At 42.9% G+C, this 143,708-nt stretch overlaps 4 protein-coding genes across 5 annotated transcripts; all 4 read left to right on the top strand.

The window, feature by feature from the left end:
• The first annotated feature begins 8,704 nt into the window (after positions 1-8,704).
• On the top strand, positions 8,705-10,670 carry JUN (Jun proto-oncogene, AP-1 transcription factor subunit). The gene has a single exon (XM_063406988.1). The coding sequence runs from the start codon at positions 9,032-9,034 to the stop codon at positions 9,974-9,976; it is 945 nt and encodes a 314-aa protein (XP_063263058.1). The 5' UTR covers positions 8,705-9,031; the 3' UTR covers positions 9,977-10,670.
• Positions 10,671-30,540: 19,870 nt separating this feature from the next.
• Positions 30,541-49,712, top strand: MYSM1 (Myb like, SWIRM and MPN domains 1). Of its 2 annotated transcripts, none has more exons than XM_063406979.1 (20): positions 30,541-30,692; positions 32,663-32,738; positions 32,932-33,002; positions 33,257-33,334; positions 33,447-33,473; positions 33,981-34,059; positions 34,547-34,645; positions 35,267-36,018; positions 36,800-36,930; positions 38,311-38,414; positions 39,700-39,777; positions 40,678-40,766; positions 41,082-41,136; positions 41,215-41,265; positions 42,080-42,154; positions 43,376-43,564; positions 43,701-43,833; positions 45,580-45,685; positions 45,805-45,862; positions 46,640-49,712. In XM_063406979.1, exons 1-20 carry the CDS (start codon positions 30,634-30,636, stop codon positions 46,796-46,798), a joined length of 2,469 nt encoding a protein of 822 aa, XP_063263049.1. In that variant the 5' UTR covers positions 30,541-30,633; the 3' UTR covers positions 46,799-49,712. The 2 variants fall into 2 exon arrangements, with proteins under 2 accessions (XP_063263049.1, XP_063263050.1); XM_063406980.1 differs by having other exon boundaries at positions 45,808-45,862.
• A 1,544-nt stretch (positions 49,713-51,256) lies between these two features.
• On the top strand, positions 51,257-54,901 carry TACSTD2 (tumor associated calcium signal transducer 2). The gene is made up of 2 exons (XM_063406794.1): positions 51,257-53,775; positions 54,589-54,901. Exon 1 carries the CDS (start codon positions 52,831-52,833, stop codon positions 53,758-53,760), a length of 930 nt encoding a protein of 309 aa, XP_063262864.1. The 5' UTR covers positions 51,257-52,830; the 3' UTR covers positions 53,761-53,775; positions 54,589-54,901.
• A 6,689-nt stretch (positions 54,902-61,590) lies between these two features.
• Positions 61,591-80,573, top strand: OMA1 (OMA1 zinc metallopeptidase). The gene is made up of 9 exons (XM_063406989.1): positions 61,591-61,730; positions 62,499-63,030; positions 63,406-63,634; positions 64,099-64,272; positions 64,364-64,471; positions 65,685-65,813; positions 69,280-69,354; positions 71,001-71,150; positions 77,232-80,573. The coding sequence occupies exons 2-9, from the start codon at positions 62,519-62,521 to the stop codon at positions 77,448-77,450; spliced, it is 1,596 nt and encodes a 531-aa protein (XP_063263059.1). The 5' UTR covers positions 61,591-61,730; positions 62,499-62,518; the 3' UTR covers positions 77,451-80,573.
• The last annotated feature ends 63,135 nt before the right edge of the window (positions 80,574-143,708 follow it).

A 143,708-nucleotide genomic window follows, 5' to 3' on the forward strand; every position in this document is an offset into this window, starting at 1 on the left:
ACAGCGTGACACAGGTGTAAAGACAGCCACGGAAGCTCTGGGGCAGAATTGTGGGGTGGAAATGACCAAAGGGGCCGTAAGCTTCACCTCCCCACCCCTGTGGCTGTGGCACCCATCCTGTTCCCTGAGGGGGCTATAAAGCAGAATTCCCACAACTGGGACGTGGGAATCCTCTTTCACGTGGTCATCCTCTTGCCAAAGGTTTGGATTGAGAAACAGGGCTCGTTCTTTAGGAAACGATCAGTGGGAAGGTGAAGAGGTGGCTGTGCCTCAGCATCCCCCTTCTGAGAGGCTGCCGTGTGATGATTCCTTCTACGTGAACGACTCCAAATCACTGTCAGAGCCCCTCGAAGCAGAGACTCTGAATGTAAAGAAAACAAAACTACCCCCACAAAAAACAAGGTTTAGCAGCAAGGAAGATATTTGATCAAAAAAAGTCAAAGAGTGACCAGAGAGTTGAACTGGCATAAATCTAAGTGCCAGCACATGCTCCACCCAGTCCTTGGTCAGATTCAAAATGCATTACAAGGCTCATGAACCAATAAAAATGTCATTGATTGATACCCTAAAGGCAAATGGGGGCAGTAACAAATATTTTATACCAACAAGTTATCCTAGATCTTCTTCCAGATGAAAATCCATTGCTTCTCCATACCTATTCCTGAGTGTATTCTTTAAAAATGAAAATAGTTCATACCACTTGTCCAGCACTTATTCCCCTCAGATCCGCCTGCTTTACTAGGACTTCAGTCTCATTATGCCCATTTTACAAGGAGGGAAACCAAGCTACAAAGATGCTAAAGGTGATTAGGGGCCATTCAGTAGGGAGGGAAAAGCAGGGAAGAGTGCAATTCCCATTTGAGTTAACTCTCTTCTGTTTTTCTTCTTTGGGCATATAGAAAATAAGGTTACTTTTCATTAAACTCACAAGGTTATAGCAAAGAGGTGAACAACTTTTTTTGCCAAACTTAAATTTTCCTTAGTAGTCTTGAAGGGAAATATATTCCCCACCAGTACTGCTTAAGGGTTAGGTGAATACTCTGCTGACAAATAACATAAATGTGAAATATCCCCCTGTTGTTATTAATATTTATATAATAATCCAGGGCTGAAACTGGCTATCATGGGACTGACCTCAGATCTCTGACATGAATGCCTATTTGAAGCAGCTGGCAATGGGCTGGGAGCATCCACACCCAGAGGTGCTCTGCCTGGGCCTGCAGCTCTGCCAGCCACACACCTTTTCCTACAGAGGCTGCAGGAACAGGGAAACATCAGCACAAAACTTGTGCTTATGTGGAGCAGGGCTACGTTGTACCATTAACTCTTACAACACACGTGCCTCACCTCCCTCGCAGGACTCACCTGAGCACACAGCTCTCTCCTCCCTCAGCAGAAACCTCTGGAAATCTATACCACACAACCACTTCTGGAATGGCTTTCTAGTTCTTTCCTATTAAAAGAAAAAAAAGTAAAATTTAAACCATTCTGAATTTCAATTTGCAGCCATCACAGCCTTTAGGCTTTTGCTTTAGCATTGTCCTTTTATTCTGAGAATTCTCCTTGATCTTATGAACTTGTTTGTAACATACTCAAATGTTATGGCTTTTTGTATGTTTCATATGTTCTCAACAGACTGTAAACAGTTTTGGGAGCTGAGCAACCCATCCACCAAAGGCACTGCCAGCTGCTCATGGACTTGCTCTAGCACACATGGGAACAGTGCTCCTGAGCCCACTGTAAAAACACAAGATTTCAAGCTTAAAGTAGATATCTCAAGTTTATATATATCACAATTTAAATACTAATTATTATATATTAATTATAGATTATAGATATAATTAATAATAATTGTGATATATCACAATATCTCAAGTAGTGACCCTTATGATTCTGGGCTAAATTTCCCATCTGTTCTTCCTCTTGAAACAAGGGAACATAGAGATGCTGTAGTGTTGGCAGCTGCCTACAATTTTTACCAGAGAACAGCAGTTTTGAGAGGTTGAGCATCCTGGTTTTTGTCCTGTGGAAGTGCTGAGGGTCTGCTGTGGGTGAGACCGGGACACTCCCAGCCTGCCCAGACAGGGAGGAGCAGCTGTGTCACGGTGTGAGAGCTCAGCTGGGATCAGAGGTCAGGTTGTTGTTTATTGATCAGGTGGGACAGAGGAAATGAAGCAGTTCAGCAGCACCTTCTCCAAAAGACAAGCCTTGAACTTTGCTCGTGCTTCCAGGCCCTGTCCTTCCCAGGCCATGCCCTTTCCTCCCTTTGCCTTCCTTGGCTCTTTGGCAACCCTAACTGCTCCCACACCATGACTCCAACACAAATGACCGTCACCCACAGTGAATGTTTCCATTTGAATTACGTGAGCAGGCACTCTGTAAACTTCCCCACAGGCTCCACCACACTAATCCCTGGGAAGGAGCAACCTGCAGCACCTACTTTCACTGCTGAATGCTTTCTCTGTTCGCTGCTCCTCCTGTCAGAGCCATTACCCAAATTCAGACAGGTGTCCTTACATCTGTCACCCACCAGCCACTGCTGGCATTCAGGACAGGAACTGGCTGGCTTGTCCAAGCCTGTGGCACAGAGCAGGAGAGCTTGAGTGCTCCCTGGAAATCCCTGAGCTCTGGGCAGCTTTGGTCTCATGCAGACTCGCTTCCTCCCCTTCTCCTGTTGCAAGGGCTGCTCTTTAGCCCAGGTTGCCAGGAGCCTACTGTGCCAACAGCTGCTAAGACAGAGCAAGGTGTCAACTTTGACAGGATGCCAGATTGTTTATTAATTAAAAATTTAAGCACTCTGTATCTGTCCTTGGACCCTAATCAAAACTGAGCTGTTTTACCAAGGGCTCTGAATGGTTAAATCCAGTTATTCTGAGGCTCTCAGTCACAACTGGCAACCACAAATAAATCCATTTTGTTGACACTACTGTCTATTTATTGAAATACCCAAAGACCACAAAGCTAACTTCAGTTCTCCACAGCAAAACCCCACCTCAGTAACACGGGAACATATGCACCCTTCCAGCAGGATCTTTCCCCTTGATCACAATAAATATCTTTTCAGAGGCGTTCACCTGCCTCCCCAGCACTCAGCATCAATATGCTTCTATTTGTATGGTACATTTTTCCTGCTGCCAGCTCCCAGTGCCAAGCAGAGCCGTCTGCTTCCCATATGCCACCCGTCCTCCAGTGCCTCCTCTCCTGCTTACCTTCCCCCTCTGGGCTCCCACTGTGGATCAACTGCTACTCTGCCAGCCTGCTTGGTGTGTAGAGGATTTTTCCGACTGCAGGCTCCACAGGATGGGAACTCTGCCCAACTCTCAATTTCCCGGAGCACCAGCTAAGCTGTGGTATAGAAATGATGAGCACAGAGACATTATTGGTGTGACATTTAGATTTGTAATATCCCAAACATCCTTCTAGAGCAAGGTGTCCCTGCCCAGGGCAAGGGGGTTGGGACAAGACGATCTTTAAGTGCCCTTCCAACCTCAGCCATTGCAGGATTCTAAAAAGGACGGGAAGCAAGGCCCCAGGTTCCTTTCAGACTCATCTCTAGACAATGTGGTTAACTTCTACTTGCTCAGGGTTTTGATCAAAAACTAAAAAGTACATATAAGTGTTTGAATAAAAAATTATAAAGTTCATTACTTATTTGAAAATATATTTCTGAGCACTTGCAGTGAGCACTGAAATCCTCTGTAGCACAATAGTGAGAAATTTAGTATAACTACTGAGTGAAGAGGTTAGAGACAATCATATCACATCTTTCATTCAATGTTGCTGCACGTCAACATCCAGGGTTTGAATTGCTCAGCATTCTTAGGAAAATGGAAAATGTTTTTAGTGGTTCCTCCCTCACTTCTGCAGCCTTTCTGTGTGTTTACAGCACTGCTGTCCTGCCCCAGAGGTAACCCAACAGGTCTTGCAAAGCCTCCTAACTTTGCCCCACCTCCATCATTCACAATCTTGTCTCTCTAACCTACTCATTTTCCCCCATTCCACAAACTATTAGTTTCAAAGAAATTCAGAGATGAATTAAAATGATTGGTGGGATGACTAGGTGAGGGGGACAGGCTAAAGGGCTTGACAAGGAGAAAGATGAAAAGGACTGAGTGCGTATGGCTTGGCTATGCGATGACTAATGGAGGGTGGAGGAGATGGACACGATATTCATTTACAAGTGCCTGTGGTTCTGAAGAACATTTTTCATGTGCAAAATGAAGACTCGCTCAAGCCTGGCTGGGGTTTTTTAGCCTTTTGGTTCCAGGGTCCTCCACATCCAGTTGTGAGTCCCACTCTTCCCCCAGCCTATGCATTCCCACCTTTTCCCTGTGTCTCCAAATGTATTGATTTGTTTTTATTTCAGACTCAGTTCCTGGATCTCCACCTGGCCACGGGAGCCCTGCTGGGAGCAAAGAGCAGCAGGAGAGGCCACGGAAGCCGGGGGTGGATGAGGTGGCAGCTGTGCCACGCCTGTGCTGCGCTGCACACTTGGACCCACTTGAACCCAGGACGCAAACACGCCCTGAGGAACGGGCAGGGGACCGGGACCGGCAGAACCGGGAATGATTTCACTTCCACTGGGCCTGAGTTCCTGGTACCCTCTCACTCCCATCCTCTTTCACTGTGCTTTGAGGCAGTAAATAAGAGAAAGGTGCTTGTGCTTTCTGACTCTTCAAACTCTTGTCTCCCCCAGTTGGAGAAATCTGGTCTATAATAATTCTGTAAGCAAGTGGAAAACAGTGTACGAACATCCAGCAATTCCCAGTTTTGTTCACTTTAAGATGTGAAGATGGATATCACATTTAGAAAGCGTGAAGTCCCTTTTTTTAAAAAAAAATGACAAAAAATCTAGATAATACTTTTCTAACAATAACAATGTTATGGAAATTTCTCTGAGGAGGAGAAAAAGCAAAATAGTTCAACATGTCTAAAGAAAACGATATATTGAAATATTGAATATATGTGTAATAAAACTATATTGAATAAAACATGTAATGAATATACATGTAATAAAATAAAAACAATTTTTACTATATGGAAAAAAATTATTTTTTTCTTTGAGCATTGTTTCTGATATAAAAACATCAGAAACTGGCATTTATCCTTTTTTCTTTCCTTTTTTTTTTCCCAAATGATTTTGAAATAAGTCAAAAGCATTTGAGATGCAGGAGTGAAACAAAACAGCAAACCCATTTATTCTTGGACACCAAATATAATTTAGACGGATGTGGTGTAAGAAATTTTAATTTGTCCCTGAAAAGCCATTTAATTATTCAGATTATCTGATTGCCTCACTCAGGCTTCTATTGATTGATTAGAGAAGTTTATAAATCACAATGTGCATTACTGCTGCTCAACGCATGGGCCTCTCAGAAATACAGGGCAGGGATTGGCAAGTCCTAGCCACAAGTTTGTTTATTGAGCCATGTAAATGGTTCTGGTTTGTACCTGGGTCAGGAAGTGTTCCTTCGTCCTATTAAAGGAGTATTTTCTTAAGGATGTCAGGAAAGGGCGAATAAAAGCCCGGAATTAATAGGTGTTTAATAAATCAGGGCATAGCCACCAGAATTCCCAGCTCTTTGGCTAATGGCCACGAAGGATCACTATCCATGGGTCCCACTTCTGGATCTGCTCCACTCTGAAGGTCTCAGGTGCTGAACCTGGGACTGAAGTCTCAGCCAAGTCCTCCCTGAGGTCCCCAATTCCCCAGAGAATCCCCCGGGAGGAGCCAAGAGCTCTTGTCTTTGATTTCAGCGCTCTCCTGCTCCCCACAACCTTCACAGGCACCTTGGCTCTATTGCATTAATAACCTCCGGCCCAAACAACCTCCAGGGAGCAGCGATTCCCGTAAGGAGCGTCCCCCACAGCTCCAGGGCCTCAGCTCCTACACGTCTCCAGCAAACTGGAATGTCTGCTCCCAAACCCCGCCTCTGCAAGCGGAAGGAAGTTCAGGGCTGAAATGGGTGGAGGGGGAAAAAATTAAATTAAATTAATCCCTCCAGCCTGATCCAGCCCTCACTGAAGTTAATCAAAACCTTGCACTGATATCAGTGGGCTCCAAAGGCAGTTTTTCAGGTTATACAAATCTGTAATAAATAGAGTGGTTCAAGCTACACTGAGCATGTTCCTCATAGTCTAAACTTTGCTTTCTAGGACAAAAGAAACATGCAGAAGAAAAGCCCAAAAGATAAAACAACACAACCAATTAAATACATAAAGTTAATCAGAATAAATATTATTAGTAATATTTGTCTACACAGCAAATTAATTGCATGGTTTCCTATGTACCAGACCACAAACGACCCCCCCCATTTTTAGTTTTATTGGAAATATTTAAAATAATTTATTTCAAAATTAAAAAATCGACACAACAAACGGCTTCGAATTCAAGTCTTGCATTTCTCCAGATTTTCTTCCTTGCCCTTTCTAAACACAAAAACTCCGGGGTGACACAGAGATCATTCATGGGCTATCTCCGGGGGCTGTAACACATCAAGGACCATCAGGTCGGACGAGATACCCATCTCTGACAGGAGCCAGGAGAGGGTCCCTAGGGAGGAGCACGAAACCAGGGATGCCCCCAGGCACAAGTCATTTGCAGCTCTGGGATTTCCAAAGCCAGTGTAGATGTTCCGTGATTCACAGAGCTTAAGTGATTTCTTTTCTGTGAATTCATCCAATCACGTTAAAATCCCTCAGTCCACCCTTGCCAGCGCTGAACCAGTTCTGTGAAGACATTTCTCTGCTTTATTCCGAACCTGCCAGTTTCATTTGGTGCCCCTTGGCTCTGGGGCCAGAGGAGTCAGTGACTGCTCTCTATTTATCTTGTATGTAAAGATTAAAAAGGAATTAAACAACTGCTTTGAGTGCTCTCTGCATTAATGAATTTCGGACATTTTCTTATGCATGTGCAGTAACTCGGTGCTGTTTGGCCGAACAGTTTATGCGGCTGAAGTTTGAGTTACCTGCAGCCCAGAGAGACGCTGCCTCCGTGAAGGCTGTGCAGGCAGCAGCAGCACACAGCGAGCCCCCACAGCCAGCCCAAACTTTTTGTGCCACAAACTGTAACCTCTGCATGTATTATTCCCATTATTCCAGTTAACACCAGTGCCCACCGTGTGGCTAAAGGCAGGTGGGAACAGCAGGGGAAAACGCAGAGGAAAAAAACCCCAATGATTTCAAAGAGGGGAGCTGGACCTTCACTTTTCTTTCACAGCTGCTGATGTTTCTGTTTGCTTCAGTGCTCCTTCCTATACGGTAACTGGTAATTATGTCATTATATCCAGGAAAAAATAGCACTGGAGAATTTGAAAGCGTGTTCTCAGAACTGGACCTAAGTTTGTTAGCTTCACATATCGTGAGAAGGGATTGAGGCTGACAGACCAAGTTCTGCACTGACAAAAAGCTGAACAGCAGGTAACAGCTTCGTGCTGGAAGCATGAGGAGCACTTGTTGCACTGCTGGCAATCAAACACACCAGTACAGCCCTGCAGTCCCTGTGCCACCCCGTATTGTCACCGTCTGTCCTCAAATACCTGCTGCACTTTATTCCAGAGGTAGCTGCCTGTCCCACAGGCAGTCCCAAATCCCCACCACCCCGAGAGCAGGGTAAGGAAAACGAGTCCCTTTGATCAGCGCTCTGCCCTGGAACGCCGCTCGCAGAGCAGCTCCAGCGAACCAGACAGCTCCCATCTGTTGCTCCGAGGGGAACTTGCTAGCAGGGACTTTTCTCCTCCACCGCCATCCTTCGGCTCCAGCCCTTATTTTCCCTCCCGACTAACCTGCACTTCCACAGCAATACTGGGGCACTGTCTAAAATTAGGCCGCCGCTGTCCCCTCCCCTTAGAGGACGAGTTCAGAGAAACCCGTCCGCAACCCGGCTTTTTCCTGTCGGGTTTTGTTTCCCCTCCGTGTTCTCCCGGTTATTCCTGGGGCCGGGAATTGACGTCCCGGCTCTCTGGAAAGGCAGAGCCGTGGCGGGCAGGGGCGTACGCGAACACCCGCGGCCGAAACCCGCGGCTCCCGCTGGGCTGGGCGGGCGAGCGGGGACTCCACAGGAGCCGCGGGGGCTCAGCCCGGGGCGGGGAGCGCGGGGTGCCCCCGGTGCCGCCCCCGGCGCTGCCTGGAAGCCGCGGGGGCGGCGGGACGGGGAAACCACGTGGGGCTCCCCGGGAGCGCCACCTGAAGGGCCGAACCACCGCCGGCAGAGGGAGGAGCGGAGAAGCGGGGGGGGAAACACACCACAGCCCGAAACCCGGCACGGGCAACGGGCTGAAGCGAACGAACAAACAAACACACAGCCAGACAACTAACGCGAGGCACAGGCACACCGGGAGCGGGGCGGGCCGGGCCGGGCCGAGCGCGGCGCCCCCGCCGTTGGTTCGGGCGGCCCCGCCGGCCAAGGCGGCGCGCGCGGGCCGCGGTAACCAGATATTCAAAAACAAAGACGTCAGCCCACACTGCCCCGCGCGCGCCCCCCCGGCATTACGTCATCCCACAAGGCCCCGCGCGCTCAAGAAGCTTCTGAGGGGGGGGGTGGCCATGGCGACCCGGGCCGGGTCCGCGCGCCGAGCTCTGGCCCCGCCCCCCCGGGGACGGGGCGGCGACAGCCAATGGGGAGAGCCGGGGGTGACATCATGCGCTATTTTTAGCGGGCTCGCGGCCGCTGATAAGTGAAGGGCTGCACGGCGGGAGCGGGCGCAGAGCGCGGGGCGGGCGGGAGCGAACGAGCGCGACTGAGTGCGACCGCCGGGACGGTGGAGCGGGACTAGCGCGGAGCCGGGCAGGGAAAGTACTTGTGGCGGCCGAGCGGCGTCCCGGCACCACCGGCGCAAGGAGGAGGAGGGCGGCGAGGCGCCCCGCCAGGCCGGGCGGGCTCTCAGCGCGGCGGCAGCAGCAGCAGCAGCGATCCAGTAAGGCTCCGCGTTTCTCCTTCCTCGGCTCCGCGTTCCCCTTCCCCGGGAGGGTCGGGGTGCCCGCGGGGAGCTGAGCGGCGGCCGGGCAGCTTCCCCTCCCCGGACTGTGTTCTATGAGTGCAAAGATGGAGCCTACTTTCTACGAAGATGCGCTGAGCGCCGGCTTCGCGCCGCCGGAGAGCGGCGGATACGGATACAATAACGCCAAGGTGCTGAAGCAGAACATGACGCTGAACCTGTCCGACCCCTCCAGCAACTTGAAGCCGCACCTGAGGAACAAGAACGCCGACATCCTCACCTCGCCCGACGTGGGGCTCCTCAAACTGGCGTCGCCCGAGCTGGAGCGGCTCATCATCCAGTCCAGCAACGGGCTGATCACCACCACGCCGACCCCCACGCAGTTCCTGTGCCCCAAGAATGTCACGGACGAGCAGGAGGGGTTCGCCGAGGGCTTCGTGAGAGCTTTGGCGGAGCTGCACAACCAGAACACGCTGCCCAGCGTCACCTCGGCCGCGCAGCCTGTCAGCAGCGGGATGGCACCTGTGTCCTCCATGGCCGGCAGCACCAGCTTCAACACCAGTTTGCACAGCGAGCCCCCGGTGTACGCCAACCTCAGCAACTTCAATCCCAACGCGCTCAGCTCCGCGCCCAGCTACAACGCCAACAGCATGGGATACGCGCCCCAGCATCACATAAACCCCCAGATGCCCGTGCAGCATCCCCGGCTCCAGGCTCTGAAAGAGGAGCCGCAGACTGTACCTGAAATGCCGGGGGAAACTCCTCCCCTGTCCCCCATTGACATGGAGTCACAGGAGAGAATCAAAGCCGAGAGAAAGCGCATGAGGAACAGAATCGCGGCGTCCAAATGCCGGAAAAGGAAGTTGGAAAGGATTGCCCGGTTGGAAGAAAAAGTGAAAACTTTGAAAGCGCAGAACTCAGAGCTGGCATCCACTGCCAACATGCTCAGAGAACAGGTTGCACAGCTTAAGCAGAAGGTCATGAACCACGTCAACAGCGGGTGCCAGCTTATGCTCACACAGCAGTTGCAGACGTTTTGAAGAGACTCTTCAGCGAGAACTGTGTGTTGTGGTACAACTAAAACAGGAAAAATCCAAAGCGGCAGAGGCATAGAGCTGATGGCAAGAGCTGAGAGAGGCTGAGTGGTGCCTGTGCTCCGCAAAGCGCATGTGTGGAAAGACTGGCAGAGCCTTGGGCTGGAGCCGGGAGCGCAGCGGCCAGCGCGGCTCCGGGAAGGGCTGTCCCTGCTCGGATGAGATGTCAGATCTTCGTTTAACATTGACCAAGACCTGCATGGACCTAACATTCGATGATCATTCAGTATTAAAGGTTAAACTGCAATAGAAACTGTAGATTGCTTTATGTAGTATTCCTTAAGAAAAAAAAAAAAAAACAAAAACCAACAAAAAAGTGGGAGGGAGGTTTGTGGGAGGCTGATAAACAAACAAAAAAAAGAACTGTTCTGCCTGCCTTCAAGTAAATTGTGTATGTACATATCTTTTTTTATTTTATTTTATGAAAGTTGATTAATGTCAATAAACTACTTCATGACTTTGTAAGTTATTTTTATGTTGTTTATTTGGGCACTGCCCAGTATTGTTTGTAAATAAGAGGCTTTTTTTTAGCACTCTGAGTTTACCATTTGTAATAAAGTATAATTTTTTAATGTTTCTGTTTCTGGAAAAATCTAGAAGGTTCTATTATATTTAAGAAAAATAAAATAATTAAAATGTATTTTCCCCTCACACTTTTTTTTTGGCTAGTACCTGAGTTGGGAAAATGCCCTTTGAGCTGCACCCTGAAGGGTAGGGATTACTCTGAATTTACTCTGTAATTTCAGACATGTCCTGGAGAAGGTGTGAGGAGGGGAGGGAGAAGCCAGATGGTGCTCACTGAACTCGTACAACTTTTTGGGGTTGTCCTGAAGTTGTATTCCCCAGCTGCAGCCTGCCTGCCGCGTTCCTGGGGCCCAGGTTAGACATCTGACTTGAGGCAGGGTTGTGGAGGGGTGGAAAGGCAGGGAATGAAATTGTTCCATAACTGGAGCAACTGGCTACTTGATCTGACATGCTTTTTATTAAATTAATGCCCTCAAGAAGATAAGGCAGGTGGTTGTATTAAAAAAATTATGCTGTAGGCTTCAAAACTAAAAATATTCACCTTTATCCCTGTGTTTTCTCAGGTACGAGGTGATTCTTGTCTGTTAATATTTATGACAATGCTGCTGTCAACAGTAAAATAGGTTTATAACCCTTCCCCTGTCTCCAAATCCTTTCCCTTTTGGAGATTACTCCGGGTTCTAACCTTGGCAATAGAAAAGCTGAGAAAACTGAACCTAGTGGGAAATGAAAATAGCAACTTGTTGAAAAACAGCAACTCCTGTTGCTTGTTTCCAGCAACTTGCTGAAAATAGCAACTTCTCGGGCACTTCCCAGGTATTTTTTACAAAACAATCCTGATTTTTACTACAATGAGAATATACAGTTATATCTTAGAAACATGCTACTTTACTTGAGAGGGGTGGGAAACAGCTTTATTACCCGGATTTTAAACACTGCACCCAATTAATTTTGTTTAATAAACCTACTTGAAGGAGACCAGATGTTTTCCTGTTTGCTGTTTGAAGCCAAACGGCTAAGAGAAAATAGATAACAACAAGACAAAAGACTGCCAGAAAATATTAGAAAATCAATATTCTCAAGCAGGCAGGTTTTTTTCAAAAAGTCTTTTTTCTTAAATTGGGATAAGTCTAATTTTAATTAGAGTGACAGTGTTGGTTCACAAAATGGCTAGGTAGTTTTATATATATATCTATATACACACCTTTACTGTTATCAGAATTATACTCCAAAACTTGCAGCTACTGTGGGTCAGGTCCTTACAGGAATCAGAGAGGTATCTTCCTCTAACTTTTTCCCCCCATCATAAAATGTGTGATGCACATTTTTATCACACAAGGGGCTGTTTTAGTGTTTACAATATCCTCATTTGGCAGTGTCCCTCCACCTCCCCAGCACGTGCCAAGGTAGGCACCGTTTGGAGGGTGTTTGCTGCTGTCAGAGGAATAAATACAACTGTAACAACTCCAACCAAACAAAGGGTTACTAGGAGGATTCCCAAGTTTGCCAAGAGCACATTTTGCTGATGTCAGCAACCCGGAAGGTAAGTTGATTTTGACCATATGTAGGAATAGACAGCAGAGGGATAATACACAGCACTGCTGGGTGTGGTTTTACAGGGATTTAGCAAGTGCCAACTAGCAAAATAAGCAGGGCAAGGAGATTAATTACCTGCAAAGGTGCATGTTTAACTCTCAGCAGCAGCGCTGGGTTGTGGAAGAGATGTTACTAGCAAGCATTTTGCTTAATCACCTAATTACGTAAAAAATAACTACATTATATAAAATACTATGTTAATTAAACACAGCTGAGTGACAGTCTGCTCCACCCTGGCCTCGTGTGTGCACACAGACTCTCAGAGTTGTGTGTTCCCTCTCAGGGTGACATTCCGTGGCATGGGTGAGAGGGTTCCAGGGCCATGGCACTGCTGGCTCCGTGGGCACCATGGGATGGGTTTTGTTCCTGCCATGCCAAGATTTCACTGGTGCCCACTCAGAATCTGCCAGGCGAGGTGGGGTTAGTGCCAGTGAGCTTCACAAGGGGATGAGGAGCACTTTAGGATGAGCCTTTTCATTGGTCCCTCATCACACTGGAGGATTAGGCCTCAAAGAGGGCAAAGTGAGTTTATATTCCTTCCTCCTCCATCTGTTTTGTAAACAGTGTGGTGGGCCGGGAGCCTGTTGCTATCTGGTCCACCTCAGCCTAGATTAAAATCCAGCACTCTCAGTGTATTTCTCAGTAGATCACTGTGTGATCAATACACACAAGGGTCATGAAAGACCTGCGTGCACTTATATGTGGTGAAATGCAAAGTTTTAACACTTACTGAACTGCCAAGACTAAAATTGCCTAATGCACGATGGGCCTTACTGCTACAAGGAATAGCCAGCTCTCTCTGAGATTCTTTTTGTTGCCCCAGCTGTACTCACAAGGGAATATTTTGCAAATAACAGCATTGTGAACATGTATTTTGTTTGGCTGTGAGTGTTGTCAACGGATTCAGGAAGTGAAGTCAGAAAAAGGCAGGGTTTCAAGCAGGGCAGGCTACACAGAAATGCCTGGGCAAAGAGTCTCTAATCAGAACAACATGTTTGGGACACAGGAATATTAATTAGAATTTGCGTCTCTATTGAAACCAATAGAAGCCTCACACTTCTGTCCCATGAACAGAAAGGAGCTACAAAGAAGGGTTTGACCATCATTGCCCACTGAATAATTTTAATTCCAAAGTACTTTTCATTATAGGAAGAACAGTAACAACTTATTCTCCAGTGGGACAGAGTTAGAGTTAGCAGCCACTTTCAACCTCAGAACACAGTGGAAGGTTGTACAGACCCCTGTGTATCTGTAATAAATAATATAAATAATACAAAAATATATGAAATATTAAAAAATACCAACCTCAAAACAGAGGAGTTTAAATACCAGCCTAAGGCAGCACATACTCATTTAGCAATCAAGTCTAAGGGCCAGAGATTCCTCAGCTATCTTTATTTTATAGGGAGCTGTCAGGAAATCCAGACAATATCCCTCCAATCTGTGTGAATAATGGCTGACAGTTCTGTCCCATGCAGAAGTCTAAGAAATCCATTACAGTAATTATTTTCTGAAAAGCAGCTCAGGCTGGAACAAGCTCAGGCACCACTGGAGAGCACCACGGCGTGGGCTGTGCCATGTCCAGGAGATGCACAAGGCAGAACTGAAAAAAACTCACTTATCTTTAAAATCAAGCCTAGCACTTTCTCTGTTCTCCACCTCTCTTCCCTCCCCTTATTCCCAAGATTCCTGTATAACAACGTGGAGTTACCCACATCAAGAACTAAAACCAGTTCAGGCAAAGCTGGTTGTGTAGAAAATAAAAGTTGCAAACATCATGAGTGAACACAAAATATTGCTAACAGGCAGATGGACAGCAAGGAAATATTTGAAATTACCATATACACAAACCCATTATGGAACAGAAGATACCTTAGGAACATCTGGCACCAGCTGAGGGACAGGGGAAGGAAGGTGGTGTTGGCCTTACAAGTACAGAAAATGCAGCTTCAAAAGGCAGAGGGTTTGCTCTTTGGGAAGGTAATTCTTCCAGAGAAGCGCTTGTTCCTTGGAATTACCCGCTGCCAACACCCGAGGGCTGGTGGCCATCCTAATTCTACACAGACCCGTTATTGTTGACACCAACAGGATAATGTATCCTCTGAGCAGAGAATGTGCTCCTTACAAAGGAAACTTGTGGAAAGTCATCATATAATTTACCGTGAAAGCCTCTGACTACTGAAACACTTCTAGAGTGGTTCTGCACAGCAGGGCCCTCTTTTCCAATTCTGCACGTTATTCTTTGCAGTACTTTTTTGTTAAGAAACAATGGAACTACAAAAATCAAATTAGATTTTCATCATGGTCCCTTCTGTCCTTAAATATCCGAAACACTAGAAGCACAGTTACAATGGAGAAGAATAGCTTTTTAAAAAGTTAATTAAATATTCAAAACATTGCTAATTTTCTTAGTTATAGAGTAACAACAGACATCAGGAGAAAACCAAACAAAAATCTAATTCAGAAAAATGAGCCAGTAATCTGTTTTGAAATCTCATACACAAGGTTGATAGGTCACGACTGACCTGATTAATCCAAATCTCTATAAAATATCTAGAAACTATGAACAAGAGCAGAGGAAAACTTAGTATTTGTTTTCCTCAGTCTCACAATTATTTTCTGGTTTTGAGTTTTATATTCTCCAAGCAATCTCTAAGTTGAACCCTTAAACAAAAGGACGAGCAACTTGCTGAAAATTCCTCCGAACTGTGAATTTCATTCCTTATTCTCTTTTTAATTAAAACCAATTCCTGTGAGACCTGGCAGCATAATGACACTAAAGATGTGGGAAACAGGATAGAATTCCAGCAGATGGAGCTCAAAAGCAAATAGTCCTGGAACCAGCTGCACAGATGCCTGGAACAGGAGCCTCTGCTTAGGTGGTGTAGTAGCCAAAAAAGACTTCAGATGAAACCTGTTATCACATAAGTGTGCTAAAACCAGAATAATTCTAACAGCTTTCCTGAATTGTTAAAATAATCACTGAATGAGGAGGGAGATCCTGCATGATTTTAGTCACAGAATAACCTCAGTTACTTCAGAGGGCACTAAGAGTTCAAACTGAGTGTCCGTGGCTGTTTTTCTGAACTCTCCTCCCCAGTGGTGACATGGCCTTTACATGGCTGCTGTTACCACACCTTTCTGTCTCAGGTAAGTCATGAAAACACACATGACACAGGGACCATGCAATGACGTTGCTATCCAAACTCACAAAGCCTCCCTCTCACACAACACTGTACTGAAAAGAGAAAACTGAGCAAGTTTTGAATCTCCACTGAATGGATCACTGGGAAGTTTAAAAGCATGGCCAAAATTGGGACCTACCTATTTCAAGTGCTGTGATTCTCAAAGTTGCTGACTCTGTGTGATGGCAAATCAACCCACCTTGGCAACTATGAAAAGTTTATTTTTATTTGTGTCCAAAAGCAGTTTTAGAACTTTCAACAGCAGCAAAACTTGTGAGCTGCTGCACACACCTTGCAAGCTCTGAAGTTTGTTTTATTTTCACCTTGAGAAATCAGACACAAAAATCCATAACACTTCAGAGATACAGCTCAGGATTTATTCCATTTAACTTCTGAGATCTAACAAAGCTGGGATAGGAGGCACCACAGGTTCTCCTTATAGGTGACAGAAAAACACAGGCCCCTTCAGAGAGTGATCTGGATAAATTAAATTGCTGGTGGAAGTGCCTGTGCCTCAGCAATGAGGTTTTTTTAACTTAGGAGCCTCCAGTCAGATAGGATGAAACCAGGGAGCAATAATTACCTGATTAGAATCAGGAGACATTCACTACACAGAACATTTCTGCAAGCAACCACCACGTGTTAGTGATGAACACATCTCCATATGCAAAGCTCTATTCTCCTGCAGCCCATACATAATGCACACTTTTTTCCCCCCTATCCAAATATTATCTCCAAATATTAACAGTGCAAAACTCCTTGCAAGAAGAAGTAATTAAAAACAAGACTTACAATGAACCCTCCAGTGGTGTCTCAGGGCCCCAGTCAAGATATGATCTATATCATGTTAATAATCACCAAGTGTCTGACCCAAATACCTGAAGGGGAAAAAAAGAACCTGAAATTCTTCAGGCAAAATCCATCCCCAATTTTCTTGTTTGGCTCTGCTCTCAATCATACAGATTGTTTGTTTTCCCTGCTTCCTGACTGAACAAGATAAAGTATTTATAAGTACATCTATTTCAATCAGTTAAGCAAGTGCTTTAATATGCCAAATTACAAAAAAACTATGTAAAAATATACAGTAAGTGCAGCTAACTCCAGAACTGACAGTACAGGAGTATGCAGTTAGTCTCCAAAAAGGTTACTGACCAAAACAACCCCTGGAAAGTTAACATCAAATCTCCTTCTTTAAATGATGAACTGCAAGCAGAACTTCGTGTTCTTTGCTCAGGTTGCTCCTCTGTGAAGCAGAGAGTTCTAACCAGTATCTTTCTGTTCCAGCACAATTTGAGTTTTCAGGAGTGTGACCTATGGAAAAGCAGGCAGCTTTTCTCTAGGCAGATGTATCTGTGCTTTTAATACATCAGTGTGGTTAAAGACTTCTGGATTTTATTTCCCACTTCTGCACTGCAAAAACCACCTCAGCTCAGTGTATTTAGGGAAGTGCCCCTCACTACACTTCAAACTGACAGTTTAGGCTCCATGTGCTTTTGGAGAAGTAACAATAAAGTTGACCAATTTGACTGTTTCTCAAAATACTGACAAAGTAGCACAAATCCTGAGGATGGTGCATATCCCAGTTTGGGAGATCAGGTCACTGACATGATTAGGAAGGAAGGAAGGAAGGAAGAAGGGAAGGAAGGAAGTGAAGGAAGGGAAGGAAGGAAAGGAAGAAAAGGAAGGAAGGACAAAACACCTTGTACCAGGAACTGGGTTTTTTTCCTATCTTTGCCTCAGACTAAACTTTTATTTCGTAACAAAGTTACACGGCTCCAGGTCTTTCAAAGGGATGGTCTCAAACAGGCCCAGGTGTGCACATCTGTCTTTTTGTGCAGCCCCAGGCCTCGCTGCACGACCTCAGGTCGCTTTAGCTGGTGTTTGGTGAAGGTAGCAGGGAAGCAGTTCAGGTTCCTGTGCTGTTTGTGGGCTGCAGGAGCCACTACTGCTGCCAGGCACACACCGGCAGAGGCCCCTCCTGCCCCTAGGAGCTCAGCTTTGATGTGTATAAGCGTTTTTCTACCTTGGTGCCAACCCGAGCAGCCACCTCCTCCCTTCTTTTCTTTTCCCCTCCCTCCTTTGTGCTGGTGGTACTTTTGGGAATATTTTACTCTGCATTGTTCCCCTTATTCTGTTACCCCTCTACAAGCACCTGAAATGACTGGGAGCAACAGGGGAGGTGGAACAGAAATGCAGGTACAGGCAGTGAGGATATGAAAGAAATGTTCACAGCAATATCCAGATTGCCACAGATTGAGCCAGAACTCTGAGATTAATTCTTCTCAATGGAACTTACAGTACAAAAATGCCCAGACAGATTTTGCACCAGTTTTACTAACTTAATTTGAATTCACACTTTTGGTTAAACAAGCACACCTTCCCATATGGACAAACCTATAAAACATCGTTTGACTTTCCCAGGGAACGTTTTTCATGCAGCCATTAACTTGAATGAGAACTGTGAGACATTACTGTACCTGCTTATGAAACTGTTTTTGTTAGATGACTAACTTTATGCATATATGTTTAAAATTATTTAAGAGGGCAATGAGGTTATTATTCCAAGTCTTATAAATGGAATTTCTTGCACATGTTCCTGATATTGGCTTCCAGGCCTGTTTTGAATTTACTTACAAAGTACACTACCACACCCACAATTAATTTCAAGCTATTTCCTTGGCCCCCTCCGTTTGCTGCATTATCATCCTCACGTGCAGAAAGTGCTCCTGTGTTTTTCGCTGCACAGGAAATGCCAGCCTGGCAGCAGGAGAAAGGCTCGGATTTTAACTAAAAGTTAATGGTTGTTGCTGTGGCTTGAATGTGGCAACAATGAAAAGCTCCGCATTTTGGATCTACAACTCGTATTTGCTACTGGCAAAGCCAGTTAAGGTTCAAAAAAACTCCAAATGTAACAATGACAACGTGGGGACAAAAGCAACAAAGTAATGAGCTCAGGGAAGGAAAGATCTTCTGAGGTTACTTTTTTTTTCTGTTACAAACAGCCCAATTCCCAAACCTGTTGCAAATGAGGAACACCAGCAGCTCAGTGCCGCCTGATTTTCTGTAGCCTTTCTCATGGTGTTCCCGCCTGGAATTTTTGACACTTGTACAGCGCAATCTAAGAAAGAACAGCTCCCATTATCTCCTTTTTCACACAGCGCCCACCCCAGCACAGGACACAGCCCCATCAGTCCAGGAAAGCACTGCCGACCCTCTCATCCCTTCCTGCCTCTCCAGGAGAGTCTCTCTCTGCCGGCAGTAGTGATCTAAGGCAATTACGAGAAAATAAAACTCCTTGTCTTTACAAGTGTACAGAAACAGGAACGAGCAAGACATCGCCACCAACTTAGAGTCATGAACCCAGATTCCTCCGTGTTTCTGGGGTCCAGCTGACACCGCACCAGCCAGGAGCACAATCAGCCATGAATTTGGGTTCTAATTCCAGCTACAGCTGTACCTGAGGAGCTCCTTTACAGCTGCACATGCAGGTTTCCATAGCTGCTGGTTGGGATCTGCAGTGTAGAAATACCGAGTTTAATTCTCCTGTTGCCAGGCAGGCCAGGTCTTGGCTTAAAAAACAAAGCTGAAAAGCCTCAAACCAAACAACGATGTCTTGGTCTAAATCCTCCCTCTTTTTGGAGCTTCCAAATGATACTGACTTCACAGAGATCTACTCTGATTTAAATGACTCCATGAGTCTGTGAGTTCAAAAAGTTTTGTAAGGACAGGTTCAAAACAAACAGACTCTCCATGTAGTAAAAATTACCACTTTTGCCTTACAATTACAAATGATCATTAAATGATGATGCTCCAAAAATCTATAGAAAGGCTCTTCAAATTAATGAGAAGAGTCAGAATAAAAGCAGAACTCTCAATTACTGGGGATTTTTAATGGTTTTCTATTTCTTTTGTGCACGTCCATCATTATTTCAGTCCAAAGCCTGTCCCATATGAACAACAATGTATTAAAATGTATTTTTATGTATTTATCAAACTAGATCAAACTATGTTTAAACATAGCTGGTTCTAGATCTAAAACTGGAGTATTGATATTTACCATATTACAAAAGCCTGAAGATTCTTCAAGTCCACGTGCCTAATACATGCTTGCCATGCCTGACATTACAAGCCTCATCCTAATCTGGAATTTAGCTATTATGTGATACTTTATGTTCTAAGATTCCTTCCTTAAGTCTGAAGCTTTAATTTAAGCCAGATGTTCCACAATAACTCCATGTGTGTGGGATCTTCCCACTAGATGAAAATGATAAGCAGGATTTTTAAAATTTTATTTTTAAAGCTATATTATGTCCATTGAGAGATGGCTCCTTTTAAATAAGACAAAGAAATTGTCACAGTTGGTTCAGCCATGAAATGTGAAAATGATCCTGTGCCACAGCTGGGTTTGTTACTGGTATTGCACTGGGCACTTTATGGGTTAATGTACAAAGTTATGTTGGCTTTTTTAGCTCTCATTTTTACTGACCTGTGCACTTGGTTTCATGGTGATAATTAATACATGATTATTAATATAAAATATAATATTCTAAAGAGTTGTTATTATTATTCAAATTACAGCATACACTGAAGACTATTTGTGCTCACAAGGGAGAGTGTCAAAATGCACATGTGTACTACAGAATGCCACTGGTGTACTATTAAAATACAGACAGTTTTAGCATTGAAATATATTGTTTTTCAATACCATTTTGATCACAAGACAATGCCAAATGGCCTCTAGGGGGAAAAAAAAGCACTGTAATACCAGAGGCAATGGGAGGCAAAGGGTTAAAATCAGCACAGGATTTGAGAGTAAGAGAAGGTTTTCCTGCAAACTCCTTCTATGGTGATCCCGGAGAAGGTCCAACTCAAGTGCTGGATGTTCATACAGGATTTCCTATGACTAATGCTGTCAGCATTCAAGACTTCTGATTTAAAATGTGGGCGTTACACACAGATAGGAAATTCACCATTTACAATTCCGTATTCGAAAATGAATGGAGATCGCTCTGATTTTCAGATTCATTTGCTGTACGTGGAATGATAGCATAAAATAAGGAAGTCACTAAGTGGAAATGCTGGGATTGCCTGCCAAGCTTTTACACAACTCTCATATTTGGATGGGATTCACAGGAAGCTTGTACAGGAAGAACTTCTCCTTCCTTATTTTCCAAAAGCTTGGCTGGATGGAAATTATGCCAGTGAGTAAAAGAGGGGAAGGGGGAACAAATCACCATCCCAGGGCTTTGGTGTCAATTCAAGCAAAACTGGGAGTCACATCCAGATCACGTTGATGCATCCTGGTGTAAAATAAACTAACAAAATCCAGCCTAGGAGCACAAAAGATGTTTTGATTTGAAAGATTCAAAAACTAAGAAATACAGAAACCAAACCACTGGAAAATGCAAACTTGAGATGTAATCTCTTCTAATTAAGTTCAATTTGCCAGTATTTCTAGCAAACCTGCCACGGCCATGTACACTCTCCAGTAGGTTTGATTTGAATTATATTGCAAGCTCTGGCTGCTTCAGATAATGTTTAAATAGAGTTATTTTATTGAATTAAACATGAAGTCACTAAAAGCACTTGAGCTGTCATTACAATATCCCTTCTATTCACTTCTTAATGTCACGTTTATCCCATTTTCATGATGCAATATTAACTTTTAATTGAAATTGAGATTTCCCTGTGTCTTGTGACACAAGGGAAAAAGAAGGTTGATCCCAGCTATTAAAAATCACTATTCTTTCCTTAATCTGGGTCTTCTAAGATCCCTAGTGGGCGTATTACTGTTCTATTATTGAGCCAAGGATTTTGCTTCACTGGGAACCATATGATATATAAATACATTTCCAGGTAAATTACAGTGGGTTTTGATGCTTGTTCAGCTTCTGCTCTGTCACCTGACAGAGTCTCACAAGTCTCAGGGAACTCAAGCTAAACCTCAGAGTCTTGTAAACCCAGGATTACTATTTAGGCAAGGAGAGGGGAAAACAACAACAACAAACTTAAAAACAAAACAAATAATCAAACAAACAAAAAGCCACAAACCAGAAAAACTTTTAAAACTTTCTCAAATAGTGAATGCTTTAACTGCACTGTAAAGGAAACTGAATTTACAAATGAGTGTGTTGAGGTTAGAGGGACAGTGTGGAAGAGACCCAAAAAGGTGTAGAGTAGCAATATTGGAAGGATGAAAAGGAAAGTACTGCAGGGCAATGGAAAACATCAGAAGCTTTAGGAAGGATGCCTGAAGAGATGCAGCTCTTGTAAAGACTGCTGGTGGAGGTGTGCACTTCTCTCCAGCTGGACATCAGAACCAAACATTCAGGTTATGGAAGCTATTATTTATTAAATAAAAAGGATGCTGAAATAATGAGTCAAACCTGTGCTTTGTCCACAGAGCAGCTGTGGCACAGGTACCAACCCAGTGTGCTGTGACAAAAGGCATTCCTAGGGAATAGAAAATCCATGCTGCTGTGTTTGCATTACTCCTGTGACCAAAACTAGGGTTTTTTCCCCCAAAGCCTCTTCATGCAGCAAATAATTCTCTGCTCCCAGTGCAGACTAGAGGGGTAAGGAACAAAAGACTTAGTTCCAGGCATAGAGAAGCCTGAAATGAAAGCTCCAGTTCAGATGGGACTGCACATGATGTGCACAGAGATGGAAACTGAGGGGGCAGCCAGGTCATGCCTCTCCCCTGCTGCATGAATCACTCTCTGAATGGAAATTTGAGTAGGAAGACAGAATGGCTTGGGAACAAAGGGAGCTGCTGGAATATCACAGGTGCAGCCTAACACAGAGGGGAGTTTTGGGACATGCCAAGGAAAGCAAACACCATGAATCTGGAGGAGTTGTGAGGACTTTGTGAGTTAGGGAGCTCTCCAAATCAACAAGAGTGTTTCTCATGGAGTCAAACAGACAGGAGGAGAGCTGAGGTCCTGAGCCAGTGCCCCAATTAACCAGGCCCTCAGAGCTAGAACTTTACTGAGAATTCAGAAAAAGACAGGAGTTGGTAATGTCCTGCTGCTGTTTCTGGGAGTCAGACACACTCCCCTGAGGCCTCTCTGGAGCTGGGTGTGTAACCATACCCCGTGCTGAACTGGAGCTGAGGCACAGCAATCCAGACCCTGACACACAAGAACTTCCAGGGGAACCAAAATAGTCACCTAAAGGCAGAGGATTCAACAGAGGACAAGGGAAGCTGCCAGAATTGGGAAGGGGAGAGAACATGAAAGAATCAACTCGATATCCCTCTGAATGAGAAATACTGAGACTGAGCAAAGGATACCAAATTACAGAACTGAGAACAGACCAAAACACTAATAAAAAAGAAACAATTGGATGCCTGTGATTGTTAAATTTCATTTTGATGTATAACAAACTAAACTGAATGCAACTAAAATTCCAAGATTATTTTAACCAGTCAGTCAGGTTGGAGTACAACTAAATGAAATTAAAAGCAAATGGAATTAAAAAATGAACAAGCAATTGCTTCCATATCTTTTTTTTTTTTTTCAGAATAAGAATGGAAAATAATTTAAAAAAAAAATGTGATTAGAAGCTAGCCCTTTGAGTAATCTCAATTGTCTAAAGACTAGGAAAATCCTACAGACAAAGAGATTTAGATAGAACAGTGAAGATGTACTGGTGATAGATTTTTATGATCACTAAGAACAAAATGCTGCTCAGTACTGGTGTAAATTCAGAATGGTTTTCACTCAGTACTCTAACTCTACAAAGCAAATTTGGCCAGAGGGCTTCTGTGGCAGATGCAGAGACAGCAGCACACTCTTGGAGCAATGCTGGGGCTGTGAGGAAGATCCTCACAGTCTTTACCAGTTACAGAACTTCTATCAAGTATTTTCTTCTGTAAGATTTCACTGACAAAGCGCATGCTCCTGACTCAAAACCACAAGGGCTTGTTTGGTTTACAATGCAAAAAAAGATCTGCCCATTTTGGAGAGAAACCTCTCTCTCTCCATTTGGGTTTGCTGATCCTTGAAGCTGCCTCAGCATTCAGTAACTTCATATTTTTATATCATTTACATTTTATCCTAATGAGAGGAGGGCTTGTGTTTTGCCTTAGCTGTTCTCTGTTAGCCTTGGTCTGAAAGGACACATTTAAAGCTCTAAAACTATATATAAGATAAAACAATGACACTGATACAGCTTTCAACCAATTAGTGTCCAGGCTGAGTCAACAGATTGACATACAATTAGTTCTTAAATTTAAATTAAGCTTGCGACAGTAAATATTTCTGCAGAATAAATATGTATAGAAACAACTATTAATACTCATCAGATATAGACACAAAAATTGTAAAATTTTTTAAACTTTGCATTTCGAAAGTCGCAGTAGCTAAATATATAATTCGTCATATCAGAACAATTTTTCTGTTTTTTCAAACCAACTTTTATTTTATTTATTATGTTCTGTAACAAAAACGTTTCTTTACCTCTATGAAGCTAAACTAGCAACTTCTTTTTCCTTCAACCTCCACCATGTAGCTTTTTAGAAAACAACCTGGCAAGTAATGCCATGAAGAACTTTGGAAAAACACTTTAAATCTAATTATTCAAAACCCGAACAGCACAAAAACTAGTTCCTAGGTAGTTTAGCTACTCTTCTTAAATTCAGTTGTAAATGAATGATAAACTGGAATATAATCCTAATCCCCACTGCGGTGAGTTATGCATTTGTTAAGCCTCATTGCAGAGCTGGATGCTGGCATTTACAGCATCAGCAGCACTTTGAGAAGTGCATTGTCCACTCCCCGCCTTGGGGACTCCGTGGAAGCACTCGTTAATCTGCAGCAAAAGAACAGTTTGCAGCTCATGGGAGCAGTGCTCAGTGTGACCTTCAGTTGTTTACGCCTGAGGAAACGGCCCTACAGCGCTGAGATAAGGCTGTGCCTTGCTTTGGAGATAGAACGGAATACCTGGGCTATTGTACCAGCTGTGCAGTATTTATTGGCATTTTGAAAGCATCCACGAGCACTGGAGAAATGGGATGGGATGGGATGGGATGGGATGGGATGGGATGGGATGGGATGGGATGGGATCCTGAGTTAGGCACAGAACACTGCCCAAATCAGCTTTCTCCGCCCTCAGGGCCCTGCTCAGGGCCCTGCTCCCTGTCGTGCCTGTGCCACTGGGGATGGCCCTTTCCCAGGGAACACCTCCCATCTAAACACCAGCCAGGAAGGCTCCGAGCCTGCCCTCCACAGAAACATGACCAACACAAACTCATCACTCATCACTCAGCACCAAAGCTCCCCTTTGGATTTCCCTCACTTACTGCAGTTCACCTTTAGGCAAAACCAAGCTCTGCACTTTGCCTCTTGCAGACGTGCTGACTGCTCAGCTCTGCCAAGGCTCTAACAAGTGAAGCTCACTGTGATCACCACCATGACCTCTTCCAGTCCAGCTCTGCCATCTCCACCAGCTCAGCCCCACTCAGATTTCTGGCTATCCCAAACAGAGCTCCATTCACGAGCCGTGTTAATTAAGGAAGATGTCTTGATTACCCCGAGATATTTCTGCACCCTCGCGATGTTTAGATAACGATGCTGGCTGTGTTCTCTCTCTCACAGGCTGCCTGTTCCCCCCAGCCAGCCCGGCAAGAGCCTCGGTGGAGGAATGGTGACCTCTGCAGGTGCCTCAGGCCCGCAGCTCCTCCCCTCGCAGGCTCCTTCCACCACGCTCAGGGTGGACTTTGGGTCGCTTTCATCTTCCAGAAATTAAAACAGAGAAAATTAAACGTATATTTGATGATGACACGGCAACATAAAATCAGCTAGAGAACACGGGCATGCGTTAATTTAAGAAATAAATGTTCATTGCTGAGAAGTCAGAAAACAATACTTCAAAAGACAGAAACTTCAAAGCGCTCTATAACTTCAAAGCACTGCACCAACAGTAATAAACACTTAGGACGTGTCTGTGAGGTAGAAAAAAAAATTTCCTTTTTTAATGCTTGTGTAAACAGGGAACAGGGATTAAGAGATTTGCCCAAGGACACAAGTTAGGAGCAAAACTGAGATTGCATGTCAGAAATATCTGACTCAGGTGTCCCAGCCACAGCCGGATTTAAACAGTTCCCTGCACAGACACTCATTCAGCAGAGGCCACAATTGATATCTTTCCTATCAAGGGCATCACCCGCCCTTAAAATCTACAAATACAGTAAAGACCACAATTTTCTTTTTAAAATAACTTAACAAAGAGCCTTTTAAAATAACCTAATAATCCAGTCCTTGGATACATGGAAGCCAGCAGAAATAAAAGTGGTCTGTAAAGTGCCTAATGCCCCTCTGACAAAAAATAAATATAAAAGATAACAAAGAAGCTCAAAGATAACAAAAGCCCAAAGAAGCCCCTTCCTTCTCTCCAACTTTGTTTACTTAGATCTCTAGTAATATTAAATACTGCCAATTTTATTTTTAATGTGGAGTTTGCTGCTGATCCAACACATTTGAGGTCTCATGCACTTAATTAAAAGAGACGAGGTGTTGAGCCTTAATATTTTTCCCTTCTCTAAAACATTTACATGTCAAAGAAGGTGAATTAGTAAATGAATAAGATATAAAAAAGCACACTTCAAACAGCCAATTCTGAATCTCTTTGTGAAGTCGTTGTTGGAACAAAGGCTTAATTCTAAAAGTGGTTAAAATGATAATTAATAAATAAGGGCTTTTAAAGCATAATTTCTTAAAACAAATATATACAACAAGCTTCCAAAATGTTCTTGCCAAATATGATTCTTGTTCTAAGACAGAATTTCTTCATAGGTCACATATTTATAATGAGAAACTTTTTTTAAAAGTATGTATAATTATATTTTGAGGACTGTGATTTGCATCCCATAACACGTCATTTACTTTCCAAATTGAAGTGAAGTGGCTCTGAAAGAGAGGCTGCCTGCAAATATTGTTCACTTGTTCCTCCTCAAGGCCAGGGAGGAGAACTGCACCCTTCCATCTCTACTAGGGGAATCCCTGTATTCACAGCACTGGGAAATTACTGCCACACTAATGGCATCTTAAATAATATCACCTTTTTTTTTTTAATTATTTTTTTCAGGAGTTCAAAAAATTCCTGTGCTGTCTGTAGTAATTCTGCTCAGCACCCACATGACATTTTCCACTGGCAGAGCTCACAACTCTCCTGTGAAGGTATCAAGGATTATCATCTCTGGTTTGCATGGGAAGAATAATAATGACAAAATGAAGATCCCATTACCCAAACTGGGTAAGGACTGATTTACTCCCGGCATGGAGAGATCTTCAGGACCTCATTAAGTTAAATCTGAAGACTAAATAATTTACAGCTTAGGGACTGAGTCAGTGGCAGATTTGGGAGCACCATTCAGTCCACATTAAAACATGATTTTCCATGCTCTGAGTTAACGATCATTAACTAAATGACAAAGGTTTTGCTATTCTCAGTGTAGTGCCCTTCTTTGCATTTCAGAGGAATTACTGGGCTCTGAAATTGGCTGTCAAATATGCTGACTTGGTAACTGGCTGGCTTTCAAAATATATATTAAAAGTCTTGCCTTTCCCAGCTATTTCTTCAATAAAACTTTTTTTTTTTTAATTAGAATAAATTTTGTGACCTTAGTTATAAAGTTGAAGTCAACAGTGAAAAATTAAAAATCTTATCAGTCTCCTTGTACATACTATTAAAGAAAATACAAGCAAAGGGAGCAGGACCCAGCAGAGAGGGCACTGAACTAAGAAATTGATAGCAAAATTTCCCATTTGCTTAAATAAGGTCAAGCTTTCAGCTTTTCAGCTCATTTTACCTCCAGCTTTTCCCAAACTCTGTAATCTCAATTTCTCTCTCAATTGGTTTCAAAATGTGTGGATAATTACTATTTTATTTCCTTCTCTTCCATAGGGACTTTAAACACCAATAAGTTAAATTAATTACAGCTAGATCCCAAGGTCCTACATCCATATGGAAGACTACACAGATCCAAGGCTCTAATTATACTTCAAATATTGCACACTGAATCACACGCCTTGATCCACCTCACATAAGAGAATTAACTTCCAGACAGACTCTGGGTTAGAGCAGGAATGACAAGCTAAATGGCCTTAAATATACCCCTGACTGGAGCTGTAGCTCATCTTAGAAAGGCTGCATCACTTTTTATAACCAGCTGCTTAGACAGTTTATTTTTATCTAGGTCTTTATGCTTTCATTCCATTGCATTGCAGCGTTTTCACCTGCATAGCTGGCAGTGTGCACTCCTTCATTTCAGATCAGACAAGGTGTGTGATCCTGGCAACAGTAACTATGCTGTGAATTTTCTTTTGTCATGTTTAATTGACTGGTCATTTAGGAACCAGCCTGGCCAGAGGAACAGAGAAACTCAGCTAACAGCTATCATCTATTCAAATATCAGATTCACAAAAGCATTTTTAAATCCATAATTATGCATTAAAAATCTGGAAGAAGCCTTCCAAATGAGGAAGACTCACAGACTTTTGTTTTGTTATTAAGCTGTACTTGTTGCTAAGGAAGAACAGAGAAGATCAAAGGACTTCTAACAAGTAGAAACTCAAAAGTGAGGGAGTTTTGATTTCTTTAAAGATTTATCACTGATCTACAAGGGCTGCTGGTTCATAGTTCTATGAGAAGAGTGAAATTATGTGAGCCTGCTTTGCTATTTCCTATTTACTGTTAAACAATACCTCAATTCCCTTTTTGATTAGAAACACGATCATGCATTTAAGCAGCCTGATTACAAATCCATACACAACTGAAGTGTTAAAACCTAAAAAAGAAGAACTTGTACAAGGCATAAATGACCCAGATCAGCTCCTGCACTGTCTGACAGGAAATGGTATTTTTACCCCAGAAAAAAATGTGGTCCTGAGTTTCTAGAGGACACGAGCAGCAAAGAACTCTCGGGTTTTAGACATACTCATTTCTCAAGGTGAACGAGCCTGCAGGCTCTTTTCTTATCCATGTTTAAAGCAAGTGGAGCCAAAACTTTACAGCAAGATAAGAAAATACCTTAGTGAAGTAAATGAAAGCATTGGAGAAGCCAGAAGACAATTGATTGGGTATTTACTTGAAAAAAATAAAGTTTGGTTTGAAAACAGCAGCGAACAGCACCAGGGGAAAAAAGACAGACCTGGGGAAAAAAAGCACAAAGGGGCTTTTAAGAAGAAAGCAAAAGTAACTCCACTTTCAAGGGCAACAAAGCCTAGGGAAGATCCTGCTGCTGTCGACATCTTTGCTGCAGTTGCTGAAGGCTCCCTTCCTGAATTAAACACTGAAGAACAATGATCTCAGTGTGCTAAACCCTTCCAGTGAAACACCTCTGCATGTGCAGCTGCTCGTGGCCATCTCTCCATCGTGGGATATTTGCTCAGCAAAGGAGCAAGGACGGGTGTGAAGGACAGGAAAGGGAGAATAGCCCTGCACAGGTATCACGATTCCTGCTTGGATCGTGACATTGTTTAGCAAAACCACAAGTTAAAAAATCTGTTATGAATAGGAAGATGTCTGTATTTCCTCAAGGTATTCCTGAGACTACAACAATTATTAACAATTATTTTTCTACCTTTTGTCATACCATTGTATACATTTTGCATTTTAAAATAGAGAGAACAAAAACCATCGCATTTGCCGTTTATTAATTTCACTTTCATTCCAGCACAAAGATAAAATATGTAGAATAAAAAGGTTGCAAAAGAGTTTTTCGGTTCAAAATATTTTTGTATTGAGATGACAACACAAATATAAACAGAGACACTTTCTGAGTCAACAGAAAGTTCTGTGGGGTTATTTCCCTAATGATAATCAACTCTTCCCTTCAGATTACAAGCCAAGCTACCACAAACACCCAAACACCTTTTGAGAAATGAAACACGGATTTAAGAATGCATGAGACTAAAATTGATTTTTCTTTATCCATAAAACAACACTTTAACTTGACCCTCGCAATGCCGTGGTGAAGGAACAGACATGACCAGAACAGAACTTGAAAGACACGGGCACACAGGCTCAGAGGATCACAGAACCATTTCGGATGGGAAAACCTCCAAGATCTTCGAGTCCAACCTGAGAGCAATCACCACCTTGTTAACCAGAGCACTGAGTGCCACACTCAGTCTTTTCTTAACACCTCCAGGGGAGGACTACACCACCAGCCTGGGCAGGGTGTTCCAATGTTTAATCACCTCTTCTGTGAAGAAATTTTTCCTAATGTCCAATCTAAACCTCCCCCCCCGATGCAACCTGAGGCCGTTTCCTCTTGCTCTGTCCCTTGTTCCCTGGGAGCTGAGCCCGACTCCTGGCAGGGAGTTGTGGAGAGAGAACAGGTCCGTCCTGAGTCTCCTTTTCTCCAGGCTGAGCCCCCCCAGACACTGCTCACACTTGTGCTCCAGGCCCTTCCCCAGCTCCGGACACCTCCAGCCCCTCCATGTCCCTCTCGCAGTGCGAGGCCCCGACCCTCGCACCTCTCTGAGGGTGCCCCTCACCAGGGTGTGCTCCGGCATCCCATCGCGGCCTCCCGCAGTCCCCTCAGCCCTGCCTGTCACCCCTTTCCCCTTCGCTCTCAGCCCTGCCGTGTCCCCTCAGCCCGGCCGTGTCCCCTCAGCTCCCGTTCATGTCCCCTCAAGCCCGGTCATGTCCCCTCAGCTCCGGGCCACGACCCCTCACGGCCCGGTCCTGTCCCTCACGTCCCGGTCCTGTCCCTCACGTCCCGGTCCTGTCCCTCAGCTCCCGGCCGTGTCCCCTCAGCTCCGGGCCGTGTCCCCTCAAGCCCGGCCGTGTCCCCTCAGCTCCCGGCCGTGTTCCCTCAGCTCCGGGCCGTGTCCCCTCAGCTCCCGGCCGTGTCCCCTCAGCTCCGGGCCGTGTCCCCTCAGCTCCCGGCCGTGTCCCCTCAGCTCCGGGCCGTGTCCCCTCAGCTCCGGGCCGTGTCCCCTCAGCCCAGACATGTCCCCTCAAGCCCGGCCGTGTCCCCTCAAGCCCGGCCCTGTCCCCTCACTGCCCGGTCATGTCCCCTCAGCTCCGGGCCGTGTCCCCTCAAGCCCGGCCCTGTCCCCTCACTGCCCGGCCGTGTCCCCTCAGCTCCCGGCCGTGTCCCCTAAAGCCCGCCCGTGATCTCTCAGCTCCCGGCCCTGTCCCCTCAGCTCTCCGCCCGCCCCAGCCGCCCCGCGCTCCGCCTACCCCAGCGCCATCTCCGCCTCCGCCGCGGCCGCTCCTGGGGCGCTGCTCCCGCCCATCTCGGCGCGGCCGTGCCGCCCCTTCCCGCGATATCGCCGGGCCGCTGTCATGGCGGCGGCGGAGGAGCCCGAGGTGGACATCGAGGGGGACGCTGCGGCCGCGCCGGGGTGAGTGAGGGGCGCCGGGGTGAGTGAGGGGCGCCGGGCTGAGTGAGGGGCGCCGGGCTGAGTGAGGGGCGCCGGGGTGAGTGAGGGGCGCCGGGGTGAGTGAGGGGCGCCGGGGTCTCGCTGCGCCTCGGCCGGCGCGCCCCGTCCGCCCGCGGCGGGCGGGAGCCGTGAGGGGAGAGCCGCTCCTGAGGGGCGGCCCGGGCCAGGCGCTTCCCGGGAGAGACCTTGGAGTGTCACGGAGTGTCCGTGGGGACAGCGCCCGTGTGGGGAATCGTCGGGAAAGGCGCTGAGAACGGGGCTGTGATAGCGCTGGTGCGAGGAGAAGGCGGAACCGCCGTCATGGGATCCCCCAGAGCCCGGAACAGCGCTGCGAGGCTGCTGGGAGAATCCTTAAAATACCCACGGAGAAGGTGCTGGGTTGTGTAACTGTGTTAGCGAGCTCGCACAGGCAGGGAGGCTCAGAGAGCTGAACGCCGGGGCGGAGGTGCACAAAACGGGTTCACAGAATCATAGGGTGTTAAGGATTAGAAGGGACTTTAAAGATCTTCTAATCCCAACCCCCTTGCCATGAACAGGGGTATCTCCCACTAGAGCAGGGTGCTCAAGGCTTTATTCAGTCTGGCTTTAATGCTGCCAGGGCTGGGGCATCCACAATCTCCCTGGGCAATCTGTGCCAGGGCATCACCATCCTCAAGTACAGAATTTCTTCCTAATATCTAACCTAATTTTCCCCTCTTTCGATTTGTACCCATTAGTCCTTGTCCTATTGCCACAGCTCCTGCAAAGAGTCCCTCTCCAGCTTCCCTGTAGCCCTTTCAGATTGTGGAAATTTGCTATCAGGTCTCTTCTCCAGGCTGAGCAGCCCCAGCTCTCCCCGCCTGTCTCTGTAGGGGAGATGCTCCAATGCTCTTATCAGCATTGTGGCTTCCCCTGGACTTGCTCCAACACTTCCATGTCCTTCTTGTGTTGGGCACCCCAGAGCTGGATGCTCCTCACTCCAGGTGAGGGCTCAGCAGAGCAGAGCAGAGGGGCAGGATCGCCTCCCTGCTGGCCGTGCTCCTTTTGATGCAGCCCAGCACTCCTCTGTCTCTCTGGGCTTCAGCAAATCCACACGTGAGGGATGCTGCAGTGAGTAGGCAGTGACTGTAATGCCTCAAATCGAGGTGCTGGGAGAGAATGAGAGGTTTGTACCAGAGGCACACTGCCCTCAAAGAGCCAGACAAGCTGCTGGCAAAGGGGGCTCGTGATCCCACCCTCTCCTGGCAATGCTCAAAAAGAAGCAGGAGTTGTACTGATCTCTGGACATGGAGACTCATCCTGATCCTTTATCCTATAAAGAGATGTTTGAAGTGCTGCACAAAGCAATTCAGAGCAGGAGGTGAGTTTAATTTAGCAGCACTGCAGGGAATATAGGACTAATTAGTCTTTAGACAAGACTGAATGTTCTGAAAGTAAAGGTTTTTTGAGAACAAGTAATTACACAAATTGCTAAGGAGATCTTATGCTGCATGAAAATACAAGGAAGTTGATCAGTGATGTTAGTCAGTGACAGATCTCTAATTCGTAATTATTTACTGAAAAGGTTAAATATAAACTGGATGAAGTCTGTGTGAGCATGAGATTAAATGTTGGGAAGAAACTCTTCCCTGTCTGGGTGGTGAGCCCTGGCCAGGCTGGACAGGGCTTGGAGCAACGTGGTCTAGTGGGAGATGGCCCTGTCTGTGCCAGGGAGTTGGAATGAGATAATCTTCCAACCAAACCAATCCAGGATTTTATTCTATGGTTCTAACATCCCTGTATGACAGGATTCTATTCAACCTTGTGCAAGTGGGAGCTCTCCTCAGCAAGAAAAGCAGTTTGCCTTTACAAGAAAATGCTTTTACCTTATTGGGGGTAAGATGTAGAAACGTAAGTGGAGATAATACAACTCAATGACATTCAGTATTAAAAATAAAATGGTTCCCTTTCAGAGATCATGAAAACACAGCATCAAGCCTGCTCCAGGATCATTATCTTGATTCATCTTGGAGAACTGGAAACAGTCTTGTAAGTATTTTTTTAATCAATGCTGTTTGTAGCAAGGTTATCAGTGTTTCTGTGTTCTCTCTTCCCTCCAGGTGCACACTCTTTTAGGTTTTTAAACAGTGCTTCTTCCTTACTTTTGGAAACTATTTATTGTCAGTGCTCAAGTACAGTGTGGCACAATTCAGATATTAAAATGTGTTTTTGTTATTTGCAGCCCTGGACGTTGGACAGCAGCATTAGTGAAGAAAACAGGGCTGTCATTCAGAAGATGTTGCTGGAAGAAGAGTATCCTTTTGCTGATTTGGTTTTACATTTTCCTGTAGAATGCTAAAAAACTTCCTATTTCCAAAAGAACTGGACAAATCTTTCCCTTAATTTAAGGTGACTGAAGCCCTGTCAACTTCTAGGCAGATTGCAGAAACCCTGCTGTAGAAACTGCAGTATTTGTTTCTGAAGCAGTGTAAGTTATCTGATTATTAAAGTTCTCACGTGTACAAATATCTCTGATGCTTTGAAACCTTACTTAATGATTATTTCAGATATTATTTATCTAATAAAACACTTTCTGAAAAAATATGGCTCAACCAAAAAGAAGTGGAGAAAAGATCTATGAAAAGGTAAGATCTGTCTGCTGAGCAGAAATGAAAAGTCCTTCTGAAATAAGGTTATTTGTTGGATATGCACCAGCAGCACAATTACTAACTTTTATTTTCACTCTTGCGTTTGCAGCCCACATAAGAAAACTGGAAAAGTCATGTATGTACATTTTAACAATTCAATTGCATTTTTGAAGTATGGTGTCTGATTTTGTTAAGTTACCAGATACTATTTTAATAAAATTAAAGTTTCTTTTGTTTGGCTGTATAAAATTATTTAAGAGACCTTTCAACAGGAAGAAATATTGTTGTATGTAACAAGAGGCTAGAGTAAACCAGGTTTTGGGGAGTATTTTGGCAGCACAGTGGTACTTATAAAAAATTGTCAGTTCTAGTTGCCTTTTTAGCTGAACTTCTGTGTTGCCTGCTTTGATGTATTTTTGTGGCATTGGTCACTGATGAATATTGAGTTCTTAAATCTCCCATCATGATGGAGAAGCTGATGTGATTCTTATATTTTATTTATGAATCACACTCATGTTTAGAGCAATACTTTGAGTTTTACCAAAGATGAGAAGTAGTCCTCCTGCCAGAAGGTGCCTTGAGTGATGGGATTGGAGAATTCTGGATTTGGGAGAGCACTGATTTCTGCTTCCTGCATTCCCAGGGTGCGTTCGCCTACAAAATCACCTGGCTGCTCCTTGAAGTGGACATCAGAGGAAAAAGAGCTGTTTGAACAAGGACTGGTGAGTTTGTTTATAAATATATAATATTTTAAATAGAATTGATGAGTTTATCTTGAACAGTAAAGTGGTTGATGTGAATAAGCATGTTGTATAATCACAACGCTGCATTAACTGTGAGAAGTGTAGTGTGTTCTGAAGGCAAATCAGGTAATAAAGGAAAATCCTGTGTTAAGGTCTGCAGAGATTATATGGTTGTGCCAGTTGTAAAAGGGTTTGCTTTGCCAAGCACCAGGATTCCTTGGGATAGCAGGCAGCAGAGTGCCTGAAATGGGTGAAGAAGATGCTTTAGTTAAGAATAACAATAATTCTTACTACTGGATGCAGTTTCCTTCTTGGTAGAACATAAACAGTGAGGTTCTTCACCACAGGTCTGCTGTGCTATTTGTGCCTTTTAGTGAACACTGAGGTTTTGAACTCACCTGACACACGCAGTGCCACGTGTGGGGTGTCACAGTTTGGGTCACTTCCCTGTGCTTTGGTGTTTCAGGTGAAATTCGGGCGCAGGTGGACGAAGATTGCCAAACTGATCGGCACTCGCACGGTTCTGCAGGTGAAGAGCTACGCCCGGCAGTACTTCAGGAACAAGGTGAGGGAGCACCCCTGCAGCTGCCAAAAAGCTCTTTGTAGCTGGGGTTGAATCTGTGTTTCCAGGGCACTGCTGTCAAAGCATGCACTCTATTCATCCCCATATTCAGAGAAGTGGAATATCTTTACTTGCAGATTTAAATGCGAGGTCAGACCTGATTTCAAATTCCTAGAGTGACCACTGGTTTTATTGCTGGTATAACTAAACAATAAATGCAGTATAATTGTGAGCCCTTATACTGTTGGTTGTTAGTCTGAAAATACTGGTTTTGTTCTCCACAGCCTTTTCTGCTGTGTTCTGTAGTTTTAGCTTCAGCCTCGTTTGAGATTTCGTGGGCTTTAGGAAGAAATAACTACTTTCTAGGGACATAACTACTTTCTAGGGTTTTTTGACTTTTGAAATTTTGAATTTTGAAATACATGTAAATTTACACTTGGCCTAAAGTATATTTACAGTGCTGTGTAAAAGTCAGTTGCAATGGTTCAAACTAAATTAAAAGGATAAATTGAAGAAGGAACATTTCAGAATATCTGCTGTACAAATAAAACGGTCCTGATTATTTGGGAGGCAGATGGGTTTGGTCTGTTTTTGCCTCCTAAAAGTGTTTCCTATTTTCCTAAGGCAAAAAATGGTGATTCAGAAAAAGAAGAGCCAAGTCGGTGTGGGGGCAGCCTTCCCGTGGAAGATGGGGTAAGGGTGGAAGCTGGAAGCTTGAGAGGCCGTGCAGACCCCAACCTGAACGCTGTGAAAATAGAGAAGCTGTCAGATGATGAGGAGGTGGACATAACTGATGGCATGGATGAACCACTCACTCCTGCCTTCCAGCAAGAAGCAGGAAAATCTGAGTTATCTGTTATCCCAAAAAGTCCAGTTGAAGACACAAAAGCAGTGGAACAAGGTTTTTCATCTGCACACAGTTCTGCAACTGCTTTGCCTGAAGAGGATCCTCAGCACAGCAGGCCAGAGACAGGGGATGCTTTGGTATTTCCTGCTGTGGCAGCAACGTGTTCCCAGCACCTGAACGGGGATAAATCTGTGAATTTGGATTTCCAGCAGTACAACAGCTTCCTTGAGAAAGCTGAACAAGGTGGAGCAGCCACGTGTCGTGGGACTGCCCAAAAAACTGATCAGGAGCCCAGTGAGGAGCAAAGACAGCTGGCTGATAATGGATTGCTTTTTCCTTCTCCCTGCCAAGCGGATGAAGATCACCAAGAGGAAGCAGAGGAGCTGAAGCCACCTGATCAAGAAGTGGAGGTTGACAGAAGCGTCATTCTGGAAGAAGAGAAGCAGGCTATTCCTGAATTCTTTGAAGGGCGCCAGGCCAAAACACCAGAGCGTTATTTGAAAATCAGGAATTATATTTTGGATCAGTGGTGAGATGCATTAATTTCTTCCACTGAAATAAGTGATTAAGATGTCCTGCTCTGATGTAGTTAAAACACTACTTAGCACTAACAGCTTACTTCTGAATAGAGTGAAATTAATTGTATGGTAGCTTGCCAGTGAAGAGCATTCATTATTAATGCTTCTTTTGTATCTTCCTGATTTTTTCTCTAGTATTCTGGAAGCTGAGCAATGAAAATACTTTGAAGCATTAAGAAAATGAATGTCCTGTACCAGAACAGGCTGCATTTATTTTGGTTGTGCTATTTTCTTGCCATTTTTGCCATCCTATACATAAGAATGGTTCCTTAAAATAACCCAATGGCTAATTCTGTAGCCCTGCCTTTACAGAAGGGCAGTAAGAGGTAATCTGTGCTAGAGCAAATAACGTAGACCAAAAGAATGCCTCAGATTAAGAATCAGTTTGGAGTGGTGTTTGTCCACTTAAATATTTTATATTCCATCTCCAAATAAATCAGTGTAAGGAACTGTAGTGATCTGTAGGAGGCTCAGGATAATTCGGTTGCCAGTTTTGGTTTGTGCTTGCTTTGAAGTAGAAAGAATTTTTGAGTTTAACTCTGTTATCACTCAGCTGTCCTGTGCTCTAGCAGCTTCTAGTTGCAGAGAGAGACTAAAATTCCTTTCCACACCAGAGAAGTGTTGAACTGAGAAGATTCAGTACCAGTTTAAAGGAAGGAATAAATGCAGAGTGAGAAGCCACCCAATTCCTTTGTTCCCCCGTGGTTTGTTGAGCTCTTTGCTTTGTTGTAGGGAGAGATGTAAACCCAAGTACCTGAACAAGACCTCGGTGCGCCCGGGCCTGAAGAACTGCGGGGACGTGAACTGCATCGGGCGGATCCACACGTACCTGGAGCTGATAGGGGCAATCAACTTCGGCTGTGGTAAAGACATTTCTGTGCTACAGTCCACAAAGAGCCTCCCCTGGTGCAGTGCTGGAGGACTGCCCAGCACGAGGCTGTGCTGCTCACACAGAGGATGCACGTTCATCCTTGCCAGGAAGGAATTCCGAGCAGGTTCTCTCATAGCCTTGGAAATCTAGAGGAGCTCGTAACCTTCTAACAGGATTGGGAATTTGGGGTTTACACAAAACCTCCTGTTTTTAGTTTTAATTTCTCTTTCCTTATGTTTAGCCACACACCAGTTGGTGGGATAATTGTTTTTATTTCATGTTTTCCTATGTGTCCTGATACCAGCTGTGTCTGAAATGCTGCCCTCCTTATTAGGCAGTATTCAAGTAATTGTTTCTTTTCGCACACTAAATTATAACTATTTCCTAAATAAACACCAACGCCTTCATCCTCAGGGCTAGTTTTTAAACAAGTGTTAAAATCAGGTTAAAAGTGAACGCGCACCTGTAACTTGATTTAGAGACTCTGAATAAATTTCAGTCCAAAGGTGAATGACACTCACCTAAGAGAGGAGCAATGCCCTACAATTACATTTAATTACAAAAAAAGCATAACTTTACTGAAGTTATTAACAATTAATTAACAAAAAGGAGGTTTTGTTGTTTTAAAGGTGTAGTGGGAGAGGGCTCTGCCATCACTCAGAGTTATGCCTGTCACGGGATGTTTCCTGTGGGGGTTCAGTTGCTCTGTCCTGTGCCGTTTGCTGTTGTCATTCGCTCTCTCCTGTGCCCTTTGCTGTTGTCCCTTGCTTTCTCCTGTACTGTTTGCTGTTGTCCCTTGCTTTCTTGCTTTCTCCTGTGCCCTTTGCTGTTGTCCTTTGCCTTCACCTGTACCCTTTGCTGTTGTCCCTTGCTTTCTCTCCTGTGCCCTTTGCTGTTGTCCCTTGCCTTCTCATGTGCCGTTTCCTGTTGTCCCTTGCTTTCTCCTGGGCCCTTTGCTGTTGTCCCTTGCTTTCTCCTGTGCCGTTTCCTGTTGTCCCTTGCGTTCTCCTGTGCCGTTTGCTGTTGTCCCTTGCGTTCTCCTGTGCCGTTTGCTGTTGCCCCTTGCTTTCTCCTGTGCCGTTTGCTGTTGTCCCTTGCTTTCTCCTGTGCCGTTTCTTGTTGTCCCTTGCTTTCTCCTGTGCCGTTTCCTGTTGTCCCTTGCTTTCTCCTGTGCCGTTTCTTGTTGTCCCTTGCTTTCTCTCCTGTGCCCTTTGCTGTTGTCCCTTGCTTTCTCCTGTGCCGTTTCCTGTTGTCCCTTGCGTTCTCCTGTGCTGTTTGCTGTTGGCCCTTGCTCTCTCCTGTGCCCTTTGCTGTTGTCCCCCGCCCGTGCTGTCGCCGTGTGTGACCCGGCCGTGTCCGCTGTGTCCCGCAGAGCAGGCCGTGTACAACCGGCCGCAGCCCGCCGACAGGAGCCGCTGCAGGGACGGCAGGGACGCGGTGGAAGCCTATCAGCTGGCGCAGCGCCTGCAGTCCATGGTACGGCCCGGGGGCGGCACCGGCCGGGAATCCTCCCGGCACCTCGGGGAGCTTCTCCCCTCGCTCAGGGAGCAGCTGTGGTTCAGGTGTCAGGCGTGCTGCAGTGTCTCAGAGTAACTGGGGCAGCACGTGGTTTATTGTGAGGACATTGCTTGTAGCTGCAAAGCACAGCTAAAGCAGGCCAGGAGAGCAGGAAAAGAGAGGGAAAAGAGGGGGAAGAGAGAGAGAAAATAGAGGAGGGCAAAAGAGGAGGATGTTCTGAATACCGTACAATAAATGTCTTTCCAAGTTGAATAGTCTGTGTTGGACCAACCAATCTAATACAAGATACCAATCTCACAACATTTACATACAGCCAATAGAAATGTCCCATTACCTAAGGCAAGCAGAAGGGGATTGTTTAATCAAGGGAGATGCCCTCAACTTGGCACATCGTTTTTCACAAGCTGATGGCCCTGTACCCCACACCCTAAATCTCAAAGCTTGCTTTCATTTCTATCTCACTTGTTGATCTCACACTCCCAGAATCTAAACCACCACATTTGCAAGGTCTTTCTACTTCATCCTTCCCAACACTCATGAGTCCAGATGCTTCACTCCACCTGTCTTGCAGGCTTCCCCTGCAGCCTGAGCCCCCTGCTCCCCACCTCTCCATAATTTGTTAGTGAAGTGCATTGCAGTGTGTGATTAAGTTGCATTTTAACTGTTAAATACAGTAGGTAGATGTTATGGCTTACTGAGAGCCCTGTGCACACAATTAATGCAGCAGTAACTCATTTATAACTGCACAAATTGCCAAGGCTTGCCGGAGTTAATTTTTATATTCACACTTAATGTAGCATTTTTAAATACTTCACAGGAAAGTAAATCAGTTGATGAGAGGAAAACTAAATCAATCCTGCTTTAAAAATAATAAATTGAAATGTAAAGAAGTGTAGCATACCCTAAATGTAAACACAGTGAGTTTATAGCTTTGTGTGCTGTCTGAGCATTAATTCAGAGCTGGATATCTAATATCTGAGCTGGATATCTGCTGCTGATATTCCATGGAACACAAACAGGCTTTACAGCCTTAAACCCCAAAACCTTTTACTGACGATAATTCGTGACAGATTGTGAGCTACTTAATTCTGCAGAAATTCGGGATGTTCTTTATTTTCTGTGCACACGTTGGAGTGGCAGTGCCACTCGTGGGGCAGTGGCCTTTGGGACAGTGGCAGCCTGGATGAGGGGATGCAGCTTTTGCAGGGTGCCAGCTCTGACTGACGGAGCTTTCTCCCCTCAGCGCACGCGGAGACGGCGAGTGCGGGACCCCTGGGGAAACTGGTGCGATGCAAAGGATTTGGAAGGACAGACATTTGAGGTAACCCTCCTGCCTTTTAAACTCACCTGAAATCATCAGTTCTTGCTAATTATATATTTTATGCCCATAAAGCTCGTTGCCTTGTCTTGTATGAGATTTCATGACCCGTTGCTTTCAGTTAACTACTTCTAGGGTAATAGTAGGGGACGGGAGAATAACATTTCAATGTTATTTTTTGAGTCCTGTATGGTTTCCTTGTGCTCATTATGCAGGTGATAATGAGTTCCTAATATTAATTCTGCTGTTAGCAATATCCTCAGTAATACTGTGGTTTATTAAGCGCTTAGAAAATTCCTACAAGGTTAAATATTTTATGGGAGAATTGGAAAGAAAATACGTGTCTGTTCCTACAATTACAAATTACATGAAAAGTGAAGAACTGTAAACATGTAATTTTCCTGTTTAGAAAACCTTCTTAATTTTCAACCTTTCAGTAATCACCTGTAACAATTACTTCCATAATGGTATCATGCCATACCTATTTTTGAGTAACTCTGGGTTAATAATGCCAACACTTCCTGGAAAACACATATTTGGATGGACATAAAGGTTGAAAACATTCATCCCTAAGGAGGGGGCAGGATAAATTCTGGCTGTGGTTTGTAATGGCAGATTGTCACACCTGGATTTACACCTGGTTTATGATGTTGGGCTGTGATTTTACTGAATTTGGATGATTTGGAGAGTGAGAGAATTCTCACACCTTGTGGACTTGATCTCAGGTTGTCATTCCTTCCACACTGCCTTGGTTCTGCTGTTGCCTCTTGAGTCGTCTTATGAGGCACAAATTGTATTAAGAGGGTGTGGATATCAAGAATTTATCCTCAGCTGGTTTTGCAATCAGGGCTGAAAAAGCACTTCAGACATCGAAACATTCAATTTTTAAAAAAATCTTTTCAGCATCTCTCAGCTGAAGAATTAGCAAGAAGGAGAGAGGAAGAAAAACTGAAACCTGCAAAATCTTCTAAAGGTTCAAGACAAATCAAAAGGTATTTGATTTCATCGTGTTCAAACATAGATCTGCTAGAAATGGAACAAATGTCCAGGTGTCAGGCTGGAAGCCTGCAGAGCATTAATATCTATCCTGGCCTGAAATAGCAGGGATGCATTTCAGATGTTCCGTGGAGGAATTCAGGAGTGTGGGAAGTGACATTTCTGTATTTGCTGGAAGTCATCCTAATGTGGGATGAGAAAATCCAGTGAAGAAAACAAGGTTATTCCTCCTCTGCCAAGGAGACAGTGGGAAACTTGAAAAGTTCCCTGACTGTCCTACATCTTTAGAGAAATTTTCTTTCATTTTATAGTTCCTTTGATCCCTTTCAGCTGATACCATGCTGTTTGTTCACGGAAGAAAAGCAGGTATGTACCTCTGAGTGAATTACCAAGAGGGCTCCATTGCTTGGGTTACTTTTCTTATTATTGTGTTTATCATTTCAGGAACCCTTTCAGGTGAAAGTATCTTCTGAAGCACTGCTAATAATGGATTTGGTGAGCGTTAAGTTTTGTCTTTCAAAAAGCTGTGATGTGTGTGCTGTGGGTTTGGTTCTTTTTTTTAATAAACAACGTAACAAGACCAAGAAAATGGAACAGAGAAGCTGTGGCTGCCCCATCTCTGGAAATGTTCAAGGCCAGGTTGGGTTGAGCTCTGAACAGCCTGTTCTAATGCAAGGTGTCCCTGCCCCTGACAGGGGGGACAATGAGATAATCATTGAGGTTTTTCCAACCCAAACCATTCTGTGATTCTCTCCAGACAGACTAGAAGTGAGACTCTAGTATAAAATAAAGCCCCTAAAATGAATGGGTTCTGTATTGTGCTTAATGTACAACTACTGACCTTCTAGAAAAACAAGTGAGAGCTTTGCTACGTTACTGAGAGCTTTACTACTTACTGCTCTCTGTCATACTTGAAATCTAATTTGCTTAAAGCTATTTTCTGAAACAGACTGCCCTTCTGAAATCTATGGCTTCATTTTCTCCCAGTCTGGGAATTGATCTTGTGTTTGCAAAGCAATGTGTGGTTTTTTTAAAGAATAACCAAAATGTGTGCAGTTGTTCAGCACTGCCCAGGCTGCAGTTTTTGAAGCCAGCATTGCCTGGTGTGTGGAAGCGTTGCACCCTTGCACTGCATTGTGGTGTGTATATAAAAAGCAAATTTCATCTTTTCTGTTTGCTTTAAATGGAAGTACTGGGTATTTGAGAGCCTTGAGTTGTCTTGAGTTTTTGTTCTACATATCCTTGAGCAGTCACTGACTTGTGAGGAATCCCCAACTTGGATTTTTCTACTTGTTTGATCTCATTCCAGCACTCCCACGTGTCTCTGGCAGAAGTGATTGGGCTGCTCGGTGGAAGGTACTCTGAGGCTGATAAAGTTGTGGAAGTAAGTGTTTATCTTTCCACATTTTCTCCGTAATATTAAATCTAAAATGATCGAAGTTATAATTTAAATAGATGTAATCTATTTCTAAAAGGCAACTAATGAAACGTACTAGTGTTGAAGTTCATTACTGAACTATTACATTCAGTTCATTACATTTATTATTCATAAAATATGAGATGTAGGCTTACACTCAAGTGTCAACTGCATCATGAGGAAGATCTGGTAATGACTCCTAAAACTCTGCAAGTTTTCTGCAGCTGAGGGAGGTTCCTATTGGAAGCCTGGGCACTGAGAATTTCAGGTTTCTGTGCTGACAGGCACTGAGCCTCAAGAGAGCACTTCATTTGACCTGAGGCTGTGGAACAGGCTTCCAAAATTGAGTGACAGCACTGGGATTGTGGGTGTGTGGTTTGAATAGAAGTGTGTGATCTCACAGGCTGCAAAACTTAGAGTTTAAGGTTTTAGTATATAGTAACATATATCAGGCAAGATACAGGATTTAAGGCGTTGGCTAAGTTCTCCTTTCCCCTTCTTCTTCATGGGTTTGGGGATGTTTTCTAATTGGGTGAAGAGGTCCACATTGCAGACCACAGGTGGTTAGTTATTGGTAAAAAGTAAAAATTATATAGGTGTCATCTCGTTATTGGACAAACTATGCCTAAAAGATCTTGGAAAGAGTCAGACACAGCCGTTTTCTACCTCACAACTCATGAGACTGTACTTCAGATAAGAATTAATAAACAGCTGAGTCCAAACATGAAAACTGCAGCTCCTGAGTGTCGCTATGAGTTTTTCTAGTTTTCTGAGCTTTCATATTGAAGTAGAAGTTTTCACTTCTCACGCTCTCTTCACGCAAACAAGAGTTTGTTTTTTGTAAACACTGTCATTGTTTTGCATTCTTCTTGATGCAAGGAGAGTGTTGATTGACAGTCACAATGCAGCTGAGAGGTGGGGATTCCACCCTCCAATCCACGGTCACCTTTCTACAATGGAATAAAATAAACAAATCCCGGGCTTTTTGGCCCCTGCTCTGATCTCTGCTAAGTTCCAAGTGTCTGTGTGATCATTTCAGTGACACCTGAGCTTTAATCCTGGCTCTAACAGGAAGAAAAGAAGATAAAGAAGATAAAAACCTCACATTTAAGGGTGCCCTGCATGAGGGGCGCTCACACCCTTCGCTCTCAGCGTTCCTGCACGGCTGCAGCTGGAGCTCTCTTGCAGGTGTGTGCAGCAGAGCCGTGCAGCAGCCTGAGCACGGGGCTGCAGTGTGAGATGGACCCGGTGTCGCAGACGCAGGCCTCGGAGTCGCTGGCGGCCAGGGGCTTCCAGGTGATCGGCTGGTACCACTCACACCCCGCCTTCGACCCCAACCCGTCCATCCGCGACATCGACACGCAGGCCAAGTACCAGGTACAGCCCTGCACAGCCCTGCTGCTGCACCAATGCATCTCAGCACAATCTGACACAAAAGCTGCTCGCTGGGGTTTAGCATTGCTGCTCTGAACGAGACTGGATCTTTGTGTGTGGTGTTTTTGGTGTTTTGCAGAGCTATTTCTCCAGGGGCGGTGCCATGTTCATCGGGATGATCATAAGCCCTTACAACAGGAATAATCCTCTTCCCTATTCCCAGATCACCTGTCTGGTCATTAGTGAAGAAATCAGTTCTGATGGTTCCTATCGTAAGTACCCCTGTTTGATCCAGTGTCCTTATTCTCCTTTTCCTTTCGGGTGTGTCTGGTTTTGAACCTGAGACATCAGTATTTATGTATTTATATTGGTGATGTGTTATACAAATGGTGTCATTTATAATGGTAACGTGCTGGATAAATCCAGGAATTCCACCGAGAGAATAAACCTGTGGGTTGTCTGTGTTGTCAGGACAGGAATACACAAGTATAAACACATACAAGATTGATCTTTGGTGTAAGTAGTTCCATAATTCCTGAAAGAAGTGAAAGGGTTGGGACACAGGTCCCTTTATTTACATACAGAATCCATGTGAACAGCTTAGAAACTGTTTCCCATGTCTTACTTGGCCTTTGCTGCATTACAACATTCTGAACAGATTCTCTGCTTGAGGAAACAGAAGTAAATAGCAAAGAATTGGCTGCTATAGTAGCCAAAAATCCTTAATTTTTGAGTAACGTGGCATTCAGAAGATCAGAGGATCAAATAAATGTGCCAGCTGTCCAGGGGAACCCAAGGCACGAAAGCTGAAATGATGCTGGCATGAACACCCACCCAAGGGAGCAAATTCCTGATTAAAAATACCATTGGCATTTCATGAAAACAGGATCTTCTCCATTCCTGAACAGTTAAGGACAGACCACATAAAATTTGCTGTGCTGCAAGTGATGCTCAGATCTTCTGCTCTTTTCCTGACGTGGATTTGAGGAGAATTCCCCTGACAACAGTAGATGGTTCTGGTAGCTGCATGTTCTCTCTTCTCCTCTGTTTATGAAGTCCTCATTTCTGCATCCACACTCCAAGGTTTGCAGTTCTCTTGGCACAGCAGTAGCTGAGGCCTTGTGAGCCCCCAGTTCCCTGTGTTTTCTCCTGTGGGAGCAGACAAGGGAGCCTCACTGCACACTCCTGGGGCAGGGGAGCCACATCTGAGCCCCAGCTCCTTTCACCACACTGAGACTCCTCCACTTTTATCCTTTTTTCCCCACACATCCCACCCTTGTGGGGGGCAGTTAAAATACTGACAGCTCCATTGCCCTGAGAAGGAGACATTTTTATAGTCTTGTGCATTTTCTGTCAGATGGTTTCAGATTTCTGTTTAGCTCCTGGAATCAAGGTTTTCCAAAATGCCATCTCCTCTGGCTCTTTGGAAATGATTTACTGAAATGTACATTCTCTTTTTTTCTCTCTGATTTTTGGTAAACAAATTGTGTTCTGTAAATAACTTTCTGATGGTCCTTCTTAAATATTTTCCAGAATTCTCTTCCCCCACCTGCAGTAAACTAGAAGAATTTCTTCATTTCTGAGCAAAATTCCTTTGAAATTGAAAACAATAGTCAGCACTTCACCATCAGCCCATTCATACTGAAAAACCAAACCTTTTTTATTAATTTAATAACCATATAACTCTTAGTTGCACTTTTGTAGCCTAAGTTAGAAACACTCAATTCATTTTTCCATTTCTGGGTTTGTTGTAGATTTCTGTGTCCTTCCTTATGGAATGGGAATTGGCAAGGGCAGGGAGAAGAACAGATTTGTTCCTACTCCCACCAGAATTAAATTTGGAATCCAAAACACGTCATCCTTTAACCTCCTTGCTGTTGTCAAGTAACAGCACTAGAGGCTTCTGCAGTCAGTAATAAATGAGGAACAGTTATGAGGAGAGAAGGGGTTGCACTAAACAGAAAAAAAACAATGAAGTGTAGCAGAACCACTGAATAATGATCTTCAATTGATTGCAGGCCTGCCCTACAAATTTGAAATGGAACAGATGTTGGAGGAGCCTCAGTGGGAATTAATATTTGAAAAAACAAGGTGGATAATTGAGAAATACAGATTTTGCCACAGGTATGCATCTACTTGTGTTACAAACAGCCAGGTTGGAATTTTTGTACATTTATTGTGATGTTTCAGTCAAGACCTGTGGCTGCTTTCTCCAGCACTCCTGTTTGTTTTTCTTCCAACAGCAGCGTCCCCATGGATAAAATTTTTCATAGAGATTCTGACCTGACTTGTTTGCAGAAAGTAAGTTTTCTTCTCTTAACTTTTTTAAATGCAAGATATTTTTATATGCAAATCTGTGTCATGTCAGAAATCACCTGGAGTTACACTTTTACAATTCAGAGATATAAATTAATGATAATAAATGATTTCTGTGGCACAGCTTATTTTCTTACAACACAGTGAAAATGAAGATCCTCCTCTGAGAGAGGTGGGGCTGTGGTTATGTGCAGACACCAGGTTTGACCCTCACTTTGGAGAGCAATTAATGGCAATTAATCACTCAGGTCTCTCCTTAGCATTTTGTGTGCTTGCAGTGTCAAGACCTGCACATCTCTAGATCAGATTTGGCTTTGCTGCTCCTGTGTTCCATCAGTCCAATAATGCTGTGCCACGTTTATCAGGGATAAGCAGGAACTTTTTAATTTTCCTGTCAGTGTAGTCACTGCTCTGGAGCTCTGACTAACGGCAGCTGTACCATTATTGCACAAACCAGACAGAAACTCTGCCCAAAGCAAAACACATAAACACAAAACTTGCACACATCAAATTTTTTTGTTTTCTCTCAATACATTGTTGCTTATAGAGTGTAAATCTAAACTTGAATTGGTAGAACGCCCTGAAATGGAGTTGTTGGGTAATTGGGTTTAGATCACCCTGTTCCTTTTAAATTTGTAATGTACAAACACTTCTTGTAGTGTTCGTCCTAAATAAATAAATAAAAATCTCTTTGCAATACTCACCAGATAAAAGAGGGGGGAAATGACAATTTAAAGCAGATTTTCCTTTTCTTTTGCCTAGCTTTTGGAGTGCATGAGGAAGACTTTGGGCAAGGTAACAAACTGCCTCATTGCTGAAGAGTTCTTGACTCAGATAGAAAACTTATTCCTTTCCACATACAAGAGTGAGAAAAACGCTGAAGGCAGTGACAGTGAACGTCCACGGGAATTGCCAGTGTGATGACTTTGGAATTTGATTTCATTTTTTAATTTCTTCCCCTCCTCTCCATTATGTCAACTCTTTCAGAACTGTTACCCATTTTAATAGTGGCTGTAAGAATCCAGTGTCATTTTATTGTTGTGGTTTAAAAACACTTTGAAAACTCCTAATGTGTGTGACCTGTGTGCCCGAGGAATGCTTAATGCTAATGAGTTAATTGATGGACCAGCCTGGTGTTTTAATTGATGGACACCCTGTCAAGAGTGCTGAGCATCAGTCTTCAAGGAGACTTTGTCCTCTCTCAAGTCTTTTCAGTTTGGGAATTTTCTCTGATGTTTTTATCTACAAGCACACCTCTAACTCCGAATGAATTTGTTACTTTGCTTTAGAGAGTATAAGTTGGAATGAATTCACAAAAGGGAAACTTAACTGAAATGAGAGTTTTGTAGCTCAGACTTTCCTGGTGTCCAGTAAGAAGTTTCATCCAGTTGTAGCAAAATACATCACCCAATTATTTTTTTTTCTATTATTTTTTTATTACCTTTCCCCCTTGCTTCTGATGGTCAAGTAGCTTTTTGGCACATCCTTTGCCATCCTGCTTCTGTGTTGGGGAGAAAAAGCTGACGAGTTTCATGACTTCTCAGTAGTGGCTGTGCTTGTTTCCAGTGGAAATGATAACTCCTGTCTTACTGCAGGCTGCCTCTTTCTGACCTTCCATTGGACAGGGAGGTTTTATGTTGTTCTCCAGACAATTGTGGTTTGTCCACTTCTAATTGCCACTGTTTCCTGTGGAAACAAGAGCTCCTGACTGATGGCAAACTGAGTGCAATGAGCAGAAAAGGATTTGTGTTTTTGAAGGAAAAAACCCAACACTTTCTATATTCAGAATCTTCTCTGTAATGTACAGTTCAAGAGACAAGCACTTGTTTATATCAGTTCCTCAGTTAGGATTTCAAGCAGGTATATATTTAGATAAATCAGTCACAGATTGATCTTGATTGAGAAGTTTCCTGATTGCAACTTGGAAATGTTTCATGAGCTGTATCACTGTGAATCTTTTTAGAAAAAATGTGCTTTAAATGTTGCTTTCTAAATACTAAGGAAACTTGACTTGTCTACAGGTATTACTATTTACACATGTTTATCTTGGGCAGAGTTTCTCAGAGAGGTCTAAAATATATTTGAAATCTCAAGCAAGACTTTGAGTTTGTAACTAGAGGGAAGACAATGGACCTAATTTTTATTTTAAGCAAATAAGTGTGTGTGTATATATATATATAGTTCTATATAACATAAATTGAATTTTAAGATTTTATATGTTTCAACTTTTTGTTTGTATAAAGAGTTTGAAAAGCTTTAAAATCATAGAGTTGCATCCCAAGGAGGGAACTCCTTCAGAGGAAGTTAATGTTATATTTTTATCAGGCCTTGTGGGTCTCTTTCTGTTGCTAAAGGGAAGGAGCAGAACCTGATCAGTTGAAAATGAGCCCTTGAAACTCAGTGTTTTTCCCACATGTAGGAGCTGTGGACTCAGAAGTGCTGGTGGGTGTTGCTCTCTCTCTGCGTTCAGATGTGCTGGTGCACAGCTTGAGCTCCCACTGCTGTGTGTAATTTACCACTTGGTGTATCCACCTCTCTCTGGCCTGTTGACTGAGTCTGCATTTACTCTAAGCTCTCATCTTTGGGGCATCCTGACCACCACTCTTGCATGGATTCCTGGCTCAGCTGCACTCCAGGGGAAGAGCATTCCCCCTCCTCAGTCATGGCTTGCAGTTTTGCACAGTTACTCTGGAAAACCCCTCAGTGTCACTGTCCTGACAGTTCTGGGAGGAGAAGTTTGATGCTCTGTTGTCACAGCACCATGAAGTAGACACTGCTCCTTGTCCACACACGATTCCCAGCCCTTTGGGGATTACCCAGGTCACGATAACAATGTCCTGGCTGCTTCCCTCTTTAGTGATCACTGAGCTAAAGTAACACAGTTCTAGGATTGTATTTAACAGTGGTGTTAGTAAGGAAATTCTTGAGCAACCCAGACTTTTTCTGGGGACATGGGGCAGGACTGAGCCTTTGACATGCACATAAAGGCTCCAGATTTCCACGTGTTTGTTGCAGGGTGGTGTGGCAGAAAATACAATGCTTGTACCATCAGGATCCAGTCTAGCACACAGAATCCTATAGGAATTGGAAAGAGCACAGTTGTGATGCTGAGTAATGATTTTGTTGACAGGAGGGTAAGAACTTTAACTAACTTACTTTTCATCCTCCAGTTTCACTGAGTGGTTAATGATACGAGTTTGGAAGTTGCATGCTTCCCAGGAAATACAATTCTGTTTGACTAATATACCAGTTCTACCAAACACACTTTAGGCATGAAAATTTTATATAATAAAGCTTTTCTTTCCCCATCCAGGCTTTGTTTCAGTGGACCTGTGCAGACTAATCTGCTGTTCCTTTCCATAGGACCAGTGTTACACCTTACCAAGTTGTTGCCCAGGACATGATAAATTGTTGAGTAGTGAGTAGAATGATACAGCTGAAACTGGAATTCAACAGGTTGGAAAAGGAAAAAAGACATTAATAAAAAAAACACAAAATAAACCCAAAGAACCCCCTCAAGATGTCACTTCTGGCAAATATCCCTATGGGCATTTGTTGGCTGAATCATGCTTTCTCTCCCAGTTACCAGCAGTGCTGCCTCACAGGGCTTCAGCTCTTGTGTGCAAGGGGATGGAACATCCCTATTTTTATTTTTTTAACTAATCAACTTTCCAAAAACAATACAGTTGAAAAAAATAAAATCCATAACCAAGTAAAAAGTTGACACTGTTGCCATTGATAGTCAGTGCTTTTTTCCTTTGCTTGCTTCTCTGCTATTTCCGACTGACGATAGACAAGAATCTACTAATAAAGGCTGCACAAGGACTACCCGAAAGGTGCGTCTGTATTTGTGACAGGTCCTTGTCCCCGAGCGTGGCTCTGCGAGTTCTTTGTCGGTGGCAATGACCCAGTGACGGGTAAAGCGCGGTGCCAGCAGAGGGCGCCTTGGCACAGCTGCTGCAGGAGCGGCTCGGAGCAATCCGTGCTTGGAGTGTGTAAAACTTCTGCTGGGGAGCGCATCCAGGGCAGCAGTGCCGCGCTGGGGCGCTGTTTCCTTTTCTTCTACAGCCCCTGTGCTTTAGTCTCCCTCAGAAATGACCCGGTGGTACCCAGCGTTTGCCACACGCGTGTCACAGCCGTGAATCAGCAGCGTGCGGGGTTTGCCTGGGCACATCCTGAAGGTGGCCGCAGATCTCTTCCCATCAGCCGCATTCCCTGGCCGGGTCTGATCCAAGTGTCTCGGTGCCAGCTCTGCTACCAGAGTCCTTCCTGCTGTGCTGAGAGAATTCACTGTGCTGGGCAGGGCTGAGCCGTGAGCACACAGTGGGGGTGGGGGGCAGAGGGGCTGGGGAGGACAGTGCACCCCAAAAGGGGCGTTCCCAAAAGCCCCAAAAGGGGCTGAGCACCCAAAAACGGGGGTATGGCACAGCTGAGCACCCCAAAAGGGGCGTGTGGCACAGCTGGGCACCCCAAAGGAGGATATGGCACAGCTGAGCACCCCAAAGGGGGTTGTGGCACAGCTGAGCACCCCAAAAGGGACGTGTGGCACAGCTGAGCACCCCAAAGGGGGTGTGTGGCACAGCTGAGCACCCCAAAGGGGGTTGTGGCATAGCTGAGCACCCCAAAAAGGAGGGTGTGACACAGCTGAGCACCCCAAAAAGGGGGGTATGGCACAGCTGAGCACCCCAAAAAGGGGGGTATGGCACAGCTGAGCACCCCAAAAGGGGGTATGGCACAGCTGAGCACCCCAAAGGGGGCGTGTGGCACAGCTGAGCACCCCAAAGGGGTGTGTGGCACAGCTGAGCTCCCCAAAGGGGTGTGTGGCACAGCTGAGCACCCCAAAGGGGTGTGTGGCACAGCTGAGCTCCCCAAAGGGGTGTGTGGCACAGCTGAGCACCCCACGTGTCTGCGTGGGGAGGGAGAGGAGCTGTGCTGGTGCACTGCACCCCGAGGAAGTGAGGGATGAGAGACTCCATCCATCCCCGTGGGAAGTAGCTGGTGGTTTAACATCCCAGTGAACACTGTAATCACATGTGATGCTGGACAAAGTATTTAATGGCCTAGATAAAAGTATTTGGGCTGTTTAATTGCTGTTTTACATAGACCTACTGCCCTACTTTTACAAGGTTTAGAATTGTGCTGAGAAATTGTTTCCATGGAAGCAGAGATCACTAAAGAAATAATGCACTCCACATTTCCTACAGGATTATTCCTTTTACAGCCTGCTGTTGTAAATAATTAACTCTTCTAGTACTGTTCCAGCTTAGCATGGATTAAAAGAAATAACATTTTTTTGGTGTCATAGAAGCATTACATGTTTTTTAATATATAATTATATATAAGTATATAGGTAGTTGGAAAAACTTGTCTTTAAAGTAAGTCTGTTCCTTCCTTATTTACAGGGAGGAAAATCCACCAGTAAAAGAAAAAGTCAATGATGAAGTGCACTTTTATTTTGAACTATATTTCACATTTGGCATTTAAATAACGTGAAATAAAATACAGACAAGATATGAGGAGGTGGGTGATAGTTAAATGGATTTTGACTTTGAAGGAGGGATGTGAAAATTTAAAAAAAAAATGGACATTATTGTAGTGTGGGTAAATGAATGACTTAGAAATGGGTAAAGAGTTGCCAAACTATTACAGAATCATCAACATGACAAATTGACTTACCTGGCAGTTTTAATAATAGTTTTAGCTGTAGATCTCAATTATTTTCGAGAAAGGTAACTACAGTTATTATTCCCTGAAGGAATATCCAGACTGTGTCCTGCTTTGGCAGAGGCTGTTTCCATCCCGTTTCCATGTGGAGCTCTGATTTTACACTGAGTTCTGGGCAATCCCTGGCAGGCAGGGCCCTTCCCTGTGAGCACACACAGCCACAGCTGCAGGAGCTGGCAGGGACTGGAAGTGGGGCAGCGCTCAGGTAAGCAGCACACAGGGAGGAGCTGCCTGCAGGGCACGTGGCTGGGAGTGCAGAGCACACGCTGCTCCGTGGTCATTGCTGCTCCCAAAATAATGTTTATAAAGAGTCTGACAGGGTTTCAAATCAGATGAATGGGACTGACTCGATGCAAACTGGAAAATCTTTGTCTGCTGCTGCACGTGGAAATGGTAATGCAGGTTTGTAGATCACTGGGAGACTTGAGTGTTCTGTGAAAGGCATTATTAAAGTTCAGATTGAAAAATTTCTTCAGAAATAAGGAACAACTTTGTAAGAGTAACAAAAGCAAGGAAATCAGTATTCCTTGTGCTTCCTTGGGATGAGCATGTGCCAAAGGAAAGGTGGGAGAGAAGCTTTCCATGCTGGATAATGAGGCTGCTCCGTACAGGAGAGCAGCCATCAGCCTGGTCAGCTGTGGTTCCTCTTGAAACAGCAGCTGCTCCAGGCAGCAACCATCAAACTCTCAAAGGCTGTATTTAATAAAGCTGTGAAAGTAGAAAGTCCATAACTGATAAGAATCTAGATAGTGGAATGATAGACGTGCTGTGCAGTGAAAGATGCAGGAACAACCATGATGGAAGTGGAGGAGTAGGATTTCCTCCAGAAACGCCATTTCCTTCTTAAACAGCCGTTTGCACACAGTCCATACGAAGTCTAAAGAAGGAAAAGGGCCAGCTGCTTGTCTTTAATCCATAACGGAAGCCCATGGCAGTAGCTTGGCTGCTGTCTCTTCCCTGTTGTTTCCTCATCAAGCAGGAGCGAGGGAGGCAGCTGGAGGCAGCTGCCACTCCCTGAGGAGTAACAGGGAGCTGGGAAGCTGTTGACTGGGATTTAGGAAGGAGATGCCAGAAATTGTTTTGGAAGAACCTGTTAGGTGGCTCTGATTTGCATCAATAAAGGGAGCAGCACACCGGTGTGTAGGAATGAGCAGCCTCCATCAGTGGATTGAAGCTTTGGATGCTGCCTGCTGTCACTCAGGGCTTTATCTGTGCTTTTCTGCCGCGCTATGGAGCCTCTGTTTGGGGTTGTGCTGGGTTTGATTCTGGCAGTCGCTTCACCGGCCGATGACAGCTGTACCTGTGCCACCAACAAGTGGGCAGTGTGTGCCCAGGACGGCCCTGGGAACTGCACCTGCAGGCTGGCAGGTTCAGATCACCCCGTGGACTGCTCAACCCTGACTCCTAAATGCCTCCTGATGAGGGCAGAAATGACCCCCCTGAGGGAGAAGCGCCTCTGGAGACCTCCGCAAGGGGTGTTGGACAGCAATGGCATTTACAAGCCCGACTGCGAGGACAGCGGGGCTTTCAAAGCCAGGCAGTGCAACCAGTCCAGCACCTGCTGGTGCGTGAACAGCGCGGGCGTGCGGAGAACGGAGAGGGCAGGCAGCAGCCTGAGCTGCAGCCAGCTGGTGCGGACACGGTGGATCTACATCGAGCTGACACACGGGAGGAGCTCCAAAGCCCTCCGTGTTCCTGACGTGACAAAGGCCCTGACGTGGCTGTTTGAGAGCAGGTACAAGCTGCCCCCCAGGTACATCGCAGCCATCAAGTACGACCCGCCGCTGATCCAAATCCGCCTGCACCAGGACAAGAAGCCCAGGTGGGATGTAGACATAGCTGATGTGGCCTACTACTTTGAAAAGGATGTGAACAACGACTCCGTGTTTCGTTCCAGCAGTCAATTGAGTGTCTCGGTCAATGGGGACGCTCTGGCCATCGAAAAGCTCTGGATTTACTACGTGGATGAGAAGCCCCCCGAGTTCTGCATGAGGCAGCTGGCAGCTGGCATCAGTGCCGTGGTCACCGTGGTGCTCCTGACCGCTGGCATCGGCCTCGCTGCGCTGCTCGTCCTCAGGTGGCTGCGCACAAGGACATACAGAAAATTTGAGTGTAAAGAAATGAGGGAAATTAAAGCCCCAAGCTCAGAACTGCCCTGAGCTGAAAGAAGAAAGGTAATTACAGGAAGAAATGGGGGAAAAAAGGCACAAAATACAAAGAACAGACTCGGTGTATGTGATGGATTTGGAGGTTTTTCCTTCCTACAGGAATTTGTTCAGTGACTGTTCTAAATTATTCTTGTTTAGTAAGAATAAATTTTGGGGGTATAAATAAATTTGGGAGTCAGTTACCTAAATATTTTAAATGACTCCCACTTTGGAGGGTAAGAAAACTGTTACAGCTGTCTGTTTAACATAACACAGAATGCTTTCACTCCTGCTGCAGGCCTGGCTCAGATTGCTTAAATACTTAAATACTCTGTGGGGTTCTTGGTGTATCTACTTACTGAAATTAAAACACTTGCCTGAGCATATCTGGGCTATATTGCTGCTTTTCTCTTGGTAGACTTTTTTAAAATGCAGTTTGTTTTTAGTTCATGGGGTATTTTAAAAAAAAAAAGTTTCTGGAACTTTTTTTATCAACAAATAATTTCATAAATATTACTAAATAACCAAATACAGTAATGGTAAGATACTCTGCAATATCAGAGGCTTTTATAGAGTGATTTGTTAGGAAACATTCCAGGTGTTAGGTTGCTTCCAGATGCGGAGATCCCAAAATCCCGGGTTTGCATTCAGGCATCACAGTGAGCTTGTGCTCTTTAATAAGAGTCTGACACCCCTTGTCAGCAGAGATGCCTTGATCCACATGCAAGTGTAAGTGAACCTTGGTGTTCTGCCCACATTCCAGTTCTGGTAATAGCTTTCTGTCTACCTCAATTCCCCGGGCAATTTTAATGAGAGGAGATATTTTTCAATGTTGTACAGCTTCACAGAAACACTACACAATGCTCCGGGACAGGCTGAAAAAGAGCTTTATTCCAGCTGAGCTGCAGGAGGAATTTAAGAGCAGAGTGTAATTACTGAACTTGGAATTCGGCCAACACACAACTGGACTGCTCTGCTACCTCCTCATCTGCTGCATTCCTGGTTTGGAGAGTCACACCCACCGTGAAGGACGTTTTAAAGAAAGTAATGCTGGTTGGTGAATGTTGGGATATTGTCAGTTCCAGTCTCTGTGCTGCATGTGGATGTCGAAGTGCATCACTCTCATCTGGCTCCTTCAGCACCTGCTCACCTGGGCACTGCCACAGGGCCAGCAGCTCTTTTCTTCTCTGAATTAGTCTCAGTGTTGCTCGTTTGTAATTCCAACAACAGTCAGGAATGTGCTACTTCCATGGCAAATAATTAAATATACAGCTCTAGTTCTACTGAGTGAAAAGGATATCAGGGAAAAAAGGGAAGAGGCTTTGATTCTGTTTCTGCCTTTGTTTATAGACGCTGTTGGGTAATAACATTTGGTTCAATGTACACCATTTCCATTTGACCTCACACTTGTTCGCTTACCTGCTGGAAAATTCTGGGTACATTGTTTGGGGCAGATGCATCATGTTTTCCCAAAATGAGATTTTTATGCAAGTGCAGCAGCAGCATGAATACATTCACAGTTTTGGAGCAGGGTCTATAATTCATTGTGTGCCTTACAGCAGCACATCAAAGCTGGTTGTTTCTCAGTCAGGAATACTCACTTCAGAGAAGATGAAGTGAGAATTTGAGATCTAGGCTGGATCTTTCCATGTCATAGGAAAACTCAGAACTTAGCCTGACTCCACACAATTTTGCAAGTAGCCATTTATTAAACAGACTGAATTAAAAATTTAGAGTGAGCAGCCCTCAGCTGAAGAAATATAGGATGAGAATGAAAATCACCCAAGTAACATTGCTTAACCAATTTCTTACCTCACGTAGAGCAGATCAAAGCCAGGTGTTTGAGAGGCCGGTGCTGTCCTTCGATCAGGGATCGTGAGATGTACAGTCTTTTCTGCAGATCTACAGTGGCTTTCACCAGTCTTTTAAAATCCTTGCATTTTTCTCTTTTCCATCATAGGAAAAAATATTATTTTCAAGGTGAATTGTGAGATTTTATATTCTAGTATAAACGTCTAGACATAATATTCAGTAGAAGAGGCAAAGTGACTAATTCTTGAAAAAAATCTTAACAGGTAACAGTGTCAGCATCTTTCATTGGTTCCTGCTTTTCTTTTTAGTAGCTGAGATTAAGAAGAGATGCTGTTGTGGTGCCATTCAAATGTTTATTATTCATTAAAGGACTGCCCCATGACAGCCATGAGTTGTGGTTGGTTATTTCTTTGCTAGTCCTTCAGCACCAGTGGACTGCACCGTGCTCAGGGCCTGGGAGTGTACTGGGTTCGTTAATAGGAGGGATAAGGGATCTGCAGTTAATCAATAGAATGAGATTAATTGAAGTGCAAGGCTCAGAGAACCCTGGACTAGACCATTCTACTTGAATAAATCTGTGTAGAGCTACTGTAGGATGTGGACTTGAGTAAACCAAACAGACCCATTGCTCCTGCTGAGCACTCATTTCTCTCCTGCCACCTCTCACACCAATCTTTTTTGCACGTGGCAGATCATGTATTTTACTGTAACAGCCCATCATGTTCTGCCTGTTTGACTTCCTTACCACTCCTGATGTTCTCACTGAAAAAGAGACAAGGAGCCCGTTTTCAGCTTTAAATTTTGCAAAATGAAAATGCTTTTTATTATTGAGATTTTGAGGCTGTTAAAGCTAATTTTCTAGCTATCCTTTTCCTGATTACATCATCCTGTTATAATGGAATGTTTGTTCATTTTATTTAAGTAATTAGGCCCTGTGCTCTCTGCAGTGGGTTCTGGGTCCTGTGGGTGATAGCAGAGAGTGCCTTTGTGCTGTTGCCTGCTTGGGTTATAAAGAGGGGTGTGCTTGTTATAACAATGCCAGAGCTGGCTGCTGCCTAAATTATGTTCTGCAGTTCCAACTGGCTGCCTTGGAAAGCTCAAATTAAACACATGCAGAGTAAAAAAATCCCCTCTCTGCACTCCAGCTGCACAAAGTGAGCTCTGGCCTTTGCTTTCAACACAAACTTTTGTACCACTCACGATCTGAGGACAGTGCCAGAAGCAATGGCAGCACTACAGCAAGGAAATGAAAGATAAGGATTAAAACCCTCTTCTGCTCTGTTCTCTCTGCTCCCCCTGGTAAAATCCATGTCTGCCTCTATCTCCAAGTGTGTACCCTGGAATTCTTTGACACAGAATGTTAGTTTGTAGGTGCTGGTGTGTGCACACACCTGTGTGTCCAACACCTACATTAAACACACATCACCCCTAGTCAGAGCAGGGAAGCCCTCAAGAAAACTTGGTGGCAGCAGATCCTCCTCTGCACTCATCACTCTGCAGCCTCCAGCTCTTATCAGTGGCACAAAAACTGCTGCTGTTGTGGAACAGCAAAGAATTCTCTTTTTGTCCCATCTTCCCCCACTTAAGAATAATCTCTTAGGGACGTTTAGACTGGGATTATGCCAGATAAGGTTACTGATGAGAATCTCACAACTGCTGTGTAAACACACCGAGGTGTCTCTTGTTGGGATGGTGAAACACCTGCACCTCTGGGATGTTACTGACAACTGGAGACAAGACCCCTCCAGTAGTTCTTAAATTGGGGAATCACCCTGGAAAAAGCCAAACCAATTTCTACTGCTTGAATATCGAAATCACTTTTTCAGTGAACAGTTAAAGAAGTAACAGATTGGCCCTTCCTCCACTTCTTAATTGGGCCAGTTAATGCCATTAAACAGATCTTCTTCCTCGTGCAGGTATAATTATCCTTTCCAAAGCATTTCCACTGATTTGCCTCAGGGTTTTAAATACTGCAATTACATCTCTTTTTTTTTTTTTTTTTTTTTTTTTTTTTTTTTTTTTTTTTTTTTGTCAATGCTGAAATTAATCCTTAGTCATTACCATTGCTATCAAAGCAGGGAAAATGAGCTTCCAGAACTTTTGCTATTATTTTTCAGCAGTTCTAACCAAATCTCTTGTACCAGGCTTTACCTAGTTAAAATTTCATCCACGCCAGGCAGCCTGACAAGATCCACCTCTCATTTGCACGATGATCCCTGGTCCCTGAGGGTAACACTCCTACAGCCCCACTCCAGCACCAATCAAGCGCCTCAGAAACAATTAGGGAGACTTTGCATTATCTAAATGAAAGATTGAATTATGAAAATGTGCACTGCTAATTTTCCGCTGAGGTTTTTACGTGGGCCCGGCAGTACTGGTGGTATATGCACCCAACCTTTTTCAGGTGGTTCTTTTGAGACAAATTTATCTTTTGAGATAAATGCCTGTCCTTGTAAAGCTTGAAGTGAGAAACCTCAGGTCTTTTGCTACTCTGGTTACAGCCAGAAAAGCTGCTTGGAACAATTAGAAGGCAAGGAAAGAGCACTCCTTATTTACAGCCTCTTCACACGTGTTTGGGAATTAAATTTGGCATTGAATTTCACGACAACTTTTAGAGGAACAATTTTACAGCAAACTTCTATTTAGTTCAGTAACTTCATTTTCTGGATTTTAAATGTACTTTTTTAAAGACATCACCAACAGAGATAATATGCAGCAATAGTTAATTCCTATTAAATTCTTACAGAGCATCCTCTAACTGGTGTCTCAGTGGGAAGGGGAGGGCAAAGGACAGTTAGTACATAACACAACACACTCAGTAGATCAAGGCAGGATATTCTATTGCACAACACTTGGAAAAATCTTAATATTAACAAAAAGCATTGTCTGACCTTTTAAATGAACATGAACTCTTGGTATTTCAACTGGCCAAACTGGAATTAAATCCAATTTCTGACTTGCAGAAGGTGATGGAGTGCATTTTTTTGGCCAAGATTTTAGCCCAGCATTCATGAGCAGAAGTGAATTACACTGAAACTTGAATTACAATACTATCAATTAATAATAAGCTTTTCCTTGGATTTATATAAAACCCAAATATTTTAATATTTTATGGTGAGTTTTTTATTTGAAGCTGAAGACTGGATATTTTAACTGACAACTTTTTAATTGTGATGATCAAAATTGGTAGCAGAGAGACTTTGGTACCAAATACAGAAGTATCTGTATACTAAGCACAGAAAACACTTTTTATATTCAGAGTTAAACTACTTTTTATTACTTTTATTGGATTTGGCATTTGCTTGTGTAATTTCATATAAAATCTCATTCAGTTCAGAACAACTACTTATATAAAGAGATACAAAAATACTAATAGACACACCCAGACAGGAAAATTGTCCCTATTAAGGTCTTAATTATTTAATTGTACTTAGGAAATCACTTATGACCTCTAAATAGGTCTTCTGCACTCTTAAAATTTTTAGATTTGCTTTCTGGTCTTCTTCTGAAAAGAGAATTACAGTTCTTTTTTGTAGAAGAGGTGAGGCTTGCAAGCAAAAACTCAGCTACAAAACTGTCTTAATCTACCTCTCTTTACCATAGAATATTCTATTTTATTTCCTCAAGGAAAAAAAATCGTATGCGCACATCTTCATTGAAATTCAAGAGAAGCAATAATATAAATTACAAGTTAGAATGTTTTTTCCACTACACATCTATTTAGAGGAAAAAAAACCAAAACTACAACTTTCCAATTGCTCAACTGTTTACCAGATTTTCATCTACAGATATATTTAGTGCTGGTATTTGTTAGATCATATAATTACCTGCGCTGTATTTGCTGCTTGTCTGCTCTGAAATTTTAATTGCAAGTGATGATGCTTGGGGAAACTTCGGAAGTGCAGAATGTAGAACACAACTTATATCCTTGCACACTCAAAACATCCACTGATTTTAAGAAGAATTTAGCCAAGTTAGGAATGCAGGAATAGCTCCTATGGTCTCTGTGCAGACACGAGTTAAATAATGCATTGGAGAAATAAATAATTGCAAAAAGAAACATGCAAAGAAAAGCTCCTAAACTTTTCAGCCAACTCAATAAAAAGTGGAGACACTGAGGTGGAAAAATGACAGAAGAAACGGTAGAAAGCCTTAACGGCTTAGGAATGGAGAATTTTAGAGAGAGAAAACAATAAAAGTAAGAAAATACAAAGTCTAGTCAGGACACTGAGAGCTTTCATGAGCTCTTCATGTCCTGACAGCGGGGAGACACACAAGCCTTGGGTTAGACAAAGTGCTTTTCTGCTGCTACAGCTCAGCTGGTTTTGTGACTGGAGCAGGCAGTCACTAAAATTAATGCTGTGTTACTGACTGACAGATTTTACTCTTCGTGCTTCTTATGATAATGGAGCCTGGGCAGGTCTTAAAGGAATTGTGTCAGAGGAAATTATAAGATTATCACTAAATAAAGTTCCCTTTGGCCTGGACTGCAACAACTAGTCACTACATATTTCCCTTATCAATGAAAGTCAATGATTAAAAACTGTCACAGGAGGGCTCTGGTAATAAAAAAAGGGTGGAATAAGGGGTACTCAACAAACACTGAACAATACTGAGCTGTGCTCATACACAGAGGATGTGACTCTGGAAGGCAAAGATTTGTGTTCCTTTACCTTCCACAACAACAGGGCTTCTGTTTACATTCAAGGCACCAGGACTATGTGCGCCTGGGCTGCCCTGTCATTAGCACACATCCCAGCCTCACCCTCCCTCAGCAAATAACCTATTTTCCACATCACATCACATCGCTCAGGATGTACTTGTCAGCCAGATGGGTAGGACAAGAGCTACACATTAAGTTAGCAGCTTGCCACTGTCTTGGGAAAAAACATCACTTCTGCTCCTCCCATGGCAGCAGATCTGACTGCTCCCTGCCCTTTGGTGGCAGGAACCACTTCCCATTTCAGGTCCCCAAAAACAGAATTACAGAATCAATCAGGTTGGAAAAGACCTCTGTGATCATTGAATCCAACCTGTGACAGATTCCTACCTTGTCAACCAGGCCAGAGCACCGAGTGCCACATCCAGTCATTCTTTGATCCCCTCCTTGGGCAGCCCATTCTAATGTTTAGTCACCTTTTCTGTGAGAAATTGGTCTTCAGGTCCAGCCTGAACTTCGTCTGGCACAACCTGAGGTTGTTTTGTGTTGTCCTGACTCTTGTTACTTGGGAGGAAGCCTGACCTACACCTGGCTCCAGAGTACTTTGAGGGAGCTGCAAAAGTGAGAAGGTCCCGACTCAGGGACCACTCTCAGCCATGAGGTTGTTGCCCACAAAATGGGATTGTTACCCGGCGTGCAACAAGGCAATAATTACACACTTGAGGTACTTTTTATTTCAGAGCTGTACTCCAGTTCTCGAGAGTCCACAAATCAAGCAGAACCACCAGACTTTTTCTGCCACTATTTATACGCAGGAATTCAGAGTTAGTAACTTTCCAACTTTCCAATCCCTTCTATTATGATTCATTACTAATTTACATGCAAGTTACAAAGTCCCAGCTGACTTCTACACATGCTCAGGAATAAAGGTCTTCACCTGGGCAGGGTCTTTTTAACTTGTAAGTATGATTTTTATTATTATAATGATCATAGTTCGGCTATAGGGTACACAAACTTTGCCGAGTAAATAATGTGTACACAGATATACATCAGGTATCTTCATTTGCTGCATCCCTAAACCTTCTTGGTTCCCGGATGTCCTTGACTAGGGGAAGCTGGCTGCTGCCTGTTCCACTCATTTAGGCTTGAAAGCACACAAAGATCTTACATCAGAGAACACCCTGATTTAAAACAATCCTGACGTACTCCACATTCTCGACCAGATGACACGGCAACACCGCTGGCAAAGCCGGGCTTGAGGCGCTGAGGGAGAGCGGGCTCTGCGCCTGATGAGGGGGGCCCTGCTCCCCGCGCCGCCACAAAATGGCGGCCGCCGCCTGAGGGGAGCGGCGGCGGCGGGAAGGGCGGCGGCCCCGCCTGAGGGAAGGGACGCGGGGCCCCGGCGGCCGCTGCAGCGGCGCGGCCCCCGTTCCGCCTCCCGCTCTCCGCCCCGGCTCCGTATCGATAGCGGCTCCGCGGTCCGGCCCCTCCGCCGCCGCCTCCCGCGGTGGTGAGTAGGGGAGCCCGGTGGAGGAGGTCGTTCCCGGTCCCTGGGACGTGCAGCTGTGAGGCGGCCGCAGCTGTCCCCCGCCTCCCCGCCCGCCATTACCCGGCCGGGCGCCTCAGAGTGACTTGTCCCCCGCATTCCCCACTCCCGGCTCCTCACATCAGCCCATGTCACGATAATCGCCGTTACCCGCGAGGGTGGCAGGGCTGGGGGAGAAGCAGAGGCCGCGATCGGAGCCAGAGGGTGAAAATGACGGCGGCGGGGCCCCTCGGGCGGGAGGGCCCGCGTCTCGTCCGTGCCAAGGCATTTCCATGTCCGCGAGCCAGAGGCTCTCGGCTGGTGGAGACTTGGTATCGCTGTGTTTTGTTTCTAGACCAGGAGAAAGTACGAGCAATGTGCTCACAGATCCTGCTTTTCCTCATGTATAGGAATGGCACCAGTGGGCGGGAGCCCAGTCAGGAAAGGTGATGACCCACAAGGGACGCCTGCAGTCACTCTGATCTGATAGTAATAAAAGTGAAAGGAAAAAAGTAAATCACTCCTCGTTTTATTCTCAGTGATGCAAGATACGGATATCTTTCACAGTCAGAAGCAGATTGATGTGTTACAACTGTAACCGGATGCAGTTGTGACTGTGACCTTTTTTTGTGCAATGTAGACGTTGACAAACTAATACGTAGTATCCGTTTGGGGAAAATGAAATAACGATTTGGAGTTTCTTGTTTGGGTGAGCTTCTTAATACCAGTCTGCTCTTTTTCTCTTTTTTTCAGGGTAACTAACCAAAGAAGTTATGAATTTCATCTGTGGTCTAAAGCTGTCGGGCAGGAATTGTATTTTGTCTCATTTGGCTTCTTTGTGCAAGCAGGGGAAGTGCAATAATCTCTCCAGGTCTTACAGAGGATGGTGCCGAACTCAGGGTGACAGAAACACATGCCAATGGTTGGATTTGAGTGGAAATACGAGAAACTGTTTTTTGACTGGAAACCCTGACTGCTGTAGAAACATCATTGGTAGAGGACTGAGATGTTTTTCGGATGTCTCACATAGAAGTGGACAGCAAGTGGACAGGAATGCACACCATAATTCGGGAAGATTGTGCTCCCAGTCTTCTCAGCCACAGGGGGAGAAGATCCCATCCCTCCTCATCAGTTCTGCAGGGCAACCCCCACATCACTTTCCTGCTTGGAGCATTCAGATCAACAGGTCTTTTCACACATCACCGTCACTGCAGGCTGCACCAGTTCCTCTTTTCTGGATTCTTGTGAAGCCAGCTCAGAAATTATTTGCCATCATTCTTGGCAGGTAAAATACTCTGTTGCTTTCCTCTCAGCGCAAGACCCATCGTGCAAAGTGTGAGTGTGGGGAGGGTGGCAGGTGTGTTTGTAGTACTGTTTGACTGATGGTTTGCCCTACAAGAGCTGTTTTCTTCCATTATCAGAGGTGTTAGATGTATTTTTTGCTGTTTTACTTCTCATTTACATGTGGTAGAGGGTGATGAACCAAGATACCAAGGGGCATTCTTTCTTGTCCTATGGGAGGGAAGAAATGTAGTAGGGTGGAAGTCAATTACAGTATAACCCCTCATAAGCTCCTAGATGAGATGAGGCTGTAATAGAAAATACAGTAACAAATTCCTTTTCAACTATGTCCTAAATTAACACTGCTTGTATCTTACAGGAGCATAAGAAAATGGTGGAAGGCACTTCCTCCTAATAAACGGGAACTCTTCAAAGAAAGTGCCAGAAAAAACAAATGGAAGATCCTGCTGGGTGTCAGCAGCTTAGGAATTGTATTTGTCATGTTTTATTTTACCCACTTGGAGGAGACACCCATCACTGGGCGTGCTCGACTGTTGGTGTTTGGCAAAGAGCATTTTAGGGAACTGTCACAGATGGAGTATGATATGGTAAGATTTTAGACAAGAAATTGAGAGTGCTCAAAAATGGTTCCTTTTTTAAAGTGGTGAGATAATCCTGTTAGTGAGATGGGCAAACAAACCTGGTAGTGTCTGATGAGTTTTGAACTTCGTGCTCAGAACCCTGCAGAGTCCCTTCATCTGTTACCTCCTCCTCTTGTCCCCATCCTTTTTTAGAATTCCCTTTCCACGAGGAGCACATAGTGGTTACAAGCACATAACATGCTTGTAGTGAACATTCTTAAATGTTTCTTGTCCATTGACCCAGTCCCTGTAATTTTGAGTTCTGTGATTTCCTGTTGTAAAGTGAAATTTGATAAACCATATCCAAATGTATCCACATTCCTGTCTGTCAGAGACACAAGAACAGAACAAATACAAGGATATTTTCAAATGGCATGCTTTGTATATATTTGTCCACCTAAAAAATTAGGACCAATGAATTTTTTTTTCAGTGGATGGAGCAGTTCAAAGATCAAATGTTACCTGAGACAGACGCACGCTACCGGGTTGTGGAGAGAGTTGTTGGGCATTTGTCTGAAAGCAACAAGGACGTCCCCCAAGTCTCAGCTCTCCAGTGGGTTATCCATGTGGTGGATGAGCCAGGTGTAAATGCTTTTGTGCTTCCAGTAAGTTGTACACCACACAAAAAAGTAATAATATTGAAACAGTGCTTGATACTTAAATGTCCTACTTGATTTTTATTCTCTTTGTTTACAGAATGGTCAAGTGTTTGTTTTTACTGGGTTGCTGGATGCAGTTTCTGATATTCATCAGCTGTCATTTATTTTAGGACATGAAATAGCTCACGCTGTGCTGGAACATGCAGTAAGTCTTTAAAGAAAGCTGTGTCATATTCTTAAATAATTAATTCTAATTACTCTAGTTATGATTTTCCCTATCATTACCAACCAACTTTTCTGTGTGACTCTATCTAATGAATGCAAAATTGAGTTTGAAAGGAGTAGATCCTTATTATTCGTGTAGCACTTAATAACTGTCAGAAGAGCTGGGGTGGTCCCTGTTAACACGAAGGCTGCCAGGGCTTTATTCACAGCTGTACAGGTGGGTTCTGCCTCACTTTGGTCTGCAGATCCCTCTCTTACAGCACAGACATAAAGAACTGGAGGTACTCAGCAACTCTGTTACTCCTGTGTTGTTAATACCTGCAGAAGTGGATACACTTTTTAAAAGTATCTTTAAATACTTGATGCTGTTATTATTGTAGCACACAGTTTTAGAATGCCAGATTCTACCCAGAGCTGGGTTCTTGTATGATTCTGGGTGAGGAACAGTTCACATCATGGTTTCTTGGGCTCAGTTCAGCCAATCAGCCCTTTAAACTTCTAAAATATTTCTGATAATAAAAAAGAACTTATCTTGTTTGTATGGAATCTGTGTCACCCAACTGGCACAGAGAGAAGTATTGCATGATCCTGCTTGTGAATGCTCTGATCAATTTGTTGCAATGTCAAACAGAGCTCTGGAAAACAGAATAATCTCTTGGATCCTGAATTTAAAGGAAAGCAGCGGAAAATAAAAGATAAATACATTATGTGTACTGTCACCGTATCCCATTAGTGATCCTGTCTCAGTGAGGTCTTATCTTTTCTCAAATTAATGTAAAGAACAGTCTTTGGGTTCTTTTTATAGATTTTTCATTCACACTGAGGTGTTTCATGGTCTTTTTACTGAAGAACTTTTTCTGCTTGTTGCCTGCATTCTACCTCAAGCTTTGATGAATCTCTCAGAGAGGCTGATAGGCAGAATGTATTTGTTCCAGCTGTATTTATGCAGCTTATGTGAATTCTGCCCTGAAAGTACCTTGTATCCAACTGGGGTTTTTTATTTATTTGTTTGGAGTGGTTTTTGGTTTTGTTTGTTTGTTTTGTACAAGCAGGGAGTGTTGTGCTTGCCCTCTTCCTGTGGCTCCACAAGAAAAAAAAATAACCAGTGATTTTTAAAGTGTTTCCAAATTCTGTTATGTTCTAAAGAAATGTCAGACAGTGAAGAATGAAAATGGGATGATTTCTGTTTGCAGGCAGAGAAAGCCAGCCTGGTTCACTTCTTGGATTTTCTCTCCCTCATCTTTCTCACTATGATTTGGGCCATCTGTCCTCGGGACAGCTTGGCAGTTGTTGGCCAGTGGATTCAGAGCAAGTTGCAGGAGGTAAGGCTGACATTTCCTATTGTCCTTCCTGATTTCCTTGGAAGGACATTCTTAATCTTTTGCTACACTGAATAGTAACTTCGGGGAAAAAGGCAAAAGGAGAAATGTAAGCAAAAATTTAATATTAGAGTCTGTTATGGAGTGAGATACGTTTTTATAAATCTGATTCTGCTTTAGTTGACGCTGATTTTCATTTGCCATGTTGAAGAACTTTAGGTTTCCCTAAATGGCTGGATTTAGTTGCACAGGCTGCAAGAACCCGCTTGCCAATTAAGACAGATGATTGTCTTTTAGGAAGGTAACTTGCCCTTTAAATTTGTATATGGTAAAATGCCATGTTTTTATTTTAAGTAGTTGTTAAATTCTTCCTAAACCAAATAAAATATATGGAATTCTTTGAATGTATTGTTAGTGGTAAGAATGGTTTCCAAGATTAAAAAATTGAGAACCTAAACACCCTTTATATAAACCATGCTATAGTACAAGTTGCTAAAATAATCTTTTCAGCCAGTAAATATTTCAGCAAAGTAAAATTCAGAGGCTTCCTCGTGCCAGTTTTCTTCAGCAGTTTAATTTACTCTCTGGACAGTTACTGATCCATTTATTTTTTTTAAAGGGTGTTTTTTAAATAGATATTTGCTTAGATCATAAAACTGGAATCTGAATAAAGTGAAAGATCTCTTTGGTTTCTTTGACTTGATGCTTTTCCTGAGATTTCTCCCAGTTCCTCAAAAACATGAAATTAAACATAACCAATCTGTTTTGGTAGTTCTTATGCTAATGGGTAGATGTGTGGATTCTGAACATAAATTATCTCTAAAGAGCTTGGATATTTGCACAAGTAGCTAAGAAACCAATACATTGATGAATGCTAGCCAGCATTTTGAAGAGCTGAATTTGGCAAAAACAAAGTGTGAATGAATCCTGAGACTGCTCATAATTTAGACAGCAAGATTCCTCTCCCTGTCAGCTCCTCTCCATGTCTTCTCCTCTCCACAGAGGATGGGTGTTTTAGAATCATGGAATTGTGCTTTAGATTAGAAAGGGAATCTGGGTTTGAGCTCAGAGTCCTGTGCAAAGGAAATATCATCTATGGGACACTGTCCTGGTTTAAAAGGCTGATCAAACTTCAGTGATATTGAAGTGATAAATACTTGCAAAGCTTTCATCCCATAGACAAAAGAAGCTGAATAGAAAATTGAGGTTTTTTTAGTCACCCAAGAGTGCAGTGTCTGTTTCCCTCATTCACTGTTTGCCTGTTGTGCTTACATGAAAGTGAATCATTCTGCACATTTTCTCAGGATGTTTCTCTTCCTTTTCTTCCATAACTGTATTTTGCTTTTTAAGGCTGTAGCATCCCATTCTGTGAAAGGATTATTTAACCATGCTGTGGTACTTGCTTCTGTTTCAATATTTGTTTTTCTCCTATGTCCTTAAAGGCTTGACTTTTTGACCTGCTGACTATTGTGTATTTTTTATTATTGACTCTTAAGTGTTTCCCAGTGATTGTTTGTAGGCCTTTGGCCATGTGAGCTCCAGTTCTGCCTTTCCCCCAAAGCTAATGAGTTTTCTTTCCTTAATAAATTGTTAATTTTTCTGATGACATTTATTTGGGGTTGTTCCTTAAACGTGTATTTCTGGACTGAAGCATATTTGCTTTGTTAAAGAGCAGCAGTGACTTTATATGGGAAGTAAAGGCTGGGAATTATTCTTGGAATAGCACCAAGCGTGACTCTGAGTTTTACTCATGCCCCACACACCAGTGTGTGAACATGCAGTGCTTTATACTCCTTTCTTGTCCACCTCACACCGTAAGTTTTGTGTTTCATGTGCAAACTGGTGATTTGGGCTAGTCAGCATCCCTGGAACTCCCTTTTCTTCAACACACACAGACAGCTCTGATAATTGATTTGAAAATCAAATCCATTTTATTTTTTTGTGTCCAATTTCTGACAAGGATTTTACATCAGTTTGAAGTTCTAATTTTTCATTCCAGCACATTCACAAAAGGTCTTTGAAACAATTTCATTTTTCAGCTGCTGATGAATACCACTGTTTGTTAGATACCTCAGGACTCTTTTTGTTACCAGTTTAATTTCACTGTCTAAAAAATGTTTACTATTTAATCAAATAGTTTATCTGGCTAAGTGGGAAATGGTGCTTCAGGAATATATGACAGACTAGGCAGGAGTTTCTTTGCTGTTTAGTGAATATATGTGCACCAACAGACCTGGAACACTTTTCCAGGCAGTTACAATACATGTTATTACAAGGCAGTAATAACATGTATTCCAATTCAAGGAATTATTTTATCATAAGAGGATTTTAAAAAATATATTTATAATTGCATTGTTGATGGTCTGTATGGCAACTAAGAATGTAGAAAGTGATCTCAACTCTGCTTACTTCTAAATGAGCATGTTTGGCTTTTAAAACCAGATTTGGTTGGCTTCTATTTTTGATTTAGGAAAGAAAAACTATCAGTACTACTTTGGAAAGCAGCAAAAAGTTACTTACCTTAATGTGCTCAAGGGGCTGGATTACTTCTTTGGTGCTCTTCATTTCAAACTGGTTTCTGGTTTGTTTGATTTTTGGTCTTTTTCCCCCTGAAACTTCTAAGGAGGACAAATTTCTATAGCCAGATAAAGAGCTGATAACACCTTTTTGAGCTGATAAACCTTCCTCTCTTCTCTAACCTTGCACATTTGCCATTCCTCAGTTCCCATTTCCTAATGGATGACTAAACCAGGATGTTGTGACAGGTCCCTTATCTCTGCAGGAGCAGGCTGTTTAAACAAGTCCTCATTTGCATTTACTATAACATGACAGACTAGGCTAAGGCTGCTCAAATCTACATGAATTGCCTTTGAGAAAACCACCCCTGTCTCTTGGTGTATTTTAATGCTCTAGAAAAATAGGAGAGGAGTTTGGTCAGCTTTATGTCTTCTAGTTTGATTGCTCAAGGGGAATTTGCATCTTGTGTTAGGCACAGTCATGGCAAGGGAGTGATTTCTGCTGCAAATATTTATGGCTACATCCCTTTATTGTGGGCAGTTTGCCATAGGAAATAGATGATACCAGGCTTGAAGGCATCAGAAAAGTTTAGGGAACCACTGGAATTTTTTTACATACAGTTTCTGCAAGAAAAAATCTTGATGTCAATGAAAGAGTGAAGTGAAAAGAATTCTGGTGAAAAGTTGGTATTAACTTTCAGTTCCTGCAAAATGAGATTGGCTGTGCCAATGAAAATATATCTAATTTGAATTAATTTCAACTGAATACAGGATCAATGAGTTAGATATAATGGAATTAGAGATTACATTAAGAAAATTAATACTGATCACACGCAATGTGAGCACGATAGATAAACCCCACTTCTTATGAGAAGGTTAAAAGGCAGCTATGAGGTTCTATCTTTGCACACATCCCAAACCAAGGAACAGAGCTTTGATGTGTTTCTTTGCAGTTCATGTTTGACAGACCCTACAGCAGAACCCTGGAGGCTGAAGCTGATAAAGTGGGACTTCAGTTTGCAGCAAAGGTAACTACAACAGATTGGTTTTATTAGCAATAACAATAAAATCAGCAAAAAAATAAGTACCAGACATTTTTCAGTTTCTGTTACAATCAGAGGGAGTTTCATTCTTCATATGGAGGTAAACTGTAAGTTGTTGAAGATATGTCATTTTATGAAGAGGTGGGAAATAAAATTGTTTTTAGGAAAAGAAAGTCATTCTGGCTAATTGTATGCAATAATATTGAAGTGTGTAAAGTTGTGCATTACCTGCACAGTCTCCTTTCTGTGTAGTTTGTTGTTATTAGAAGAAAACCCCATGTATTTGTAAACAGAAGAACTCTAAATAGGGATCTTCCATAAGTAGGATTTAATTCTATGTAAAGATTTAAAGATTTAAGCTAAATACAGCCATAACAACAATACAGCTTTGCAAAAGGAGAACAAAAATTTGGCCAGGAGCTACTCAGCATTTTTTCATAGTTTATTATTTCAGTTACTCTTTTTTTCCCTGTGGAATTTAATTCTTTTTTAAAGGAACTGAACCAACTCTGATTCCTGACTCAGTGCAGTAGACTTGTGTGAAATACCAGTGAGAGCAGCACCATCTAGTGTTAATATTTCATAAGCAAAATTTCCTTTTAATAATTATTAATGTTTCTTTAAGGAAGGGTTTTTAAAATTGACTTTGATTCTGTGATTAAAACTGCATTTGTAATGTGAAGTTGTCTAAGGGAATAATACAATCCATTAAAAAAATGTAATTGCTGTGTTTGTGCTCACTGCTTTCTAATACTGAAAAAGTAGGGCCATACCAGAAAGAAAGAAGTGAAGTGACATATGAGCATTTCTCTGCTTGTGCAGATAACCTTTTTATAGTAATAATTTAAATAAATAAATTCAAAGGATAAAGCACCACGTCTGTTTCCAGGATGGGGAATGAGAAGAAGTAATTCTCTTATCTTCTGACTACTTGTCTCTTTTTTTTTTTCTCAGCAAATTGAAGTCAGTGTAAGAAATCTTAGTTATTTTTCTTCTCTACTTAAATGTGAAAATAGAGAAGTCTGTGGTGATACACAAAAGCAATTCTAAAAGTTACTGTTCTGTGACTTTCTGTGGTTAAATATATACTTCTTGAAGAGAGTCAGGAATTCCACAGAATTACTGTTTTATTGTGTCATGGATTCCACAGACCACCCATAAAAGGCCATGTAATCAATTACAGAAAAGCATTTCCAGTTACTTTTTAAGCATATTTAAGTATAAATTATTATCACCTTGTATTTTTGACTCTCAGCTTCTTCCTGTAAATTTGCCTGAATCTGCAGAGATGATTAATTGGTTCTAGTAAATATAACTTGGAATTTGCAGCTAAGCTTTTTTTGTAAAGAACAAGTATATGCCAGAAATTGTAAACCTTTTCTTTTTCCTGAAGGCGAAAGGTGAAAGTTTTTTAAGGCACAGGTGTTTAAAGGAATAGATCCAGTGTCTGCATGGGTTTTTCATTGCTTTTAGATATTTTGGAACAGCTTTTTCCCGTCAGATTTAAGGACCATCTAAACAGGCTTTAGAGACTTAAAATTTGGGATGTGTTGTGTAATTCAGTATCAATCAGACTGTGTATTTCTTGCTCTGAACCCCCAGTAGTGTTCCCATTTCCCTTCTGTTCCCAGGCCTGTGCGGATGTCCGCGCCAGCAGCGTCTTTTGGCAGCAGATGGAGCTGGCAGAGACCATCCAGGGGCAGCCCAAGCTGCCCGAGTGGCTCTCCACACACCCCTCCCATGAAAACAGAGCTGAGCACTTGGACCGCCTCATCCCAGAGGTGAGCAGGGCTCAGGGAGGTGCCTTTTCCTCTCAGGAAAGTTGCCAGAAGTGGTTTGGTATTAATTGATTAATTAGCTGCGTTGGTATTGATTCAAAATTTACTCTGATAGGACCGTGCTTATCTTTCTCTTTATCCTTACAGAAATTCTTCATTGCAAAGCTTTCAGCTTTAAAGTTTTATTAAATGAGGAAAAAGTAAGGTAGCACAGATAAAATGTAATTCTATGCCAAGTGGTTTGGGGTGTTTTTTTCTGAGTTCTGACCAATTTTTGCTTTTGAATGGCCTTTTCATATAGATGTGACAGTGCCACAGGCCTTATCCACTCTTTCTAATTTTTTGCCATTTTGGAAAGGCAGTTTTTAAGTTGGATCCCAAAATTGTCCTGACTTCTCTTGCTTTTGTAGCAAATAAAAAAATAAACTAGAGTGTTAAAGCATTCCACTGCAACACTGTTTTTCAGCAAGCTAAACTCTGTTTAGAAATACTCTTTTTTATAACCAGCTAGTAATTTCTTCTTTTTTAAAAAAAATTCTCTGTCACTTTAAGTCTTTCTCAGTTCCAAACTGCAAAGACACTTGAAGATTTATTGGCAGAGGGAGCACTAAAATGTTGAGGTGTTTGCTGACTTCAAAGGAGAAAAAAAGAGTTTCATGAATCCTTTGATGAGAATGAATACAGTAAATATTCTAAATGATGGCATAAATCAAAGTCAGCATTGGGAGTAGGAGGCTGAAGAGGGGCTAGACTGGATATTTCAAATTAATACACACAAAGTCTGTACTGTGCAAAAGCAGACCGGGAGAATGTTTTTGATGGATTTTCTAACACATTTGAGCAGCTGAATAGAAAATGATTTTTGTTGTGGAGCCTCAGTTTTAGCTGGCTTGAACATAAAGGCTTCAGGATCGTTTATTTTCATGTAGTTGTTGACTGGCTTATAAAGAGGTAATGAAATAATTTACTTCTTATGTCCTACCCCAGGCCTGAGCAAATAAGTTAAATAACTGAGCAACTGTGTAAAACTGTTATTTCTGTCTCATCTCTCGTAGTTTAGCAGCTGGAGCAACCCTCATTTTTACTGCTCCTCACACTTCCAAGAGCAGTGAAGGCTGGGGAGATCTCCCAAAAGATAATTGAGGGGAGATATTTTTGTTTGCCTTTTACCTTAAACACTCTTTGGAGTAAGATGAGGAATCAGGGGCTGTTTTTAAAACAGCCTAAACCTGTTTTTAGCAAGTTCACAAGGTAAGTGAGGTTGGCACTACAAAACTGCAACAAAGATGAAAGGAAATGTGTAGAGGAGGCTTCTTGTGTGAGGCATTGACTCCCCTTCTTGTGGGAGCTGCTGCCTTCAGGCTGCAGTTCAGGCACAGAAAGGGAATCCCAGGCTTTTATTGTTGCTCAATATCAGCCCCTTTTTATTTCATTCTTCACGTACTTTGAGCTTTTTCAAACAGGATGTTTACTACATATTAACTGCCATTAGATACTCAGAGCCCAGGAGAGAAGCCAGATTATCAGAAAAGGCCTTTTTCTCTCCAGTATCTGTGAAGAAACTGGTACTTCCTGAGACTCTCATGAGCATTACTGGGTTTCATGTGCTGCTGGTTTTGGAGCTGAAATGGTTTTCAGGGCAATACATCTCTTATTAGACCAGCTACTATAGCTGGGACAAATAGGGACAAACCTTTGGACTTCTTTAATATTTCTCTAGAGACTTTTAAGCAAGTTCACAATAAGATGCAGTCATACAAAGTGAGAATTTTCCTTCAGGTAATGAAATGTCACATCTCAATAAGGTGATGGAACAGTCTCAGGAGGTGTAAATTAAAGGGGGACTATCACAGGGATCCCTTTCAAGTAATGAAAAGACTGAGAGTCAATCAAATGGGTGTTAAAGATCTTGCATCTGGTTTTCTGAACAAGTTGGAGGCTACAGCAACACTGAGGGATCAGTGAACAAGCGAACCATAAGCAGTTACAAAGTGGTGCTGTCCTAGAAGTGAAATAAAGCACATGAAAAAGATTTGCTGTGTTTTTAAAGTATTTCCTTAAGACAGGGATGTGTTTGATTGCAAACCAGGAAAACAGAGTACAGGAAACTGAAATCTCTTAGAATTCCTACATGCAGGAGGGAGAGATGCATTTTATTTTCAGAAAAAGGAATCTTAAAGTAATTTTGTAGTGGGGGGAGAGGATGGTCATTGTTCTGGAGAGAGAGTCTGTGGGAGTGTAGTGCCAGACAGAAGCTACAGAATCTTCTAGTTCATCTCAGTGTTTTATCTTCATGTTCTCTGACTTGCTGCAGTGTCTGTTTCCAAGTGTGCAGTTCAAATGCAGCACTGTACATCAGTGGAAGCGTGAGCTAAACTGAATAAAGCAGAAGGTTATCTACTGAGCCTTGCCTGGGATACAAAAATTCATTTTGATGTGACATTTGCTTTTTTAGCATCGTCTTGTTGGCTCAGATTCCATTTTTGAGTCACTGTAACTCATTTTTCCACTTTCTTGTGGAAATGCCGTGGTGAGATCATTTAGAGACTAATAATAAGTTGGGATATATCCATTGCACTTGTCTTGTTTGCAAGGTCAGTTAACTTGTGAAAAAAAGTTAATTAATTTACTTTGTTTTTGTCAAATTCACATTGGCTGCTTATTATTTTTATTTACTTTTGTGTAGTTAATACTTTTTCCTCTGCTGCCTTTTGATATGGGAGATACATTTATTTTCCTTCCTTTTTAAAAGTGAGTTGGTATATTTGCCCTTTGCTTATGATGTGAACATTACTTCAGATTATTCTAGTATTAGAATATGTTAATTTAGCCCTATGTAGAAACAAGACTAAAAACCACTGACCTGCATTTCTATCCTCTCCATAAAGTTATTAAATATTTTGTCACAACTTTTCTTTTTTATGCCAACATCAGTGGAAGATTGGAAGTATTAACATTATGTATAAGCTGCTTTTCTTCTCTATTCAGTAAAGTCTATCAATTCCTTTAATCATCTTTTTACTTCATTAAGACTGTAAGGGCTTGAGAGCAGCAGGTAGTCTGGTGTCTGTGACAGTGTGAAGGATTAATACTGGGAGCTAAAAATTACTTATTTCTCTATTTGGTATTACTTATTTCTCTGCTGGTAGCTTTACATGAAGGTGACAGGATGAGGGAGACCTCCCTAATTCTTCTGCCTTCCCTGTTCCCAAACATTTCAGGAGGTGACTGTGGTAGTACAGATAAGAAAATCAGCTTTGTTAATAAATTTGTTAATAACCTTTGTTATTTACAATTGGGGTTGGGTGTTTAATTTGGGATCTCCTGAAGCCCTAAGGAGGCAGGTGCCTGCTCTCACTGGAATGTGCAGTTACAGCTGTCCTGAGCAGGGAGGTGACAAGTTAACCTGGCTTTTCTTTTCGTGTCTGTAGTTATTCAGTGCCATGTGAGGTGATGGTGTTGAATAGATACCTTCTACCCCCTTGCACAGCTTTATCTCTAGCACAAACTCAAACATCCACAGGGTGAAAATGTTCACCTGAAGTACCTGGGCTTGATCTTTGTTAAGGCTTTAGGTGAGTGAAACCATGGAAGTAGGTCAGGCACTGCACAGCCAGAGATACAAAATTGCTAAATTAGTTTAAAAGAGGATTATGTTGCCTTTTCCAGGATACAGCCTAAATCTTTATATTCCCTTTTGCCTTGAATAACACTGCTTGACATTAATGCAGTCTTGCAGCAGCTTATGTTCTAGAAGACAAGAGAAAACTCTTGATTTGTCATGAACATCAGTTTAGAAACTGATTGGTCACTGAAGCAGAAGAGTGTTCCTCAGTACAGTTTAGTGTGGTGACTACATGGACAGTCATGCTGTAGAAAAACAAGCTATGAAGGATTTAGTCATATTTTTTAAAACTTAGACAGGAACAATATTTGCGTGCCTAATCCAGACTTGTCTATCCAGTAATTTAAATTTTACATTTCAACAAGAAACAACTGGAGAAACTTGCTACATTTTTGGAATGTGTCTTTTTCCAAAACCATTTGTTAATTTTAAATTCTATTTGTTTCTAGCCATTTACAGCAAACTCTGTCAGTTCACTGTAGTAAAGTTAGAGGAGAAATATGTTTTGGAACCTCCTTATGCAAAAAAAAAAAGTTAAGAAGCTCTGTTCTTCTATTTTAAAGTCTGCTGTACTGCTGTAGTTTCCAATGCCTTCTGTGCAAGTATATCAAAGTGTTTCAAAATGATGGGCAAATATTTATGCAGAGCTGTACTGGAATATTTGTTTTGATGTTTCAGACAAAGCTAGTGGATATAAAGCAGATTAAAAATTTCTGCTCTGTCTACACTGCAATGAAAGGACTGCTATGAAAGCTTATTTTCTTCCTCCTCATGAATCCATCTAGAACAAATTAATGAATTAATTAGTGTGTTTTCTGCTGCCAGTGCCAAGTACTGGCCAGGAGGCATCTGGCTACAGCTCAGGACAGGTCTGGCCACTGCTTTTCAAGAATCAGTGATTATGAAGTAGAGTGGAATAAAATGTACATTTGAACTGGTTTCCTATGAAAGGATTAAAACCAGAGCTGGATGTAAATCTACCCATGGTTTATGCTGTTAACTGAGGCCAAGACAGATAATATTGAACAAACATGACCATACCACAGTGACCATTGATAAATGGTAACCATCAGACTTGTTTTGGTCGTGGAGTTTCATTTTGCAGATCTCAAAAAAGTTGTTCTCAGTGGGGATGTAGAACCCTCTAGAGTTTTACATGTAGAATTTTGCTATATAATACATAGGATCTACTTTTCTTAATTAGTTTAAATAAGTTATAGGAGGCTCCATGGCCACGAGTAGTTCTGTGTACAGCTGCTTGCAAAGCATCAGTTTACTGTGTGCCAAACACACAAGGAGCTGCCAGTTGGTGTGGTCTAATTAAAGTATGTTCAGCTTTGTGACAAAGAACACAACTTAAGCATCCTTTAAAACAGCTTTGAACAGGTTGGTATCAATTTCTCCACGGTGCCTTTGAGACTTGAGATTCACCCACTGCCATTCCTTTCTTGGATTGCCAACCAGACAAGATGATCTGGGGAGAAAGTGCTTGTGCTAATGAATTTTAGTTCTCTGGGAAATCCTCTGGCTCCTTTGTGTCCTTATTTTCTTACTTGTAAAATGCAAGCAATGGCACTTACTCAGTGATCAGGACTAACTTAAAGTTTGGTCTCTTACTGATCTTTTTATCCAGAGGAATTGTTACATTCTAGAGACATTATTTTCCTGTGACATTATTTTCTCATAATACTCGGAAACTTGGAATGCTCCAAATGCTTCTTGGAGATGAGCTCACTTGTGTGGCTTTAACTAAACTGATGAACAATCTGGATCTCTGTGCCAAACAGTTAAAAGTCCATTATGTTATTGGAGATTTTCCCTCCTTTTTGAGTCAGAAATCTATATATAGTTACTTCAATAATAGAACATATCCGAGGAAGTAAATTATTCAGAGCCCTTTTTTTTCTTGATGCAGTCATTTTCATTTACATTTGAATATAAATATAAATATAAAAATATGAAGCTGAGTGCAGTAATAGCCTGTGGGCTACATACACCCCCACTCAATTAAATGGATTTCCTGCTGGGATTTTTCTTCTTTCTGAGGCATTTTAGAATATGGATTGATTCAACATTTTTCTTCAAAGTAGCCTGAAAGGGCTACAAAAAGTTTAGTTTATATGTGAATGTAAGTTAAAAGGTACTGATGTGGGCAAGTATCACAGACAACATTGGAGAATTTCCTGTCTAATTATGTTGTAATTTAGACGATCCATCCTTGGAGATCACCGTGTGAGAAAATCATTTCACTCTTTATTTTTCCCATTGTTTTACCATGTTGCTACATTTTGTCACAGGAATTCTTGCTTTCTGTTGAGAAGTTGTTCAGTAACAATTCAGGCTCATAATTACACTAACCAATGTGCAAATGCAAACCTGACTGGAAAGCCAAAGTCACTGAAACCTTTCCTGTTTTTCCTATTTGAATGAGCTTGATTTGTTTTCCTATGTGTTCACAGGCTCTTAAAATAAGAGAGAGCTGCAATTGCCCATCTCTTTCTGGACCAGATCCTCGTCTTATTTTCAGACTTAACATGCAACATCTCCTGGAATCATCTAAAGGTCGAGAAGCCCCAAATTCTACAAAGCAAGATCCCTCAAAACCAAAACTGGACTTTCCTCACACTCAAAAAGTGGAAGATATGCCAGTGACTTTTGCAGTTAAACCCACAAACTGATGACATTAATTTTCACTTTTTATGGAACTGGTGGTCCCTGAAGGTCTGTCTTATAACACAAAATTGTCTTTGAACCATGAAGAAGATGTAGCCACTCAGATTCTCCATTTCTTTTATGTGATCTCTCACTCAAAGCAATAAGGAACCATGCCCACACAAGAAGAGCAGCGTGTTGAAGCAGAAAGTTTCTTATTCATTAAGAGTTACTAAAATAAATCACTTCTCAGGGGAAAGATAATCTCATACAATCCAGTCACACAGTGTAATTTTCAGCTTTATCAGGCTCACCTTGATCAGAGGACAGATGAGCCAGAAGCGTCCCTAAAGCAGAGGGAAAAGTACAATTTTCATCACTTAAGTTGTCTGGTTTATCTTGCCATAATTTGGGTTAGATCTACTCAGCTTCATTTGAGAAATAATGAGAAGAGCTTACTGCCTGCTCCACATTCAGGGTGTTTAAAAATATTAAGCTGAGAAGAGATAATAGCTATGGGCTAGATACACCCTCACTTAATTAGGTGGATTTACTGCTGGGATTTTGCTTCTTTCTGAGGCATTTTAGAATGTGGATTGATTCAACATTTTTCTTCAAACTAACCTGAAAGGGCTGCACCAAGTTCAGTTTTAAAAAAAGGAGTAAAATAATTTTCAGGGGATTCTTCCTTCTGAAAGAGGCACTGAAGAATCATGGTAGCACCAGATGCTTTACAAAGATGCCTCTTGTCTTTTTTAAGTGATCAGGGTGCCTCATCAGAGGGCAGTTTTGCTGCCTCAACATTTGATTTGGTTATATCCATTTGGCTAGAAATGGTTGCTGATGTGGAGTGTATTACATAGGAGACAAATACAAGGTTTCTTGACTGCACAGCTTTTGCAGATGATTTTATCATGAAGGTGACTTCTCATCAGGAAACTGGCATCTAATGCTGAGCATCCCTCCCTGCCTTCATTCCCTCCTTTTGAAGCCACCCTTTTTATACCATGGAGACAAATATGGACAATGTAGGGAAAGCTCTGCCTTTCAGGATGGGTGACCCGCTGTACCCAGCATGTTAATCTGTGTTTGCACATGTTTGAATTGTCCTTACTTAGCAGCTGATGGAAATACTGAAATGCTGATCTTTAAGGAAGATGTAGAAGGAGGTGGCAGTGAATGAAAATAAAAAAGGGAATCCTGTTCCTTTATCTTTGTTAAAATGTATTTGCTGTTATGCTTTTTGTTACTCACTTGATCAAAACAAAAATCTCTTTCATAAATGATAGTGTCTTACTTGAAGAAAACATTCAAAATATTTTACGGTGTATCCTAATTTGAAACATTCTTTTCGTATATGGAGGAGGGTAAACTTAATCATATTTCTTCCATTAAATCCAAATGCAAGCTTTTAAGAAGGAAAAAATTACCTATTCAGTGCAGTCAGTGACTTTAGTTGGAAAAACAGATTGTGAAACAAGTAATGCTTTTAGTGACTTCAGTCGATGAAGCCGTGTCCTTTGAGAAACACCAGCAAGTCCCTTATCTCTGTCCAGAGGTAAGTTGATGTCTGTGTAATGCTGATGATTCCAGGCCTGATTATACAGGTCTAGATTGGCTGCATATTGCTTACAAGCTGTTTTTAAACCTCTGCTCAATCCTGCTGGCAGCAGGCAGAAGGTCCAGCCTGACCATTATTCATCCATCCATTTTTATTCTTCGTGACAGGAGTTTTTGTAACAGACGCTCAGTGATGTGTTGCAGCATTTGGACATTGTCACCTGAAGGTAAACAGAAAAATACACCATTTAGATTTCCCTGTGGACCTCTGAGTTTATCCTGCAGCACCAAAACCCCAACGCTGCTGCCTCTCTCTTGCTCCAGTGTCAGAGCTTGTTTTGTTATCCTGCTGCTGCTTGACATGCAACTGGATGCCCGTGTCTGGTAGGACTAAGGAGAACAAACAAGAGTTTTTATAGCATTCAGGATGAAGTAGGAATCTACACAAATTTCATATTTCTGCTGTCTGTTTTAAGTGACTGAAGTACTGCAGTTGAAGGCAGGAGATGCAATTTTCCAGTTCACCATGGGAGATTTTTTAAAATTTGTAGGTAAATAGTCCTGCAACAATAATCATGGTGATGTGGGAGAAAAGGTTTCAAGGGAGGGATAATTGCTTATATTAGACTGACCAGGGGATTGTGTATTTCTTCCAACTATACTCATCTAATAAAAGTCACTCCTCTTTTTACAAACATACACACACACGGGTATAAAGTGCACACACAACACACACAAGAGTTAGGCCTCTACACTAGAACACTATATATTTAAATACTGTTTAAATTGTTTTAAATGTATAGTTTTACATAAAAGGTGGGGTGCTGAAAATTTCAGGTTTTAATTTAGATTTTAATTTGCCCCAAATACTTTTCTCAAGTGCTTTGGAAAGGGTTTCTCCTTTCTGCTTTGCTTGTGTCCAACACAGAAAATGCCTTGTGTTCATCTGCCTCTGGGGGACACTTTTTTCTTAAATTCTTACTGAATACTCTATCATGGATCTGCCTTTATTGCTAAAGCATTTTCCTTTCTGTTTCTTGAACAGAAAAATTACCAAAATGTTGCCTTCCATAGTAAACATTTCACTTTTAAAGTCAAAGTATGTATAATAATTTTATGTGGGTACATATCATAATATACATATGTTAATATATAAACTATAATGTATTATTATATTATTAATCATTAAAATATAATTTCAAACTATATCCCTCAGGAAAATACTGTGATTGCAAGCTTCTGATTATCTGTAGAAACTTTCCATTGCAATTGTAACTCACGATGGCAAAGGAAAAGCAGTTGTAGAAGTGTTGTTAAAGGAGTTCAGTGCTTGGAAAACACAGTATATAAGAGGGAGAATAGTGGCTAAAGTGAAAAAAGCTAAGATAGACCAGTAAAAATGCATCTGGATTTCCACCTCCAGTACTTTGTGCTGCACTTCACAGCTTCCTGCTGGAAGAGTAAATACATGGTATAAATGTCACTCTTAATGCATTTACTATATTTGAAATGTTGAGAGATTTCGTGAGCAGGGGAGGTGCATTCAAGGCAGTCCTGCAATAAAAATGGCTCCTTTACCTTTTGGTTTATCAAGTTTACTCGTGTGGTTTGGTTAGGTTTTTATTTTTAAATTTATTTTATTTTTTTCTTTTATCTTTAGACTTGAAATACAGAAGTGCCAGGAAAGCAAAGCAAACAGCTGTTAGAATGCTCTTTGTTCTCCAGTTCTGTTTGTAGTCTCTAAAAGAGAGCAATTCTGCAAGCTTGATGCTTTTTCCATATATTATGTAGGCTGCCAGAGCTTTTTTCTTGTGGTGTGATGTTTGTATCTCAATACCCTTGGTTGAAAAGCTGCTTTCTCTGTAATAGTGTGTGTAAGTTATTTTACAGCCATCCAGATTCTCTCTGGTGGAGATCTTTGTTTTGGGAGATTTGAAAGGGGAGCAGGATGCTCACAGAGTGGTGATCTAGAGGTGACAGGATGACTTTCCTGTCAGCAGTACAGGGTGTTTTCTTTAGGTTTCCTGTCCATATTGCAGAGTGTGCATTGAACACTCACAGGAAGGACTGATATTAACAACTTGCATTTCTAAATCACCTGAAGCACCTCATAAATACAGTTTTTCCATAACACCTGTGTAGGTGATCCTTCTAGCAGTTCTGTTGGGGATCTTGGAATTTAGTAAGATGGAGATTTTAGCAAAGCTCCACAGAAAGTCAGTAAAAAATCTAGAGCAGGAGCCTTGGCATTCTGAGCCATTCCTTGGCTTACAATGTTTGTGTGTGACCAAACCAGAATCCTCACAGCAAATGGAAGTGATGGGCTTTGGGTGATCTCTGCATTTATAATTTTGTCTCCTTTCGATGTCTCTCTGCAGAGTTTGGAGGTGCCTCTTTGTGCACGCTCCACTAAGTTACAGTTATTTGCTCTTGGTGTGGCTATTTCTTTAGCTACTTTCTCCTATGCATAAACTGGTTGTTGTTTGCTCACTGCCCATCTTCACTAAGGAGCTGATGCCTACATCTCTTGACATGCTGGTTATTTAATCTCAAAAAAAGAGTTTGGTCACAAATTTGTGTTTCCACAACAAAACCAGGGATTGTTTTGTCTATTTACTGTCACATTTGGTGTCAGATAAAGCCATGTCAAAGCTGGTTACAATTCCTTCTTTTCCAATTCCTTCTTTCTGCCTTTTCCTGGAGCTGCAGGTGTCTGCTGGAACACCAAGGGCTGCTGAGAGATGAGGATAAGCAGAAGGGGCTCCTCAGTGAGTGGAGGAGACAGGGCTGGGTGCTGGCTGTGATAACTTCATTGCTGGGGCTGACAATTGCTGCAGGTCTGTAAAGAGAACTGACTGAGTGTCTCTGGTGTCGCTCGCTGCTGCCTGCACACACTGCAGCCATGCAGTAAATACACTCTGTGATCTCCTGAAGCCCCAGGCTGTGTGCCAAACCAGGCCCAGCAGAATATTCCTGGTTCCCTTGTTCTGGCTGTGCTGGTTCAAGCCGAGCCAGGGGCTCTCACCCTGATTTATGGACGTATGCAAAGAATTGTTATCTCCAGCACATAAATTCATTATAACTATTAAACTAAGCTGAAATTGAACCTGTTGACCTGGAAGTGAATGGCTCCATAACATTTCATTAATCCTCTGAGATGTTTAATTCCTGCTAATTTGATATTTCAGATACGATCTTCTCTGCAGATATAATGGCTTAATTAGTATACATTACATGATGTCTCTTCACAGTACAGCGTGTACAGTATTTATCCACTAGAAAAGTAATTCAGTAGAGCTCAATTATAATACATTGACTAGAGCATAAAAGTTGAAAAGAATATGTGCAGTAGTCATTATGTTTTAAGCATAAACATTTTTTAAGCAGTCTTCTGTTTGTTGATACCTATTGCCTTCTAAAAATGATGGTCCTGAAGATTTTGTTGCAGCTTATTAAAATATTGACTGAGAGCACTTCTTGGTCATACCACCAAAATCCATGCTCTAGATACCTATTTTGTAATATTCAGCTTGTAAATTTTTTTACTGAAGTCACCTGTTTCAGAGCAAGTCTGTGTGACAGTTCAGGACAGTTCAGGACAGTTCAGGACAAGGGTGCCAATTGGGACTGCAGGGTACAAACAAAGGGAGAGGTCATGGATCTTTGGGATGTGGTAATTTTCCTTCCTGTGGAGTCAGTGGAGGCACAGATGTGAGGAAGCTCTTGAGTTGAATTTAGTTCAACCCAACCACTCCCCTTCTGACCACTCTCTACAATCTAAGACTTGACTTAATTAAATTTATCTCTTTTTCCCTTCTAGCATTGATCTATATATTGTATATTTGAACTCTAGAGAATCGAAACTCCTTACTCCTACCTGGGCTACATTGCCAGATTTTTTCCACGCATATTTGGAATAAGTAATGAAGGAGTAAATGCCGAGGGAAAAACGCAGTGTGAGTTTTCAGTCACCAGGTGGCAGCTGGGCTGCCCGAGCCGGGCTCAGGCCGATGGATGCAGCCCCTGCGGGTTCAGCCCGGACTCAGTAAATGATCCTGGCGATTTTCCCTCCGTGTTAACGGCAGTGACTCCTCCCTAGAGTGAACTCGAAACATCAGGAGGAGAAAATGCACGTGTTAGTCTAGGATGTTCTGATTTTCTTCTCCAGATTTTTCTTTTTAGAGGATGAAGGATAATGGAGAGAATAAGAGTTCAGCCAGACCCAGTTGCTCAGGAGGGATGAAACGGGAGGACTCTGATTTTTTCTCTGGTCTCAATGCTCGGTGTTCTCTCTCTCCTCCCTCCCCTATTCCCCCCATTCCATGTGAGATATTTCTTGAACTGAGAGGCTGAAGGGCAGTAATTGATCTTGGTGTTTTAAGGAGTTGAACATGTATCTCTTAGATTTCAGAGACTGCCAGGTATGTGAAGAGCTGCTTCAGATTCTAAGCCTGGAGAAGGTTTCTGTGTTTTGTTTAAGCACTTGAACAAAATGGCAGACGATCCTCAAAGTGCTCAAACCTCAGCTCGCACCCTGTCCAATGGGGTTTTACCCTCTCCTTTGCTGTATCCTCAGCTTCATCACCTTCCCTTTACTTTGATCACACAGATGAGGCTACACTGCTCTGTTTCATCATCTTTTCATCCAAAAAGCTCAAAGGAAACAAAACCCTTGAGAAGCAACAGGGTCTAATTTCCACTGTCTCAATGAGGCCTCTATCCTGTTCACACTGAAATCCCTGGCAAAAGTCCCAGTAGTTAGATCTGGATTTCTCCCTGCTTCAAACAATATTCTTCCTTTTGTGCTTTATCCTCTGCTTGTCAGAATCAGCTGATTATGAGCTCCTGCACAGATGACATCTTATCTGCAGTCAGCAGGAAGGAGGCATGAATTAGGGCTTAGAAGAAAATCTTCAATAATTAGCCACAGAGGAAGGAAAACATCCAAAAAAAGTACACAGAAGGAATTGACTTATTTCATTTGACTGGGCTGGAAAGTTCAGCTGTAATGATAGTGGTTAAATTAATTATGTTGATTTGGTGACAAGTAAACTAGCATGTCCCCAAACGATGTGTATTATTTTTGAACCCAGATGAAGTAACTGCACACTGCTGGTGATATGTGTCAGAGTCACAGATATCAGGTATTCCTCATGTGGACTTTTCACCCCATGCTCCTTCAGGGTGTGATTCATGATGGCACAATTTGGTCACACACAACCCTTAAGCCAGAGTTTGGATAAGTGCAAGGCTCTAGTGCTTTCTCTGAAATCTTTATTATTGTGAATAACTGTGATGGACACAGTTTTGGATGCTGTGGTGGCTTGTGAGCTCTGTCATGGAAAGATACATTCTGCTGTAGCTGAGGAGTGTTCTGGGGCTATGCCCATCTTCAGCAGTGGCTGCTGGCAGGAATGGTCCTGCATCCTCCCTCCCACTCCTGTTACAGCTCTGTTCTGCCTCAGCTGCAGCTCCAGCGACCAGAGGTGTTTGTGGGCACAGCAAAGATCACACACCTCACACATGTCCCTGTATGGAATTAGAGAACTTCTCATGGCTGTCTTGGGGTGTAGAACTTAAATGTGCTCCAGTTTCAATTTCTTGTGGCTGCTTAGAGTCTCTTGTTGTTCTGGCAAACTGGTTTTTTAGTAACTTCTGACATGCTGACCTCTCTTTCTTTGTTGTCAGCATTGTGGGAGTGAGGATCCACTGAAATAACTTTTTCCACGTGGAAGCCATTGACACCTGCAGACCTCTGGATTTTCTCTATGAGCAGGTCTCAGTCTATCAGGCTATCCCTGAAGAAACCTCTATCTCTTAACTTTGTACTCCCAGTTTTGTCACTTTAATGTTTCATGGTGCCTGTGGGACATACATGTCAAGAGGAATCACATCTCGGAGGACGTTTCTGAATGGCCTTCATGACCTGAGCCATCTAGGACTTTAGAAGGAGGATCTTGAATTTGATAGGGATAAGAAAAGACAGCAAATAAAATGAGCACAGCATTAGCAGAGAGAAATATTCAGAAGGTTCTCATGCATTGATACCCAGTAACAGTGATCATTTTCCTGAACAATAACAGACTTGAGTGTCTTTAAACTTTCCCTTTTATTGCCACTGAGGTGGAGTCAGGCTGTAACTCATTGCCAGCAGCAGTCAGGCATGGGTGTGAAGGGATGTGGGTGCTGATAAGCAGAAGGGTCACACCAATAATAAAATAATAAAAGCATAGTTATTTTTAGAGGAAAAAACCCCAACACACTATCTATACCAGTTTTGCTTATTTTATTTCACTAATAACACATTTTTTCCATGTATAACTTTGTCTGTGTAGAAACACTCTGCTCTAATGGTTTACAAATTTTCATTTGTCAAAAAAAGCGTTCCTCACAGTCATTTGGACTCGGTGTCATTTTTATAGAGTGTGTACACAATTCTGCCTCCTGGAATAAACCACACGTGTTTAATCCTCTTCTTCAGGAGCTGTAGGCACAGCTCTTCCTCTCTACCACTAAGGCAGAGCTGCTTTGTGATCTCTGCCTTCCTCTGAGGCTTCTTCCTCCTAACCTTTTCTCTTATACTCTGCTTTTGTACTTTAAAATTGGCTGCCTGTGAAAACTGTAAAGTTAAATCCAGATTATTAGTCTGTCTGATACTCTGTCCTGCCTTTGTTTCCAAACAACAAGAAAGGCTTTGACAGCTGAGAGCCCAGGTGAGCTGAGGTGACATAACCCATGGCCTGTGGCACTGGCTGCAATTAATGCGTGGCATCTTCAACTCTGCCTGCAGAGACTTTCACCCCAGGTGCTGAGGCATCGGTGCCTGAATGTGCAAACTATTAGCATGTTTCACTGTAACTGTCTAATGAGTTGCAGGAATCCAGCCTGGAGGGCAGGGATGAAAAGCTTGGGGTGGAGCTGCTTAGTGAACCTGATTCCTGCACCTTTAGGAGGTCAGAAAACTCCTCCACCAAGAGAACGACCTTTGCCAGCTCACAGGGATTGACAGGCAGCTTTCTGAAGAAATCCCAATCTTGAAACAAGTCTTGGAGGCAGAGAGGAATGATTTCATGCTTTCAATGAGGAAAAGGTGTTCTGTATCTTTGTTAGTTTCCTAACCTAGGAAATCCTGCATCTCTTAAACTGTGTTGAATAATATGGACTAGAACATTCTCAGGTTAGTGCTGATAGGTTTGGATTGCAGTACTTCCTTGAATTCAATGGGATCATGCTTTTAATCTGCTCCAGTCCATCAGGGTGACCTAGTGAAAAGGGAATAGGAAAAATGCAACAAAGGAACTGTCAATACTGAGACAATTTAATTACAGTATTTTGCTTCTACAAGAATTGCCTACACTGAGAATATAAAAATAAAAATCAACCCCCAAATCCTTGGCAAAATACAGCTTCCACAGGCATCCTAGTGCTTCAGACATTCTGGTGCAAAGGTACATCATGAAGCTGTGTGTGATTTATAGGAAGGAAAAAGTAAAATATAAAAAAGAGTTTGTATCTGTAACTGTCATCCTCACAGGTGGGCTTCAAAGACCCTAAACGAGTCACCTAGGAAAATTAAAATCTTACAGAATTCTCTCCTATAGTATAAACATGTTTTTAAAAACTCTCTATTGTGATAAATTATTTCAGTAAAATGTGTGCATTTGTACACTGTGTGTGGAACACAAAGGTGAAGGGTCTGAGGTCTCTCCAAGTGGGAGGTTTGAGCTTTTTGCTCTTTCAAAGCCAATTAGATTTTGGCCAAAGCTTTGTGGTAGAAGCAGAACCAAGCTCTCCACCCTTCCTCATTTCATAGGTGCAATGTAGTTGGGGCTTTGTTCCCTCTACTTCCTTTGATTTACACTGTCACGCAGACAAATCAAAGCCTACTCTTTATTTATTGCAGCTAGAAGAGTGTGCTATAGACTTAATTCAGGATATGGACTCAAATCCTTCCCTGGAGCAGAGTGGAGTACTTTGTCATTTGCAAACACTTGGAAGTACAGTGCTTCAGAGTTCCTGTAAACAAGAATAAATTCAAGGAAAATTTTGAATTACATGTGTAGTTTGAATGAATACATTGGAATCAGAGTAGCACACAGCAAGACGAATCTATCCATCATGGGCATTTAGTGCAGAGCCTGTATTTGCTTTTCTTTGCTATTCACATAGATTCGATCAACATCGCACTTCTGTCATTCGCTAAATACATGGGCTCTGCTCGGTGGGACACCAGCTCATCAGTTACCCCGTGAGCAGCCTGTCACAGGGCCAGCACAGGCCATTTGTAACTGTCACATCCCCCAGATCAGAATCTTCCCTGAGCCTGATCCATCCGGGCCCTGGAAACGGGCTTGCTGCACCTGAGAGCAGCTTTGCTGTACCTGAGAGCAGCCTGGCTGTGCATGAGAGCAGCCTGGCTGTACCTGAGAGCAGCCTGGCTGTACCTGAGAGCAGCCTGGCTGTACCTGAGAGCAGCTTTGCTGTACCTGAGAGCAGCCTGGCTGTGCCTGAGAGTAGCCTGGCTGTACCTGAGAGCAGCTTTGCTGTACCTGAGAGCAGCCTGGCTGTGCATGAGAGCAGCCTGGCTGTACCTGAGAGCAGCCTTGCTGCACCTGAGAGTAGCTTTGCTGTACCTGAGAGCAGCCTGGCTGTACCTGAGAGCAGCCTGGCTGTACCTGAGAGCAGCTTTGCTGTACCTGAGAGCAGCCTGGCTGTACCTGAGAGCAGCCTGGCTGTGCATGAGAGCAGCTTTGCTGTACCTGAGAGCAGCCTGGCTGTACCTGAGAGCAGCTTTGCTGTACCTGAGAGCAGCTTTGCTGTACCTGAGAGCAGCTTTGCTGTACCTGAGAGCAGCCTGGCTGTACCTGAGAGCAGCTTTGCTGTACCTGAGAGCAGCTTTGCTGTACCTGAGAGCAGCTTTGCTGTACCTGAGAGCAGCTTTGCTGTACCTGAGAGCAGCTTTGCTGCACCTGAGAGCAGCTTTGCTGTACCTGAGAGCAGCTTTGCTGTACCTGAGAGCAGCCTGGCTGTACCTGAGAGCAGCCTGGCTGTACCTGAGAGCAGCCTGGCTGTACCTGAGCAGCCTGGCTGTACCTGAGAGCAGCCTGGCTGTACCTGAGAGCAGCTTTGCTGTACCTGAGAGCAGCCTTGCTGCTTTGGGCCAGGGTGCTGGGCCTGGTACAAGGTGTGCAGTTGGAATGTCTGGCTCTCTCCAGGTTGGATGGTAGGCACCAGCTTGCAGCTCTGGTTTTTGCCTTTTTTTTCCATCAATATCCAAGGGTACTGGCACTCACTTCAATGAACTGATTTTGGAATTCTCTCTCTAAAGTAATAGTCGGCTGTGGTTTTTAGGAGAGGTGCAGGAAAGGCACAGAAATCATGTTACAAACATGGGCTGATGTCTAGGCAAACCCAGGCACAAGTGCTAAGAAAGCTGCACTACCTGGAGTGAATCCCTGCCCCAATGCCAGAGTTTTTGTCAAGCTCTTTCAGATGCCAAACAATTGTGTGAGTTGCAAGGTGCAGTTTTTTGTGACTCATCATTTTCTCTCATATTTCTGCCTTCTAGAAAGCTAAGACTTTACATCCTTTCCTGAGACTGTTTTATGCCTTCAGCTGTATTTTTTTCTAAACCTTAATAAGTTCCTTAAATACAGTCAGAATGATAATTTGCAACCATAACCGGTTTGGATCTTTTTTCCCCCCACAGTTCAGTGCTTTCACCTCCAGCTGTGTTTCCTTGTGCATTTCTTCTTAGCTCTTTGCAGGGAAGTTGAGGAGTTTCATAATGATGATGCTGGACAACAAAGCAGAGTGTTAACATTATTTTAGTCTCCTGTATACTAAAAACTGCTGTAATATGGATCATGTCTTTGATCCCTAATCTAGACTGAGTTGTCTTTCATGTCTTTTTAAGACTATGGTTTTTATTAAATGAGTAGCTGATACCTTTAACTTCAACAGAGCAGGAATTGTGTAGTGGCTGCATGTAGTTTTAAGCCAAAATTTCCTGGGGATTTTGTAGTAAGGCCAGTTGCTGTAGACTGAGTGTTTTTTAGGACCTGCTAAAATAAGCCTGTTTATTTGGATTACAGATTCCCTGAGGATTATTGACATTATAGGCTTGGTAGAATATAATACTTCTTTGGGAGCATTTGTATTCTGTCACTGCAGTAATGAGTGTCAATAAAAGAATTAGGGTGACCTAGGACATTTCACTCATTTATCTCTCCATTCCTTCCTTTTGTCACTATAGCAAAGAGAAGGGAAATTTTAATGCCCCTTCTTGTTCCTGGGAGACTGCTGATAAATCTCAGGTTCTTCAAAAAATTACAATACATTTTTGTGTCTTGTACACCTGTTGCTGATTAATTCATTTAAGGTTTGTGATTATCTGTGGAATTGGTGTCTACTTGCATTTTTGTTGCAATCACATCTATGCAAACAGTGAGCGATGGGTGCACTGCAGTGGGAGGATGTCCATGCCTCTGGATCTACCTTCTGTCCTTTTTCCAGCTGGAGATTTCACCTGGGCAAACCTTAACACCTCCAGGTGTCTGGAGGTCTGTCCAGAGCATCTCCTGAAACACGGCTGCCAAAAAGCCAAGTTCTTCTTGTATTTCCTAGCCCTTGCTTAGGGCAGCTGCAGGATGTGCGTCAGGAGTGCACCAGCGCTGTTACTCCCAGCAGCACAGGGACAGGCAGGTCTGTGTTAGGAACCCCAGCACTCCCTGCAGACATCCAGATGAAATCTGCTGTTTCCAAGGGAGATCCTGTCACAGCCCAGCAGATCCCACTAATGCAGGACTGTTCTGGTAATCAGACTGAGAGTTCTTATCCTCAATTTTGTGCCATTACCCATCAATAGCTCCCCTAAGGACTAAAACTTGCTTTTTGCTCTTGCACACCCTTCAGATATTTGATGATGACACTGCATTTTCCCTTCCCCCTGCCTGCCCTGAATCCAGCCTTGATTCACACTGAATCCCAACACACCCATATCGTTTATGCTTTCACATTTTAGTTTCCAGTGAGTTTGTAAACATCTTTCTTTGACAGTGCCAGGATACTCATAATTGTGTAGATTCTGTATCACTGAGTTGTTTCAGTGACATTTCCCGCTTAGGAGGGAAATGCCAGACTCCACGGTGTCTTTGCTTTTCACAGTTTAGGTCAAACCCTGCCTGCACACTAACATACTTGGCTGCATGTTAATTTTAGTTAATAGCTATTCAGTAAAACAATGCATCCAGCTCAAGATATATGGCACAAATTAAGCTGAATGCCCAAACAAATTCAGGAACAGACCCTGGCCTCAGTGGGCTCTTTAAGTCCAGTGTAACATCCATTTACATTGTTTTATTTCTCTCTCAAACTGTAACGTGCTCCCTGTGGGGTTACATTGACTCAGTTTCATTTTCACATTGTACTGGCACCACGATAGTCTTGCATTTAAATAGTCTCATTTCATTTTATATCATGATGTCACCTCCACAGAGGTGTTTTGAGGCTGCCTGGAGAATTCAGAGCTGATGCCCAGGCAGGGCCATCAGCTGACACATGGCTGTGCTGCAAAGCAAGCTCAGCTTCCATTTCCCAGCCCGGCCTTTTCTCTGGATGATCACAAAATGGATTTTTATATCCTTTGAGCCCAGTTCCCCCTGCCCCTGGCAGAAGGTGTGTATGTGTATGGGAAATACGGCCTCTGGGAAAGGTGTTTTGGTCATGTGCAGGTCAGCAGTGGCTGGGACAGGACACGGGCAGGGCAGGCTCTCATGTCACTCTTGCCCCATGGCTGGAGACACTGCAGAATTTGCTGTTGTGTCTTGTCACAGGCAAAGCTACTGGCAAAAATCCCATTTTGCAGGGAAGTGTGAATCCATCCCCTGGATGCTGTGGATTGTGGGTGTCTCTGTCCTCCCACCTGGCTGTGCTGGAGCCAAGAACAACCAGACATGAGTGAGCAGATGCCCTGAGCCCTCTGAGGAGCACACACAGAGTTCCTGCAGTGCCCCGTGTGCCCTGAACACCTCGGTGACACAGAGCACTGCCAGCTGTAAATGTCACCATCCCAATGGCAATCCCTGTGCATCTGTCTGCACTGAGCATTTCACAAACAACTCACAAATGCTTTCCTGCCACGTGGAAATTCCTGCCAGACCACCCTGTCCCAGTCCAGCCTGAGCCACTGGGAAGGGGGGATCCGAGTTTCCATGCTCCATAGCCTGGCTCCAAGGGTAGGTCACAGCTCTGTGACTTTATCCCACACCCTCAGCTCCAGCAAGGCTCTTCATGGCAGCAGCAGAGCCTGTCCTTTAGGTCAAGGGGGTTTTTATTTATAGAGCTGCCATTAAATCAGTCTAACACAGTCATGCAGTATTTATGGTAAGATTAGATACATGACTGCATCCAAGGCAGAGAGATTTTCACTTCTTGATGGAGCATTCAATCTGAAAGGAAACCCTGGCTTTAATGTGTGTTTCTTTCCCTGCTGCTATAAGATTTCCAGGGAAAGAGTCAATCAAGCTCTTTGACTCTAAAGGTGAAGTCTTTGTGGTTAATGTTTTCCTTTTAATTATTTTGTTTAAAAAAAAATTAGTTCTGCAGCTTTTGATCTTGAGGATTGGTGGCTTAATTTTAATTCTCTCCAAAAGCAGTGAGACTACTTGGCATGAAGGTACAAAAGCAATTTTGAGAAGCTGTTGGGTTTAGGCATTTCTAGAATGATGCAAGAATAAGACCATTTGTTAGAGCTACCTCTGGGATCCAGTGCCTATGTGCATTTGTCAAAGAACACAATATTGAATGCTTCATTTTCCAAACACTGGGCTAAGATAAATTATATCTGGATGTTGAGCCTTCCTGATATAAATCAGTGGCATATTAATAATGGGATTCAGCTTTTAAAGTAAATGTGCTAAGATCCTAGTGGGAAATAGGCTGCATTTCATGGACTTGTGCAAGGAGTATTTTCAGTGGAGCCTGCTTTTTATTCTGGCCCATGGACTAATGGGAAAGTAAGTGGAGAGAGACACAAACTAAAAGGGATGGGGAAGATGCTTTGGAACAAGCCTGCCTGACTGATGAAGCTCTGAAGGCACTCAGAGGCCCATGCAAGTGCTTTAAGATTAGAGATGAAGAAATGATGCTTTTGCAAGGTCACATGAGGCTTGGAAGTTAAAGTGAATGGGCAAGGAAGACAAACAATATGAGGGACTGATTATTTGCTGCGCTCGTCTTTGATTTGAGAGGCCCAGGGTCAAATCTCCTTCTAAATCTTAAATTACAATTAGTTTGGTGGTTTGATTCCAGACTTCACTTTTCACATCAGGCCCAAGTGCAGTTCTGAAATCTGTTTGTTATGACTGACATTTTACATTGATTTTAAAGTACTTTTGCTCACTTATAAGGTCCTTAGTAACACTTTCACATACTGTCTTTCAAGGCTGAGTTTTCCCTCATGCTTTCCAGAGAGTATCTGCTAATTCTCTGTGACATTCTTATTCATCACAACCTGGAAATAGTAAAGGCTTGAGCTTCATGCCCTGTGGCTTTAAAAACATAGTTCTCCTTAATGAGAAAATACTGAATCTGCTTTTTACCTCTTTGAATTAGAAAGTTAATTCTCCCAGGACTCTAAAACACAATATACAAGTTATCTAGCTATGAGAGCCAGGAATTGCTCAATTCCTTATTTATCCCTGGCTCAGATATCCAGGACACTGAGAAGAGTGGGATTATTTCACCTTCCATGTATACCACACAGCAGCACGTGCACAATTCCTCCACTGGCTTGATGTGATAAACATGCTAAAAGGGAAAACAGCGAATAAAGGGAAGAAAAAAGGATGGCAGAGGGAGTGAGATAAAAAAATGAGAAATGAGCAAGTGGAAACCAAAGAAAGATGAATTTCAGCAAAGACTGAGAACGTGTGACAGATGAATATGTGTGCTGCAGTGGGCAAACCCTCCACAAATGACCAAAACCCAAAACCTCACGAGCTCCTGTACTGGGTTCCCTTTTTCTTCCCTAGAGACTATTGAAGAAATAGATTTGCTATCCCACCCTTTCACCCCAGAGAGTGGAAGCAGCCCCAGGATTACACCCAAGAATTCTGGGTTAATTTCATTGCTTTGCCACAGGTTTCTCACTGACAAATCCAGGCAATCGAGTTCCTGTAGCTGTGCTCCAGTCCAGCAACAGTGACATCATTTCTTCCTTACCTCTGAAGGATAGGAAAACACGTTTTAGAGCTGATTGCTGTGGACCAGCACCACTGGGTGCTTGGTGCTATCATGGTAATAATCCCTGTTTGCTTGCAACTTCATTTTCTTGTCACTCAAAACAAGAGAAGGTAAAAATATTTGGGAGGAATATGCTGTGACATTTCATCTTGAAATACTGTCATTGTCACAGGAACCTCCTCTCTTAACTCATGCTTTTTCTCCCCCATCTGCTCCATGCAGATATTCAGGCTGGACTCACTGATTCCTAAACCCCATGTTTCATTATAAATTAATATTTTACCATGCCATGTAATGTGAATTAATGCTGGCCCTCTGCGACTCTACTTTTATTTATGCTCTCCAGGGCTTAGTGGCTTATGGGATTATAGAGTTAAACTCAACTAAGTAAAAAAAAAAGGAGAGTGAGAAGTCATACTTTTACTACTACTGAGAAATGTTTATACAGCTGCATGCTTCTACTTCTTTCACAGTAAACATTGTTTTATTCATGCTTATTATAATGTATTCCTGGGTGATAATTCATACAATGCAAGACATCTCCCTTCCCTTTTGTATTTAATTATATTTATATTACTTGTTTACCCATGGCAAATGCTTCCATTGAAAGATGAAAGCAGATAAAAGGAATAGATGAATCAATAGATGAATAGATGAATCAATCACAGAAGGAAAAACATGTATTAGCAACAATCTGCTGGCTTTTAAAAACTGGGGCAAGCAAGAATGTGACACTTCTCTGGTTACTCTGACTACTGTCACTGTACAAGAATTCAGGACAGCAAACACACCTTATCTTTGCCTCCAAAACTTTCTGTACAGAACACAAGTTAACAATGTGTTGGGTTGGCTGCCACGAGTCAGACTGGGAGACCAAAGCCCTCTGCAAAGGTCAAAAATGCAACCTGGAATGCTTGGGTGGCCAAATAGCCTTGTCTTAAGTCTTCTCTAGAGCCAACAGACTTCCCAACAAATATTGTGAATTCAGTGTTCACGCCATCAGAAAGTTGTTCTTTTTACAGATTCTTAAAATCTTGGCTACTGCAGCTTCTCTTTAATACTTTGACCCATTAAATCTAATGATGGGGGGAAGAAGTTCCTTTGATTACTGTTATTGATTGGTCCTTACTGGTGAATAACTTTCCTAAATAGAAACATTTAGAACATTCAGGGCAAATTCTTCTTTCACTGACACCAATATAAATCCAGAGGCGTATGGACAGATTACAGATTTATGCTGGTATAAGTGAAAGTGGAATTTTGCCCTCAGTCTTTAACAACCCATTAGGAATAAATAGCTTTTTAGCTAATGAAAATGTAGCATTTTTGTTAACTGCTTCATGATGATATACACAAGTGCTACATTGCCTTGATAATTGGAAAATTTACTTGCCTTTTTCCTTTGGTAAAACATGGACCTATTGTAGTTGTTCCATAGGAAATAACTGAGCCACAAAATCCAGACACCCAAAACATGCTCATAGAATTTAAGAATAAGCAAAATGCAACTGTGAGCAACCAAGCTCTATTCAAAACTAGCTGAAAACAGAACCATGAAAAATCTGATAGTGTTGAGTTCCTAGGGCCAAATGGGGACATGGCAGTGAGGAAGAGGAGTTTCACAGTGACCCAACTGCAGCCTCCCAGTACCTGAAGGAAGCCTGCAAGGCTACAAGGATCTGCCTGGCACATCCATTGGCACTGCCAGGTGCTGATAAATTCCCTTAGGAAATGGTAAACCTGTCCCTTGTGGTAGACTTAAATAAATCTGTAAGGGCTGGAAACCATCCAATGTGATTCAGGGTACTTTGATTCCCCACGTTGTCACAAACAGCACACAAAGCTGGTGTGTGGGTCTGTTCCTGGCTGGAGCACATCACGCTGCCTTTGTGTTGCTTTGATTTCCCCACTGTTACTGTCTTTTTTTGCTTTGAAGTTCTTTGCTTTGGGGATTAATTCCTGCTCTGTATTTGGAACGCTCAGTCAAAAACTGTACCTGGAAATGCTGGTGCTTCTGTACTATGAATCACAATTGGATAGTATTTTGGAGAAAACAAAACTAATATGTTTCTGCAGGGGAAAAGAGTTTCTGTTAGCTTTGATTTGTTGGCAATTCCAATTAACTTCTTTATGTTTGTGTTTGTTTGAGAAACTGAGCTCCACAGCAGAGTAAAACTCTGTGTTTGGCCTTTTGTGCAATCATAGACCAGGACAGTGTGGAACACTTCTTACAAGTATTTAAGGAATGTGGTGTTTAAAGGGGATGCATGCACTTGTGTGTATATCCATAGACTGAGTGTGTGATATTAACTACCGTAAAAACAGTTTTTAACCACCTATTTGATTCCCACCTCCAGCAGTAGATCTGATGTTCAAACACTGAAGATGCCTTGCACGTGTTTCCATGGGGCTTCAGTCTTTGTGATTTTGCTTTCCCTTTGTTGCTGCTTTATTAGGAATGGAGACAGATAGCTCAAAAAGCAATGTTGTCCATTTCTCAGAGTCTGCTTATTAGGTTTAAATCAAACATTTCTGCTTTCTATCATATTTACAAAAGCGATATTAATAAATATTGACAAAGCTAAATAGTCTCTGGGAAGAAGCAGCCTTGAATTGCTGTGCAAACATGCTTTAAAAATTACCTACAGACAATACTGCTGTATTAAAATAATAATCCAAATGAGAGTACTTGCTTGAATACTACTTGTTTTGCTTGTCTTTACATCCAGGAATAATGACGGATCTTGTGCTGGTTTTGAATGAAAATATCAATTGGGGAGTAGATTTACATAATAAAATTAATAGAGCATAGAAAGCTTTCAGCATCGCTTTCTGATTTTCCTCTGTGTGTCACAGAAGTTATATTTAAAAAGACAGATGATTGCAAGTTTGTTTAGGAAAACAAATCCTCTGGGCTGCATGTATGAGATTGTATGACAGCTGGCCCAGCTCACAGAACACTCAGGTTCCTTTTCTGTTCCTAGAAAGAAAATCTGTAATTGTGCAGAGTGCCACATGTGGGGCAAAATGTCATCACTTATACATTTTTTCATATTTACTTGCCTGCTGCTCTCCATGTAGAGATGCCCTTCTTAGTTATTCTCTCTGAAGTGCATTCACCACAGAGGAGATGGAATCAGACATCTGTTACGCAGTCCAATCCCAGATTTTATTTCTTTGCACTTACAAAGGGCAGATTTTGCAGGAAAATACTTTCCCCTCCTTGCACCCTGAATAACCCGTGGTTAAACATCTTATGGTTATCTGTGTCTGAGCTCTCTGTTACAGGAGAGTAACAGGAGAGAAACACCAGGGGGAAAGGGGAAGAGAGGTTTCAACCTCTGAGCTGCTGGTTTATCACAGCCAGACCCCTTCATTTATTCACCCCTGAATCTCAGTCCTCCTTCTGGAGAAAGCTCTAAAAGTGATGTCTGATCCTGTAGCCCAGATCTGTCTTATTTTGGATTGGTGCTGAGCTGCTGTCCGTGACCTGCTCCAGGCTCTCCACGTGGGGATATGAGGGGACCTTTCTGCACCTCTTGGAGACTGAGCCTCTCACACTGGCAGTCACTTCACTGGCTGCTTTGAGAACCTGTTTTAAGGCTTCTAAAAATTCAGTTTGAGCTGAAACCAAAGAGGAATTTACTAATTTTTAGGTAGGGACCAGTTTGCAATTATCTACTAATGAAAACTTCATGGTGCCCTAAGGGTGATGGATAAATGAAGGTTCAAGATAAAAAATAAATGTTTCAGGGTCTGTAGAAGAGTGAAAAGTGATTTCCCTGATCTCACTCTCCTTTGTGATAAATCACAGGCTATTTTTGGTTGGCTTCATTGTTTTCAATCATGTCAACAAGGACCTGCCTAATACTTGAATCTGTTTTGTTATTTTTACATATAAATTCCATTTCATAACAGCAATAATACTTTCCAGGCAGCTCATTTGAGGATGATTGCTCTACTTCAGAGGTAGTAAAACTCACTGTGTCTCATTATACAACTCAAGGTGTGTGAAGCAGACAATTGCCTATAAACATGCTGCCTGATGGGTGTTAATGCTGCATTATATTTACTGTTTTCTTTTCATGGCTTCAGGTAACATGATAAACCTTTTCCCCAGGAATAAAATTTGGAAAATCTTTCCTTTTTTCTTGCCAGAGCGTTCTTCCTAGCCTGGCAGTTAATATGCCTCAGATATTCTCTAAAAATTGAAAAGAATATCCTCATATTCCCACTTTGGCAAGAGGTTTTACAGCATAAGAAAAATGCCTGATTTGTTGTTTGTGTGAGCAAGAGTGTCTTTGCAGAAATGTACAATTTATGCCAAAGTGTTTTAACTTGTGTGTTTAAATTAGGCACCAAACTCTGCTTAATTTCCCAAATAATGTCCCAATTTACATCAGCACTTAAGCATGTGCTGGAGTGTTTTTCTGAAAAGACAAGTGATTTTGCAGTTATTCAGAAATGGGATGATCACTGGGATTCTTTTGCTCAGCCTCAGAGAAACCAGAGATGCTCAGCTAAAAAAAAAGTCTCCTGCTCATATGGCTGGATTTAGAATTATATGTCTGCATGAAGACATTAATGGCTGAGCATTTTGGCCATCATGTGCTTACCAGTGACAGTCTTAATTATTATAATTATTACTACAAAACCTCCAAATACTTCCCTGCTCCTTTCCACCCTGCAGTTGCCATCATGAGGTTCAGCATGTCTATGCTTATTTGGAAATGGAAAGGTTCTCTAGTAGACAAAAATCAAAAACCTCATATATTTTATTCCTGTTTAGGGGGTCTATCTGATTCTGTCTGCTATTGTAAACATATAATTAGAAGTAAGAATACAAATATTGCTGGCTGGGTGTTTTACCTTTTACAACACAGAACATTTACACCAAGGATTTAAGGAAACTGAGGCAGATTGTTACATGAGAGGTTTGTGTAATGACACATTTTCAGTGATTTTGACATTCTGTAGTTGGGGTGTTCCAGCCAGAATGCAGGTGCTGTCGCACAGAACATTCTAGAACCCTGAGATACCCTCTGTTCATCTTCATGAGCAGAAATCTCAGGCCTGTACATCACTTTAATCTCACACTTTCCTAACAGTAACATGATGATTTGTTTTAATGGAGTGTTGGGAAAATGGGGCTGGGAAAGATTTCCTGAGTTCCTGAGCCCGACCTGTTGCTGCCTTTGGCACACATGAGCTGCAATCCCATTCACAAGTAGTTAGGTTGTCTTGCCTCCACTGGAGTTATTCCAGAATCTTGGTCTTCTCAAGAGGAACAGAACCAAACATCCTCATTTTGCTGGTGGCTGATTTATACCAATAATTTTGGGGCTAATAATGCCCTTTCGTTGCATTGTTGATACCTATGTCCTTTCACCTCATGCTTCTTCTTTGAGGTATTTTGTCTTACTGAGGTATTTAGGAAAACCATTTCTATCCCTTTGACTATTAAATAAAACACTTTTGGATCCATCCCCTTAGAGAATCTCTCCAACTTGTCTCCCTTTTCTCCTCAGCCATGATCTATAAGTACCTGAGCTACCTCTTGCCCTGTTTTTCATCTCCTTTCCAGCAGAACTTTTCTGTGAGACGAATCATACAATCTAAACCTCATCTGGTCACTTTCTACTGAAACTTAAATAATTGAAATGTCAATACCATGCTATTTAAAATCTATTCTACTTAATCTCCCAGAGTGGTGTGTTGGCAGATTGTGAATGTCACACCACTGATGAGCAAAGGACTTGGATAACTATGAGCTTCTAATCAAGAAATTAATCTAAAATTGTATATCTGCGTAAGAAATGCTGGCACAGGAGGCTGAAGTGCTCACTAAAAGCAGTTGGGTCTAAAGTGATTACTGAAGCAATTCAGGGTTTCAGGGACTCTACAGACTGGAGATCTCTGCAGTGATTCAGCCCTTGAACGTGTTTGATCCCTCCCTGCTGCAGGGCTCCCTGACAGAGGCAGGTTGCAGCATCACTGAGCCTCAGGGACACCCAGGAATTGCCCCACTGGCTGAAAATTGTCCCTTTGGACTGGGCTGGCTGCACTGGTGTCACTGTGCTCTGTGTGTGCGTGCCAGTCCTCTTGGTGAACCTGCCAAGGAAGAAGCTGTGGATGCTCACATCTCTCAGCAGTGGTGTCTCAGGGTATCTGCAGATTCACATGGACACCACTGTATCAGTTGCATTTAGAACAGATTATCAGGACTTCAAGTTGTAAAACACATTAGATTCCAGCCAGCCACTCAGTAATGCTGTTCCAGGGTTTTACAGTTTATCCTAGTGATTTGAATAATAAGCAGAGTAACAGTTTATTCTAACCATTTGAACTGCACATCAACGAGGTAACTGGGAATTTATTAATAAATCTTAGAGCTTACACATTGCATTTCAAAGAGACTCACATACAGGAGATAATTAATAACCTGGTGCCCCTGATCTGTCTATAAACTCCAGTTCCTGTCACACACCTTAGTTCCTGTGAAGTGCAGATATGAAGGCTGAGATTAAAGCACAACTTTGCAGATCTCAGATGTCTCTGTGTGTAAATAGAGGATTTTGGTCTTACAAGGGGTGAAGCAGAGCACTCAAGCTGCAAGTGATTATCCTCTGTCTGGCCAGCAAGCAAAGGGAATGTCCCTTAGTAGTTTAGTGTTTGAGTGATGCCTGCCATAAGCAGTTTGTTTCCCACTGGCTGGAGAGGGGCAGGCTCCTGCCACAGGGAACACAAAACCACCATGGGATGCTGAAGTTCCTAACTGGCACTGAGTGTTCAAAGGCCCAAACACAAATGATGAATCTTCCTTTTACACAAGTGCTTTTCAGCACCTTCCACTACCCCTGGTTGCTCCAATCCCCGTTCAGTCTGGCCTTGGACACTGCCAGGGATGGGGCAGCCACAGGGCAACCTGAGCCAGGGCATCACTGCCTGCACAGCCAAGAATTCCTTCCTAATACCCATCCTAACCCTGCTCTTTGTCAGTTTAAATATTTGCATCAGAGATCTCTCCTGACACTGTTACTGACATCAATAGTTTGTAGTCAAAGGGTCAGAGATTCAGGCCTGCTATTTTAATCATTTATTGTTTTCTCAATTGTGTCAGGATTTCCATATCAGAGGTTAAATCCTATCAGTAGAAGTCATAGGATTCCTGATGACCATCTGAATGTGGGTTATCCTTTCCGTGATTAAAGATTCCCCTTCCTGCACTGAAGACTCTGTACAGTTACTCGGTGTAAATATTCATGTTTAAAGATAAGGGAAGTAATCTACCAAAGATCACACAGGACATCTGTGGAACAAGGGAGAAATGGTAACCTGGAGTCTTTGCTTGGCAGCAAGATTCAGTTTTACCTGTTCCATAAAATAATATAAACAAGTAGACCAAGGTTAATGAAAAAGCTTTCTAAACCACAGGTTAAATATGTAGTTTGAGGGTATCTCTGACTATCATAGATGGGTTTAAAACCATCTTTTAAAAATGTTAGGAAATAGCTTTGCACACTTGATTTCTTAAGTGCAGAAGGAAATGTCATTCTTGCAGCCTCTGCTTTTTCATCTGATTATTGCTGATGCAAATTACCAGTAGGAAATTCATAAATCTGCACTGCAGTGCTTGAAGTTTGTGCAAACAGCAACTTTTTTTTTGCAAATATATCTATCAATTCCAGCCCTGTAATGCAGAATGCTATTTTCTTACTGAAAGACTTCCCAAATCTTGGGTTGCCACAGACAGAATATCAAAATTTTAGTTCTTAAAAACTGTGCAACTATTTTGGATTTTGTTAGGTTCTTTCTGAGTGTGTAGAACACAGAATTTAATCTCAGTAGGTGGTTTGAGAAGATGGAAGTTGTACTTGGAGGGAAAGTTTCACTCCTGATCAGGAAGGGTAAAGATAAAACATTCAGCAAAACTTTTAATAATGGATCATTTTCCTCCTCTCTTGTAACAGGAGAAAATTAGAAAAGAACATAACGTGGGAAGAGGAAAAAGGAAACAAAGCTATAGAATTACTGAGCAAATCTTCTCTTGCATTTCAGAGGGAGGATTGGAGAGAAGTTGACATTTTAATATTTTGTAAATTACTCTACAACATGTTTTCTGATGAATCTAATCTGGAGCCTCTTCCAAACTGATATTTTATCCAATAATTTTTGGGCAAATGTATTATTAAGCCAGTAATTTAGTTTTAGCAGGTTTCGTGTTTCAGTAAATTAAAAAAAAAGAAAAAGCAGCCTAATTTCCAGAGTGAAAGGAATTGGACTCATTATTCCCCATGAACAGAGGTAAATTGTTTAACTAGCAAAACTCTGGATTGATTTTCATCCTGTATCTCAGTATTAAGTGTTGTTTACACTGAAAGATGCAAGAGGGAGAGTGGGATAAGGCAGGAGAAAGATGAAAATAAGTTTTGGATTGTCAGACTAACATTCCTACACTCCTGATATTTCCAGAAGTGACTCTTGGTTGTATTCTGGGCCATTTTGGGAAAATTCCTGATTGAATACAAGCGAATTTCCTAAATCCTTCTCTACCCTTCAGGCGACTTTAAGGATGGAAAGAACCCTCTCTTCAAGAGTAACCATCAGGTGACCTTCAACCCCATCCACCTGGTTGCCTCTTGGCCAGGAGCATTTACAATATTTCTGAGAGTGGCAGCACATTTTGTAATCCTGAGGAGCCTGATCAAGCCTGTGAGCTCTTCAGCTGCTGGGACGGGTAAGAAAGTGGGAATTCTGTTCATCCTGGTCATGTTGAAGTGTTGATGAACATCAGTTCAAGCCATAATGAGTGCTTCAGTCTGTTGCTTTTGATTGAAATCTAAAATTAGCTGTGTCTGCAAGAGTATTTACTGCCTTACTTTTGTATAAATCAAAGTTTAATATTCATTTATAAACACCCATCTACATATGCTGAGAAAATTTACTTAGAGAGAAAATTCATCATCATTACAATCTCACCAGCTTTATCTGAAATTAAGTTCTGAATCTCAGCTTAAACTCAAGCAGACAATTTCTGTGCAGAGACAATCTTTGCTACTTAGAGTTGGCCACACTACCTTTCAAGTGTTGGTGTTAATGCAGGAAATAGAAATATTCCCTTCCTTGTTCTTTTGTTATCAAATCACTTGGCACTTGACAAACTTCTGTGACTTGGCTCTTTGGGACAGCTGCTGAAATGGTTGGGTGAGGAGGGAGGTGGGGATCGTATTTTGGATTTTTGGCAGATGAATTCCATTGGCTGGTAGCTGAATGTAGGACTGGAGCAATGATAGACCCCATATAATCTGATTTAGGGTTATCAGCATGCTGGCTGTGTAGAGACTTTTAGGGCTCATCAAAGGGAATTGGAAACCCATCAGCTGACAATGGGGGAAATGTATTATAAATTGCTGAAAGATTTAAAATCAATCTGTTTTACACTGACTTAACTTGTGGCTAGAAAAACTGTCCTCCTTTAATTACAGAGCAAGCTCAATTATTCTGAGGCCTGGCTGTAGAGTGTTTACTTGACTTCCTCACTTTTGATGGCAAAAAGTTAGGAATTAGGCACTGACAGAGTGGGCTGAAGGATTTTCTCCAGCATTGGACTGAGCTCAGTCCATGACATCAGGTTTTGTGTACCCAGTCAAACACATCCACTATTACAAAGCAATCAGTCATTTAATTACTGATGAGAGCAAACAGAAAGCTCTCAAACATATCCAGGGCACATCAGTCTTTTCTTCTGTCTGTTCCCTCTTTTGTCTTTGAGCCAGACACCCTGGATGTCTTCTCTGCCTGGCACATACTCTTTATTTATATTGTAGTCCTAACACTGTTAATGTGCTCAATAATTTATAAGACAGATGACCTCAACATTAGGTGAGCTATTGAACAAACATCAGGGAGTGTTACATTCAGTTGAGGCACTGGAGGTTGAAAACCCCTCTGAGTCCACACACTCCAGAAAGCCCAAAAAATGCACAGAGGGAAGAGGCATCCCTGGGCTTCTGCACAGCCTTGGATTCTGTCCTTAAACATTGGAATCACACACTCAGGTGGGCGGACCCATTTTTGTCCTATTGTCTCCTCTTTCACTTCTGTGGCTAAAGGTATAATCTTGGCACACAAACCCTGTTTAAGTACTCTGTTACTAAGGAAACAAACTTGTCAAGTATGGACCGAGTGGGAATAATGGTGATTTATTTAGAAAAGGAAAGGTTTGTCATTTTAAGCTCACTACTACAAAATTGCTTTTTGATTACCTTCAAGCTTATTGCATTGTCTTGTCACAATAAACTATGGGAACAAGTGGAAAGGTTAATAATTGTGGGCTTTGTTCTTGTCAGTTATCCTGAAAAGATCTTACAGGACTTGCACCTTTAGCTCAAACAGAAGAAATTTCAGCAGGGCTGGAGCAGGATCCTGAGGTCCCTTTTTTCTCTTGTCGTTTTTATTATCCTTTTATTTCCTGTCTGCTTCCAAAGCCTGCCCAGCTGAGATGTGCAGATCTGTGGACAGTGAAAAGGGGGTACTCGGTGACACTGCTGAGGGGAGGGGAGGGGAGGCTCTTCACACAGTTTTTCCAGAGAGGGGAAGGAGGAGAATGTGAGCAGGAGAAGGGAAAGAGCAGGAGGTTTGAGAGTCCTTTGTAAGATCTCAACTTTAATACATCTTCTGAGCTATTTATTTTACTTTATTTTCAGGAAATCTATTTTGGTCCTGATAATCACATAAAAACCAATCTAAACAACTTCAGTGTTCTTTGACCTATGTCTAATGTGCTTTCTGTCAGAAAAAACTAACGTTAAATCAAGAACTTTCTCCTGAAAAAGCGGATCACTTTCCTGCCCAGGGGGGTGTTCACCAGGAAGTTCTGTTCCACTGTGAGCTGCCTAAAATTCTTTTGATTATTAGGGTTAAATGTTTGAGGAAGAATAGATCAAGAGGTTCAAATTGTTGAGTTTAGGGATTTTTAACAGAATGATTTGCATCAACAAATCACACTAAACATTTTCACAATATGACAACAATTTAGTATGATGGGAAGTTTTTGAGTTGGCAGATCATTAGAACATAGTTGGATTTAGGGTAAAGTTTTGAGGAGAAACACAAAGCCGTTATGTGCTTTTGAAAATGAATAGTTTTAGGGTTTTTTAGTCTGAAATGATGACTCCTTTTGGAGTTTTTATTGAAGCAAGAATATTTGAAATCTAAACGAAATGTTTCCCAGGGCTGAGGGAATTAATTCTCTTGCATAATTCACATCTTGACTTCCTGTTGTTATCTGGATTAGCAAAACTAAAAAACCTTGAAGTACTTCCCAACTTTCCTGAATACCTTTTGGAGACGTTGCCACTTTCTCTCAGTAGCAGCAGTCTCTCCTGCTTTCCAGAAAACCCTGAAGGCTGACTGGAGAAGTTAAAAAATCCCTGCTAATATCTGTCTACTGTCTTTTCCCATGTGCAATTACTCACCTCACATTTTGCTAGAAAATTAATAATACAGTAGTAAAGGATGCAGCATAAAGTATTTATGGCAAATTAAAACTCATCTCCAGAACAATTTATGAAATGGGGACATGGGCTACACCTGTTCTTCTCACTGGAGTGAACTGGGGAGGAGTTATTTATCTGTGGATATTATTTTATTAGCTACAAGTATGAATGCAGAATAAATGAATCACACCATAACAGGAGTTTTATATGTCAATTATGACCAGTTTGGTATTATTTGCTGCATTAGATTGAGGCTGGGTAGTGCTTGTGCTTAATGAGTGGGTTCATGCCCCTGGGCTGTGGAATCTGCAGGGAGGCTTCAAGCTGAAGGTGTGGGATTTGGTGCTCTGACATTTGGGCAGTTTTTAATGCAATAGCAGTGTCACACGCAGATATATCTTTATTTGTACTTTGGGAAGGACTGGAGGAATTCAAGGATGTTCTGTAGTCAATCAGCTGCCCTGTTCTGCAGCCCTTTTTTACCTACTCTTTAAGATTTAGATTTCTAAAAAAGAACTTAAAAAGACAATAATTTGACTCAATCTTTTGCAATTTTGTGCATCTCTCTTCTGACACCAGACTCCAGCCTGGGTGTTTGAGTGTGTGGCCATTCAATTCCAAACTCAATTTGTTTGCCTAAAATTCTATCTAGAGATGGCCACACCTTCCAGAGAGGAATCTCTTCAGCCTTCAGCCATGTTCCCACAGCCTGGCAAGAACAACTCAGCTGCAGAGCTTCCTTTTAAGGAGAATTTCCAAGCAAAGGCCCTGTAGGTTTGTTAGAGGATACCAGTGAATTGTTGAATAGTTAATTATTTGTTTGTTTCTTCTAAATGCTTTAGAATGTGTTTTTTATTTTAGTGTTTGGATGTTAAACACACTTCGGTGATCAAATGTTAAATCTTGTAACTTTGCTTCAAAATGCACTGACAGAAGTGATGATCGAGGATAAAGAAGATTTCACTGTCATGCTTGTAGTGAGCCACACTATCAAAGCAGCTTGCTGCTATCACTCTGCTGCCCTTCAGCCTGCTCAATCAATACCTGTATAAATATCTGTTCCAAGAGATGATCACAAGGCACTGCCCTGCTCACTGCTGGAGGCACTGCCAGGGAGCCACCACAGCAGGGCAGGGACAGTGGCCTTCAGAAAAAGCCACCAAGTCACAGAGCCTTGGACCATTTAAATATTTTCACCAAGGAAATGGCTCTTTGCACTTCCCCATGGCCCTTCTTACAAGCACAGCAGCCACTCTCATTGAAAGCCAGAGTGCATTTCAATAAAAGAACCCACTAAAAAGGATTAATATCACCCCCTTTGATGAAGAAACTCCTATTTCTAATCTTCATTTAGTGCCACAGCGATTGATTTCCTGCCCGTGCTGCGTGGGGCTGGCAGTGCTCCGGAATCCGTCTGTGCTGCCTGCAGCCCCACTGCTCTGATCTCTCCAGGTTCCCTTGCAGCTCGATTAGGTCCTGCTGGGTGTGTGTTAGACCTCCTCAGCAGAGCTGCACCTGGGCATTTGATCACAGCTGAGTTCCAGCTGTAAGGAACACCCAACAAAGCCACGTCATGCAGGGAACAGACTTGTCTGGCTTCCTGTTGCTGTAGTTACCATGTCTAAAGGAAAAAAAAAGCCATGGGAAACCCTGGCTGGAGTTTAGCAGGATGTGCCGTTGACTAAAAGAGACTTCATTGTAAGGATGAAAGTGGATCTGTGAGCCCCCAGTGATTCCATCAGTCTGAGAGGCACTGCTGAAAGGGGCAGGTGTCCAAAGCTGAGAATCCTGGAGTTTCCTGTACTGCATTTTCATTTTTGCATTGAATTCATTCTGCAGGAAAGAGCACAAGGCAAAGGCAACATTTTCTACCTAAAATTTCCTGTCTTATAATGGACTCACAGCATGGTTTGGGTCAGCAGGGAATTAAAGATAACCTAGTTCCACCCCCCTGCCATGGGCAGGGACACCTTCCACTCCATCAGATTGCTCCAAGCCCCATCCAACCTGGCCAAGCTTCTCTTTAGCATGGGACCAACGATGTGCTGTCTTCAGATCTGTCATGAAGGTCTTCTTCCACCTTTTTGGGTTCCCTTGGGAGCTGGTGGATGGAAACAGGCAGCTCCATGGAACAATTCTGAAGAGCTTTGGGGAGGCCCCTGTTCTCTCTTCACTAAATAGCCTTGGCAGCTCGTTTAGACTTGCTGCCCTGAAATATGAGGTGAGATAGATCCCCCTGAGGTGCCCTTGCCAGCTGGCCAGCCCACAGTGCATCAGCAGGGGCCAAATCCTGCCCCAGGCTGCTGGGTCCATGCCTCGCTCAGAGGGGCACTGTGGCTCCAGGAAGCTGCTCTGCAGTTTCTCTTACAGCAGCAATGCTGTTTGCACTCTGCCCATGTGGCTTAAATAGTCAAGGATTAATTCTTCTTCTCTAATTTGACATTTAAGTTCCTTGTTCGTGCAGTAAAGTTCCGTGCTTGAACCTTGTGCCTTTTTAGAAGCTGATACAACCCTACACTGTGTATAAAATCACTGGAAATATAGTTGGGAGCAATGTTTTTCCTGCCCCAAGACCAACTATACCTAGAATTATACAGATGCTATCAGCATCAGAATGTGATCACTGCTCAGAATCCTGAATAACACAGCCATACAAAGGCTTTGGGACTGAATCCCCGTGGGGAACTCAGCTGGGATGTGTAGGATTATAGCTTACCTGCTTTAAAAATATATGTTCTTTTCAAATTTCTCTGGTTTTCAGAGTCATAAATAACTTTCAGGCCTTTGTAACATTAAAATTGTTACCTGAAGACCAGGAATGATTTATTGAAGAATAAAAAGAAGTCCATCTCCATGACATGAGCCTCTGTAAATATCTTAGATGTAATTCCATAAAGGTAGATGGCATCATTTCAATTTTTCTCTGCTCAAGTGGCAGTAGCCCAGCAGAGGGAACAAAAGGCAGGAGGCAGGATGTTTTAGAAATAAATCCAATTAAATTTCTGTATGTGGATTGATTGCATTTTATTTACCCAGACATAAACCAGATTCTAGATAATCAAACCTTTGGCTTGTTGCACTATATTCGATTATTCCCAACAAGTTGTTTTGTGGGAGGCACAGTGTACATGAGCTGATTTTGTAACTCGTTTTGCTTTCCTCACAAGCCAAGCTGGAGTAAACAGGAAAGGTTTGGGCTTGCTGAAAGGTGTTTTGGTAAGATTATTTTCCCTGCAGCACTCTGTGCCTGCTGTTCAGGGACACCAGGGTACCACAAACAGTAAGGTTTGTGTTAGGAAGCCTCTATTTGGTTTCAATAATCAGTAGCTTTGATATCTAATATTTTAAAAAAGATTTAACAAATGGTTTTAGGGGGAACACCAAGATGAAGTTCCAGGATTTGCTGTTGCTTTTTCTCTCTTGCTGGTTTAATACTTTGCTGTAATAGACTTGCTTTAGGTAAGAGATTCACACTGGAGCTGAAATCAGAGCACTTTTTGTGGTGGGAGGATGGGTGGAGGGCAGGGGTGAGGAGGATTGGCAAAGCTGGAAATGCACTTCTGGTATTCGGTTCTAAATCATGTGTGATGGTCGGAATGGACAGATCATAAAGATCTTAATTTCCAGATGGGTTTGTAGGATGTCTTTGGTGATGACAGCTGATTAGCAGGATCACCAATCTAACTGCTGTCTCATGAATAATTTTCCTGAGGTTTTTAACCCTATTTCTGCTGAAGGTCAGTCTTGGTTTTAATGTAACTTTGCAAGAAATCTTGAAATCTTCCTAAGCCTCACACTTTTTTTCCTTATCTCCTCTGTCTCTCCTTGCCAAAAATATTCACCTTTTCTAAGTGGTATCATTTTTCTTAGAAAATACACAGGACATTTTCATTTTGAAAATCATCCCTTTTAATGGTATTTTAATGTCTTCCCTATATTTCTTCCTCTTCAAGCACGGAGCAAAAGTCCTTCACAGTTTTGTGACAAAGCAGCGAGCTTTCCCTGGGTGCTGAGAAGAGTCAGCACATAAATAAACACAACAGGCTCATTAGTGGGGGCTGTCAAATGTCAGTAATGGCTGAGAGTTGCAGCTTTGTATATAATAACCTACTTTATTAAACAAGGGTGAGTTAGGATGCAAGGGCTATTCCCTGGGCTGCTTAAAAAGTGCCAGGACATCTTTAGCTTCCAGATGGAAGAACCACCAGAGAGTAGCAGGAGGAATCTCAGTTTAAACACCTCATTTGAAGGTCAGAACCTCTAACAGTGTAGCAGAAGAACATTGCAGTGTCAGCATTGGTTATGAGCCCAGGGCCTAATGTAGGCCTCCAAACCATGACCTTCTACACCAGAGGCAAGAATGTTACCAACTGAGCCCATCTGACATTAATTAAACCCTCATTAAAAAGGAGGGCTCTTTTCCTGGGCTGAAATGTGATTTCCTCGGCAAGGTTTTGTCATGCATATTTTATTACGAATTTTAGCATGTGGACTATAGACCCTGTTCTGATCTTTTGGAATCACTGCACATGGCATATGTTTCCTGCAGATGGGAAACAAAAAAGGGAGAGAAATATCCATATTCATTTGTTCTGGTGTGTAGGATAGGTGGCTGTGGAATGACATTCAGCTGAAAGGGAGAAGTTTAGGATGTGTTACCACATGGGAAATATTCCATAGGGCATGAACACACAAACTCTGCAAGATTTAAGTTACATGTGAGACCTCTGGATTATCCAGAGGTTGAAAATCACCTGGCAAGAGAATCTGGGAAAAGTCCCAAGCCCATTTTGTTTATTCTCATGAGCTCCTCAGGGAAGCAGAGTTACTCACAGACCTGTTTTACCTGCACTGTAACACATTTTCTCCTTCAAAGCAGCCAAGACTTACAGCAAGTACAGGAAAGCAGCAAGGGAGAGTTCAATGTTAACAGTGTCTTCATTTGTAACATTATCTGAAAGATTTATCAGAATCATGAGGTTCTTTCCACTCTGGTGCTGCAGGGATTGGCTGTTTGGGTACTTCACAGGAGCTTGGGTGCCTGGGCTAGTCTTAGTTTTGCCATTAATTCTGCATTTAATCCAATTTCTCCATCAGTAAGAAAGGGGGAAGGTCTCCAGACAAACCCAGAGCCATGTAGTGCTTTAGAGTGACTGCCCAATATTCCAGAATGGCAATGCAGCCCAGAGGAGCAGCCTTCCCTCCTGCTTTGGCAGCAGGTACAGGATTCAAGCACTGACTCGGGGACTGTGACCCGGCTGAGCCGCGGGAATTCCTTCCAGCAGAGGCCAGCACTTCTTCCAGCTGTGCTCAGCGTTTGCTGCTTAGCCGGAGCAGGCTGAGAGGAAAGCTCCCATGCCTGCGATGTTTTGGTGTCTGAAGCACCTGTCTAAAGTACAGATGCTAAATAAATACAAAATCAAATTTCACTCTCTCAGATAATAATCCCTTTAACAGCACTGACTTAATTAATCTGTCCTTAGCTCATTTTTTTTATACATTGCCCCTCCTAATCACAGCTTTTCAGTTTCAGATACTTTTGTATTTTCCTCCCATTCAATGACACACTTTCAGCTCTTTCTTTCTAGTAGGCAATGTACAGCCAAACCTCTGCTCCTGTCTCTTTTTCTGAGAGGACAAGATTCATCACTCAGGATTTCTTGACCCTCTGAGGAAAGAAGCTGATCTTTCTTCCTTGCTCAGTGGGAATCCCTAATGCCAAGACACACTTCACTGGGAAATCAATATAAATAAAAAGCAGTGAAATGTCTTTGTTGTGCAGCAACCCCTTTGCATTGCTGGTGAGCTCGTGCAGAGGGCACATCCCAATCTCCAGCCTAACTGAGCAAGTGGCAACACCATTGATTCAGAGTCCATCTGACTTCCCATCCTCTCCTGCACATCGATTCAGCCCAATTCCCCCTCTCAGCTTGACCCCTTTGGTCAATTGATTAATCATCAATATTACTCACCAAAGACAGCTACAATTAAACAGACATTAGATGACTTCCCTTCACATTTAATAACGCTGAGCTCAATCAGACACCCAACACTCTTCTTCCTCAAAAGATTTTAACCAATATCCAGAAAGCAAAATCCTGTAAATCCAGCACCTGCTGCAAACCCCTGAATGGTTGGACACTTTGTTAAGCCCTGAATTTCCTCATCTGGCACCTTTGTGCTATTGAGCTGCTGTGACTGAGATGCGTCTGTACCTCAGAGCAGCCCACAGGAATTGTCTTATAATGTAAAGGAGCTGGTTCCTACAGAGACAGAAATGTGTTTTATTGATCACAGCAAGGAGAATATCCATGGGAAAACTTAAAATCTGTGAGAGGGTTGGCTGTAAACCAGTGACATCAGCCCCTCAGCTGCTGTATCTTGAATTATCTGGCTAAGACTCCTCAGATCACCTCGTTTCATTTGGTGGGCTTCTCCTGGTCCTGTCTTACAGTACTTCTAAAGTCTGAGCAAGATTTACTTGTCTTTCTTCCCCCAAAGCCTGTGAGTTTCCTCAGTGGGGTTCTGAGCAGTTCAGCCCCAGGGTGATGTAGTGCTCTGTGAAGGGAGGTCCCATATTACATTTCCATAGAAATAAGTACAATACCTCAACCCTTGAATTTGCATTAATTCATGTGTAGATTAAAAAATTCCACATTTTACCCTCTGCCCATGGTCAAATTGAGGCATTTTACCTTTACTGGGTGCCAACACCTATGGCAGGTGAGGGCAGTGGAGGAGGAGATGTTTTGTTCTTGGAGTGTATTTGGTGTTCCACAGACTCACAGGTGGTTCAGGATAAAACAGTAAGCCAGCATTCCTCTGTGGGTGCTGAAACTGAGCCTGTTTTACTGAAGAGAGAGTAGGATTTATCTGTTAAACCATGCCATCAATTGATACTAAAATACTTGAATAAACTTAGAGAAATAGAAAGAAAAAAATTACAGATGGGAAGCAATAGAAAGACTTGTCATTATCATAGTCTGGTGAAAGTTTCCTTTCTTGTATGCATTCATCATCCAAAGACTCACTGTTTTTATAAATTTCCTGCCTGGCAAGTTTTTCATCCCCAGATTTCTAAGAGGGTTGAAGCCCTAGAACATATATTTAGTGCCTGCCGACAGGTCCCTAATTATGGTTTGATTAATCACAGCAGTGCCTGCACCTGCCTGTGCAAAACATCTTGATTTCTGCTTTGTGACCCATGCAGGATCTGGGGACGAGCGTGGCTGTAGCTGGGAACACCCACCTTGGTTTGCTGCCCTGCTGTCAGCTCTGCTCCTGCCCTGGCCACAAGGAATTCTTTCTCTTTTGTGGGAATTGCTGCTTCTTTCTTTGCTGATGCTTCTGGAGGGGCTGGAAGCTTTTCTCAAGAGTGAAAAAGGGCTAAAACCTGGTTGTGTTAACAGCTGATTTTTACACACTGTGCCTTCCACAGCAATGGATTCCCATGAGCCCTGTACCATTGCTGGGAATATTCACAGGGTTTCCCCTGGATATGGGGAAATTGTCTTTTGAAAAACCATTAAAAACACCAGGAAACCTCCTAGGTCTGGAATTCCTGCAGCCTTATAGGGATGTGCAGAACTGTGACTGTGATGGGTTTTCGTTTCTGAACAAATGCAAGAGATTTTTTTTCCCTCTTGCTTTATTTAGGAGAATTCTTCAGGAACCATTAGGGCCAAACCAGGCTCTTTTCTAGGATGAAGATCAGGGTGGGACTTTGCACAGGGCTCAGCTCAATGCCCTGAAAAAGGAGAAGGAATTCATGGGGCACTTGAGGAGAACATGAAACCCCAAGCCATCTCCAACTGGGAAATACAAAGAGCACAGAGAATCCAGTGAACTGCCTGTGTTGGGAAGGGACTCAAAGGAGAGGTTATAGAATAGTTTTCTGCAGAGCATCCTTTTTTCATTTTTCAGAGAAAGACTGACAAATGAGACACACTTGGAAGGGATCCAGACAGAACTGAGAAAAAAAGTCTTTTTTATAGCACTGAGATGAAAGGTCCAACTGAAACTGCTGTTAGTGAGGAATGGGAGCAAAACACATCAGCTTTCACCTAATGGTTAAGAATTTGCTGTTCAATTTCCTAACCAAAATCTGGAGGAAATTTGGATCTACACAAAATTGGCGTAGATCAAACCAAAGCAGATCTTACATTTTTCACCCTGAAATGAAAACCAGGGGGTCACTTAATCCAATACCAAACATTCTCTCTGACCTTGGAATGAAATGTTTTCTGATCAAGGTCTTGTAAAGGTAGCCAGGGAAATGAAAACAGCTCCTCCTGTTTGATTGACCAAACAGGAGGAGCTGTGCCATCTGCCTTTAATCCTGCAATTTTGAGACCCAGCCTCTTCCTGCTCCAAGGAATAAATGTCATTCTGCATATAAATAATAAATAAATAAATGTCATTGCCTCATGCTGAAATCTATTCTTGGATGGAATGCCTAGCGTGGTCCTTGTTGATGCTGGCATTTCTAGGAGTGGTTCTGGAGCTCTTCTTTCGACTCCGGTGCACCCTAAATATTTCCTTTCCCCTCTCCCATTCAAGAATGCCATGTCCAAACAATGCTTTTGAAACACAAATTTGAATATACATGGAATTACACTGACCAGCTCTACAACTGGAAGAGTCTCAGGGCGTCATCACCTTCATTTTGCAGGAATGAAGAACAATTCTTCCAATAAAGCTCACCTCCCAGCATTGCATTTTCTTCCAAACAACACAGGCTCTCATACTTCAGGAAAATGTTTCTGGAGATAAAAAAGAGCTCCATCCAACCCACCATTTCAAAAATAAAACAAAACTTTTGTTGTGGGTTTCCTATTTTGGACAGACAAAGGCACATTTTTCTTTGGAATCTGTAAAGGACAGAGGATGTGCTCTGTTTGACATGGGGCAGGGGTGCCAGGACTGCCCCAGCTGGGTTGGTTGGACTGAAATAAAGGGTCAAATATTATGGAGAAGAGAGTTCAGGAAATCTTTTTAGCTTGTATGTGGAAGGAAGTGGCTGCTGAGTGATGCTGCTCCCCATGGTGTCAGAACACTGCATGGAAATGGTGTAAGTGGGACCTGGATGTCTGGGAAGAGACAAATCCCTGGGGCAGCTCTTCGTACCTTTAGGTATCTAAATACCTTTAACCACCTGCCTTGTGTTAATATGGTCCAATGAAATATTAGGCAGATGAAGTAGGTAGGTAATTTGATTTAATCTGTTAGTGTCAGAAATCACAGAAAACCTGATTTCAGGTCATGTATTTTTTAGCTATTTTCAGTGGATCTTTTTTTATTTGACTTTTATTTTGAAGCTCCTGATTTTAGGCTGTTATTTTAAACTTCTCTCAGCTGGTGATTCTGATTGCTTTTCAAACCTTCTATTTTCCAACCTTTGTACTCTTATGCATGAATCCAGGCCAAGTTCCCTCCTTCTGTTCGCTTTCCAGTGTCTTTGAGCTTTAAAATAAGCAAAATGCAGTTTGGGGCTGCTGGGGCTGGGAACCTTGGTAGACACCAAGATAAGTTTCTTTTGTTAATTTTTTTGATTGGCCTTTCTACATTGGATGAGCCACCATCCATGTGGATTGTTCCCTACACCTCTGCCTTGTTTAGCTGAGAAAATTAAAATACAATGTGCACAGGATTTTTGCCTGCAATGCAAAGTGGATGCTGTCACATAGCACGAAGAAATTAAGAAGGGAGCAAATTTTACAGCTCTCCTGTGATCATTGTTCAAAGGAGAATTCTCATGAAATGAGAATGAAAATCTAATTGATGGCCTGATTCTCCATGGCTGTGCAGCCACCCTTCCCTGCTCTGCCTCTAATAAATTCTCTCTGCCTTCACCCCCACATAGGCAAGAAAAATCCATGTGACCAGATAGGGAGACCTTTAAGAAAAGACCAATATTTGCATATCTATTATGGCTGTACTCAGTGTTATAGTTGTTTCATTAAAATTTCTATTTGGATAATATGTAAGGTCAATACTGTCACTGTTCTGGAAAATTCATTTATTTTAAAATTAAAGCTAAGCACAGCAAGTACCATTCTCCTCGTGCCTTCTGAATAAATCCCCTGAGCTTGACAGGGTCAGTAAGCAAAAGCAGAATTGGGCCCAGTGTGTTTAGAGATGGGGGTCTGTGGCAGAGAAAAACAGGCTAATTACATGGATCCCAATTTTCTAGGTAAATCACTTGTTAGAGATGCTCTGTGCTCCTGCTTTTTGATATTCAGGGGATGGTTATTATTTCAGCTGGGTGCCTACTGAGGTCCATTAGCTTTTACACACCAGTTAAGGTTGTCAGTTGCTGGGATTGAATCTACACAAAGAAATACCTGGGATTACTTAAAAATATGGTGCTTCCCTAAGGTTTCCAGCTTTTAAACCTCAAGCAGTCATTTTCACAGGAATTTGTCTGTTGAGAAGGCTGGAGATGGGAATTCTTATCCCAGAAGAGGAATGGGATCACTGCTCTTGAAGCCAGGTGACTTCAGTGGGTTTCCTGGTCTGGTTTTGGGTCATGAACATCTTTTAGGGCCTGTGCCTTGTCTGGTTTCAGTATTTCCAGGGTTTGGGCTCTTTTGTGTGGTCAGTTGCTGTTTACAACTATTGTTTGACAATCCTTAAATGGCATCTGGTTCAGTTCTCAGAAATCAGGGAAGTAGAAGAAATGATCTAGGACAGCTACTCTGGAAGTCACCTTCAAAGTCTTACAATAATATATAAAAAGCAAAACCTATTTTCAACATCCACAAGGGAAATCGTGTATTAAGGTGGATCTGTTTCAATTTTAACATTTCTGGTGTAAAATTGTAGTTTTTTTAAAGGCTTCATTTTGTGTACAGGAAACTGGTATGTATCTATTGAGTCCTACTGAAATCACTAATCTATCTGATAAATGATCATGTTTATTAAATAACCCTAAGCTGGTTACCTTCACTTTCACCCTTAAGGCTTGAAAGCATCAGCTGGTGTCTGTTACCCTTTTCCAAGGTGTTAGTGGTCTCTTATATGTCAGATGAGCTCAGTGGCTTTAATCCCTGTCCCAGATGTGCAGAGCACAAAGAGCAGGATCTCAAGCAATAATCTCTATGTCAGTCTCCACAGACAGAGACAAGACTACACTCACCCAGGGGAGAAAGGGCCTTTCTTGTCAGCAAAGGTTTTTCCCCTGGCAGAAAAGGAATATTTGCATTAATGCTTACAGGGCATGGTCCTTTCTCCAGGTTGGTTTCTGAAAGGTAATTTCATTTGTAGATGAGAGTCTGGGTGAAGTGAGAGTCTGCAACAAAGAAATGTCTAAACCCACCTTTTTCATTCAGCTCCAGATCCTCATAGTAGGATAAAATGACTTTTTTATAGGAGACTGGATCCCAAAGGTGGGATTCATCCCATTGAATTTAAGGATCTAGAAGTTAGCTGCAGGTACTCTTCAGAATTATGAGAAAGAACTGGTTTCTCCAGAGGGTGAATCAGTGGCACAAGAATTTTCTTTCAGAGTCTATGGCAACTTCAATTTTTAGAAACCCAGAGTTAGACCATGGGAAACCCTGATAGAAACCTGATAAAAACCTTGATTGGAGGGAAAACAGGCATTGAAGAACCTCAAATCCACAGCTTGATTGCTGGACTATCTTCCCTTATTAAATCCCTGATCCATTAATGAAACCTAGATGTGCAAGCAGCTTCATGCATGATGATATTTGGGGGATCCTGGGAATGCAGAAGGTTTAGAATGAGCAACCCACAGTGGCTTTAGCTGCTACACTCAGAAAAGCCACCAGGGCAGTGCTCAGTACCCTGGGGATATTCTGCAAGGAAGCCCAAAGCAGCAGAAACTTGCACCCTGCCAGTTTTTCTGTGCTGTAGAAATCAGGGACTGGTCTTCTTTGCATGAGGTTGTGCTAGAGTGAGCCTTAGGCCATCATTGTGAAGGCAGAGGACCTGAGAGAATTCAGATCTCTGCTCAGATCTTGTAATCAGAACTCAATAGTTATGAAACTCAAGGCCAGAAATGACTGCTTCAATTGTGTTTCAAATGTCATAATTTTAATGCTAAATGCTGGTTGAATGTAGCCAGCAAAAATACAGAAAATCAAACATTTGCTGCTGATCCAGAATCAGGTAAAGTTTCTGTTAGGGATGTGGAATTATTCCTGTCAAAAAAAGATTAAATTGGACAGCATTTCAGCAATCACCGGTGTATAGGTATTTATCATCTCATTAGAAATTATTAAAGTGGGGTTATTTTAGCTTAGTAAATGCCAAGGTCTAAGAGAAACCTGAATGATGGTAAAATGAAATCATCACTTTAACATCAGTGAGCAGGAGTTGTTAAAATTGTCATTTCTTTCCAGTGCTTCACCCATGAGTTGAGAAATCCAATATTATCGTTGTAGCAACCAGTGTTATCACAGGGGAATAGAAAGGAACACCTGGATGCAGAAAATCCACGGCATTGACCTGAGCAGGCCAGACTGTGATACTGGCCAGGACTGGGAGAGAGGGGGTGAACGAGGCTAAAGGCCAGATTTGAATCCTGATAGGATAAATCAAGCTCAGAGGGGGACTGGGAGTCCTGAGGATTCCTAACCCTGGCAGCAAAGGGATTCTCTAAGCTGCACCTTGATCGTTCTTCTGGGCCGGGAGATGAAGGCTTTGCTGATTGGGATGTAGGGACAACAGCACTGCAAAAAGTTCCAGAGGATTTTAACACTAAGCCTTGCTGCAGGGAAAGAACTGTGGCAACATTCATTAAAAAAGAGAGGTGAAAGAAGTGAGGTGTCAGTCCACGAGCAGCCTGGTGAGGAAGGTGCAGGGATGTGGGGTGTGACAAAGAGAACCCTGCAAACAGAAGCACACACTGGAAAGGGGAGCACCCTGCTGTTTTGAAAGAGGAGTATTAGTCAAATAAATGCAACTTTGTGCCTGGCACTAATGAAGCAGATTAATAAATGCAGCCCATATGGCCATGGAGATTCCCTTAGCCTAAATATTGCTAATGAATATTTTCAGAAAGTGGTGGTTACACTCAGACATTTTTCCCCGTCAGAGTGGCCTTGTACATGAGGTAACTGTAGTGTTTATCCTCATGCATCAGATGCATCATCCCTCTGTGAAATAAGTGCTGTTCCCACTTCACAGACAGGAAAAGTGAACCAGAAGAGCAAAGACCAACATTTACAAAAGCCACCTCTAAGGTGAGGCCTTGATTTGAATAATCTCAGAGATTATTAAAAATAGCCAAGATTTAGACAGGAATGAAGCCATGGAAAGGGTCAAGAGTAGCACTGGGGTTAGAGTGCAGTGTCCTGGTGTCAGCTCGTCGTGCCACTGTGGGTGTTGCTGAAGAGGTTATTTGCTACTGCTCATTAGAGCCAGTTCTGCTGCAGGCTGGGACTGCCCAACAACTGGTGGCAGTCCCCACAGTGGCAGAGGCCTTCCCCTAAACATCCATCTGCAAATAAATGACTCCTAACCTTAGCACAAATGTTCCAGTGGCAGGACTCCAACACAGGCTGTGGAAATCACATCTGTTTAACTCTGTGAGCTGGATGGGTTTGACCTCCTGACACACTGGCTGATTTTCTGGCCCAGTGCTGCTGGTGTCCTAAAGGGAGGCCAGTTCACATTTAAGTTCAAAATTACAGCTTGGCTGCTCAGGTTCAGGCAGTCAGAGGCTGTCTTGGTTTGGATAGACAGCTGTCTGCTAAGGAAGGCAGGAGCCTCCCTTGAAGAGGTAGACCCCTTCCCTTTTAATTATTATAATTTTGAAAATCAGGGGCTCTCAGGGAAAGATGTAGGAATAGGAATAACAGCTCTTTACTAGGAAATTTTTAAAAAAATAATAGTAGTAAAAACACAAGCAAACAAACAAAAAGAAAACACTGACAGAGTCAGAACACAACCTGACACCCTGTTGGTCAGGGTGTTGGTAGCAGTCCAGTCAGGCCCTCCTGCAGTGACAGATGTGGTTCTGTTGAAGCAATGATCCTATAGAAGGGTGTAGTTTCCTCTGAAGGTCCAGTGGTGGTGAGATGGGTCTGGTGTTCCTCTGGGAATGCAGTGCACACAGGCTGTGCTGGTTCTGAATCCCAGGGTTTATCCAGGTGGGAATGCAGTGCACACAGGCTGTGCTGGGCTCTGAATGCCAGGGTTTATCCAGGTGGGAATGCAGTGCACACAGGCTGTGCTGGGCTCTGAATGCCAGGGTTTATCCAGGTGGGAATGCAGAGCACACAGGCTGTGCTGGGCTCTGAATGCCAGGGTTTATCCAGGTGGGAATGCAGTGCACACAGGCTGTGCTGGGCTCTGAATGCCAGGGTTTATCCAGGTGGGAATGCAGAGCACACAGGCTGTGCTGGGCTCTGAATGCCAGGGTTTATCCATTGGGAATGCAGTGCACACAGGCTGTGCTGGGCTCTGAATGCCAGGGTTTATCCAGGTGGGAATGCAGTGCACACAGGCTGTGCTGGGCTCTGAATGCCAGGGTTTATCCATTGGGAATGCAGTGCACACAGGCTGTGCTGGGCTCTGAATGCCAGGGTTTATCCAGGTGGGAATGCAGTGCACACAGGCTGTCCTGTGTTCTGACTCTCAGGTTTTATCCAGGTAGGAATGTATGGCTTCTCCCGCTGTGTAGAGCATCTCCCAGTGGAATGATGTAATTTTATCAGCCCTGCAGTGAGCCTCGATGGCCCATGAACAGCAGAGATCCACTGGAGGGAGGATAGGTTGTGGAAGAGATAAAGAATCCTGCCCCACCTGTTTTTAACAGATAGAACACATACCTCTGGTTACATCTTACAACCCAAAACAGGGGCAAAACCAGACTGGTTTCTCTAATGGAGCTTCAGTCAGCTGCTTATTTGCTGCACCGACATATCCACAACCATAACAGGATCACCAGCTCCAGGCAGCACAAGGAGCTCTTGTTCTCCTTTCTCCTCTCACAGGTTTCTCAGCCTTCTCCCCCCACATTCTTCCCTATCATTTTGATATCTGTGTCCCTACATAGCCCTGACCAGACAAGATAGGGGTTTTTAATTTGTTCTCTAGAAAGGGCAAGCATTAGCTCTAAATGCCTCTGAAAATAACTCAGTTGTTTTCTTTCTTTAATGATTTCTAGAAGTTGTCTTCAGCTGAGCAGTTTAGGTTGAGCATGTGCTGCATGTTCAGTCTCTATTTTCTGTTAGCTGACTTTCCATGTAATGCTGCTTTTTGGATTTTCTGTAAGAGTGAGTTATTTGGCAATTCCCTGCCAAAGTGTTAGTGTCTGAGGTGGTGAAGTGGCTGCAAACATGAACACCCTTCTGTTGTGTTTGTGAGTGCAAATGTGTACTTAAAGACACGTTACTTTGGAAAACCAGACTAAAAGTACACATTTATCCTGAAATAATAAGGAGAATTCACCTCAACACCAGCACATGAATAGCTGTGTGTTAATGCTTTTATCTGCATGTGCAGGTGTGTGCTGGAATAACTCAGAAATGCACCTAAAATCATTCACCATCGAGGTGAAGGGCAAGGTGAGAGAAAAACCAGATGCATCCCCTGTCTCCAAGGCAATACCCTGTGGAAGGAGACAGACCAGCACAGCAGGTAGCAAATGTCTTTTTCCAGGGCATGGAAGTGACTGGTGTGTAGGCAGGCATGAAGGAAAAGCCCTGCATTACTTTTATTGTCAGTCTGCCTGTCAACTCCCTTCTAGGCAGGACCAGGAGCATGGAAAATAGACCAACATTTGGCTTCTTTTTGTGTGTATGTCTGAAGCAGCAATTCTTTTTTTACAAAAATGTACTTGGTTGTGTCCAAGGTTAAATGTCCAAGGCTAAGATAACCCTACAGAGGGCAGTAAAAAGGGGAAAGAGAGAGTTATCCCTTCTTAACCCAGAGTGGAGAGATTTGTTCCTTCCATTCTCAACTGTGTTGGGGCCTTAGTTATTCATGGAGAGGAATGTCTTCCATTCCTTGCTGCACTCTGTGCTCTTGGTGCAGGGCAGCTGGAAGTAAAAGAGAATTAAAGGAACAGGCAAGAGAGAAGAGAACTAGAGCAGATGCTGTGTGTGGATTTTTCATCCACTTTCACATTGCTAAAGGACAAGAGAGAGATAGGAAAGGGGAATTCTCCAGCTGTAACAGCTGCTGGACAGAGACCACTTGCTTTTCCCTGATGCTCACGGATGTCACTTCTCTTTCATGTCAAGCTGATGTTGCCCTTGAGCAGGGTGACAAGGACAACAGCACCCACATCATGGGGAGGTTGCCCAGGAAGCCCAGGCTCTTGGATGGGAAGTGATGCTGTGCTGGCTTTGCTGAGGTGTGTCTGTGGCCCCTCAGCCGGTCCAGGATTGTGAGAGCCTCCCATGGACAGGCTGAGAAATAAAACATTGCATCATGAAATGACAAATAACAGAGATGGGTTGTATTACCATCCCCCAGTGGATGAGAGCTCTGGGATAGGAATGAACATCACTCCTCAGCTATTCATTATTGCAAAGGTTCCTCCCTGTGTTTGTCACACAGCTGAGGCTGGACACTGGAAGTTCCAGCTGCTGGCAGTGTTTCCACAGCAGTTTAATTCTTCACAGAGTTCCCACTTAGGGCAGTTCTTGGACTTTTAGTATTTTTGGTTTCCTGTGGTGAATGGTGAATTCATCTTTCAAAGAAGCTTTTCTTTTCAAGATGAACAGTAAAGCAAAATAAAAAGGTTTTAACATTACTTATACAAAGTGGATGGAGCATTTCAGCCAATTTATATATATATATAAATAGAAGAGTTATCTTTTATCGATTTCCCCTGTATCTTAAAAAAACTATATCAATTTGTCTCTTTCAGGCAGGGTTGCCTGAACAGTAGGTTTATTTACATTTAGAGTTTCACTGTTGGCAAGAAGTGGTTTCACGTTAGGCATTCGACTATTTGACCAGCAGATTTTGCTGCCATCATTTTAAAAAGAGGTGAGCATCATTAAAAAAAATCCCTCCCCGGTTTAAAATGGACAATAAATACAGGTAAGAGTTTGCACAGAGGAACCAGGCTGCCCAGTGCACAGGTACTTAGCTGGGTGCCCTGGTCACAGGTACTGGGTTTGTATCTGGTTCCCCAGTGTGCTGTGGAATTTGAATTCTTCTCTTCACACAGCATGGACAAGCTCTCATACTCGTTTTACTTCAGGCTCTTTTGCAAAGGCAAATGGCCCTGCTGGAAACTAATCAACATAATTCTTTACTCTTCACAGAGGTCTATTAGCAATCATTGCTGTGGTCTCGGGCTATAAATGGGGACAAGAATACTCCTAAATTAAAACCCAGCAATGTTTTGTATTTTTCCATAAAATATTCTCGCCTGGGCTCGTCTCTGGCCAGCCTCTTTGGGGCTTTTTGTGTTTTCTGTTTTTCCCTAGATGCTGTAGCTGGCTGTCAGATGGGGAGATGCTGCTGAGAATATTGAAAAAGCTCAAACGAGAATGAATAGGAAAACACAAACTCTAATGTCACTGCTCTTGCAGAAACCCTGCACAGGCTCTTCCTATAGATGTGAACAGCAAACAAATATTAGTTTTATTAAATGAGACACAGACAGTTTCTATGCTGCCTGCCAATGGAGAAGACAGTAATTGTTTTCACCATACAAAGACAGCCACAGCTTTTATGGTGTAAAATCCTGCTGGATACAGAGTGCTGCAGATTTGTCATGACTAAGCTGAGCAAAGCTGTTCTCGGTGCAGACTTTATCTAGTTCTAGCTCTACAGAAATTTGGTTGTCTCAAAGGTTACAATTAAAGGACCAGTTTGTGTTAAACAAGCAACTCCTTTATAGTGTGAGAGTGCAACCTAAGTGATTTGCCAGACCCCAGGAGGGAACTCTGTGGAGTAAGGGTGTGTGGTGTTACATACCCAGGTGACTGCAGAAACACTGCTCAAATTTCTATATTCTACTGAGTATTTGTGTTGAGAGCAGTTTACTTAACTGATAAACACAAATTTGGCTAAAATTTCCCTGTGTCTCAAAGGGAAGCCATTTGGTTTCCATCCCTTGCCCTGGCTTCTCTGAGAGTGAGGGGATGGAAGCTGTGGTGTCTCCCACGCCTGCAGTCAAACTGCATCACTGCCCATTTGGGTAGGATTTAAACCTAAAACGAGGTTGAAAAATGGAAATTCTCCTGTTTTACAAGGGCTTGCCCATTTATCGAAATAAAAATTATAAGGTCCATTAATTTGTGCGTATGTAAATTAGGACGTGGAGAGGCTTTGCTGATCACCAGCAGGAGCATGTGATGTTCTCCGTGGCAGCCATGCCAAGGATGAAATGTGTTGATTGCCTCCAGGGTTAACCCTGCAGCTTTCATGCCGTGCAGAAGCAGCTTGTTCTGCTCACCATGTGGCTCTGGAGCACAGGCAGGAAAGGTCACACGAGCAATCAAGATCAGCATATCCCTCCTCAGGTAGGGACCCCTGTGGCTGCAGGATTAGCTGCTGAGTCTGGGCTCACTTGGAACACACATTTGCTTTTCAATGTCCTGGCTGTGTGAGAGGTGTTTTTTGATTCATTAATCTGTGTCCGTATTTCCATCAACATGGACAACGCTCGCTGTTTCTTGCTGTTTGTCTGGGTTTCGTCCTTGCTGGGATTTTTGAGAAATGAAAACAGGAGGAATTAAAAGGTTAGATTGTTTTGATAACATATCTCCCTGCAGGAGTGAGGCACAAGCTGACAGGCTGCTTTGAGAGCTTTGCTGATGGCACGACTTTAGGTAGAATTCTCTAAGAAAACTAACAGTAAGCATCTGCAATTATCTGATTTTTAAAAATATAACTGAAGTTTTCTAAAATACTTGGTGTTTTTGAGGCATGAATATGCTTGCAGTTTAGAGGAGTTGAACATCTGACCCCCCTTCCATCATATCCGGAATTTTGTATATGAATTTCAAGTTGAAACTTAGAGCCCAGACAATTTTTTTCTCTCTTTTTTTGTCTTTACTATTCCCACAACAAAGCACATTTGCTTCAGGAGCCCTTGCAACCCCTCAGCACCTGCCCTGCCCAGCCCTGGGACAAGGGGCAGCAGTGCATCCCCCGGTGCTGTCTCCAAGGCAGAGATTTGTCAGGAGCAGCGCTGACCTCCTTGTTTCCTCAGCCCTGGAGATCCCTGCCTGCTCACTGCCGAGCCTCCCCAGGGAGGGGGGGATGCTGCTGCCTGCCCTGGGGGAAGGAGAGCATTTAATCTCATCATCTGTCCCAGCTGCCATCCCTGCTGGCTGGAGAGGAGCTCTGGGAGCTATCCCCAGACAGCAGAGCACAGCACGTCCATTCCGGAGCATCCTCCCAATGAATCCTCAACATTTTCATTACAGACACTCCTGCTGGACACTTATGGGTTGTGACTCTTCTACGTTTCTCCACAGGCAGCGGGCTTGTGTAAAATCTGACTGACATTTAAAAATGCCAGCAATCTTATTAATTCTTCAGTTCAAGAAGTGTTTCTCGAGGCTTTTTGTGTTCTGGTTGGAAGGCAGGACAGTGATGCAGCCCAGTGGAGGAACCAAGCTCTTTACACAAATACTGCACTCCTTTAAAATTGTGTTTATCATGGAACTTGTGACTAACTGGGGAGCACACCTGTGAAGGTTCAGGCAGCTGGTGAGGGCTGCAGATGTTTGTGCTGTTCCATGCCTGACCTCCTTGTGCCTGGAGAACAGCCCCTCGTGCAGGAATGCAGAGTTCTGTGTGTCTGCCAGCACAGAGATGTGCTGCTGCCCTTCCTCAGAAGCACAGCACTCTAATGCAGGCACCAGTAATCCACATGGAATTGCTGATGTGTGTCCTTATTCCAGGATCACACTGAATTCAGAGCAGAGGACCGTGTGTGCCAGGGCTCGTTGTCACTCCTTTCTCTCTGGGAGGAGAGCTTGATGGTGACTCTCACCTCTGGTTTCCCACACCAGTTCAACAACTGGGATCAGACATGTTTGCTCTGTGCCACATCTACGTCTATTTTAATGTCAAAGTTGCTGTTCTGGATTGGAAATCCTTCTCTGTGGTTGGTACAAATGTTGTTTTGCTGGATGTAAATCTACCCATGTGCTGCATGTACTGAATCAGAGCCAAGGTTACTTCATTTCTAAATCTCCGGTGACCATCCAGTAAATAACAGCTCTTGAAATCCTGAGTCTATTAGCAGAAAATACAACTGGAGATCTCTCCACAAGGAGTGACTCATGGCAGTGAGGTTAGCAGGGAAGAGAGGGAGGAGGGTTCTGCAGTCGGTTGATTGGGTTTATTAATGCAACAGCTACTACTGCATTAGCAATTCTATTTAGTGTGTAGTGACTGAAAAAATCAGATGCCTTCCAGTTCCTGCCATTGGCATGGAGCTGCTTTTTGTTGAAAATGGGAGGGATATATAAAATTATCCCAGGGTAGGAGGTTATGCATGCATTAAGGTGACAGCCATGGGTGTTGGCCACTAATTGTGAAGCCACTGTGGGTTAGAGCAAGGTCTTCAATCCTGCTGTTGAGAGCTTTTATTCTTTGACCTGACTCACTGCAGGGGAATGGGTTTCAGTTTGGAATAAATTTTGACCCAAATAATTGGAAGTTAATCTCACTTCATTTTACATAATGCTTTATGATAATGCAATTGTAGCACATTTAGTGTGGGGCAGAGAGGGCAGCAGTTTACAGAAGCTGACATTTTGCATAAAGAAACAAAAAGAGGTCCTGAGTTTATCTAATCAAACTGATAGCAGCAGTTGAGAAGGTTAACCTTTCTAATAATGACTTCCCCTCTTTTATGTATTTTGTGAAGGTGGTCACTTACAGGTATTAATTTGTAACACCCAACAATTACATTCTGTGCAGTGTGGTAAATGTGAGCTGAACAGTTTATTGGGTCAAGCAAAAGCAGAAGAGATAAACCAAACAGGGTGAAAAAATGAACTCTAACAGAATAAGTGAATTGCAGGTCAAGTGCTGCTTGAATGAAGCAACACTCAGTGAAAGTTGCTGGATACAAAATACTTTCCTTCTTGGGGAGTTATCAGAAAATATGCACTCAGTGAACCAGAAAACTGTGAAATTATTTAATAAAATTAATCCTCGGCTGTGAATAGGAAAAATGTCAGATTTATTTTGCATCTAGATTTCCATCCCAGTAAATATAAATTTATCCCTGGATTCTTTTGTCCTCATTCTAACATTTGCTCTGTTGTATTGAAAATAGTCCTATAGCCAGTCCATGTTTTCATAGTAAGTGTTGAGTTAGCATAAAAAAATAAGGAAACAGTATGTTTTCAATTAGAATTAAAAACCACAGTACTCATGTTTTGCTTACTCCAGGTGTAAACCAAATTATTTTGTTACATATCCTTATACATGTGACACTCCTTTTATTTGCCAGCACAATCTCATGTTTCTTGATCTGGAAGATAAAGATATTAATTTTCCACATCCTTACCAAGGTTTCCTAGAGGAACATTGTCTCTAAATTGTATTGGGAAGTGGAGCTTTTCACACCAGTTGATGCTGTTTTGCCCAGCTCTGTCAGTTCTTCTCCATCTCCAGCTTCCCTTTCAGCCATGGTATGTTTTACTCCTGTCACAGCCTTCCCAGAAGGAAGGGTTCAATGGCCTGGTCTGCTTTTATCTCCTCATTTTGTTGTCTTGGCCTCCCCAGGCCACCCCACCTGTAAGAGAGCAGCTTCCTGCTCCCTTTGGCAGCACATCCAAAGGATGGGGGAGTTTATACTCAACTGCAGCTTGTTCTTTGCAGTATTTTCCTTGCCAGCTGCAGCCAGGAGCACATGGACAGACCCTGGCTCCCCAGTGACAGCAAGTGGCACTTGTGATGCCTTGGCCCTTCCTGGGTCGGTGTGTGCTGCTCTTGTCACACGGTGTCACCTCCTCAACGAACCGCGCACGGCTGGCGTGGCCTCCCTGCCACTGCTGCGGCCAAGGGGACACTCTGCCTTTGGGGACAGGCACGACTGAAGGGCTGGCAGCTTCCACCCCATTAACTGCTCTCAGAGCCCCGTGCTGAGCTGAGCTGAGCTGAGCTGAGCTGAGCTGAGCTGAGCTGAGCTGAGCTGGGCTGAGCTGAGCTGAGCTGAGCTGAGCTGAGCTGGGCTGAGCTGAGCTGAGCTGAGCTGGGCTGAGCTGGGCTGAGCTGAGCTGAGCTGAGCTGAGCTGGGCTGAGCTGAGCTGGGCTGAGCTGAGCTGAGCTGAGCTGGGCTGAGCTGGGCTGAGCTGAGCTGAGCTGGGCTGGGCTGAGCTGAGCTGAGCTGAGCTGAGCTGTGTGCCTGGCTGCAGTCTGAGCTCCCTGGTCAGCATTGCCCCTGACGCGGTGCTGGAGCAGCCTCTGTGAGTGGTTGGGTTCTCTGTCCCAGCTCAAACAGCTCCCGTGCAAAATCCTGCTTTGAACTCCCCTCTGCTTCTTTTTCTCTGGGTTTCAGTCAATGTCAAAACACCCCTTGAATGAGCAGAATTAGGGCAGAGTGGGGAGGGCACGATTTCTCTGCCTGCATAGGAGTAGTTTGGGAGTGAAATCATCAGTGCTCTTTGAAAGCTGAGTTATTTCCATGAGGGTGCCTTAGGAGTGCAAAATGTTATTAGAATATGCATTATTATTTTGAATTTCACTTGTCAGTACTGACATCAGTGACAGGAAAGGGCACTACACTGGAAACATGATCTGTTCACCTCTCCCCAACACGATGCAGCACAAAGACAGGTGATTGTTAAACTCTGCTTTTACTTGGTAGCTCAGTCCCAAAGGATATTGTATGGCTGGGTGACATTGTGCTGCAGTGTCTGTGCCTGATTTTATTTTGAGTAAGTCATACCTCTTTATACATAGATAATGAGCCCACCGTGCACCTGGCACAGGCTGAGCAGTGTTATTTAAAAGCAGGAGAGTCTGAGCATGCCTGAAAGTGAAGTTCTCTCATAAGTATAAGCTGCAAACCCTTATTCAACATTAAATCAAATCAATGTTAATTTGTGAACTAATTAGCATTTCAGGCTTGGGGGTTTTTTTCAGCAGTGTGGTGATTTTGTATATAATGCTATGTGATTGTACCGAAGTACATAATTATGGAGCTGAATACATTGTCTCCTGCTGACACGTTGCAGAAGGAGTTTCTTTCAGCAAAGGATGCTCGCTACATCTGAATTAAAATACAGACCCACAGCCAAGTCCCATGCATGGGCCCATAGCTGAGGCAATATCAGAATTTAGGGGTCTTCTTGAAAAAACAGGCTGAAAACATATTCACTGAGTTTGCTCATTCCCATTTCTACTATATTTTAATGAGGGAATGGCAGGATGTCCTTTGGTGTGAGACAGATGATGAGACAGGTATTCTGAATGGGGAAGATGCATCAAAGAAAACAGAGTGGTTTAAAGAGAATTTTTTTTAAAACTCTGAAGTCTGACTGCTGGAGTACAGGAACTGTCAGTACTTGCTCAGCTCAGTGTTCATTTTCACCAGAATCCTCTCCCTGGCAGGAGCCAGCACCAGGCAGCCAGAGATGGTGTCAGGAATTTTGTAATGGCTGTCTCTCTTAAGGAAAAACTGATGGAAATCTCATCTACATTTACCTATATTTACCCAGCAACAAGCACTTTAATTTAGATACTGTTACCCACACTCTAGTTTGCTTTAAAAACGGTTTTAATGATGTTTATGTCCTTTTTGATCTTTGATGACATTGATTTTATTTAAGTAACATGGTTAAGATAAAAGCCTCTTTCTTCCCACAGTGCAGAATACACAATCTGCCCTGACAGGGGGAACACAGCACCCATCTAATGCAAATATATGAGGTAGTAACACAGCATCACTTATGGCTACAGTTTGTAACCCTGTTGGAAAAAAACCCCAGCACAGAAGATAGATAAACCGTAGAGGGTTTTGCACAACTGAAATCAAACACGTGCACATGGGTCCCAACAGGATCTCTGAGTCAATCAGCAAAATTTCACATCCTCAGAAAACTTTTATCCAGGTGAGAACTTCTGTCAGCTGCTCACAGGAGTCACACTCTGATTGTTGTGCAGGGATTCACTGCTCTCCTCCTCCTGACCTTACCCTGGGGGTGAGTGTGGGGCTGTCAGAGACGGTTTTGGATGTTTGCCCTTTTGGACAGACAGGTTCTTCTTACCAGACTGACTCAGACTGAATTGCACAGAAGCAGGATTGACACCCCTCTTTATCAGCTGAAGAATTAAAACTCAGATGTGTTGGAATTTACACGGTCACCTTCAGCTCTCTGAAGGGTTTGACTCTGGATGAGCTGACTGTCACATGTCATCCTCCCAAGCTGTGATTTTGGCTCTCTTCGGAGGCTGGTTTTTCTGGGGTCTGCTTCTTGCCTAGAGCCAGGGCTGGTTACAATTGGAAAGGCTGGAGACTTAAATTTTCAGTCTGATATTCCAGGAAAGTGAGGAATTTTAGGTCTTGCTGTGTACTTAACCTCTTGGTCATTCCTTTGAAGGCCTCAGCTAATTTCAGCCAAATCCGACAGGCCATTAAGTTCCCTCAGATCTCATACAGGTAACAGGCTAAATTGATTCTCAGCCCTGAGAAACAGTTATGGACTGAGATTCCAAAGGTCCTGACTCACTCATCTGAGAGGTGCTGGAAATCCTGTGCCTGGAAATTCGCTTGCTTCGAGTCTTGCCTGTGAGATTGAGTTGCCTAAAAAACCAAAGTAGTTGTGACAGTACAGCCAAATAATTCCCTTCTTCTCTTCAGTCCAGAAAATCTTGTACCTTCACAGGATTCACCCACCAAATCCAGTAATTTGCCTTATGGTAAGACAAACTTTCAAAGATATTTATTTATTAAACTTGCCCTTCCCCATAACAACTCAATTAATTATCTCTATTAAATTAATGAAATTTTGTGACTCTCAGCCCACCTTTTACAAGCAGTCATGTTACTTCTGAAAATCTGCATTATTAGAGGCAAAATACATGAGAAAATTTGCAGCTTGTACCATGACTTTCTTATATTTATATATTTTAGGCTTTAAAAGGGTTTAATATTTTTCCCAATTGCATTTTATGATTGATTATACAGTGCTACCTTTGTGCAAACACCCAAACATGTCCATATTTTCAAAAGCAGAAAGTTGGACTATTTAGAAAAACAAAATTGAGCCCAAGAACCACAATAATTACATCCCTGGTTATTTTTAGACAGACAAATATTTCAATCTACACTCTGTGTTTATATGCTAAAAATGTTTCTTCTTGTCTGAAGTAGCAAATTCACCTCAGGGAGCTTTATTTTTGTTTGCACGCTTAATGCAGAACATTATTTGCATCACAGAAAGATCACATCTTCCCCTTGCCTATTTCAGCTTTCCCACACCAAACCTCAGGATTTCCTATTATTTGTAAAATTGCTTTTGTTTTCAGCTGGGATCAAATGCAGAAATGGAAAGATCAGGGCATATTAGAATTTGTAGCTGAGGGACAATTCTGCTCCAAGTGCAGAGTGTTAAACTGTGGAGGGGAGGAGGGGGATGCATAAGGTAAAGGAGAGGGTTTAGAACAGTTTTTTTAAATCTGATTGATATTACCCTGCAAAAGAGCAAGAGATGAGGTCAGGAGGAGCGAGGTATTAAAGCAAGGAAAGGCATTATATTCATAATCATGCTGCTCATGATTTTATACTTCTCAAATTTTGAGGTGAGTGATCTTGCCTGTTTGGGAAGAAAGGTGGCACAGGCTTAGCAACCAATTGGGAACCCTCAGGACATATTCCAGGGAGAAGGTGCAGAGAAAATGTTCATTTTTAGATATTTATGGAGAAATTGCAAGAATGTTTCAGCTTGTGTGGCCAACACCAATCTGCTTAGGCATTTCCCTGGCATCTCCCTGTTTGCAGTGGATTTATAAATGAATTATTAATTGGATTCTACTGTTATTAGGAGTATCTTTTTTAAGAAAATTAGGCAAATATTACAAGATCAGAGCCACTCTGGAGATAAGGTCTGTTCTAATTTCTAGCAGGAGCTGCAATATCAAAGGGGTTAATTTAGATCATCAAGGTTTCATCTCCTTGCCCTCTAAGGTCTGATTCATAAAGCTGAAGAGATGAATTCAGAAATTTCCAGAGACAAATGGGGGAGAAAATCAAGAAATATGAAAAAGGAGGGTGGAAAATTAAGTTTTGTGTCAGTGTATGTGGTTACCAAGCAGGGCTTGAAATTCACTTATATTCTTGTGCAGATAACGTGGTGAGATGTTTCCCTCATATCCTGGGCCAATTCTCAATATTGAAACAGATCAATGATCCATTTAGTCTCACTGGCTAATGCTGGGGAGAAATGCAGAAATCCTTGATGATACATTTAACAGCTTAAAAGTAGAGATGAGATTGTTTCCAGCCACTCTTTGTCTTCTGCTCCTAAAATACAAACACTAATCAGTCACTATTGTTCTGCTGGTTTAGCTCATGTATTTGTGCATGAAGGCAACATTGAACTTCTTGCTGCTCTTTTCTGAGTGCCCTGCTCTCAGTATCCTACAGGCTCTAATTCAGAAGGTTAATTGACCACAGTTTAACTACCACTGTCTTTAGCTGAACACCATCTTTTTATTAACCTTCATTCAGGTTTCCTCCAAACAAGCATTTAAATCTTTATGGGGAAGAAAACAAAACAAAAACCAAAAAAACCTCCACAAACCCATAGAAACAACAACAAAAAAACCCCAAACAAGCACACACACACACAAAACCAACCCAGCCCAAGATTGGTGTAATTCCAAACCATCCAGCTCAGAGAGTAGAAGGTGGAATAGATTTAAACCCTCCTCTAAACAGATGTGCCTTGTTGTGGAGATCACTGGGTACAGCCACGCTCCCTGGAGCTCTGGAGACCTGTGGAGTCCAGGATGAGGTTTTTGAAACTCTACATTTTAAGGAGGGCCATGATAAGTCATTGCTGCAGAGAGAAAGAAAATCATCTGTTCCCTGTGTCCTTGGTGGGATGGGTGCAGTGAATGGTGCTGGGCTTAAATATACATTATCTGGACACGAATTCCATAAAAACCAAGAATATAATCAAGAAACCAATGCTTAGCAGGGATTTCTGTATTTAGGGGCAGAAGAAGAGGTGATCAGAGAAGGAGAGGAGTGCAATGATGTTCTTTGATGTGTTTTTACTTGAAATATGAAGGTAGGAGGAGAAAAAGAACACAATGTTCATTTGAATCAGTTATGAGAAAAGATCAAGCCTTTGCACAACACCCTCATGCATCTTTGTTTATGTCTCAAAAATCTTATATAGGCTCTGAGAAAGGACAAATTTGTAGAGCAAACAGTGGATATTCTTTAAATGCAAAATAAGCTCCTAACTGAGCAAGCAAAGCCTGGCTATATTGTGTCTGGATTAAATTTACAGTGGTAAATTTAATTTATGTAAATAAAAAAATTTACCAGCAGACAGATAACCCTGTTTCCTTTGCAAACAGCAGACAGCTCAAAACCCAGTGAGAGCCCTGCCTTTTTAATTTTCATCTGTAAATGCTGATTTCAGTCCTATCTGCTTTATATAACAGTTGCAAGTTTAGACACAAACCCAGAAAATGCCAGTGCTCTTTTTTTTTTCCTTGATTATGCATGGAAAAAGTCCAGGCTGTTTCTTCCTGCTTGCCTTTTCCAACACAAAGGACAGCAAGGAGCTAAATTTCTGCCTAGAGAATTCTCAGCACAGGTGTGCAGGCAGAGGGATAAATCCCCTGAGCAGTGGAGAGGGGAGCAGTTTGAAATGTAGGGGTTTGTTAATTCTCACGTTACTGACGTGCCTTAAGTCATCAGCTCAGTTGGGTTTATTAGCAGAAAGAAATTCTCTTTTTTGTTCTCCTCTGGAAACTGTATATTCCCTCAAATTATAAGCCTGGCTATGGAGATGGGTGGGTATCTCCCTAAAGAGTTGATGAACAGGAAAGATAAACTGCAGCAGTGTGTGAGGGAAGTCTCTCCATGAGAACCTCCAGGAGCCAGGAGTGCCTGGCTGTGTCCAGTGGCACAGCCCAGCTGCAGACAGTGCTGTGGGCTCAGCTGCTGCCTATGGAAATGATGGTCTCTGTTTGTGTTTCTTTTCCTGCTAACACAACTTCTAGCACAGGGATGCCCCTTATTCTCTGAGATACCTCTGTAGGAACCCCCAGGTGCAGGGATCTAAATGAGCCTCTTCCCTTTCTGTTTCTTTGATCTTAGAAATAAAATCATGAGAGTGGTCAGTAATGGGCTGGGGGAGGAATGCAGACATGGAGAAACCAGGATTAAGTTCTGATAGCATCAAAGTCTGTTATCTTTTTGCATTTGCTTTTTTACTGTGTATCCGTGAATCCACACGATGCATTTCTCTTTGTTCCTTGAGAAAAAAACAGCTGAGGATGTCTGTATTGTTGAATTGACCTCATCAAATTCAGCCCACAGCCTTTAGGAAGTTAAAACAGAAAGTCGTGGAGCACCTGCACAGATTCTTGTTTACTTCAGAAAATCTTATAGATTTAATAACAGATGTTGCACTGGTTTATTTCTGAGCTTTCTGAAACCACCCTTGCAGAGGGAAGACGGTTCAATGTGCTACATTTTGAATTAACAGGTTAATCTATAGCTTCTTGCTGGAAGTGAGGGGAAGCAATTACTGGTGTGCATTAGATCACTTTAATTTCAGGTATACATTCAGATATATCTTCATTGGCCCGAGGAAAGAGTGGGGTTTGGACAGACAGAGGCAACAGTGATTAGCCAAAGCAGCCTGTGTTTCCTTTCCTCATGAAGTTTAATCAGTCACTCTCTTACATGACATGTTTGAAAAGCCCTTCATTACTCCTAAAAGATGCCTGATTCTGTGATAGTGCTGACTGTGCTTTGCAGGCAGGACCATTGACGTGTCATGTCCAAGAAGGTGCCACCAACAGAACTCCCAGGTTTGGTAGTTTTGATGCCAATATGAAAACTATTGATGACACTAATCAATCAAAAGAGTTTTCCAATAATTCTCTGGCACAGGTGACCTCCCACAACCAACCACAGAGCCCTCTTACACAGAGAAGCATTGCCATTTGCTTTTTTCTTAATTTTCTTCCTGGCAGAAATATTTCTTGCCTGGAGTTACAATTGGGTTCTCTGGATTGCTGGGATTTGCCTCACTTTGGGGTGAAAGTTTGTCAAGGTAGGGCAAAGGCTCCCTCCTACCCCTGGCAAAGCAGAATTGGCTGCTGTAGCTGCATATCCCTCCTGCCTCTCCTCTGTGGTGTCTGCAGAATTTCTCAGTGCTGCAGGGCATTTTCAGCTTCGTGTCTAAGTGCTGCTGGAGTTGCCACCTCATTTGCCAGACTGGTGACCAGACCTGCATCCCATTATTCTTCCTGTCCCTTCCCTCACAGCATCCTCAGAGCTCTGCACTTTCTAATGACTCCTACTTCTGTCCTCCTTTTTGGTCCCATGGTAAAGTGAGGACAAAGAGAAATTAATGCAGATGAAAATCATTCAAAAGAAAAAAAAATTAGAAACTGCTAATGTATGTGGTGGAATAATGCAGTGTGAATTTTCAGGCATTACAAACAGGGAGGGCAATTTGTTTTATCTCATCCTACTGTTTTTGCAGAGCCATGGGCTACACTGGTTGCAGGGTGCTCCCTGCTCTGTTAGCACATCTCCCTCCTCAGACCTCATCACCAGCTGTAATTTATCTCACTGTGCCACCCCATTCCTGTAACCCACTCACTCGTGGCTGAATTTAACCATTAATCTATAAATTTCTGGATATTTCTGGCTGAGTGAAGAGTTTGTCGTAAGAAAATATGAATTATTTAGAAATAGTATTTCAAAACTGAGCAGGTAGAAAGCACCCAGGACTGGGAGAAAACAGCAGCCTCCTCCAGCTGCAGTAATTCCTAGGGTTTTAGATTTCTCCAGCACATGTGGATCATTGCTTGCACCTCCTTTTGAGGTGAGCACCCGAACTGAGGGGGATGTGGAGGTGCCTTAGGAGGGGAGCAGGAGTGTTACATGTTAAGGTTATTCCTATTTGCAGTGGATCTTAGTGGTTCTGTGGCCACAGAGTCTCATTTTCCTGCACACCCAGTAGATACTGGTGCAGAAATGCAGCAAAAGCCACAAAACTGGGAAACAGTGGAGCTGCTTCATGGGCAGACACTGGGAATTCCTGGAGCAAACCAGAGCAGGTATAGAAGAAACAGCCTATTCGGAAGCACTCTGCCTGCTAATGAAAGGGAAAACAGTGATGAGAGAGTGTGAAGGGGGATTATTACTGAAGCTTTCACACCTTTTGCAGAGCTCCCGCTTCTCTATTCAGACTATTCCATGATACGCTGACTCATGGAATTTGCGGAGTTACTCTTTTCCACGGTATGAAACGAGCAGGTGTGGGAGGCTCTTCCTTTTTTAACCAACCATTTCCAAAGTTCGGCTTTCTCTGCTGGTAGTAAACACCCTAGTTTTAAATTCAGTGGTGTAAGGCATCCATCTCCATCTTTTCCCGCTGCCTGCTCTGAACAGGGAGCTTTTGGATGCTGAAAAAGAGATCTCACAGATTGCAGCTCTCGGTTGGGAATGAGGAGGAGTGATCGGCACCGTGCTATTCTCACATCCCAGTGTGCTTTCTGTAACGTGAGAGGATTATTACTGATGCTCTGCTGGCTCTATTCATTGTTAGGAATGAATTATGCTTTTAAGCCGGGCATTAGCCTAAAAATACCTCCAGTAATTTAAGTGGGGATTATTACTGGTAGTGTTTAGGGCTGTTCTTCAGAGCCCCACAAGAGGGGAGCCCATTGTGCCAAGCTCTGTATGTGAGATGCTCCCAGACCAGTCAGGGTCTGTCTAAAACCATATATTTTGGGTGGGGTTGAGAATAAAGCATCCAAATGGGGATTACACACAGCAGAGATATTTCTGCCAAAGAATGTAAGCAAGACTGACATCTTCTTCCTCCTGATACTCTGGTTTGTCTGAGGAAAGGACAGCATCTCTCCCCTGCTCCGGTCTGGGTTTGTTCTGTGTGGGAAAGGGTCCTCCCACCAAATATTTTAATGCCTGTCTTTACCTGCTCCTACTGGCCACAGCTTTGTTTGCTCCCCTGGACTTTCCTGGGATATCACAGGATTGTGGGGTGAGGGGTGGTGGGGCAGCAAAGGCAGTGAGTGCAAGTGCTGTGCAAGTCCAGCTCTGTGTTTTTCTCTTCAGTTTTGTCATGGACTTTTAATGCTGAATTATTGAGCACGGAAATGCATTTCACCATAAAGAGCATTTTAAAGAAGAAGGCAAGGAGTCAGGTTACTCAAGGCATTGCTGCTGGATGGCTTACGGGGAAAGATGTTGGGAGGAAACAACCCAGACGAGTCCGTGCGCTCTCTCATTTGCAAAGATTCGGCTGCTGTCTTGTTTCTCCCATCACAAAATTGTCTCTCTGAGTTTTCCAGGTGGATGTATCACAGGGGTTGGAATGTAGGCTGACAGGTAGAAATCAAAAGCAGCATGTCTTAGTGATGCTTCGTCAGCTGTGAATAACAAGAAACATTCGGGGGTTTGTTCTGGAAATCCAGATGCCATCCACTGTCAGCTCTCAGCTGCTGCTGCTCTGGGCAAACCTCGTAATATGTCACAGACAGAACATTTGCTGTGCCCTGCATTTTGCCCCCACAGACATTTGCCTAATCTGTCTGTGTGGCAGCTCTAAATCAGGTGTCAACTTCTGTCTGAACTGAAATCTCTATTGCCCCAGGAATCCACAGTCCAGAGGACAATACTGAACATGTCCTGGGGATGATTTGTGCTTCATTCCTAACAACTTAGTGACTAATTGCATGAAGTCAGAAAGCAAACACAAACTCTCCAGAGCACGATGTTTTTGCAAAGGGATGCTGACAAATAACCCAACAGTGGAGAGGATGAGACCTGCAGCAGCCAGACAGAGCTTGGGAGTGACCTCTCCACCCCACACAGAAGGGATAACCTGTCCCTTTTCCAGTCACACACCCATTCCCAGGACAGTCTGTGAGCAGAGCCCAAACTCATGGTACTCTGTTTGTGTATGTAGGTTTGCATAGAATCTGAAGTTACTCAGCCTGAATATTTTAGGATGTTTTTTTGATATAGTGATACATGTCAGAATATCGAGCTTTATTAATTGGAAGAATGGTATTTAGAGGTTTATATAAGTGTGCTGCATGCTGCAAACCACGCTTGTATCATCACTGGGTATTAAACTGGGTTTGTTTGACAGCACACTTCATAATGTATTATAGGAGCAATATTTTATCAAGAGCTCAAGTACCAAAAGGAGTGCATTCCCCACAGGACTCTCTTCCCTTAATGTGCTTAAGGTTGTATTCAATATTCAGGAAGCTCCTTGTATTCTAAATCCAAAAGGTACCTCTTCAGAGATGTAAGAACACAAGTTTTTGTTCCTCATAAATTCCATATCAACAAGCCAGTGGTAAAAAGTTAATTAGAGCACCCTTTCAAACTCCAGGCTTCAGCTAGTAAAAATGGGAGAAAAAAACCCCAGTGAAATGCACGATAGTGCTGTGCCATTTCTTCAAATAAAGATCATTAAAGTTTCTGACAAGGCTTTGATGCTGAAGCGCTGCCTTGCTCGTAGCAAACACCCAACTAAAGCAAATCCTCGACCTGTGTGACAGGCCCTGAACGCTTCCATTAGCATGGCATCATTCTAATGCATTTAGTGTGTGTGTTTAATGCTAAATGCATTAGCACTTAATGTCAGGAGCTCCAGACCCGCTCAGTCAAGGGGTTAACGCAAATTAAGAATTGCAAGAGAGATTTGTCACTCTTTATAGCTCTGTGTTAGGAGTCCTAATTTCATTATTGAAGCTACTCAGCAAAGAAAGAGTATTATTTTTGTGTTAGGCTCTTTTTCTTTCTTTGGAAAATAAAGAGCAATTGCCCTGCTAGCACTTGGTTCCACAGTAACACCTCCCAAGAAGCCCCACTGTAACGTCATGTAAATAGATGCAGTAACAGAGTAAAACCTACAGAAAAGTAAAGCCTACATTACCTAAGGAAATTTAACTACCCACTTCAACTATAGGTTAACATTATAAAATCAAGTTGGGAATGGACACCTATGGCTAAAGGTGGGCTTTTGTTTTGTTTATTTTGTCTAAACCCAGACCATTTGGACTTTAGTAGCATGAGGGAGTGAGGCCAACCTATGAAACAGCAACCCAGGCCACAGCTTCAGAGAGCTTTCCCTCAGCTCCAGGTGAGGGTTGAGCAGCTCAGCCTTTCCATTTGACCTCACCCCTGTTGGTGTTTGCACAGACAGTGGCACAGCCGTGCACTGATGCTCACTGGGGATCAGCCCAGGTGAAAAACAAAACAGGAGGGGGATCTGGAACAACACAGGAGCTGGGTTAGATGCTGGAACGAGCACAGAGGGATGGGCATCAGTTTTGCCATATTGCTGGTGACTGCTTAACTGCACAGAGCCCCTTTTGTCGGTGTGCAGTGAGGAAGAGGCACCTGGTCTCGTTTCCAGCAAAGTGACAGGGATTCATTGCCTTAATAGGAATTCCTCCTAGCTGTGGTGTTAAAGTCAATGGGACTGCAAACAGAGCGTGGAGAATATGCCAGCCTCGGTAGGGTCAGGATCAAGAGCTGTTATGTTGATTGACCTCAGGAAAAGATTATTTTGAAGGGGTTGTTAAATGATTTTAATTAAAGCGTGTATTTAGATGAGTGGAGTTTATGCTAATTACACTTGTATGTCACCATCGTGCTTGAAAAAGTTTTCGACTTCTTAAAAACTTGAGCTTCTCCCAGTGCTTCAGTGAGATTGTGCTGAACTCATCCCCACGGAGAGGCAGTGAGGAGAATGTCTGCTTGGCCATCAGTGGGTCAGGACCCAAGGACACCAACAGGTCCTGACTGCCCTGGCCAGGGAAATCCCTGCAGGCACCTGGAGCCCAGGGCTCCATTCAGCTCGTCCCTGGTCCTTGCTGAGCCATGTCACAGGGTAACACTGCAGGAATTAAGGTGTTGTCTCCCACTTGGTCCCTGTTCAGAGACCTTTGCTCTGTTTTCCTTGAGGACAAGTCCTTGTGCTTGGCACTTTGCTCCACTTGGAGTGTCCTGCTCCTGATAGCAGCTAATCGTGCGAGTATACTTGGTGTAGCAAATGTGGCCTTATGGCTCATGGGCCAGATCCAGCCTGGGCAATATTTCTGTGGGATTTGCTACCTTTTCTTCCTTCCCCCTTCCTTCTTTCTTTCTACCTTACACCACGGAAGGTGAAAGCAGTGCTGTAAGAGCAGACTTCTCTTGCACCCTCCCTCTGCCTTCAACATCTCCTGCTGAGATCTGCATCTCAGAGGGTCTGATCCTACTCTTGTCACTGAAGTGTTGCCTCAAGATCCCAATAATTTGTTTTCTCCTATCACTACCTCACTCTCCTGCCCCAGATCCTCCCAGCAGCAGCCTTGGTTCACACAAGGAGCAGTGACAATGCTGGGCCTTCAGAGGGGCCCAAGCATTCACCTCTCTAACTCAAAGCCTAACCTGTGTATTTCCCTTCCCTTTCCAGGTATCCTTAACCTTTCAAAGTATTCTTAACCTCCTCCCCTTTCCATGAGCTTGCCTTGTTGCTAACATGCCAGCACATTGCTGGGATTATGGCCACAAGAAATGAGTTGCTAACGGAGATCTGGAGCAGAGCAGTACCCCAAGGGAAGAGCAGGCTGTGGAGCAGCTCATTCCCTGAGCTGCTGCACTGCCTCAGCCTGCAGCAGTTTGTTCAGGTAGCCATAGCCCAGCACCAGCCTCATTAACCCTGCCATGGCCCCGGAGCACGTTGCTATCAGATGAGACAGTCCAACATTTTCTGTGTGTGCAAGAGCTTGAAGTGGTTTTCTTAGTCTGAAAAGCAGCCACCTGATCAGCTGTGAGTTACATGCTTGACAACAGTGATAGAACACCTATAAAATAATATGTATCAATAATAGAGTCTCAACTGACTATAGGAGGTGTGTGAGCATTGAGCATCCCTCTGCTTATCCTTAATTGATTGCAAGGTATCATTTTAAATTGAGGGGAAAATCCAGTTAAAAATGTATTCATGGGAGGGAATCAGCACCAAGTGTCTACTGTTAAAGTGTGCCTTGATTTTAATGTTTTTGGCTTTCATTTCGTGAAGTGTTAGATGAGTGGATAAGCAACAGGAGTTACATGATGAGGTTGTCTGTGTTCTGCATTTACATTTGGGTGGTAATTCCAGATGGGAAAGAGATTTGTGATTTGTCATGCACGTTGTGCTGGCTTTCACAGAGTGTTCTGAGACTGATTGGGCTGATTTGGGACGAGGTGGAAATTAATTAACAGGTGCCAACAAACATGGCTCCCCATGAAAATCTGAGTGGGGAAGGAGGATGGATCTCTGGCTCTGCTGCCCAAAGGATCAAGAGAATGGACAGGGAGCAGGGATAACCATGGTGAGAAGTGAGACAGAAACCTGGAGCTCGTGGGAGTTTGATCCTCATCCTCTAAGAAGCCCTGTGGGTGTGGCAGCAATTGGGCATCTCCAGGACAGGCTCTTGCAGCAGGAGGGATGTGAATGTCTGGGCCGGGCAGGTTGGGCAAGAATCTGATTTTGGTTCTCCCTCCATTCCCATGGGATCCAGCTCTGCTGTCAGGCTGCCCTTCCAATCCTTAGCCCAGCTGTCTGTGCTCCATAAAATGAGACCTTTCCTTCCTCAAACATCCCTGCTTCAGCACACCTTGAAACTGGAGAGAGTGATAAATTGAGCTCAGGCTGTTCCTTGGGAAGAATTACAGCTATCTGAACAGCCATGCATGCAGGCTGGGTGTTTTCCTCTCTGCTTTGCCATTTTGAAGTGACATTTGCTTTATCCAAGCAGGCATATTAAAATCATGCATCTCAGTAGCCCTTGCTTATTAGTCTATGCAGTATTTGTAATGTTCAGACCTTTTATTCTGGTTTTGGCAGAGTCTTCTTTATATTGTTGAAACTCTTGAAAAAAAAATTAAAACAACAAAACAAACCCAAATGCCAACCTACCAAAACCTGTTAAAATTCCTGATTTCTTATATGCTGTACCAAGTATATAAACAATCCTCTGTATTCCAGGGGTTTTTAATCTGTGACCTCCCCAGTATAAATCTCAATAGACAAATTTAGATCTCAACACAAAACCAAATTGCTTGCTGTTTATGAAATGCATATATTTGTGTTGTAAATGCAATCCAATAACACCACTATTGTCAGGATCGCTTTCTTTTTGCTTATTGAAATTACATGCACATTTAAAATAGATTTATAACTGCCTATTTCCATACCCGAGAAAAACCTGGCATTTCACTAGCTGTGCCTTTGATAGTCAAGACTTTTGTAGATGTTTTCATGATTTCTTTCTGGTTAGTGGAAACAGGAGCTGTTGATTTAGATGGTTTTTATTTTTCGCATCTCCAACTAAAATTGGAATATGACATACTCAGTTATGTCAGTGTTGTAGTTTTCATTTATTAAAAAAACATGTAGTTTGAATGAAAACTTATACATATAGATTAATGGAATTTTTTTTTTAATATACTTATAGCAAGTAGAATCTAACTCCAGGTTTAATTTTTCCTCTAAAATCTGAATTTGTTGAATGGACAAATCCCTGTGACTTTGCTGTCCCTCCTAAGTGGAAGTGGGGAGGTGCCTGGTGTGACAGCTCTTCCAGGGGTGCCTCCCTCAGGGTCCTGCTGCTCACCCCTGGCTCTTCTGGGTGCTCTGTTTGTCCCAGGATGAACAGTGGGCAGCAAACTCTCTTAGACTCTGCAGACAGAGCTCAGCTCAGCTGGAGACAGACTTGACAAACCTTTATTCATCTGTGACAGAGAGCAAACATCACCCCAGGGACTTGGAATCAAGCAGATGGAAAGGAGTTTAACCCCAAAACACTTCCAGCTGGAGTTCTTCTTTAAACAGCATAATCTTCTTATGCATCCACCTATTTCTTATCTCACTCAGTGGTTGAATATTTCGTTTGCAAAGCTTACATGCAGGTTTCACTAATATTGCATTCTCTGTGTTCAGTGCATGCTGTGTGTCTTTCCATGCTGGGCTTGTGCCCTTCCCAGGCTGCATCTCCTCATCCACACAACAGCACAGAGCCTTGGACAGACGCTGGTTTGTCCTTGGACAGCTCCCTCTGCTTTTGGCTTGCACAGCAAGCTCAGGGAGTGTTTGGACAATGCTCTCAGGCACTGGTGGTATCCTTGGAGTTGTCCTGTCCAGGGCCAGGGGTTGGACTTGGTGATCCTGTGGGTCCCATCCAGCTCAGGGATGATTTTATGATTAGAGTATACTCTTAAGACCTTCACAGAAATGTTCTTATCTATGCCAGAATTCAGCCAGAGAAATGGTTGGGGCTTTTTTCTTCCTTGTTTCCCATAATCTGTTTGCAGCATGTGCTTCTTGGTGTGCACAAGTCTTTTTGGGCTTGAGGGCTCGCTGGTGATCCCAGGTTCACCCAGCATCAGCTGGAATGAATAACTGCTCCCTGAATCCAACCAAATGGAGAAGGTAGGGAGTTCTGGCAGAAATGAGTCTTTATCTGTAAATTACCTTGCAAACCACATCTGAAAGGTGCTAAAGAAGCACCCTTACAGGGATTATTAATGCACAGAAATCAAATGAAATTTTGGATGCTAAGTAACTAAACAACCCCCCATTCTAGCCATTCTGGAAAGGCTATAAATCAGTTGCAGGCAATAGGTTGGAACACAGTGTGGAGGTGCTGGAAACACATCTGTCATCAGGGAAGCTGTAGCACCCTTTTGTCCTGACTGCAGAGGGAGATACTTTGATCACTGCTGTCACTGAAGCACTAATTTCTTAAAAGTTGACGTAAAAGCCAGCATAAAAATTAAAAAAGAATGGCAGTTTATTACTTTGAAATCTTGTTTTAAATGTTGATTTTCTTTCTTTTTTAGTAATATGCATTTTAATAAAAATAACTTATGGCCCCTAGGATTTTGATTCCACAAGTTGATTTCACCTTTTCCTTCTTGCTTACCTGTCAGCCCCATTTTATCAACTTTTTAATGTAGTATTTCTTTCATTAGTGAATAGTGCCTAATGCTGGGGAACTGGAACTGCTGGGGTTGGATTACGTAGTGCTGTAAATCAGGTCAAAACACTCCTTGGCTACATAAAAGAAATTCTGCTTGTCAGGTGGGTATTTACCCTGATGCTTTAATTCAGGTCAGTGGTAAGCTTTTAAGGTAATCTCTCATTCACTGCACTGGGCTTCTTGGAGTGCACAAAGTGGATTTCTATAGCATGCAATGAAGTCAGAAGAGACACTCCAGGAGTTCACTTAATCTGTCTGCTAATGGACACTTTGCCCATTTAAACCCAGCCTGGGCTAGTCTGAAATAGCTGCCCCAAAATTCAGGGCCCACATTTCAGTTATTGCTGTTGGCTTGCTGGTGACCATCAGGCTGGGAAAGAGTGGCCTGGTGTGTTAACTAAGCTAAAAATCCATGAAACAAACTAAAAAACCACTTGCATTTTCCAGGGTTTGTTCACTCAGAGTTTGAATGTAGATTGGCTCTGATAGTGTGTTAGGATAAGGAAATGAGTGTTTGAAATAGTGACCTCCTCCTCAGCAGGCAAATGGAATAACCAGAGATGCTCTGAGGGAGAAGGGCAGTGATGTACAGTGGTGTTAAACGAAGCTGCTCGAATTGGTCCTTGGAGGTCAGGAAGGGTTCAAGGGAAAGAACCTGCGTGGGTTGGGTTGGTGTCCAGCACTTCAGGTTTGGCTGTGGGGTTTGTGTTTTGGTTTTTGTTTTACCATCCTTGAATGACAATGATGAGAGGTATTAGGATCCATTGTTTCTGAATCTGCAGAAGGAATTATCTCCTGGCTATCGTCTCAGACTCGGGACAGTGTAAC

The sequence above is a fragment of the Prinia subflava genome, chromosome 10 (assembly GCF_021018805.1).
Source record: "Prinia subflava isolate CZ2003 ecotype Zambia chromosome 10, Cam_Psub_1.2, whole genome shotgun sequence".
NCBI classification, from domain to species: domain Eukaryota; kingdom Metazoa; phylum Chordata; class Aves; order Passeriformes; family Cisticolidae; genus Prinia; species Prinia subflava.

Excerpts from the sequence above, each read along its gene's own strand:
- JUN (XM_063406988.1), top strand. The coding sequence starts at position 9,032 with ATGAGTGCAAAGATGGAGCCTACTTTCTACGAAGATGCGCTGAGCGCC.
- MYSM1 (XM_063406979.1), top strand. The coding sequence starts at position 30,634 with ATGGCGGCGGCGGAGGAGCCCGAGGTGGACATCGAGGGGGACGCTGCG. Across the intron at positions 42,155-43,375 it reads AGGCTGATAAAGTTGTGGAA|GTGTGTGCAGCAGAGCCGTG; the intron begins GTAAGTGTTTAT and ends GCTCTCTTGCAG. Across the intron at positions 43,834-45,579 it reads CAGTTCTGATGGTTCCTATC|GCCTGCCCTACAAATTTGAA; the intron begins GTAAGTACCCCT and ends AATTGATTGCAG.
- TACSTD2 (XM_063406794.1), top strand. The coding sequence starts at position 52,831 with ATGGAGCCTCTGTTTGGGGTTGTGCTGGGTTTGATTCTGGCAGTCGCT.
- OMA1 (XM_063406989.1), top strand. The coding sequence starts at position 62,519 with ATGAATTTCATCTGTGGTCTAAAGCTGTCGGGCAGGAATTGTATTTTG. Across the intron at positions 63,635-64,098 it reads CACAGATGGAGTATGATATG|TGGATGGAGCAGTTCAAAGA; the intron begins GTAAGATTTTAG and ends TTTTTTTTTCAG. Across the intron at positions 64,273-64,363 it reads TAAATGCTTTTGTGCTTCCA|AATGGTCAAGTGTTTGTTTT; the intron begins GTAAGTTGTACA and ends CTTTGTTTACAG.